Source organism: Bombyx mori, chromosome 26 (assembly GCF_030269925.1).
Source record: "Bombyx mori chromosome 26, ASM3026992v2".
NCBI lineage: Eukaryota > Metazoa > Arthropoda > Insecta > Lepidoptera > Bombycidae > Bombyx > Bombyx mori.
In genome coordinates, this window is record NC_085132.1 from 7,376,043 (window position 1) to 7,507,338 (window position 131,296).

Consider the following 131,296-nt stretch of genomic DNA (forward strand, 5'->3'; position numbering starts at 1 on the left):
TAATATCCAGAAACATTTCTAAAACAAATAAAAACGAAATAGACGAGTAATCTGACACTGGAAGACAAAAGCGAAAGTCGTCGGAATAGTAGCACGCTACGAAGGTCTCGTTCAACGATTATAATCTTTATTCTACTGGTTTAAGATTCTATATAAGTTTATGGCTTTTAATATTTATCGATGTGCGGTACAAGACACGGGAGACGGCGGCTATTAAATCGAAAAAGGAAGTCGGGCAATCTCAACAGTCATGGTTTTAATTACTTTTTGATGCTTCCTGTTTATTTAATGGCAACAAGACCAAAAGGTCTGACTGACTCTATATGTATGTCAATAGGAAAAAAATTAAAATGGAAAAGTCGGTTAAACTGACCTCATATAGCTACATAGAGACACAAAAATAAGCTTACCGGAGCTAGCTTATAGACGAATTATCGTCACCAAAAAGTGATGTACAGAAATTCTGATTCTCAGTATTTAGGAGAACGATGCAAGAAGAAATATGAGGGGAAATTTATCAACAAATAGACAGAAAATCTATTCATCAAGAGATAGTCGTTTTGCCAGAAATCAGCATGGATGGTTATTAAATTATTATTAGGAGTAGGTCGTATTGTAATTAGGTGCGTACAGGTCATCAGCATCTGGGTTATTTCTGCCGCAAGACAGTTACAAATTCCGGTCTGAAGGGTTGGACGACTATTACACAATTTAGTTGAAGTGTAAACACCTTTTGTCCGAAAAGTTAGAAAAAATGTTTGTTCTATTTGGAATGAATAAATTTCGGACAGAGACCACATCAAAATTAAATGACTTTTCTTGTATAATTTCATCCGCTCAACGTCCGAATCTAGAACTAAAACATATAAAAATATTCGTGTCCATTACACACATGATCGGACTTTCACTTATTAGTGATAGCAGTTGTGACTCGATTATTATTCAAATTTTATTGAAGCGCCTCACACAAGTGGCACAGTTTACTGGGAGTGGGTGTTTTGCGGTCCACTTTTTCAAAAGTACAGGACATTTGATGAACGAACTAAGAAACCGTTTTGAATTCTTGAATTTTGTTCAGCAACATAATTGGTTAATTCTGATGTATATTTTAAGATTCTGACTTTCTTTGCTTGGAACAGATCGTTGCTATTTGACACTTTTCAATTTCTCATTTAAAGATAGCCATTCGTTTTTTAACTTGTTTCAAAACATTGTTTTGCTTATCTATAAATTTATACATTTTTGATAGCAGCAAGTGAGTTCTTGTGATAGTGTATCTAGCTTCGGTTTTCTTCGGTCACTCCTATTGTTTCCCAGTATTTAATTCTCGACTAATTCCTCTTCAGATTTGCCAACAAAACGCCTAAAGATTTTAAGGAATTGGTCAGTCAAGTGACTAGTGCAACTGCAGCTCGTATAAAAACGTCAATGAATGTTTTAATTTTGCATTGAGGAGCTTGATTGCCTTTGAGATTTTATAATACATGTAATATTAGAGGAAAATGGAAATAGAACGGTAAGCATCACTACTTAAAAAGTTTGACCAAAATTTATGGACATTTTCTTTAGGTCTATCTAAAAAGTACCTACCATGAATTACTACGACATTATTCTAATACGCATTTAGTTGCTGTTCACAAATTGTTTTCTAATGGTAACTAATTGGTGATTTGTATGAAGTAATATGAGCAATCAGCTCAGGGAATAACATTTCTATTAATACAGAAATAAGTACTATAATCCTAAAGACTGTTCCCAAGAGTAACGAGACTGATACTCTGTGAGCTTAATTATGTACATTTGTTCTAAGCAGTCATTAAACATTCCCAAAGTGAGACAGTTAGACAGATCGTATTTATATAATAGATAGTAGTTTTATTAAACTAAATAATGTAATCGAATAACAGAGATGACGGTGTATTATTATAGGCATAATTTTTGTTTTAATAGTTGTCTGTTGGGTGTATCTTTGTAAAGGGGTATCTAGCGATTGTGCCGTGAAGCAATAATGCTTTCCGGTTTGAAAATCGGGAGGGACGCTATAGTTAAATTGAGACTTCGAACTTGTGTTTTGAGGTGTGTGGCGGTATTCACGCTGTAACGTCTAATGGGCTCCGTTAGCCACTTTATACCATGAGTTTGGTCTATTATTTAGGCAAAAAAGAAATACCAGTATGTCTGTCAGACTCTGGTTCTGAGATAGGGAATTTTAGTTTGAGGCCAAGTGACTGTGTGTGATTTATCCGCGGTTATTATCATTTTATTTGCCACATTACACATACACGCCATTACTATATCATTCCTTTCATGAAACATAATAATTATCAGCAACTTTCTAATATGTACAGGTCAGTTATTATAGAAGAAAACCAAATCGTGCGTAACACGTTCTCACGGTCTCATCGCAAACGGTATGAACGAAAACAAATTGCCCTTTAATTAAAGTTAATTCTTTCGCAGTCAATACGGAATTCGACTGCCGATTGAAAGTTGCTGTTAAAAGTATTTCCAGAGTTCAATTTTAAGTTAACAATAGTTTAGCGTTAGTTTGGTATGGACATGTGATGCGTAGAGAGAAGATGCATGTGTCTAGGAGATGTATGGTAGTAGAAGGTAGAGGGGGAAGAGATCGACCGAAGAAGACATGGATGGAGTGGATCGGATCGGAAACACGACCCACTGAGAAGATCCGGCGAGAAACTCAGTGGGCTGTTATATTCAATGAAGTCAAAGTTACGTATGTGAGAATTACGTGTTCCTCCGTGCTTGTTTGTTACCGCTCACGTAATGTTGATAAGATCAATAATATTCAAGTGAACTTTCAATGACGTTGCTGTTTGAATTGTTGAGGTGTTTATTAAGCAGTGGCGTAGTGAGGGGAGGCAAGGGGGGGGGCAACATATCTGGGACGCTACTTACAAAAGGACGCCAAATGGTCTGTATGACATAAACTTGCTGGATAATAATAATAGCCGAATATTTTCATGAACTGAATATCAGGCCCAAGTATTAGTGTAACAAAATTAGAATTCATATTTTTTGGGAACACAATATTCCTAACCTAAAAGTTGCGAATAATAACATGTACTTTTAGGTTAGGAATATTACGTTCTTTTTTTTTATAATAAATAAATTAATTATGAAAATTAATTAAAATAAATAAATTTGAATTTTTTGGGAACTATCTTTAAATATACATTTATATTAAATTTGTTATGTGGTTACATATTATTTAACGTTAAGAATGTATTATTAATTGATAGTATTCGCATAGAACCAAGTATTCCTTTGTATTATTATTCATTGTATAATAATATATTTTAATCAGTAAATATATACAAATCCTTATTAGTAATACTGGTCGCACCATTATTTATTTATCGTGTAAATTATTGAACAAGCTCACAAAATAATCGGTTTTATAATAAATGCTTACAAGAGCAATAGTCTAATTTGTATTGTGTATTTTCTATCCCACTCTTGAAACTGGAAATTAATACTTGGGTTGAACAACATATTGCATAGAGGAAATAGGTCGGACTGTGATAATTCGCCGTCATATGAAGACCACGTCATGCTCCTAAGTTGGCATCGACATTTTTTTTTTTTTCCCTACCTATGCTGATAGCCTTGTGAGGCTATTTCAGCTTCACCCTAACGTTTGTAGGTGAGCTCACGGGGCTCAACCGGAGGGTTGCTAACACTGACCCTAGCAAGAGCAGTGCTTCGCAGAATCTACCACCGGATCGGAAACGCGACCCACTGAGAAGATCCGGCGAGAAACTCAGTGGGCTGTGTCTATGGGTTAGTTCGCTCGTCGAGCCCTTCATCGCAAGCGACGGGTTCGACGAGGACGGTGACCGGTGCTTGTGGTGCCTAAAAGCACCGTTAATGGAAATTTTAATAATGACGTTATGTAATAATTAGCGGGCGGACCGAGATCTGATTTGCCAATGTAAAGCGATTAAAAAAAATTAAAAATTATTTTAGAAAAATAAAAGTTACAGAAAATCGAAAAGGACTTCAAAGAAATAAAATTAGAATATCATCGATATAGTCGAAGGCAATTAATAAATTTTGCATTATTAAAAATAATTCAAAAACTATTAATCCGATTTTGATAAAAAAAAATATATTGCTTAGCTAGGTGGACGAGCTCCCAGCCCAACCTGGTGTTAAGTGGTTACTGGGGCCCATAGCATCTACAACGTAAATGCGCCACCCACTTTGAGATATAAGTTCTAAGGTCTCAAGTATAGTTACAGCGGCTGCCCCACCCTTAAAACCGAATCGCATTACTGCTTCACGGCAGAAATAGGCAGGGTGATGGTACCCGCGGTGACTCACAAGAGGGTTCTACCACGAGTAATTACGTAATTTATAATCTTGCTGGTTTGATTGTTATTACACGATGTTATTCCTTCACCGTGGAAGTCAATTGTGAACATTTGTTGAGTGCGTATTTCATTAGAAAAATTGGTACCCGCCTGAGATTCGAACACCGGTGCATCGCTCAACACAAATGCACCGGCGACTTCTGGATTTAAATGGATCTACATGAAACATACTCAAAATAAAATAAAAACATCAAAATCAGTTCACCACGAATAATGTTTTGTGGTGACACATACACGCGTAGAAAAAAATAGAAGATTCTAGATCTTCAGTTTTTTTCTGAAGTCCATTTTATATATAAAACACTGTTGACGTTAAAAAATGCCGCACTGTTTCAAATGGTTCGTTAGTATAAGGCATTACCGATGGAAGGAAAGTCTGGTGTGAAGGTCGAGCGTGATCTCAGCGGGACGTGACCGACGCCGAGACGTCTTCTAACTTTTAGAAAAAGGGTTCCGTTGAAGAATATCAATACCCCGTATTTTCAATTCCCTGTGGTTTTAACACGCCGTAAAAATATTAAGGATTTTCAATTGTAATTGGTACCATTAAAATTGTTAACGCGCTGCTAACAGGCTGCCAATCATTCAATCAACACTTTGTTTTATTTAAACAAATTGGCATTATTATTAATACGACAGTAAAATGGGGATGATGTCTAAATGTGTTTCGGTTTGAAGGGTGGGGCAGCCGTTGTAACTATAGTGAGACCTTAGAACTTACATCTCAAGGTAGGTGGCGGCACTTACGTTGTAAATCTCTATGGGGTCCGGCAACCGCTTAACACCAGGTGGGCCGTGAGCTCGTCCACCGACCTAAGCAATAAAATAAAATAAACAATTGCTAAGAGCACGTCCCGTTGAGAACACTTTTTGATGTTTGATCCACAAAGCACCTCATACAGGGGCGTTCTGTAATTCAATTCATAAGATACTATCTTTTTAAATATAAAATTAAAGGGAAATTGCATCTATTACGTTCTAGAGCCCAGCGTATTAGCCGTAGCCCAATCCAAATAAATTGCTAGCAAATTGCAGAGCAACAAGTATGCTACGACAATAACGACATCATGTGATGCACTTATTACCATGGGTGCGTTAGAAGAACAGTTACCATTATGTGAACCGGTCCATATTTATCCGTTACTAAGTGCAAGCTTATCTCCGTACACATGACTCGGTGTTTATTCATTGACATGTCACAAGTCAATTTAATCTATATATTAATACGTGAAGCAAAAACTTTGTACCCCTTTTTACGAAAATTGCGCGGACGCAGGAGTATGAAATTTCCCACACCTATAGAGAATATAGAGAAGAAGGGCACAGTGCTAATTTTTTTTTTAAATTATGCATAAAAATACATTAAATCAATAAAGAAAACATTAAACACACTACTATGTATTTGACACACACATATACTCATTGTTTATTGTCAAACTTTTGTTATTGCTTAAAATAATACGTGAAGCAAAAACTTTGTATCCCTTTTTACAAAAATTGCGCGGTCGGAGGAGTATGAAATTTTCCACACATATAGAGAATATAGAGAAGAAGTGCACAATGCTAATATTTTTTTAAAATAATGCATAAAAGATCCATTAAATCAATAAAGAAAACATCACACACACTACATACCATGTATTTGACGCACACACGCTTGCATACTATTTATTGTCAAACTTTTGTTCTTGACGTCTGTTGTCAAATTGAGAATAGATTAAATATTGTTTGTCTTTGTTAATATTTTTTATAGTGTAGTCTTGGCGAAATTTGTGATTATAGAAGTATAAAATAAATTCATAATAGCGTACAAACTTACAATTCTAATTAATTATAGTCGAATTTCGACTACTGCGGGACCTCTAGTTATTTTTATTACCTTAATGCAATTATGACACACACATATACTCTTTGTTTATTGTCAAAATTGTAGTCAAATTTAGAATAGGTAAATATTGTTTATGTTCAATATTATTTGTCTAATAGTGTAGTCTTGGCGAAATCTGTGATTATAGAAAATAGTGTTTGACAATAGAACCATAATAATGTTCAAACTTATAATTTCAATTAATTATAGTCGAATTTCGACTACTGCGGTACCACTAGTATGTCGTTAAATTCTCCATTGTACTGTATAACTATATTATTATGTACTTCTACTGTGGTACAAGCTGGTACAAGTAATTGTAAAAAGCATACGCCTTGCAACAGTAAGTTGTTTACGGATGTTTTCAGCTAATTTATATGAACGGTAGCTCTTCTCATTAGACGAATACAAGTAATAATGATTCTTTTAACACATTGGCTGCTATGTAGGTCACCGGTGACCTAAACGGCGCACTGAAGTAATTATGTCGATTTCTGTTACTAAGCGCCTGGATTGTCTAACTTTTTTATATATATTTTTATTGCTTATATGGGTGGACGAGCTCACAGCCCACCTGGTGTTAAGTGGTTAGTGGAGCCCATAGATATCTACAACGTAAATGCGCCACTCACCTTGAGATATAAGTTCTAAGGTTTCAAGTATAGTCACAACGGCTGCCCCGCCCTTCAAACCGAAACGCATTACTGCTTCACGGCAGAAATAGGCAGGGCGGTGGTACCTACCCGTGCAGACTCACAAGAGGTCCTAATGCCAGTTCACTCAATTCTGTACAATATTCTACAGAACCATCACAGTTCGTCTTCATTAGTCTGCGATGTGACAGCTCAGTTCCGATAATGTAGCACAATTAATAACATTCTTAATTTATCTGCTTCTTATAAACTTTCGTTTCCTTGACGTTATGTAATCCCTTATTTAATATACTGTATACTCCTCAAAATTGGTGATCTTAAATTCTATTGTGTACTTTATTTTCTAAAGGTTTAAATATATTTTTTATCGGTTTGAATTTGGAAAGTTTATTATTATTTAATTAATAATATTTAAAGATATTTATCGATTATCGTCAGACTCTTCGAGAAAGAGTTTGTTTCGCGATTCTAATACACAGGATGATAGTGCCAAAGTACTGAGTTGAAAAAACGTGCGATAAATGTATCAGTCCGTATTTAATACTAAGAACAGTGTTGATACTTTATGTATTACGTAGAAAAATTGCATAAAAAAATAGGTAATAAAGTTTATTTTTTTTGTGACACTTTTGTGATATCGTGCTATTCTTTTAAATCGTATCAACCATTCATATTCTTTACTAGATTCTTTATTCGTATAAACCACATTATTTTACTGCAAATTATATTTAACATGTAATTTTTATAAAAATAAATTTGAAATAAAAAGAAAAATGTAACAAAAAGAAAATCTTTTTCAAAACATCTCACTATTGCTTAGTATTCGTTTAAATGTAATCTAGACGGGTTTTTTTTTATAACGCCATCTTGTTGTGTCTTTAAAGCGGTTAGTTACCCTCAATTAAGAAAAATAGTATTATTATTCGCCAATAGATGTCGGGAAGAGTTGATTATTGAAAACACGAATAAAACAACATTTTCTGAAAACAAATCGTAGCTAGATCGATTTATCGCCCCCGAAATCCCCTGTATACTAAATTTTATGAAAATTGTTGAAGCCGTTTCCGAGATTCAGATTATAAAATTAACTAGTCAGGTCATAAGTATTGTCACACAGTAAAAACTTTTCTTTTAGAATGCTGGCCACAAAAAAGTTAATTGAATTCGAATTTCGAATTGTTCATGAAAATAAAAATGTATACTTTTAGAATTTTACTCATTTTTAAATATGGAGTGGACGCTTAAAGAAGACCGTGTTGCAGTTATTGCGTTGCATCGTTGCGGTTACGCGCCAATTCAAATTTTTAACATACTGAAAAATTTGAATATAACCAAAAGATTCGTTTATCGTACCATCAAACGATACAACGAAGACTCTAGTGTAGACGACAGGTCAAGAAGTGGTCGCCCTCGGTCTGTTAGGACTCCAGCAGTGATAAAAGCTGTGAAGGCGCGAATTCAAAGAAATCCCAAACGTAAGCAGAAACTGTTGGCCCTTCAGATGGGGTTAAGCAGAACCACGGTGAAAAGGGTGTTAAATGAAGACTTAGGACTTCGGGCATATCGAAGAAAAACAGGACATCGTTTGAATGCTCGTCTAATGGACCTGAGACTGAAGAGATGCCGCGCTTTGTTGAAGCGGTACGCGGGAAAAAAATATCGGGAAATTCTTTTTTCGGATGAAAAAATTTTTACCGTAGAAGAGAGCTACAACAAACAAAATGATAAGGTGTACGCACACAGTAGTGAAGAAGCGAGCAACCGTATTCCGCGTGTCCAACGAGGTCATTTTCCATCCTCGCTCATGGTATGGTTGGGAGTTTCTTATTGGGGCTTAACAGAGGTACATTTTTGTGAGAAAGGTGTAAAAACGAATGCAGTTGTGTATCAAAATACAGTCCTGACGAACCTTGTGGAACCTGTTTCTCATACCATGTTCAATAACAGGCACTGGGTATTCCAACAAGATTCGGCGCCAGCTCATAGAGCGAAAAGCATACAAGACTGGCTGGCGGGGTGTGAAATTGACTTCATCCGGCACGAAGACTGGCTCTCCTCCAGTCCAGATTTGAATCCGTTAGATTACAAGATATGGCAACACTTGGAGGAAAAGGCGTGCTCAAAGTCTCATCCCAATTTGGAGTCACTCAAGACATCCTTGATTAAGGCAACCGCCGATATTGACATGAACCTCGTTCGTGCTGCGATAGACGACTAGCCGCGCAGATTGAAGGCCTGTATTCTAGGGAATTTCTAGTGTAGAACAAAAAACTAACTTATTGTAAGTGTGTAAGGATGTGGTAAATGAGTGAAAGAGGTATGTAGTGCTGTGAACGATGAGGAAATATATAATAAAAATAACAAAACCTCATTCAACAACATAATACCTCATTATAACAAAAAAAATATGTCCAAATAAAAAAAAAAATGTTAGGGGTGGACAACCCTAATCACTTAGGGGTATGAAAAATAGATAGTAGCCGATTCTTAGGCTTACTGAATATGCATAAAAAATTCATGAGAATCGGTCAAGCGGTTTCGGAGGAGTATGGGAACGAACATTGTGACACGAGAATTTTATATATTAGATAATCACAGATTTCGTCAAGACTACACTATAGACTACGGACACTACAGTCAGTCTTATTATTCTAATCAGTATTAATAGCGAAAGTTGCGTTTGCTTTTCAAAATCAATGATTGATTTATGACGATTATAAATTGTTGTTTGGTCCAATCGATCTTACAAGCGGTGCGTGGTTTTTTATGTTCGATTCGGAATTTTAGAGAATCGGAAATCGAGTTAGTCAAAGATCGAAATAAAGTTAAAATAAAACTGTCGCTTTCTTCACGAGACATGATCTTTTTAATCGTACTAGAGGTCCCGCAGTAGTCGAAATTCAACTATAATTAATTGGAATTGTAAGTTTGTACACTATTATGATTGTATTTTCAACGCTAAGACTACACTATAGAAAAAAAATGTGTGCGTGTACTAGTGTACACACGTAAGAAGTGAAACTTGTTTATGGCCTTATTTTTCGAAAAATGATCTACATGCAACTTTCTAGAAATTGGTTAAATAAAGTTAAATTAGATAAAGTTTAAACAAAAGGATTTTATTATCATAGACATGAATACAAATAATACAATTATTTCACTTTACCTTTTTGCTACTAAGGTTATTACAGCATTTTAATAATACATCTCTTTGATATCATAATACCCTGGTACTTTTCTTCCTATAAATTAATAATAATAGCACGGTCCACGTGGTGTTAAATGGGGTTCCTGAGGTTCGTGAAGTTTGACCCACCTTGAGACATGAGGTCGATTTCTCAAATCCGAAACCATGCTTCAGAACATACCGCCGTTAATTATTAATAAATCTCTTTGCTATCATAATACCCTGGTACTTTTCTTCCTATTATTTTACGTAATAACAGTAATAAATAGCACGGTCCACGTGATATTATTAAGTGGGCTCCCTGAGATTATTGGAATTACAAAATGATTTCCGTAATCCACCTGGAGACATGAGGTCAATTTCTCAAATCGGAATCCATACTTCAGAACATACAGCCGTTAATTAATAAAGAAGGCTGTACGTCAGAGTAAAGTTATAATAATACATCTCTTTGATATCATAATACCCTGGTACTTTTCTTCCTATTATTTTACGTAATAACAATAATAGCACGGTCCACGTGATATTAAGTGGGTTACCTGGGATTATTGCAATTACAAAATGTATTCCGTGACCCACCTTGAGACATGAGGTCGGTTTCTCAAATGCGCATCCATACTTCAGAACATACAGCCGTTAATTAAAAGATGGCGCGTAACGGAAAAATGTGACGCGTAACCGAAAAATGTGACGGTAAATTTTTTTCCAACGCCGATAAGGAAGTTTCACTTCAAAAATGTGAATAAAGACAAACAATATTTAATCTATTCTCAATTTGACCACAGACGTCAAAAACAAAAGTTTAACAATAAATAGTATGCATGCGTGTGTGCGTCAAATACGTGGTATGTAGTGTGTGTAATGTTTTCTTTATAGAGCCTAATCTTTGATATTATGAAATGAAATGGTATGAATGAAATGAAATGAGCTGAGATGATATGGGATAAAATATAATCTCAGTAAAATTGTGGTCATTTATTGAGACTTTTTCAGTGGACTCTTGGAGGATCCCGAGAAGTTACGCTCAGCGGCTTTGTTTCATTTTCCCCCATTTGTGCACTTTCACAGATATTAAACAGCTAATAAACCACCGTTATTACGTATTTAAACATGAAGAAACACTAAATAATAATAAAAATACACAAACTTCACTCCTGGCGTTCCCGCCATAAAGTCGTTGAATAATAATAAACTTTTCAAATTCATATACATATACAAAAAAATGTATATAGGTATCTATGTCAGTCTTTGGGACCCATAACACAGAGAATCCTAATTTGGGACCGAATGACTCTGAGTGATTTGTTCGAAACAATTAAAAATAAAACTCTGGCTCTATCTTGGTTCTGATTTCAGAACAGAAGAAACGCCTTTCAAAATGAACTCTACGACGCTATCGTATGCTATTTCAATCAAAAATGGTTCCAAGCGGAAACGATTGATGCATGCGTCTAGACAGAGTGCTAGATTATGTTGATTACTAGGTTAAACTTAATCTTGTATGTTTAGCATTAGGGTTCTGCATAAATAATCAATATTTCTTAAAGCAAAATGTCAGGAATGAATGTTCCGGTGAATTGTTTAGATCAAATGACTGTAATATCGTTTACCTACTAACAAGGGTTGATATCCTCTTAATATCGAGAACCCTAAAATAATCTACAAATATTTTAGGCAGTAGTTTGACTTTTCCGATGTTTTTGTGTATCATTAATCTGGGATTACTGTGTACAGCTGACGCCATTTATGTTGGAACGTATTTACATTGCATTGACGACAGAAAGAACTCGCGGGTCACGCGCCTCAAGACATGAGGTCGACGTCTTAACTGTGTTCTATCTATTGACCACATAAGCGTACAGAATTGTATACCGTAACAATGATTGGACTGCGGTGGTTAGTTCGTTGGCCCATCACCAGAAAATAATTGAAGTTTAAGAATGTTTCATGTAAAGAATCTAAAAGGTATTATCAGAACGCTGTGGTGTTACGTAAAATGTCATATTGGAATGTATTTATATTGTACTAGCCGTACTCGCCAGCACTTAAAATTAGCATTATTATTTATTGTTATTATTATTAAGGAGTCCAACACTCATATAAATATTAGCCTATCCATTAAATACATGTATTTTCTACACGGATACCAAGCTTCAAGTCAATTGGAATGCATGGTTCAGTAGTTATAACGGAACATCCGTGAAAACCACTGTAGTTTTATATATTCGTATAGATTGACGAGAGAAAAAGCTCGCGGGTCTCGCGCCTCGAGACATGAGGTCGACGTCTCAACTGTGTTGTAACTATTGATCCCATAAACGTACAGAATTGTTTACCGTAACAATTACGTGGACTGCGGCGGAAAATAATTGAAGTTTAAGAATGTTTCATGTGAATAATATAGAAGGTATTAACAGAGCGCTGTGATGTTACGTAAAATGTGGTAATGTCCATTTGATGCATCACTTAAATTTACGTTAAGGCTTTTACTTGTTTTCTCTATTGTTATCTTGTAACTAACGTATTGAGCAGGGTTGACAATAACTGTTATAAAATTTAGATGACTTTTTGGAGTCATCATGATCAGTAAAATATATTTTGAAACTTATAAATTGTATAAAAAATATATCCAAGACAAGCTTGAAACCTTGGCGATTCTATTTCGGTGAATGCTGTTAAAAAAAATTAACAGAATCATAATGAATTAATGTATATTTTGTTTTTATTAAGTTTATTTTAATCTAATTATTTTAATATAGCAAAAAACTATATTTTTACGCTACCTAACCTGTACTTATATATTTTTGTGTGTATGTTAGTGATTGTGTATTCAATTTATTTATTAATGCACCTACTATTATTTTCTCTACATTTTCTTTTGTTTGACTGGTAGGCATTAAGTTCGCTAATATTTGCAAATACGTAAAGTATGATATTTAACAATTTTTTTTCTTTGTCCGGTCATTGCCAACCTTAGTTTCTTTGAGAATAGTAAGGTTATGACTTTGAGGGAGCTCGCTAAGTAATGTCGGTATGACTTATGAAAGAGGCGCGAATTATAAGTGCAAATGTGTTTTAGGTTCGGCTCAATAACGTATTGTATATAATAATATATTGGAATACGTAGTGTTTCTGCTATCTTTAGTATGTATAAAGGTGTACCTAGACACAGCCCACTGAGTTTCTCACCGGATATTCTTAGTGGTTCCCAATCCCGATCCAACGGTAGGTTCTGTGAACCACTGCTCTTGCTAAGGCTAGTGTTAGCAATTTGTCTCAGCTTGAGTCCGTGAGCTCACCTACCCATCTGCGCGAAGCTTGAATAGTTCCTTAAGATACTAGCGAATAGGTAGGTAAAGAAGGAAGGTAGCTTCATTCATAATTTTTAGATTTACAATTGTGGCAATGGCGGTGAAGTAAGTAAATGAAATTCTCAAAGACACGCTCGGTCTGACAGAGAGAGAGAGAGAAAGCGTCTTTTTTTGGTAATCTATACTTATAAATAGTACAATACAAGATTTTATCGTGTTTTCTTTTGAAGAGTTACACTATTGTGATGAATACTAAACAATAGTGCTAAAAGCAATGCAAGTCAGACTTTCTGTTAAGAGCCGTTAATTAATTGATATTATCTTGTTAATTTCGAGAATGAGTTTTACAGTTTTTCTTAGTTAACTTCAACGCCATTTATTCATCTGTGATCTTGAGGTTTTCCGAACGATTAATTAAAGAGCTTTGGGCATTTCTGACGTTTTGAGTTTGAGAATAAATAAATACGTTTTAATGTTGTTCAAACTTAATTAAACCTCTACGGCAGTTAAGATATTTTTATTTATTTATTCCGATCATAAATCTTTCACATGCATATCACGACCGGATTTTTTTATCGCTTGCTGGACGAGCTCACGGCCCACGTGGTTTTAAGTGATTACCGGGGCCCATAGACATCTACAACGTAAATGCCGCCATTCACCTTGAGAAATAAGTTCTATGGTATTAGTTTTTGCTGTATTATTTTTTCTTTTTTTTTATTGCTTAGATGGTTGGACGATCTCACAGCCCACCTGGTGTTAAGTGATTACTGGAGCCCATAGACATCTACAAAGTAAATGCGCCACCCACCTTGAGACATCAGTTCTAAGGTCTCAGTATAGTTACAACGGCTGCCCCACCCTTCAAACCGAAACGCATTACTGCTTCACGGCAGAAATAGGCAGGGCGGTGGTACCTACCCGCGCGGACTCACAAGAGGTCCTACCACCAGTAAATTCATAATTATAACAATAAAAATGGTGAAGCCATTTAAAATGATTGATGTAATTTTATTTAGATATGGACAGTCCAAATGTCTATCCTCCAATTAGCGATCTCAAGGTACTCTGACGTTAATTATAAAATTAAACAAACAAAATTTAGTTTTATTTACCAAAACGGTCGGACATAGGAAGCGTTGGAATGGCTGTGTTATAGTTATTTTGTCGGTATTATAATCGAGATGGTCCAGATATGTTATTAGCCTCGTTTCGAGGTTGCGTGTATTAAATGATACTTATACATTACATAATTATAATTATTTTTTTTTTGTTAACACTTAAATAAAGTACCCGTCGTAGAAAATTCTGGTAAGTGTAGTTATGTAATGACGCCGTGGAACCCCAGACAATGTTTTAGGATAGTTGATTTTTTTATTATCTATATATTATTAATATGTGAAGCAAAAACTTTGTACCCCTTTTTATGAAAATTGCGCTAACGGAAGAGTATGAAATTTTCCACACTTATCTATACTAATATTATAAAGAGGAAAGATTTGTTTGTTTGTATTGAATAGGCTCTGAAACTACTGAACCGATTTGAAAAATTCTTTCACTGTTGGAAAGCTACGCTATCCCCGGGTGACATAGGCTATATTTATTATATTTTCAAAAAAATTAGGGATCCTTACTGAAACTCCTATAATGTAACCCAGCCGGGGCGGGCCGCTAGTAGAGAATATAGAGAAGGAGTGCAGAATGTTAATCTTTTTATTTCTTTTGCTTAAAAAATACATTAGATCAATGAAAAAAAAACATTACACACACTACAATATATTTGGAACAAAACACATTTATCTATATAATGTGTTAATGTCAAACTTTTGTTATTGTTTATAGTCTGTGGTCAAATTGAGAATAGATTAATATTGTTTGTCTTTAATATTATTTGTCTATAGTGTAGTCTTGGCGAAATCTGTGATTATAGAAGTATAATAAGTCACAATAGAACCATAATAATGTTCAAATTATTATTATTCAAATATTATAATTTCGATTAATTATTGTTGAATTACGACTACTAGGGGACCACGAATATAAAAATACTAGCCGTACTCGCCCGCTTCGCTGGGCATTTAAAATTAACATTATTATTTATTGTCATTATTATTAGGGAGTCCAACACTCATATAAATATTAGCCTATCCATTAAGTACATAATATATTTTCGACATGGATACCAAGTTTCAAGTCAATCGGATGCATGGTTCAGTAGTTATAACGGAACATCCGTAAAAACCACTGTAGATTTATATATTAGTATAGATTATCAGTGTGACAAAGAAGGCGAAGATAAATATTCATTAGAAGAAAACTGCGAAAAACAGGGAGCGATTAAGAAATACACTTTCATAATATACTTTCGTTTGGCTAATCGATGATAAATCAACATAATATATTAAATCAAATATTTATATACATAAACGTAAAAAGAACATAGAAATTCGTGTGAAAGAAACCGATTTGAATTTCCGATGATGCACGAAAGCGACTGGGATCGCTCGTGACGTAACCGTCTATAAAATTATATGAGAATGCTTAATGATTATGTAATTAATGCAGTGACCGGTGCAGAGACGAACGCTCCGGCTACGGAGAATTTGTCAGACGAAGAGCTTGAGAAATTTTCTCGGAAGCTCAACAAACACCTGTCTCTTGGGTTATAACATGCGAGATGTAGCCAAGAAATTAAAATTAAATTTCTTGCCGCGAAACCTATGAAGTTTTTGAGCAATCGAATATAGCAAATCGGAAGTGAGAAATACGTGTTTATTACTAAATTTGAAATATTTGATAACTTACCCATTAATCTATACATATCGAAGGTTGAAAGAGCCATTTCGCTTGACACGCGACATTTATCTTTGTAATTAAATATGCGTTTCCTTTAGTATACGCATAAATAGTTCGATGTTTTAAATTGAAATACAATTAATTTTACTCCATACAAATAGCTGAAGAAGTTTTTTTGTTAGTTATGATATTTTTTCCAAATTTTAAACTTTAAATGGCTCTGCTGTAAAGTTGCAAAAAGGTCGATAAACCCAAATAGCCTTTCACCTCTTGATATAATATGCAGAACTGACTCCACGAATTCACGGTATCGCACAGTGCGCGCCGAAGGTTCGCCGTCGCCGGTACCCGTCCTGACAATAGGACAGGATTCCATCCTTGGGAAAATCCCGCAGGACGTCGTCTCGGGAGACACACCTAACGGGAGCTTCGCGCCCGATCTGCTCACTCTGCCTTCTTCGCTGAGGAAACGAAGAGGGATCCCACTCCCTTTCGCGCTCCCGAGCCTCACGGAACGCCACGACCAGGTCGCAAAACCTGGTCATGGCCTCCCACGAATTCTGGTTCTCTAGCATGCGGTCGATGATAGCCCGCAAGGAGAGGTCCCTCCGCAGTACCACGACAAGATTTCGCCGTGAAGCACTCACCCAACGCGGGCACGCTTCGAGTGCGTGCTGAGCGTCATCGTCCAGATGCCCGCACTGGTAAGAACCCGGATATGGCTCTCTCCTGCAGACCTTCCAAAGGTAACTGCCCAAGCAGTGGCTTGGCCCTGCCCCTGGCATTGATGAAGTACATGGGCGACGGTAACCACTCACCATCAGGTGGGCCGTATGCTCGTCTGCCCATAAGGGCAATAAAGAAAAGTATATTTTATGATTTTTCAAGTCTTCAGCCCACGTCATGAGTAACTGATTCAGAGCTGATTTCCCCAAATCCTGATCTTGAGCCATTCACCGTCGACGCCCTAGACACGTCCTTACGGATCCATCAGATCCAATAATATTTGCATTAGACGCCTTCAGCTCTAACACTAGGAGCAGGCTTAGGGTCTCCAGTAACCGCACTCGTCGAATTCGATAAAGACTTCGACGTGCAACCTAACCCATGCTTCAGCCCGCTGAGTTTCTTGCCGGTTCTTCTCAGCGGGTCGCGATTCCGATCCGGTAGTACATTCATTCGCGAGGCAGCTGCTCTTGAGCTGCTAGGTCTCCTTCAGAGGCACTCAGGCGGCTGTTAGCATATCCCACTCCTCCTGGCTGAGCCTTTGCTCGCCCGCCTGTCCTGGTGAAACTGGAAAGGCCTCCAGGACACCAGACTACTGGTGTCCTGTTCAATCCGGTTTTTTTAAATGAAGAATCACTCATTTAGAGTTATAAATGTCAATTTCAAATCGCAATTAGATTAACTTAAAATTTACTTGTTCACTTCACGGAGATACCATCCAAGCTTTCACGCACGGCCGCCGGCACAACGAAGCTCGCTGCATTTCACGTCTGCGAGACAGGGCTACCGCACGCGCTCTTGCTTACCACCGTCCGCGTACAGCGTGTTTCAAAACGCTAGATCGTGCCGTGTTGTGATAGTGCCTGTGCTTAGTAAACAAGGATTATATTTTTGTAGCTTTTTATTTCAGTAAGTTGTTTTTGGAATTTATACCGAGAGGTGAAGGGATATTTGGTTAAAGCGACATTTAGTTTAGTACGCAACATTTATCTTTGTAATTAAAGGTGCGTTTTATTTGATATTAGCATTAAGAGTTCGATGTTTTTAATTGAACTTCAATTAAATTTATCCCATTCAAATAGCTGATTAAGTTCTTTTGTTATGGTACTTTTCCACATTTTAAACTTAAAATGACTTTCATGTGTAGTTTCATCTATGCAATAAATAGAAAAAAAGTTGCAAAAATATCGCTTAAACCAAATAGTCTTTTACCTCGATACGGATTATTTTTCGATTTTTCGGGAATGCCTTTAATCTTGCATCTATTCTAATTTAAGATTAACGGTCTTATTCATATTTTTTTATCGGAAATATTTAAATTCTATCTAAGAAAAACATCAAAATTTATTATTCATATATTCAATGTTACTTAAAATATATATTTTGAGAGTCTTCATGTAACGGGATTGTAAAATTCATAGTTGGTTGAAACTTCAATTATAAAACCCCACAAAAAAATCCAATCCCAGTCCTATTTTTGTCTAATTCTACTTAAAGCCGGGTGGTGGGTGGTGGGTTGTGGTGTTATGGTGACTATCTGACTTTAGTAATCACTTAACACACGGCTCATGAGCCCTTTGAGGTCTAAATTTCAATTTTATAGTACAAAGACTGTCTCACACCCAGAATGGATTACTGTTTCGCGGAAGAAATAGGCTGGGTGGTACATACCGGTGTGGGCTCCAACCAACCACCACTAGTAATTACGCAAATTATAATTTAAGCGGGTTTTACAAATTTTTTTATATCTACTTCTTTCTTGTACATGTGTCAATTAGGTATTCCATTCGAAATTTTTTTATCCGCCTGCGGGATTCGAACACTAGTATAGTCGCATCGCCCGATAAGGGTAGGCCGGGCTTCTTATCCTTTAGGCCACGATGACTGACTTCATTAATGGATATTTTTAAATCACTTTCTACTTTAAAGACGCGTTTTCTTTTGCCTTAAACGGTGAACTCTCCCTGCACACGGTCGTCGTAGTGAAATTTTAAAGACCAGTCAGTTCAGTCGCTGTGACTGATTAAATTCCATTTACATTTATTTATTTATATTTTCGAACATAAAAATAATTGTCACCTTCAGTTTAACAGAGTTTCATAATGAAGACATCGTTGATTCAAAGTACGTCAAATGTATGTGTCGACATTAGCCTAAGTATTTAGGTGAGCATGTGAATTATTAACTAAATAAGGTGTTTCGAAAATATATTGTGTTCTGAAGGCCAATAGATCACACGGTTCTATTTTATTTTTCATAATTAATCTAAATTAATAGCTGAGTTATTTTTGTCGTTGTTAAGATCTTTTTAATTTACGTACAAAGACTTCTACTGATGGGGTTTGAATTGCGGCAACCTCACCTCACAGGTTGGGGCTGTCGGATATTTGAGATTTGAATCCACTAATCATTCAGCGCAACCTCCGATTGACCTCAAAAAACTTTGACACAAGACCAGTGATCGTTGCTAACATGACTGTCGGCTTTTTCGACTTAACTTTCAAGTCAGGCATTTTGCGCGATAAATAGTTTGGTTGCTTCTTCTTCTTCTTAGTTCGTCTCTCCGTTCGTCGCTCGTCGTATCTAGCTTTAAGTGTTGATCACTTGAAGAACTATGCTTCTATACATCTTCCTGTCATCGGCGGTATTTATAGCCTTGGTTATTGGTAGGCCGGTGAGCGTCTTTACCAGATCAGACCAGCGAGTACGTGAGTGTCCGCGTGATCTTCTCCCGTCAACCTGATCAATTACCATCAGCTTTTCTAGATTATCAGGGTCTCTACGAGAAATGTGACCGAAGTACTTGAGAATACACTGATAGCAGATAGCGTTTGGTTTATTGTTAATACTAATACTACTAATAATATTAGGTAGTATTTTTATGTAACTCTACCCTTCATCCCGATTTCGAGTTCCAGTCGTTGCACGGTCTGCGTGAGTTGGTACCGCCAGCTAGCCTTAAAACGATTACTTTACGCGTCCCCTCTAAAAGTTAGTATATTAGTATACTATAAATTAGTAAAGTTAGTAAATTCCTCAATTAAATTTAGGCTTATCAAAAGCGTTAAATGATAAACAGCAGTATAGTAATTTAACGAATTTAACGGTCCGGAAAATTTTGTATTCATTGCTTACCTGAAATTTGAACTTGGATGCTTTGACCACAAGCCCCGAAAACGGTTACTCTTTGCTCACTGACACAGATAGTTGGTGAAAAACATAGAACAGTACGAATTATATCAAGTGAAAGAATCATTTTGTTGGTGTCTTTACGTGGGAATAAGACACTTATTTAAGTCTGCTTTTTGTGCCATTTTTATTATTATTAAATACAATTTTTTCTACGTACTAAGTTCAACATTTGTCATGTAATTCAAATCGGTAAAATTTAAATCTCGAGTTTTAGGAGTAATTGATAAGAGAGTAACTAGTAAACGACAAAAAAGTTGACCGACTGGGCTATTATTGACTATGTGTTGAAGCCAAAGTGATTTGGTATAAATACATTTTACACCCACTAAGCGGTTCGGTGCCGTACAGAGCTTACGTCAGATGAATTTGTGATTAATTACTATCACTTGGGTAAAAAAAAATAGAGAAATTTAATTTGAGTAAATCAACCCAAAAAAACTTTGTGTCGGAATCATACATTTCCTAATGGTAGGATAGATTACACAATTTTTGTTGAGGAGTTCCCCTTTTGTTACTCACGTCCGTTAACTGATGACTTTTTGTTTCTGGTGAACCAATATATAATTGCAGAATAAATGTATCGGACAGGGATTTCGATCGAACCCTGATCTTACGGGGTGTTTTGTGTTTCCTTCGCATGCAGGGTTTGGGAACGGGCAAGCGAGATCATAGAAGAAAACATCTATGATGATTTACATTGTGTGTGTATTCTTCTTTACTAAAGAGTAACCGCCTGACACACGCTGTTTTCAAACTAGGATTAGTTGAAGTACAGAACACAATAAGTTGGCATCGCTGTCTAGGTGGGCTTCGAATAGCCTACAGACTGAGAGGCCTAGTTAAGGTGGCACCAGTTCGTCACCCAGTGTTTTTTTTTATTGCCCTTATTGGCAGACGAGCATACGGCCAACCTGATGGTAAGTGGTTAACGTCGCCCACGGACTTCAGGAATGCCAAGGGTAGAGCCAAGCCGTTGCCTACGGTTAAGTACTCTCCACAAGCCTCGTTTGAAGAATTTTTTGTGATGAGGAGACGTTTGCTCAGCGCTTAGCACGTCACTTTGAGCTTACCCTGCTTTGGATGAATTCTGTCTCGTCTAAGGTTATTGAATGACAGGGCTTTAGTAAATTCAAGTATGACATGTCAAACTTTCTGTCCCCAACTCGTGGGCGGAAGTTCGGCCATTTTCTTTTGACCCAAAAATTTTCGCCGACTAATCCGGATTGGTCGCCGCTGCGAGTTCCATTTATTAATCTCTTTAAATGTTGTAACAAGTGCTGAATTTATAATTAAAAAATCAGCAGCCGCCCATAAAGCGAATTTTAAGATATCAAATTTTAATATTGATAAGCACCGTGCCGCGTTCATTAGTGGACGCTTAACATTACTCACAAATATTCACAGCGCACTACAGCATGATGATTTTAATAAAACATAAACACATAAATACCGTTAAGTAAAACTGTGGTACTGGCTTAAGAGGGCAATGTTTTATTTTGAATGATACATGTTTTTTGGTTGTTAGAAATATTTAACAATAATATTATTCAGAGTTTTAAGGTTAATCATGCTAACAGAAGATTGCGGACAGAACATCTTTAGATGGTTTTCAAAAAATAAAAAAATTGCAAATGTAATTTTATATTTTAATAGGAAATTGCCTGACTAAGCATCACAGTTAAAATTTCTTGTGATTAAGAAATTATGAGGCATATCTATAAATTAAGATATGACGATTAGGTATGAAAATAAAATAAAAATTCACTTCTCAATACCGACATACTTACAAGAAGCGGAAATCATCATCATCATCATCATTCATCATCATTTCAGCCTATCGCCGTCCACTGCTGAACATAGGCCTCTCCAATAGATTTCCAGTGTGACCGGTCCATTGCCACCTGCATCCAACGAGACCCAGCGCTTTTTACTAGGTCGTCGGTCCATCTAGTAGGTGGCCGTCCCACACTGCGCTTGCCAGTACGTGGTCGCCACTCCAGGATCTTTCTGCCCCATCGACCGTCCTCTCTTCGTGCTATGTGGCCGGCCCATTGCCACTTCAGTTCACTAATTCTACGGGCTATGTCAGCAACCTTCGTTCTTCTACGGATCTCCTCATTTCGGATTCGATCACGTAGAGAAATGCCGAGCATAGCCCTCTCCATAGCTCGCTGCGCGACTTTGAGCCTTCTAAAAAGATCCCTAGTGAAGCACCACGTCTCCGAGCCGTAAGTCATCACTGGTAACACACATCGGTTGTACGCCTTTGTCTTAAGGCACTGAGGTATTTTGGACGAGAAGACGTTGTGCAGTTTACCGAACGCTGCCCAGCCGAGTTGGATCCGTCTACTGACCTCTCTCTCAAAGTTGGACCTACCTAATCGGACTGCCTGTCCTAGGTATATATATTCGTCAACAACTTCAAGAGTAGAGCTCCCAACAGTAACTATGGTGGGTGCAACATGGACATTGTACATGATTTTGGTTTTGTCCATGTTCATTTTAAGACCCACTTGTTGAGAAACCCTACTGAGGTCACCGAGCATACGCCTTAAATCTTTCAGCGACTCTGCCATGACCACGATGTCATCGGCAAACCGAAGATGAGTGATGTATTCGCCGTTAATATTGATGCCAAGTCCTTGCCATTCCAGAAGCTTGAAGGAATCCTCCAGAGCAGTGATAAACAGTTTCGGAGATATCACATCTCCCTGTCTCACTCCTCTCTTTACAGGGATTTCCTTCGTGCAATGCTCCTGTACTCGGACTGACATGGTGGCGTTATTATACAAACACTTCAATACTTCGATGTACCGGTGGTCAATACGGCACCGCTGGAGAGATCTAAGGACCGCCCATGTTTCGACGGAATCAAAGGCTTTCTCATAGTCCACAAACGCTAAGCATAATGGCCGATTGTACTCTTCGGTCTTCTGTACAATCTGCCGCAGCGTATGTATGTGGTCTATGGTACTGTAGCCTTTTCGGAAACCGGCTTGTTCGGTAGGCTGGAAGTCATCAAACCTGCGTTCGAGACGCTTCGTGATGACTCTCGAGAACAGCTTGTAGACATGGCTCAGCAGTGCTATGGGCCTATAGTTCTTCAATAAGGTTTTGTCACCTTTTTTGAAGAACAGGATCACAACACCCCTGTTCCATGCCTGTGGCGGTTTTCCATCGAGCAAAGAGGAATTGAAGAGCTTCTGAAGGACTTTCAGTACCGGCGTCCCGCCCGCTTTCAGAAGCTCCGTAGTAATTCCATCCTCGCCCGGTGCCTTGTTATTCTTAAGCTGTTTGAGAGCCATCCTAATCTCGTACAGGCTGATGTCCGGGATGTCTTCGGTGAAGTGTCGGGTTAGCTTGGCTCTAGGGTCTGCAGCTAAACCTTGCGGTTCAGCTGAGACCGAGGTAAACAGCTGCCCGTAGAACCTCTCTATCTCCCGCAGGACCTCTGACTTATTCGACGTTACACGTCCATCTTCGGTCTTCAGCTTCGTCAGCTGGCTTTGCCCAATAGAAGCGTCTCTTGCGAACACTTTAGAGCCTTGGTTTCGCTCAATCGTCTCTTTGATACGCTGAGTATTAAAGGAGCGTAGGTCGTGTCGCAAGGACTTCATGATATGTCTATTGAGTTGCCTATATGACTCAGCGTCCTCCGAAGTTTGGAGCGTCATCAAACGTCGACTAGCCATGAGGTTTCGGGTGCGGTCGGATAGTTTCTGAGGTCTATTCTTACGGTGGGTTTTGAAAAATTTGGACCCTACCGTACGGACAGTCTCTACCAGCCTGCTGTTTACATCGTCCACTGATGCGCAGCTGTTTAGCCATTCGAAGCGATTAGCCAATTCGAGTTGAAAGCTCTCGGGGTTTTGGATTTGTGCATTCGACGGTCGAAGCGTTGACTTCATCAGACGCGATCTTTCCAGTCTGACATTGATATTCAACATGCCTCTGACGATTCGGTGATCACTTCCTGTTTTAACACTGTTGATCACAGAGACATCGTTGAATATCTGTTTGTTGGTGCTCATGATGAAGTCAATTTCATTTCTTGTTACACCGTCGGGACTCAACCAGGTCCATTTCCGCTGTGGCGGCTTCTTGAAGAAAGAATTCATCATAAAGAGTCCTTCCTTCTCCATAAAGTTCGCCAGCATCTGTCCTCTGGGATTCCGCTGCCCAAATCCAAATGGCCCCACTTTCAACTCATCATCGCCTCTACGGCCCAGTTTTGCATTGAAATCTCCCATAACAACGGTAAAATGTGATTGGGAGTTACGTATGGCCCTACTAATGTCCTCATACGTAGCCTCCACTTCATCGTCTGGATGTGACGTCGATGGGGCGTATACCTGTACAATCTTCAGCGAATACCGCTTTGAGATTTTGAGGACAAGGTATACTACCCTACTCGACACACTTTCGATGGCCACAATGTTGTTTATGAGAGATTTGTGGACGATAAACCCAACACCACCTTGGGACTTCTGTTCTCCCTCCCGGTAGTAGAACAAGTGGCCGGACTGTAAGGTTTTCGTATCCTCCCCCTCTCTTCGGATCTCCGATAAACCAATAACGTCCCAGCGCAACTTGTTCATTTCTTCTTCCAGCTCTATTAGCTTCTCGTCCAACCTCAAAGTGCGCACGTTGTATGTCACCAGGGCCAGTTGTCGTTGTGAAGGGGGGTGGTAGCCGGATCTCTGCCGGGGATTCTTAGCACCCCTTGCCCCGCCGTTACCATGGCCGCTACCGTAACCAGGAATAGCGGGGCCGCCGGGGACTAGGGGCCTGGTTCTGCGGTGTACAATCATTTTGGAGGTTTATTAGCCTACTGGTACCACGCTGGCTAGACGGGTTGGTACAGGGTTTAATTTCGAGTTTTCCTTCTCTCACACTAGTAAATATTGTGTGTTATGCTTTCCCTTTTGTCGCCTCTTACGACTCCCCTGGGATGGTAATGGGGGTGGTGACAAAAGTATTCTAATGCCGTCACCACACGGCCATAAACTTTAAAGCGGAAATAAACTTTATTAATTTTCAAAATTTCTAAATTAATTAATAGATAACACACTTTTATGAATATATAGTTTCAATGTCCGTAACCTAATGGGTAGTCTCGCTTCGTGTTTTGTCAATGATTTTTTATTGCCTTTCTAGACAGATGAGTATACATGATGATAAGGAGTCAGCGTCGCTCATGGATGCCAACAATGCTGGGGACACAGTCAAACTGCCATTGCTATGTGTTTAGTGCGAGTTTTTTAACGTTCTCGATAGCGTAAAAGTTAACTCAAATTTTTATGTTGTATGCAGTTGGAACAGCGCCCCTAGCGGCAAACGTACGCAAACTTTCTAACTCCATACAAATTTGAGTTAACTTTTACGCTATCGAGAACGTTAAAAAACTCGCATTAAGCACACTAAGCCCACAATACCCATTCTGTCGGCAGTTATAGACTATCTTCTACTTAAAAACACTGTCCACTAACGAATTTAGTGAAGGAAAAATAATATCGCGCTAATCAAATATTTGTTTGACTATTACTAGTTCATATGCACACGGATTAGTAGTAGAATTGTCTATTTTCGTCGTTAAACAGTTATGGATACCGGCTTGACTAGTAGGACAGTCGTTTTAAAAAACAATGTAAATTATCGTGGCGGCGTCACACATCGTATGCCCATTTACTTCGGTGACCACTAAGTTGGATTGTGATAATATTCAAAACTAAAAAACACGGATATCACGGACTTTCCTTAAATAGCCATTAACATTTATTTCTAATGTTTTCGCAGTATTCATTCACACGAAAACGAACCTAGAGTACTGATAAATAAAGCTCAGTTTCTTTTCTGTTGAATAATGAATTTAATGATACGCGACACTATTTACGAACCGGTTATGTTTAGAATTGTTTATGTTATTGGCATTGTTTTAATACAATTATGGGGTCAAGTGCTTGTTCTGGTTTAGAATGGTTGGCCCTATACTGGTTTTTTTTAATGCTTAGATGGGTGAACGAGCTCACAGCCCACCTGGTGTTAAGTTACTGGAGCCCATAGACATCTACGACGTAAATGCGCCACCCACCTTGAGATATAAGTTCTAAGGTCTCACGTATAATTACAGCGGCTGCCCCACCCTTCAAACCGAAACGCATTACTGCTTCACGGCAGAAATAGGCATACCCGTGCGGACTTAAAAGAGGTCCTACCACCAGTACACCTGTATTTTTTTGGATGATAATACGATTTGGTTATTTGGTTATTTATTAGCGCACTTGGCTTTTGTTACAAGCTAGATCTTTTACTCGTTGTTTTTATGTGTAACTTTTTTTCGAAGCTTATAATGTTTATTGTGTGACTTATAAATAAATAAACAAATTTGGGCAGATAAGAAGAATGTCATGCGTTCTTCCAAAGATATGTTCATACGAGTTCTCTTGGCTTCTCGACCTCTGCAGATTTTTTTAAAACCATATTATCATTCATTGTTTTCGTCGTCACTGATTTCTTAGGTGTTATTCGACAATATTTACAGGTCATGTTTCAAGGTGGGTGGGTGGAATTTGATACACATAGAATCCGATAACTCCTTAGCACTAGGTGGGTCGTGAGCTCGTCTTACTGTATATACATATATGTTAAATTAGTGTTGGACCACTAAAGTGGCGGATGAAAGGCGATTGCATGCAGCAGAGATGCGAATGTTGCGATGGATGTGTGGAGTAACGGGAATGCATAGAATACGGACGAATATGTTAGAGGAAGTCTGAAAGTGGCACCTGTGAAAGAGAAGCTGAGAAGTGCGCGTTTGGGATGGTATGGACATGTGATGAGACGAAATGAAAATGAGGTTGGTAAGAAAATGTTAACTATGAATGTGGAAGGATATAGGGGAAGAGGTAGACCTAAGAATAAATGGATGGATTACGTGAAAGACGATATGGGTAAGAGGGGAGCGAGCGAAGAAATGGTATATGATAGAAGAGTATGGAAGGAGAAAACATGTTGCGCCGACCCCAGGTAACTGGGAGAAGGGCAGGATAATGATGATGATGATGATGTTAAATTAGTGCTAAGCCCTTTGAGGATTCTAGGGTACGGTCACTTCCTCCGCAGAGAAAATAGGTCTTATTAATTATTTACGTTGAACAAAATATGTTCACGCACAGCTTATTAAAAAAATATGACAAAAGCGTCTGTTAGTCTTAAAGCCAAGAGATTGAACTATAAACAGATAAGCTCATTATCCTCTCCTTTTAACAAAAAAAATTACGCTGATTCTTGCATTGCTCTGTTTATTTTGTGATATATCTTGCTTCATTGATCAATAAGATCAAATGAAAAGACAATGTTTCTCACGGACAAATAGAAAGTTTGTTTGAAATCACTCTATGTTCATGAATCACTTTTGCTTATAATTATATTAGAAAACATAATAAAACTTATAATCTATAGATATCAATAAAATGGGAGTGTCTGTTTGTAATATTGAAATAGCCTCTTTTCACTACATGCATATGAATATATATATACGGGACATACACCAAAATAACATTTTTTACAATTTTTGTCTGTCTGTCTGTTTGTTCCGGCTAATCTCTGGAACAGCTGGACCGATTTTGACGAGACTTTCACTGGTAGGTAGCTGATGATATAAGGAACTTTTTTAAGACTAGCTTCACCCCGCGGCTTCACCCGCGGTACGACAATAACCGCGGGTAACATCGCGGGACTCAGCTATCAATAATAAAATTTAATGTTTCCGAAGCGAAGCAAGGGCAGGTCGCTAGTATATTAATATAATATGAATTAAGTTATTAAGGGTTCTTAATTTTATATTTCACATATCATTCGCAAATTACTAATAAACGAAAGTCGGACCACCATGTTTTACATATCAATCAATTGTAATTGAGATTATTTGTTTTTTAATCTATACGTTTCTCAGATTTGGTGTAGTTAAGATTTCAATGAAAAGCGCAAAATATATAATCTAATAGTTTTCAGATAATAATGGGTCCTAAGTAATGGGTCCTAAGTCCTAAGTTTGAATTACACGCGAAAGAATAAAACCGTTTAATCGTTTATCGGATAAAAATAAAACGCGTAACATTTATTTTTATTTTGCGTAATTACTTTTTTCGATGGTATTAAGTCCGTCCGTACGGGTATGTAGTAAGTCCGTACGGGTAGATACGAACTTTTTTTTTAAATTATGTATAAGGGATTACTGATGAGCCGGAAGCCTTTCCAGTATCACTTGGTCAGGTGGGCGAGTCTTGGCCGCCTTGGCGAGTCAGGCGTCTTATGAGTCTGCACGGGTAGGTACCACCACCCCGCATATTACTGCCATGAAGCCGAATTCAGTTTCGGTTTGAAAGGTGGGGCTGCCGTTGTAACTACGAGTATACTGAGATCTTAGAACTTATATCTCAAGGTGGGTTGCGCATTTACGTTGTAGATGTCTATGGGCTCCAGTAACCACTTAACACCAGGTGGGCTGTGAGCTCGTCCACCCATCTAAGCAATAAAATAAAAAATAAATAAAAATAAAACAGGATTGTAGGGATTGGAGAGTGTCTATGCGTGTGCGGGGCGCGTGAGCGAACACCACACTCGCGTAAGTCATGATGTTCCTTATGTAAGTTTTGTAAAGTGTCACCTTGTTCCGAAGGGGCATTTTACTCCGCTTACATATCACGGGATGGAAGTCTGTCGAGAACAAACGCGGCGCGGTTGCGGACTCATTTTAAATGCGGGCGGAATGTCATGGATGCATCCAGGTTGACACCCAGGTACTTGACCTTCCTGGCCCAGGGAACAGGTTGGCCGAAGAGGGTAATAGCAGGTGAGGTACGACCATCCTGTCTATATCTACCGCGAAGCCGTTTGAAGAGTGGGACTGCGATATCTATACCAATATTATAAAGAGGAAAGATTTGTTTGTTTGTATTGAATAGGCTCTGAAACTACTGACTGAACCGATTTGAAAAATTCTTTCAGTGTTTGGAAGCTACGCTATCCCCGAGTGACATAGGCTATATTCTTTCTTTTTTTTTTAGTTAAGGATCCTTACTAAAACTCCATTAATGTAACCCAAGGTCTAAAAAATTTCCTAAAATATTCTTTACATCGCGTGCGCTCCGAAAACGATTGATGATAGAATAAAATAATGTACTATGACTTTGTAGAACACATTATTATTTTCAAAAAGTGTCGGGACAGCATATTATTATGTCTATATTTTTCTGCCGTGAAGCAGTAATATGTTTCGGTTTGAAGGGTGGGGCTGCCGTTGTAACTATACTCAGACCTTAGAACTTATGTCTCAAGGTGGGTGACGGCATTTGCGAGATTGTAGATGTCTATAGGCTCGGGTAACCACTTAACACCAGGTGGGCCGTGAGCTCGTTACTTTATAATCTAGATTTGATTTATGTTTAGGTGGTTGTTGTGAGGACAACTTTAGGCCCCGGTAATCACTTTACAAAGTGGTGACGGTAGTGGTCACGGTGGGCCGGGAGCTCGTGTATCTGTCTCTGTAATAACAGTAATTTAAAAAGTTCAATGCACCAAATTATTTCGATTGCTTTTTTTTTCATCTAACTCAATCCAAAAGAAACTGAATACGGATTGAACAGTATGATGCCGGCTACAGTTACTGTCCAGTTACCATTCTGTAGCTGTTAAATATTGTTTAATTTATAAGCGATAGCGGAAAAAAAATTGTATAATAAAATAATTATTTTACAAATAATCATATCGCTCGCGGCTTGGACTGAAATAAAGAACAATTAAGCTATAAAATTTAAAATTATTTGTAAAATAAACAACGAAAATCTTAAACCGGACAGCGATTTGGTTAACTGAATAATGAATTCAAAATTGTTAAACTCGTGTCCAGTTCGCGTTTGCTTCCGGAATTGTTTACGAGAATATCTCTAGATAACTCGTTCAAATAATGTTAGAATATTATTAGAATATTATTTGATAGAATATTATTTGAACAAGTTATCTAGAGATATTCTCGTTAATATTTTCGGAAACAAACGCGAACTGGACACGAGTTTAACAAGACAAGAGTTATTCGAGAAAGGACAAGAGTTATTCGAGTACGAAAACATTTAGAAGAAGTCCTTGTAATAAAACCCGACGAGGGTTAGATTAACCGCTAAATCTTATAAATTGTGGTCAACGCAATCAGTGTACCACCTGCCAACAATCATTACGTCTCAGTATTGACAAATTACGGTAATAATCGACAATGGCCGGTCGGAATCTCGACTTAATACCTAACGGGTCAGACTATGATGTGCTGCGCTTACGATACGATTTAACGCGGTGACTTGCTTGTATTTATTGAGAGCAGCGTTTTTTAAACAGTAAAACTGCTTGTAAGATGTACTGGGACGGTGTGTTAGAGGTGTTACGGTATCGCCCGACCCGTCTGCTATTTCTACTTCTATCACAAACCATTAGGGTTTATTATCACTTATGATTTATTGCTATTATTATTTTGTATCACACACTGCCTCGCCTGGGAAGACGGCAGGACACATTCCGGCGAGGTGGGCACAATCAGCTGGAGCGTTGGGACTTTTGGGAGTCAAACCTGCGAATTATAGCGGCATTGTCCAGCAAGACTGCTTTTTGCATTTGGGTCGCCACCCACTTTTTATTGACACTTACATTAACATTATTATTATTATTATTATCACTTATTATCATTTGTTATTGTATTATTATGATATTAGCCTAAGCGAGTCTGACCTTACGTCTGAACTATGATTGTCCAAGTAACAAAAACTAATTAGTCAGTGGCAAAAGCAATTTTGATAATTCGATTATAGTCTCTATGGGTTTTTGATTTGATCATACCACCATTAAGCCGAGCATGACCATAGTGTTTTAGAAGCGTGTTATAGATTTCATTACTTGTTCTATACTATTCATAACATGGTTAATTACCCGATGTGAAAATCGAATCCTAGGGTCGCTAATTACTGCGCCACCAAGTTAGTCTTCTAATATTATTAGTTATATAGTAACAATATTATTAATTCAATTTAAAGTTGATTTTATTCAATTTAAAGAGTGATTAAAAATGTTATTGTAGCCGCGTAGAAATCGGATATGTTATGTATAGAATACATTTTAAAAGAAACACGTGTGGCACTTGGGGACTGCCGCGGTAAAGCTATTGCATAGCATTTTTTATCAATTTATGCAATTATAATTAGACAATAATAATTTAATATTAACAAACAATAATAAAATAAGACCACGCTATATTTATAATCATTAACAAAAGCAAAACATTAACTGTTCACCCTTCACACTCATAAGCTAGACCGCGCGAGAGAGAAATGGGCAGACTTTTCATGATGCGCATGCAGTGTTGAACGCGAGCTACATGGTAGGCGGAGTGGGGGGTGTTAGGTTTTATTTTCATTACAGAATTTCTTGATTCGGTCGCCGCGCTCAATACCCGCGATAAAAGCTATGCAAAAGCTTAACTATTTATTTTTGACCATGTGTCGTTTGTATGCTCATAATTAAAAACGTGGTATAAATATGAAAGGAGTGAGTATGCGAGTTAAACTTATTTTATTTTGTTAACAGATATACGAAATCATCAATAATGGGCTAGCGTTACCACGGGAACACGAACGCAAAATGAACGAAAGTCGCGAACGCTTTCGACGCGAGAGGGAGCGAGAGAAGAACACGTACACGTCTCCCCGTCTCGCTCTACGCCGCGTGCTCCTGCTGGCCGAAGGGAGACAGTTCCGGGAAGCGGCTGCTATTGTATCAAGACTCGGACCGGGCGTGTTACAGAGCGTGGTCTCTGACTTGCCATTGGACTTGTTAATTGAAGCTTTACCTCATTCGGCGCACCTTATTGAGACGCTGCTAAATAGGTTAGTTTATTAATATCATTAATCTTTTTAATATGCTTTTATTTCCTTGGTTGATTTGTTTACGTAATGAAAGAATTCGATGTAGCTTACGTCAAATTCGAGACTCCTCCTCCGTGCGTCGTGTGCCTCAGTGCTGAGGATCTTGACCTTTACGGAATACATACGTCAAGGTTTTCTTGGGAACATTGCTAGTGGTGGATTCCCACGTCCTTCCACAGCAGAATTTCAGAGGCGATTTAGTTCCTCTGGGCTACTAAAGCCCTAGTTCGGGTTACTTGACCGTCGCCCGTTGCTCGGCGTTATATTTTTACGGTTGGGTAGGTGGCATACCGACGCCAACCCTCCACTTTTCTCATCCGGGCTTGGGACCGGCAATGGCAGAGTTAATTCAAGACTACACATAGGAATTATCTTGTCTCTTATTACCGCGGCCTAAGCTTTTCGATAGGACTCTGATACTTCGAGCTTATGGGTCAAAGGTAGTGGCGTTATATTGTCTCATGGGTACCGGTATCCATCTAACACCAGATGGTATATGAGCTCGATCTCCCAATGAACTGCTAAATAAAGATATTGCGTCGATATTCTAATACGAGGAGAAGAAAATAGATGAAATGAAAATAGTTGAAACTGAATTATATTTTTAATCATGTCGAATAATTCGTTTGTGATTCGGGACGCATTATTAAAAAAATTATTGCAGTCGCCAACAAAAAATGAATTACTACGTATCTGATGTCAACCTTAGAAAGTTACAGGACACATTACATTTTCAAAAATTATATGTATATCTTCTTGAATTGTAAATTAAGTAGTTCTTAGTATTACTTATGCTTTACCATGAATTACGGCACTTTGCATAAAACGTATGTAGGTCGGCAGATAGGAGTAATTATTCTAGGGTTGGCAGACGAATAGTTTGTACGTTGTGCATGCATAACATTACTTTCAACTACTATTACTATCAAGAGTTCGATGTTTCTAATTGAACTTCAATTAAATTTAACCCATTCAAATAGCTGAAGAAGTTTTTTTGTTATTATATTTTTTTTCCAAATTTTAAGCTTTAAATGTAAAGCTGTAAAGTTGCAAAAATGTCGATTAATCGAAATAACTTTTCACAAGTCGAAGTGATTGTTCTTTTCCCGAATGATTCTGATCAATTAATTATTAACAAATTTACAGTTGAGTTTGTTTTCTTCTTTTAACAATTTCCGATCGATTTAGAGATTTAGAATATTTTTATTGTTAAACTGAAATTAATTTATATTCAATTTATAAAAGTTATTTTAACGGAAAGTTAATTTATAATGAAAATTCGGTTCAAGTACACAACCTGATTTGGAAATGTTCTTTGTTGAATTAATGTTGAAATCTCTTCCAAATATTTACACCGTGCGTTTAAACTTGATTTCCGCTAAATAATGATCCGGTGTTTGCTTATGGTGGAGGCTTCTTGCTCGACTGCGCGCGCGGCAGGATGTTAGCGTCACCGAAATTGGGTTCGAGAACTCATAGTAGAGGTTCTTGGGGCACAATAGAATTCTAGTGATAGCATTTTATAAAACACCCGCTTGATATTGAACGCTTTGGTTTTTTTTTTGGTGATTTGTAATTGTTCAATGCCGAGCATGGGACCTGATTGACGGATAGATATTCTCACCACGGAACATCGGCCTTAACATGAGAAAATCCGTACGCTTATGCGCGTGTAGAGCATCGTTAGATCTTTGAATACAGAGTTATAATTACAATGTTATACCGGTACTATATATTTAGTTTTTTTTCTACCAATGCTATAGTAACCTTGACGGGTTAACCTAGCTTCAACGGACCTGTAGGACGCTCACTTTGCCGTTACTTCGCCTGGCGACTTTGCTAACACTAGCCCTAGCAAGAGTAGCTTCGTAGAATCTACCAGCGGATCGAAAAACGCGACCCACTGAGAAGATCCGGCGAGAAACTCAATGGGCTGTGTCTGTGAATTAGTTCGTTTGTCAAACTCTTCGTTGTAATGGACAAGTTCGACGAGAACGGCGACCGGTGCTTGGAATGCCCAAAGCACCAATGGTGAATCGGGAGGATTCTATGTTCAGCGTGTTGGTGCGTGCGTTCTATTTCTGTCTCATGCGAGGTTTGGACGTTATTTGTTGAGAGACAAGAGGTTTTAGTCGGTTCGACTCCGACATGCTCCGCCCACCAACCCCAGAGGAGGGCGGAAGTCCGGCGATTTCGACATGTTTTGATATTTTTTATTTATTCATTTATTTATTTATTTAATCAACAATGTTTCAACAGCATTTAACTAGACACAGGGTACAGAGGATGTTTTCCCAAACATGAGCCAATTAAAGAAACACATTATGTTTCCAAAAAATGTTAACAAACTTTAAACTTTCTTTAAATCACGAGTGTCCTTCGTATTCATAAAATGGATATATGTATAAAAATAAGCAATGTACTTTTGAAGTGAAGTTTAAATAGGTTAATAAAAATGTATTACAATTAATATTTCTCTCGATTAAACATTAGCTGATTTTAATAACAAGTAGAAATATATATTGATAACATTCACCGCTTACCCACTTCACTACAAACGGGTCAATGACACTGATCTAAGATTACGCATGCATCTCACTTTTCATCTTTCTCTGCAAAGGAAACTAAGCCGTAGCACTTGAGAAATAAATACCACTTTAATTACAGAATTTGGACCCAATTCTTGTATGCAATAAATCAAATTAAAATATTAATTGCTCGCAAGCGAAACTGACCTCTACACCTGTGAGTTAAGGTTCGTTGGTCGCGCAAGGACATATGTACGTGCTCGTTTTATAGGAAACGATGAAAGTGCTTTACGAAGAATCCAGACTTTGGACCGCTTTCACGAACATATTGAATTTATTGCAAAAAAAAAAACGGACTATGAGAGTAAAGTTGTCAATCATTTTCGAAATGTTTTTCTGTTTAAAATATCAGCCAGGAGGGGTTAGGATCGCCTCGACGACCCGTCGGTCGGGCGTCCTCGGGGTGGCGCCGCGTGTCTGGTTGTAGTGTTGACCGCGGGAACCCCCCTACTCTGACCGCGTTTTGACCCCGGACGGAGATCGGACTTCGGGTGTAAGAGTGCAGGGGAGTCGTTTAGTGGGTGGGCCCTAAAATTCCTTGGGCCCGTGGACTGCTCTCAACACCTGCAGATCGTTGAGTCCCACATACATCGTAGGAGGTTCGGACCCCGGCCCGAAAAAAAAAAAGAACTTGCTAACAGACGCCCGGGCGCCTCCAAAGGAGACCTAACAACTCAAGGGCAACTGCTTCGTGGATGAATATGTTAAGTGTCTATCGTGGTGGGTCGAAATTACGCCGCCTCGCACGGGCAGGTACCACCACCCTGCCTATTTTTGCCGTGAAGCAGTAGGTAATGCGTTCCAGTTTGAAGGGTGGTGCAGCCGTTGTACTGTAAGGATTGAGACCTTAGAACTCATTTCTCAAGATGGATGGCGGCATTGTAAATGGGCTCCCGTGACTACTTAACACTAAGAGGGCCGTGAGCTCGTTCCCTCATGTAAGCAAAAAAGTGGGTTGCGATTCCGATCCGGTTGTAGATTTAGCCACGCATTGCTCTTATTAGTTTAGTTAGCTAGGTTAGTGTTAGTTAATTCTCTCAGGTCGAGCCCGTGAATTTGTCAACCCGTCCGTAGTTGAAATAGCCTCGTAGGCTAGAAAAGATTACGTACGTATTATAAAATACTTCAGAATAGTGCCTTTGAAACTGTCTATCAGTATTATAGTATGGACATACTCATATAAACGGGTGACTGTCAATAAATCTAAAACAACATAACTTCAAAGCTCATTAATATTCGAAGCTGTAGAAATCAGTCAATACCAATCATATGACATTGCGTAATGTGTTTGAACTGGGCGATTGCGTAACAAAAAAAAATGACGTTTGAGAAACGGAGACATATAAGTTTACGAGCTTTCGGCGAATTGAGTTAGGGAGTCCGGTGAAAGTGCCCTGACCGGTTACGACCAGAAATTTAAGGGTTAACGCCCAAGACGATGGTGAAGAAACGATATGAAAGTTCTTGACACTTAAGAATAAATCTACTTGAAATGTGTCTGCCTAGAATAAACTTTTTGATTTAAAAAAATCTGGGTGCTCTGGAAAATGTACACGAATGTCAAGTTTAAATAAAAAAACTATGTAGGTATAGTTTTAGTAATAACCGGGAAGAAATCACGCACGGCCAGCCCCAATTTAGGATTCCCTGTGTATTCTATTTTTTTTTATTGCTTAGATGGGTGGACGAGCTCACAGCCCACCAGGTGTTAAGTGGTTACTGGAGCCCAGAGACATCTATAACGTAAATGCGCCACCCACCTTGAGATATAAGTTAAGATCTCAGTATAGTTACAACGGCTGCCCTACCCTTCAAACCGAAACGCATTACTGCTTCACGGCAGAAATAAGCAGGGCGGTGGTACCTACCCGCGCGGACTCACAAGAGGTCCTACCACCAGTTATGGGTTCCAGAGAGTGCTAAACTAACTTATATACGTTTAAATATATACATATATAGATAATGTTACGTGCTGGGGTCCGGGATAAATAAAAATTTTACCGAACTGCAAATTGAAACTCTATTGAACTTTAAAACATTTAAAACACTGACAGAACACTTTACGACTCCCAATCCACTTCTTTCGCTTCGCTTCAGAGATCCATTCGCTGTTTCCCTTCGAGTGTTTCGGATTACTAACTGCCTTCGTGACATCCCTGCAACGCTTTTATAGTCGATACGACATCCCTAGAATTGTCGAGAACATTCCTCACAAATCGAGTAATTTCGATATGCGTTTCCGCCATTTGACAATAGATGGCTCGAGCCATCGCTTCTCGAGCGTTCTCGACTTTACTACTTCTTTTGATATTAGTTTTGGCTATTCCACGATAGATGGCATTGCTCTTACCGACGTAACAATAAATAGCCAGATAAAGAGCAAACAAATCTGTTCATCAGACGTTTGCCCGATGAGAGAAACGAACCCAAGACCATCGGCGCAACTGTCAGGCCCGCTAATTACTGCACCACCGCGTTAGTCTAAGTTAATGAGTGCAAATTATAATATGACTATGACATGATATTCGCGAACTGTTCCGATTCACACGACATTCTTGTGGGAAGTGTTGTATTATATTTGATGCTGTCTCGAGATATCTGCAATTCCCGTTATGTGCAGTACCGTTAATATTAAGCCTTAAATAAGGTTATGAACGGCTATCATATAAGAGTTGAGGTTAAAGGATCATAAAACACTGCAATTACTACACAAAATTTGGATTTTATTCTTAAAGATATAATAATATATTAACAAATAATAATATTAACAAAACATTCTAAGGTAAAAGTTATTAATATACATTTATTAGTATATTTTTAGAAGGTAGCAGCTCGTATTGATCCATACTCTATATCCTATGTAAACTAATGAACTTTTGTCGTCGTGACCTAACTAACGGATAAGACGTCCGGTGCATTCATCATTCAGGCGCGTACCAATTTTTCTAATGAAATACGTACTCAACAAATGTTCACGATTGAGTTCCACGGTGAAGGAATAACATCGTGCAATAAAAATGAAACTCGCAAAATTATAATTTGCGTAATTACTGGTGGTACCTCTTGTGAGTCCACGCGGGTAACACCACCCTGCCTATTTCTGCCGTGAAGCAGTAATGCGTTTGGGGGGGGCGGCCGTTGTAACTATACTTTTTTTTTTATTGCCTTTGTAGGCAGACGGGCATACGGCCCATCTGATGGTGAGTAGTTACCGTCGCCCATGGACTTCAGCAATGCCAGGGGCAGAGCCAAGCCGCTGCCTACCAGCAGAGCCAAGCCGCAGCCTACCTTGATACCTTAGCATTTATATTTCAAGGTGGGTGGCGCATTTACGTTGTGGATGTCTATGGGCTCCAGTAACCACTTAACACCAGGTGGGTTGTGAGCTCGTCCACCCATATAAGCTACAAAAAAAGAAGGGAAATAATATGTTAGATTATTTGGGTTCTGGTTACACATGGAAACTCTTTGGACATTAAATTCGAATTACAAACAATAAAAGCGGGAATTACTTTCATACAGGCTCATATCGTTGGAGGTGTCTCCACGACCGGAGATACAATGCGAGTCGGTAGCCTGGAGGCTGGTCGGACTTCTCGGCGGAGATCAAGGGTCAGGACTTCGTGCCAGAACTTCGCGGCTCGCGTCTGCCCTGGTACACTATGCACCAGATTCAAGAGACGCTATTGATTCGAGGAGAAGACAACTCGACGCTGCTGTCCAAGGTAAGACTAGATGTGTAGTTTTTAGCTTGCACTAAGTTTTGGAATTGATGTGATTTAAAGGTTAAGATACGCAGTTCACTCGTACCAAGTGGTGTGACTATCTTCTTCTCAGTCGCATGCACTCTTGGCAGAGCGGTCGTGGTCATCACTTCGGGTGTGACTATGCCGGTATTTAAATCTCTCGCAAGTACCAATTGTTCTAAAGAAATAAGTATTTAACTTGAAGGTTCTGCTTGATTTTAGTTAAGCCATTAGTTTCGTTTTTTGTACTAAGTTTTGGTTGATGAATAATAAATAAAGTCAACTACCTAACGCAATAACTTCTCCAAAGCTTCTAGCCGGGTATTGAAGCTAAATTTTCGTCTTCAATACAAAGCCGGAAATCAAGTACTGTTTTAAAAAAAATGCTTATCAAAAATCATTTCTGATCTCTAACGCGATACGATAATGCAATATGTGTCTTTGGTAGACCAGTGGTTTTAAATTTTAAAGCAAAATCTCATGTATGTCCACATTCGACATACCACTTCGATTAAGAATCCTCTCTAGGGTCTGCTGGAAGATTTTAATTTAAAAATAAAAAGCAGCACTTTTAAACTACTATTTATATACCTATTAAGTTATTTTGAATATTATGTAAATTGTTAAAGTTCAAATGTCGCGTGCGGGCCATCAACATTTATGTTAATACATAATTTATATAGCTTTTCATCAGTGCTTAGTGCTCAGTATTCACAGGCTATTAATTATCCATTTGCATTGACAAGAGCGTGGACAATATTAAGACTGTATTTCCATCTTCTATCTAATCTAGCTAATAATGAAACCATTTTGATCAGTCAGTGATCATCCATTGCACAGCGTTGTTTGCGAAAGGAAGTAAGTAAGTTTAATATCTGATTTCCTACGGCGAACGGATAAGATAATTCGAGCAGGTGGCTCCGAGGAAGCATTAGAGTAATTGCGTTCATTTCCTCTCCAGCGGGATTTCTGATGTTGTTTTTTGTGATCAACATTATTGTCGCCATTTAACCTGTCCGAATTATGTAGGATACAATTTTGATTTAACGTTCCGAACTTTTTTACGTCTGTTTGTTTTTATGTTTGGGATACATCTAGTGGACATGAAGGGCCTTTTATCTACTTCTTTATGTTTTCTTTTAGGACTTCATTCTGCTTTCTGAATACGTTTCTTTGTTCTAAAGTTTTTCAAAAGTCGATACCGTGAATTGGTACAGACGCTTGCCGTTTTTCTTGTTTTAGTGTATTTGGGTAAAACTCGATTTGTACTATAGAGAATGATGTGGCAATGAGGTTGTATGAGAGGTTTTCCAAAATTTTGAAAATTTGAACTAAACATACAAGAGAGAGAAAGAGAGACAGAGTATTCTTTATTGTACACCAAAAAACAAATAAACAGTGCGATACAAAAAAGTGCAATTGGTGGTCTTATCGCTAAGAGCGATCTCTTCCAGACAACCGTCAGGTGGAGAAGAATCATTTGGAAACGAATTACTCACGGTGTACCAATCCAGTGAAATATGTATATATACATATATGTACACATATATACATTTATACATATATCTGTAAATATACAAGATATTTATAATAGCTTCAATGAGCACTAAGCGACTGTAAATTTGGTTTTAGGTCTTGGAACACACGGACTCACAGCAGACTCGTCAGGCACTCTGATATCCTTACATGTTGCCATGAAGAATGAGCTGCAAAGGCACGTAGAGGTCTACAAACAAGCATTACACAAGCTGGAGGAACTGGTAATCCGTTTTAAACTTATGATAGTTACATCCCCAATGATTTTATAAAATCTTATGATATATTAAGTTCTAGTTTATGGAAGTTTTTTTTAAAGCTTTCTTGCATGGGTAGATGAAGCTCATAGCCCACCTGGTGTTAAGTGGTTACTGGAGCCCATAGATATCAACGACGTAAATGCTGCCACCCAGCTTGAAATATGAGTTGGTGTCAGTTCACAGTACAACGGCTGCCCTTTCCTACAAATCGAAAGGCATTACTGCTTCACGGCAGAATTAAGCAGGGCGGTGGTTTAACAAGAAATTATTAATATTTCCAGTCACCGGTGACAGTAAACCAGGATCCAGCATCATCGTCCCACCAGCGTCTACTTGCTCTCTCCCACGCTGACGTGGAGCGTCGACTGATTGACAACAAGTCCCTGCTGACCATCGTTGATAAGCCAGCCTTAAGGCAGCTACCCACATTGGTCGCATCTTTAGCAGCACGGGTGGAGAGCGACAAAGCAGTGCTAGCCTGCATTGGACAGATCAAGAGAACTGATCCGACTTTAGATTTGAGCGATACGAGGTAAGTTAGCATCCATTTGAAACTACGAAAATTTCTAATGAATTTTTTTTTCTTGCCCTACCTAGCTTAAGGGGCTATGCCAATTTCACGCGGATCGGTAGGTGAGCTCACGGGCTCAACTCGAGAGATTTGCTAACACTAACCCTAGCAAGAGTAGTGCTTTGCTGAATCTACTACCGGATCGGAATCGCGACCCACTAAGAAGCTCAGGCGAGAAACTCAGTGGGCTAGATGAGTTTGTTTCGATCTTTAATTCGCAAGTTAATGATAGAAACGATTTGTTTCAAACTTCAGAGCCGAAATATCCTGAACATATAAATGGTGAAAATCGTATTAAGAACCCGCTAAATAATATATAGTTAATAATAAATTTTGTCTTTATTGTTTGATACTTGAGTTACTTTGAATTATTTAAGAGATGATTAAAATTTTAGAATACAGTTTGATACGTTAGCCTCCGACGAAGAATTGGTATTTATTAAGAATTCTATAACTATGAATAGAAAAAAGTTATTGTCGTATCTTATCAACACACATTTTGGTAATAAAAAAATTGACATCACGAACAACATGACATTACAAGTTTTCGGAATGAGTCCAGTATAAGATTTACTTATACCGAATAAGTATTTAAATAAAGACGTTTTGGCGTTAACAGATTGAGATACGGTTTTTGTCGTAGACTTCTATTTTTTTATTGTCTGCCATAGCGGAACAAGCTTAGTGCAGCTAAGTCAGTGTTGCCAACATGTAACAGATCCAATCGAAGCTTATTTGAAGTGTGATTACCACCCCCCCCCCTCACCTAATCGCTGTTATCTTAACTATTCCAGCTATGGTCAGTTTGGTAGGTGAGCTCACGGTGCTCAACCTGAGAGGACTTGTTAAAGCATTACCTCTCGCTAGAGCAGTGCTTTGCTTAAACCGGATCAGACTTGCGATCCACTGAGGAGATCCGGCGGGAAACTCAGTGGTTTTGTTATTATGACACACGAATATTATAAAAAATACGATTTATGCAAAAAGATTATCAAGCCCTTCCATCTTAATAAACTCCTCATTTTAACCCTAGGTGAGGCACAAAATTGTTTGCTCTAAACATCGAATAAATCGATGGCTATAACAATATAACTCCTTTGATTTAATCTATACATATAAAAATGAGTTGCTGTTCGTTAGTTTCGCTAAAACTCGAGAACGGCTGGGCCGATTGGCTAATTTTGGTCTTGAATTATCTGTGGAAGTCCAGAGAAGGTTTAAAAGGTAGATAAATATTAAAATGCTCGGAATTAAATAAAAATAACAATTTTATTTTTCCTTTGATGTTTCCCCCGTCGGACGGATTCTTTTTGTTTGTTTTAAGTTTATTTTATACAAAAGCTTAGGTCTTTTATTTGTCGATTGAGGCACTACGAAGTCTGCCGGGTCAGCTAGTATTAATGTAGCTTAAGATCGAAATCAAATACAAGTACATTTATTATGAAATATTGAAACAGCGAGTATAAATAAAAAGATAATGGTAAAATTACGAATTTCCTTAAGAACTAGGATGCGATGATATAATCTGTAGACGGAAAAGGGAAATCGCTTCTCACACGTTCAACACACAAGTTAAGTCTGTTACGTTTCCTTATATGAACATTACGCGTCATTGTTATGCGATTTGAACGCGTAATTGTGATTTAAGAGCATCTGTAGATTTCCCTTCGATTTACTAGAAAAGCGTTCTGTGATGTGGCAGATTTAATACCCTACTTAGACACAGCCGTCTGGTGTAGTGGTAAGTGACATGGTCACTACACAAGGGGGTCGCGGGTTCGAAACCCCCCAAGGGAAGTTATTTGTATGATAAATATAAATGTCTTTTCCAGGATTATGGATGTATATTAAATTTATGTATGTGTATAATAAAAATCTTACATTTATATCCGTTATCTGGTACCTGTAACACAAGTTCTTTACGAACTTATCACGGGACCAGTTAACGTGGCGTGATTGTTAGTAAATATTTATTTATTATTTATTTATTTATTTAGCCCACTGAGTTTCTCGCCGGATCTTCTCAGTGGGTCGCGTTTCCGATCCGATGGTAGATTCTGCGAAGCACGGCTCTTGCTAGGGTTCGTGTTAGCAACGTCGTCAGGTTTGAGCCCTGTGAGCTCACCTACTAGTTAAGGTTACGCTGGCAGCCTCTCAAGGCTATCAGCTTAGGTAGGAAATAAAAAAAAACCTACAGTAGTACACCGCTATGTTATTTGTAACCTGTGCCAAACTAAAGCTAGCCGCATGCTTTAATGTTTTACTAAGACATCTGAAAGATACATATCGACGCTTGAAAGGCAAACGTGACTAAGTGACAATGCGTGAACTTTACAGTAGACTAATTTAAAGTTGAAATACCTGAAAAAAATTATATTTTAACGAATCTAGCTGTAGTAGAATCTAGCCAGTAGCTGTAGGATTGAAATGATTTTAATAGACCTAGAAATATATTATTTTTTTGCGCATCGAATATGGTTATTGCCTATCGTTTATGTACAAAGCAGTTATTGTCGCTTAGTCACGTTTGCCTTTCAAGCGTCGATATAGCCACGTCATCAAGTGTACGGACGACATAAGAACATTAAACAGAGGTTTCAGTACATTTGTCAACGAGAGCTTTCTAACATTACTGGGACGCATTAAGGACAATACGGCTAGCTTTAGGCCGTAAACATTACAACGGTCGTGAGCGACTTACAAAAACAAACGTATTTTGAACTCATTACGTTTTATTTATATGTACTCGGAGTATATACGTTAAGAATCTCTCACAATAGTTCTTAGTTAGGGATGTGCTTACTAAGTTGTCGTGGTCTAAAGGATAAGACGTCCGGTGCGTTCATATCTAGCGATGTACCGGTGTTCGAATCCCGCAGGCGGGTACCAATTTTTCTAATGAAATGCGTTCTTAAAAAATGTTCACGATTGACTTCCACGGTGAAGGAATAACATCGTGTAATAAAAATCAAACCCGCAAAATTGTAATTTGCGTTATTACTGGTGGTAGGACCTCTTGTGAGCGCGCACGGATATGTACCACCACCCTGCCTATTTCTGCCGTGAAGCAGTAATGCATTTCGGTTAGGGGCGGGGAAGTCGTTGTAACTATACTGAGACCTTAGAACTTATATCTCAAGTTAAGTGGCGGCATTTACGCTGTAGATGTCTATGGGCTCCGGTAACCACTTAGCACAAGGTGGGCCGTGAGATCGTCCACCCACCTAAGCAATAAAAAAAAAAGATGTTGGGTAGAGGGTCTCCCGATGTCAGTACTCATCTTAAGACTAGGTTAAAATTTCAATCGTATTGTGTAGTGATTATTCACCTATTCGAATTGCAATGCATAACTGCTTCGCTGCAGAAATGGGCGGAATGTTGGTACCCCCTAGGGCGGGCTCACAATACGCCCTACCACTAGTAAACCAATTTTGCAATTTTGATTTTAATTACATGTTGTTGTTCTTTCACCGCGAAAGTCGTACGTCAAGTAGGTCAATAATGATACAGTCTGTGACATGGCAAATGATTGAATGCCTCTCTAGAATATATTATACATATACAAAAAAGGCGATGATACAAATGTTTGTTCCCTATAAAATCTGAAAGGACTGGATTGATTTCGGTGAAATATTTAGGAAGTCTTCAGCACTAGCCTACCAGGTGATCCCGTTTTACTGGGATCGAGTTAAAACTAAATCAAAGGTCAGCCAGCAAAGCGAGCCGGGTTCGACGAGTAATAAATAAAAATCGGAATCTTCAAGCTTATTACGAAACGATGTTCAAGTAATTTAAAACGAGCTCTATAATTTCACCGCTAAACTTCTTATACCTTTCACCTCACTGAATTCAAATAAGTTATTCTAATAATATTTGAATCGAAGCGCCCGGTTGACTATAAAATGAATAGAGTTGATACAAATTAATATATTTTTTTTTCAAGTCAAAGTTACGCTATACTTGTATGATGAGACCTAAATTAGAGGGATAGGAATTTGGGAGTTGTATTAGGAACATTGATATTACCAGTACTACAAAATAGCGCAGTGTGTTCGTTTGGATAGGCTCTGCGTCGGTTTTCCCTTTTTTGGAGTGTGATTAGTAGTCAAACAAATATATATTTTTTATTGCTTACATGGGTGGACGAGCTCAGAGCACACCAGGTGTTAAGTGATTACTGGAGCCCATAAACATCTACGGCGTAAACGCGCCACCCACCTTGAGATATAAGTTCTAAGGTCTCAGTATAGTTACAACGGCTGCCCCATCCTTCAAGCCGCAACGCATTACTGCTTCACGGCAGAAATAGGCAGGGCGGTGGTATCTACCCGTGCGGACTCTGGAGGTCCTACTACCAGTAAGACCTCTAGTTAGTAAGTTACTAAGATCTTCTTACTCTTTAAACTGTTCCGTATTAAAGCAATACTTTCTATAACAGCTACTTAATCACTTTCTTGACTTAGAAAAGAACGCACCACGGACAAAAGCCAATAGAGCGTCAAACAAAATATTCATTTAATAAAATTTTGTTAAAAATTGTATATTAACAAAACAATAGCTATTTAGTTACACAATTATTTTCATGGGCGAGCAAAGAATATACAGTTCAGAGAAATGTACGTGGGAATGGTTTTATTAAGCATTGTGTGGAGCATTTCATCATATAAGAATTTTAATAATACGTCATTTTGTATTGTTAGTTTGTTCGTTTCTCAGAACTTTAGAGAGGATACTAAATATACTCTTGGCTCGGGTGTATCGGTGGGTGCGATTTTATAAGGTTTGTAGAGAGGATACTAAATATATACTCTTGTCTTGGGTGTATCGGTGGGTGCGATTTTATAAGGTTTGTACAATTTTCTTGATTACGAAATATATAGATGCAAAGTCATGACTTTTGTGTTTCACTTTTTTGTTGTTAGTTAGGTCTGTGGGTACTATACTAGAGTTGTACATTTGGGTTATTTGGATTTACAATTTTTCTAATGAAATACGTACTCAACAAATGTTCACGATTGCCTTCCACGGTGAAGGAATAACATCGTGTAATAAAAATCAAACCCGCAAAATTATAATTTGCGTAATGACTGGTGGTAAGACCTCTTGGGAGTCCGCGCGGGTAGGTACCACCACCCCGCCTATTTCCGCCGTGAAGCAGTAATGCGTTTCGGTTCGAAGGGTGGGGTAGCCGTTGTAACTATACTGAGACCTTAGAACTTATATCTCGAGGTGGGTGGCGCATTTACGTTGTAGATGTCTATGGGCTCCAGTAACCACTTAACATCAGGTGGGCTGTGAGCTCGTCCATCCAGCTAAGCAATAAAAAAAAAATGGAATTTTTAAGCATTACTTTTAATTTACTAAGGTCGAAAGCATTCTTCTGCTCGTGGCTACCATGGCATATAACTACTGGCTTGGTTTGCAGCTTGCACAAAATAGGACGACTTATCTGAGCTGTGAAATGACATATAACATGACATAGGAAGTGATATGCTTACATATAAATATTATTTCAATGCCGTTTCCGCGAGAAAGAAAGAAAAAATCATGTTATATAAAATAAATTATTAACGTGACAACAAAAAAACCTAAGTCATTAAAAATACTATCTAATGACGAGGTTTTATTGTGATTCACCACATTTTTGCACAATGAAAATGGATTCGAGTTCGGTATCCGTCTTAATTATAAGAGGATCCCAGGTGACAGATAACAAACAAACTGCTTCCCGTTAAGATAATATTAGTTATTTTTGGGTGAAACGAAAAAAAAGCAGAACGAAGAAATCAAGAAACTTTTTATATAAATATAGACGTTAGTTAGCTTAATATTCATATTACGACGAATTACCTTTTAGTTGATCCAAAATCGAGAAAACTATAGTATTTGTCGTAAATGTCGTCGTAAACGTCGGAAATAATAAAAAAAACAAACAGTACACGATTATGTAAGCAATAAAAGAGGTTTGAATTAGCTTACAGCTGGGAATTTTAAAGGATTAATTAATCAAATTACTTAGTTATTACTGCGGTATAAAGAAGCCTTTTAATTTCTTAAATATGCAAAATAACTATAAAGTAACTGTAGTTATCTTTTTTTTGTTTACGTGCCTAGAAAAAAAAATTACTAGCACTAGCCCTAACAAGGGCAGTGCTTCGCTGAACTTCCCACCGTGTCGGAATCACAACCCATTGAGAAGATCCGGCGAGAAACTCAGTAGGCTATGTGTATGAGTTGAGTTGTAAATGAAACTCTCCCGGTCAGCGGTGTATCGCGTTCCGACCCGGCCAGCTGGTACTGGCCCAGCAGGGTATCCCGGAACACCAGCGGCATTGCCCGGGTGGCCTGGTAGGGACGCCATACCGGGACCGGCGTCGTTGGTTGTCGACTATCGCCTCGACAGCGCGTCGGTCGGGCGTCCTCGGGGTGACATCGCGAGTCTGGTTGTAGTGTTGACCGCGGAAACCCTACTCTGACCGGTTTCTGACCCCGGACGGAGATCGGACGTCGGGTGTAAGAGTGCAGGGGAGTCGTTTAGTGCGGTAGGGCCCTAAAATTCCTTGGGGCTGCGATTAAATCATCAAGTCCTACATATCGCAAGCCCCCTAGGCGCGGGGACCTCGTAGGAAGTTGGACCCCGGCCCAAAAAAAAAACCACATGAAACTCTTCGTCATTGCTTTCGTCGAGTTCGACGAGAACGGTGACCGTTGGACTTCACTACCAAACAATACCCCTAATTAATTATTATTTAATGGTAATTAAAAAAACAGAAAGTCAAATTTTACGTTCTGCACTAGCATTAAACAAATTATTTTCTCAGTACGTACATTGTTGGCGAAGAAAGTGACAATTATATTTTTAATGCTGCGCTTCACAACAATATTTTCGCGGTTGATGCGTCATTGTTGCGGACGAAATGCAAAAGTGGCAGTCTTTAGTTATGTTCACACAATTTGCGTGTACAGAACACTATTGTGTTTAGACGAAGAAGAAACATCCCTGTTTCTAGGCGCACTAAGAACTTTCTTATAAACATTTTAGCTTGAAATTATCTAAACCCTGTGATTGTTGTGTGAAATAATGTATAACATAATGATTTTTGGCACTGTTTAAATGTTTTTATTGTTATTCTTATCTTAATAGTTAGGAATGCTTGCGATGACCAGTTACTTGAATTTACCCGCAAATTGAATTTAAAATAAATAATAGTTAAAAAAAAATTAAAAAAATACGCATTTATAGAAAATCCAACAAAAAATAGAAAATAAATTTTAATAAATTTGAATTAAAAATAGTGTAAGAAAAAATGATTTGATTTGAAAAAAATGATAAAATTATTTTTTCTTACACTATTTTTAATTCAAATTTGTTAAAATTTGTTTTCTATTTTCTATTTATTTATTTTCTAGTTCAATTTTCTACAAATGCGTATTTTTTCAGTTAGTTAAACTATTATTTATTTTTCATTTTTTAATTGAATTTCAATATTTTCAATTTTTAAATATTGAATTGTCATCTGTCCTTAATAAGTATACCAAATTTCGAGTTAATCCGACGTTTTGAAAGGGGTCAAAATCATGTTCAAAGATTCCGTTACATACTAACATACCTACATACGTCTGAAGCTAATAAAAGCGTATTAAAAAGGTACTTGAGTCATGTAATTTTTTGAGTGCACTATAATGTTTACACCAATAAAAAAGTAAAGAAATAATCGAATTTGGTAATGCTACAATTATAACCATTTGAGCCGAACGGAATTCATAAAATTTTTGAATATAAAAAAATATTTAAGTCATTTTATTGCATTGAGTTGAAAATTTCAGTTGTTCTTTGCACATTCACAAAATTAAATGATACATGACACGCTAATTATATATTAAAAAAAGGCTTTTTTGGAACGCGAGCGACGAGAAAGGGAAGATCTTTCACCGATCGAGTCAAATGACTAGGTGGACCGACTTTTTATTTTTTACTAGCTGACCCGGCAGATTTCGTAGTGCTTCAATCGATAAATAAAAGACAAAAGGAATCCGTCCGATGGGGGACACATCAAAAGACAAACAAAATTGTTCTTTTTTTTAATTTCAAGAATTTTCATATATAAATACCTTTTAATCCTCTAGACCTCTGGACTTCCACAAATAATTTAAGACCAAAATTAGCCAAATCGGTCCAGCCGTTCTCGAGTTTTAGCGAGACTAACGAACAGCAATTCATTTATATATATATAGAAATGCTTTGATGTTAGGACCAGCGCCCGGCCCTCCTGATGCTGAATGGTTATCGGAGCCCGTAGACAGCTACAAGGTGGGCACCTTGATACGTGAGTTCTAAGGCCTCAGTATTTACAGCGCGACGGCTGCTCTACCCTTGAAACCGAAACACATTACTGTTTCAAGGCAGAAATAGGCAGGGCACCTACCAGTGCGGACTCACAAGTCTCACACACTCACACTCTCATCAGTAATTACGAATTTATTGTTAACAGTGTATGTAAGTTTACCAGTACGAATGCTATTGTTCGGAACTGGTAAATACTCTTGAAAATAATCTTGAAAATATTGTTAGTGAGATTCAGGTGTCTGTCAGATATCTTGCGCTTAAAGGTAAGAGACTGGTGGTAGGACCTCTACTGGTGGTAGAACCTACACTGGTGGTAGGACCTCTTGTGAGTCCACACGGGTAGGTACCACCGCTCTGCCTATTTCTGCCGTGAAGCAGTAATGCGTTTCGATTTGAAGGGCGGGGCAGCCGCTGTAACTATACTGAGATTGTCTGAGACCTTAGAACTCATCTCTCAAGGTGGGTGGCGACATTTACGTTATAGATGTCTATGAACTCCGGTAACCACTTAACACCAGATGGGCTGTGAGCTCGTCCACCCATCTATGCAATAAATAAAAGACAAGAACATCCAAACGTAAATTACGAAATATCTCCCACAGAGATGATCAGGTACAGTTGTCGCCAACACTAATTACTAGACAATCGAAATGGTTAATAGTTTACCGATGGTCGCAAATGAACGAGATTGGGTCTCACTGGTAGAAAATAAAAAGAAAGTATTTTTTTTTTTTTATGATTGAGAGATTACTGGTGGCCCGAAGGCCTTTCCAGTTTCACCAGGACAGGTGGGCGAGCAAAGGCTCAGCCAGGAGGGGTGGGATTTGCTAACAGCTGCCCGAGCGCCTCCGAAGGAGACCTAACAACTCAAGAGCAATTGCTTCGCGAATGAATCTACTACCGGATCGGAAACGCGACCCGCTGAGAAGATCCGGCGAGAAACTCAGCGGGCAGATGCATGGGCTAGGTTGCACGTCGACCTCTTTGTCGAGTTCGACGAGTACGGTTACTGGAAAAAGAAAGTAGTTTAAGCATCCAACAAAGAAGACAGGCAGGTCGTGACTACAAATCAATAAATTATGGAACGCGGTTTTTAACTTGTCACAAATTGAAATAAACGATGCGTGTATTATGACTGATGAAGTTATGATGCGTCTTGTATCGGCATATCAAATATATGTTGTGCAACCGATCGACTGCGACTGGAAATCGAGCTTTCACTTACATTGCGGCGTGTGACGTAACCAAACTTAATAAACTTAACTAATTAGGCTTGCGGAGAGTTCTTTATGGTAGGCAGCGGCTTGGCTCTGCCCCTGGCATTGCTGACGTCCATGAGCGACGGTGACCACTTACCATCAGGTGGGCCGTATGCTCGTCTGCCTACAAAGGCAACAAATAAAACAAAAAAAAATTATAAAAAAAAAAATGAAAATCTGAGGACGTTATCAATTATTTTAATCGTTCTGAAAAATCGTTCCATGGGGAGTGCTCTGAGGAATTATTTGAGATGATTCCATTATCTCGTTTTTACTATCGCACCTACCTACTACCTGGAGCCACTGCGTTCATTCACAGTGCGTTTCCAGAGAACTTTTTTGCCACGTACCATCCGGCTTTGGAATGAGCTCCCCTCCGCGGTGTTTCCCGAGCGCTATGACATGTCCTTCTTCAAACGAGGCTTGTGGATAGTATCAAGCGGTAGGCAGCGGCCTGGTTCTGCCCCTGGCATTGCTGAAGTCCACGGGCGACGGTAACCACTCACCATCAGAAGGGCCGTATGCTCGTCTGCATACAAGGGCAATAAAAATATATAATAGCAAAATATTATTATTATTAATTTTTACAATATTTAAAAAGAAGATAAAAAACACTACATAAAAATAGATTGTCGCTGATGGCGGTGTCTACGACACAAGGCACCAGTGGTTAGGGCTCCAGAGAGTCTATCATTACATATTACGTCAATAGCTTACCGCGCTCTCAAATCACTAACCAAATAAACGTGCTTTTAAGAATGCCTAAATCTACTTTGAAATGTGTAGGTCACTAAATCCGTTAAATGTAGATTTGTCTTGTCTTTTTCTCTCTTGCTATGGAACACCTAGACTTCTATGTCGTGTGGAGGGTATAACTTTAATTTGATTCAGTGTAGGAAAGAGATAAATATATTATATCTAAGTTGTTCTATTAAAAAAATAATTCCCGCTATGTATGTGTTAATCCAGTTAAAACTATCAATCATCTCTCTCTCTCATCTGAGGCGTAGAATGAAAAAAAATTGTAAGAGGTTTAAAACTTACGAACAAGATTCCATTCGAATAACAAGTCGTTGAAAGAGACTGAAACAAAATTTATCAATAAAATAATTTTAATATCCGATTAATCGTATTGTGTAATTATCATCGAACGATTTGTCATGCTTTCGATGTTGCATTGTTATGTTTTATTATAAACAAGATTAAAATTTACGATGCGAAGAGTAATTGGTAAATTAAATAAAAAAAAAGAAGCTGTAGTTGGAGTTAATACAATTTAGTTTTAATTATTCGTTGATAATTTCAATACGTGCAATCATTTAATTGATGTGTGACGAACAAAATAATTTGTATTTAGTATTGATGGTTTATTAAGGCTATCGGATGCTGGGTATAAATGGGCTTATTGCAGTTCGAGGGGGCTTTTCATACTCTTATTTACTGTTTTGCTGTCTTATTTACTGTCTTGTTTACTGGTGGTAGGACCTCTTGTGAGTCAGCACGGGTAGGTACCGCAACCCCGCCTATTTCTACCGTGAAGCAGTTATGCGTTTCGGTTTGAAGGGTGGGGCAGCCGTTGTAACTATACTGAGACCTTAGAACTTATATCTCAAGGTGGGTGGCGCATTTACATTGTAGATGTCTATGGGGTCCAGTAACCACTTAACAGGTGGGCTGTGGGCTCCTCCACCCATTTAAGCAAAAAAAAAACTTATGATAAAAAAAAATATTCTTGAAATTGCACTCACGAAATGTGTGGCCGATATAAAATCTGACAAGCCAACACGACATATTTTGTCAATACCTAAGTAATATATGCAAAAATTCCTCCAATGGAAAATCGACGTGTATAGGGCGACGTCTGTAAAATACCTTTTCCTAGATTGAGACCGAATCCGCTTCAGAGCATTACAGGAGGTATTCCATGGTGGTGTCTACCATAGGCTCACAGCCCACCTCGTGCTAAGTGGTTACCGGAGCCCATAGATATCTACAACGTAAATGCCGCCACCCACATTGTGATATGATTTCTAAAGTCTCAGTATAGTTACAACGGCTGCCCCACCCTTCAAACCGAAACGCATTACTGAAAAAAAAATAGGCAGGGCGGTGGTACCTACCCGTGCGGACTCACAAGAGGTCCTACCACTAGTAATTATATAATGACATATTATGTTATAATTTTTTTTTTATCTGATGAACTGTTTTTAGTGGTGGCGCGCGTATTCCGTAGCAGCCGCGCGGAGCCCTATTTTCAATGTCCAATTTATAATTATAAATAATAGAGATAGAGTTCCGGGGGTACGGATTTCTGTATCGAAAATTTCCTCCTCTTTAACGAGCTTTTTTCTAAATTCCTCAAATATTATCACTGGTGGTAGGACCTCTTGCGAGTCCGCGCGGGTAGGTACCACCGCCCTGCCTATTTTGTTCAGTAATGCGTTTCGGTTTGAAGGGTGGGGCAGCCGTTGTGACTATACTTAGACCTTAGAACTATATCTCAAGGTGCGTGGCACATTTTACGTTGTAGATGTCTATGGGCTCCAGTAACCACTTAACACCAGGTGGGCTGTGAGCTCGTCCACCCATCTAAGCAAAAAAATAATTATTAATATTTTTCGAGCTATTAACGAAAAATTAAATTTCATTTTTTTTTATCGTATTTTTTTAATAACAATTGCAATTTTTTACCTGCTCCAAAATCCTACAAAAACATTTTTCTAGAGGTGTTTCCGAATGCAATGAGTTATCGTTCATATTCTTAGAATCTTTATCTCTATTTTTCACGTTTTTGGACTTGTTGACTAGACTAATATAAATATCTTCTATTAGGAAAATATTAACAGTCCAATTTATCAATAATTTAACTTTCAGACCGGTAGCGGGTGTGCTTATGAGCTACTCCCGGGGTTGTGCAGCCGTCCTCAGTCAAATGTCCGAAGCAGAAGCTACAGGAGGACAGTCGGTCGTGCCTCGGTCACCGACGGACTCTGCCAGCGATGGATATCATTCCGACAGTGACGACTCACATCAGCATCCGGATAGGTAATTAAACCCGATTACTTTACGACTTAGATTTTTTTAAATTTTTTTTATTGCTTAGACGGGTGAACGAGCTCACAACCCACTTGGTGTTAAGTGGTGGTTACTGGAGCCTATAGACGTCTACAGCGTAAATGCGCCACCCACCTTGAGATATAAGTTCTAAGGTCTCAAGTATAGTTACAACGGCTGCCCACTTTTCAACCCGAAACGCATTACTGCTTCACGGCAGAAATAGGTAGGGTGGTGGGACCTACCCGTGGGGACTCACAGGTGGTCCTACCACCAGTAAAAGTACTTCTCGATGTTTCTAGATCCTTTGAAATTTGTTTCTCCTATTCGACGATAGATGGCGTTACTCTTACCGGCGTAACAATATAAATGAACATTTCAGGAGCAAATTGGTTTCTGAGTATGCGTCAGTGTGGGCGCGGGCCGCAGCAGAGGCGCTCCCGGCATTGGCGGCGCTGGAGCCACTGCGACCGACGCCGCACTTGAAGTACAAGATCGTCTTCTCTGTTGTTGTTGTAAGCTCAATTTTATCTGTTTAGAATAAGGTTGATATTCACATTTGGAATCCGTGAACTCTTTTCACCCAAACTTCGCTTCCTACTTTTAGAGCTAATCACCGACGAAAAAGTTCTTAATCAATGACAAGTTATCAATTATATTAACGTGATTAAAATTACGCGTGTAAACAGTCAATTTCAATTTCTAAAACCTAAAACATTAACCAATTACGACATAAAAATTGAAATTAAAATGTCAAGGCAAATAAAATTGTTATTTGGTTTATTCTTTCCAAAACAATAAGCAAAAAGAACTATGATATTGCAATGATCATGGTATGATGATATGAAATAGTTTAATGTAATTATTGAGAGAGAACTTTACAGAGAAATCGTCGTGACCTAAGGGTATATTTCCCCTCATATATCTAGAGCGATTCGACTGTGTCGGTGTTCGAACACCACCGGCAGACATAATTTTTTGTAATGATTTCCATTATGAAGGAATTACATAGTTTAATAAAAATCAAATCCGTATAAATTATAATTTACCTAATCACTTCGCTACTACTGATAATACACAATACGCCCTGTATTGTGAATCTTGGAGGACAGGCACTATCATTCCGCCTATTTCTGCCTATGGGCCGTGAGCTCATTTACCCGTCTATATAATATAACAAACATATCCGTGGTTGTCTTGGTCTGCACTTAAGTCGACTAGTCTATCAGAAACTATCAAAACGTCATTTGTGCCGATAACACCGCAAGTAGAACAAACCTTAGTTTTTTTTATTTTTTTTATTGCTTAGATGGGTGGACGAGCTCACAGCCCACCTGATGTTAAGTGGTTACTGGAGCCCATAGACATCTACAACGTAAATGCGCCACCCACCTTGAGATATAAGTTGTAAGGTCTCAGTATAGTTACAACGGCTGCCCCACCCTTCAAACCGAAACGCATTACTGCTTCACGGCAGAAATAGGCAAGGGCGGTGGTACCTACCCGCGCGGACTCACAATAGGTCCTACCACCAGTAAAAAACTATACATTCCCCTTTATCAAAGATTTGTAGTGAATATAACCAAACATGTGCATTAATTGACGGCATCGACATTTTTAACGACACGTGCTCTGGTCTCAAAAACAAACTAGTATCCAAGTTCCTTTGTTTATAATTGATGAGAGAATGTTAAGTAGTTAACTCTTGTTTTCGTGTTATTTTCAATTATTATTTTTGTCGTACTGTTAACATTTAAATTTAGCCTATTTTTCCGCCGTTTGTAAAATTGCTGTAACATGTCATAGTGTGTTATAAGAGATTGCTGTACATGCCTGTAACTGGCTTACATACCAGTACTTAATTTTATAAATAAATAAATAATTATAGTGACAAAATAATTTCAATCCTCAGCTCTCTTTCCGAGCAGTAATAAGTCTTCGTGATCGTCGCTTGTCCGAAGTGAAGGCTCTACTCGGAGTGAACGAAGAGACTAAAGCCAACGAAGCCACGGTCTCGCGGCTTATTGTTGCAGCGACACGGATGCTACAGGAAACAGCTCACAGCTTCCCTCTCGGTGATGCCGAGAGAACGGTTGTGAATCAGGTCAGAAGAATAGATTTATTACTTACGCTTTCAGCTCTAACACTAGGAGCAGGCTTAGGGACCCCGGTAACCGTACTCGTCGAACTCGACAAAGAGGTCGACGTGCAACCTAACCCATGCATTAGCTCGCTGAGTTTCTCGCCGGATCTTCTAGGCGGGTCGCGATTCCGATCCGGTAGTTGATTCATTCGCGAAGCAATTGCTCTTGAGTTGTTAGGTCTCCTTCGGAAGCGCTCGGGCAGTTGTTAGCAAATCCCACCCCTCCTGGCTGAGCCTTTGCTCGCCCACCTGACCTGGTGAAACTGGAAAGGCCTTCAGGCCACCATTAATCTTTCAATCTATCTATACTGAGACCTTAGAACATATCTCAAGGTGGTTGGCGCATTTACGTTGTAGATGCCTATGGGCTCCAGTAACCACACCAGGTGGACTGTGAGCTGGTCCACCCATCTAAGCAATAAAAAAAAAGGTTTATTTAGTACACCCTGTATAAACTAAAAACGTATTTCGTGATATTGTAGGTGCTGAATACTCTCCGGGAGTACCCTTGCCTGGCCTCATGCGCGGCTCTACACGCGCTGGTCGCGGCCGCCACGCGCGCAGCTTGGACCATCAGCTTGCACTCACCACCACTTAGAATCGACACCGACTTCACTCCTGGTAAAATATTTTATTATTATTATGAACACTCTTTTATTAGCTAGGTTTGTTGAGGGTGATGGGAGAGATGTGCTCCGCACTAACCGCTTCACGTCCCCCCTTTGCCTTTTCATGAGTTCTGTCTCATGCGAGCTTTGGACGTTGGTTGTTGAGCAACAGGAGGTTTTAGTCAGTTCGACTCTGACATGCCCCGCCCTCCATCCCCAGTGAAGGGCGGAAGTCCGGTGATTTCCTCCTGACCAAAGATTTGTTTGTGGTAACGGATTTTTTTAACGTCATGTTTTTCAGCTACAAGTCGTTGGGTTAACTTGAAAATTTTCACTCGCATCAAGGGCCAATGAAACTGTAACAAATAGATAATCTTATAACTTCACTCCCGATAGCCTGACTAGTATCAACAGGATGAAAAACACGAAATTAATTGCTACTTAGGTGCGTTTTTCTAGATTTTGCAGAACATAATTTATTATTTTGCTATACGTGTATGTTATTATATCGAGGTAACAATTACCTATTATTTGTAGGGTAGGGTATTTATAAGTCATTCCTGGTTGATGAAACCGCCTTGCCTATTTGTGCCGTGAAGTAGTCGTGACTTTGAAAGATGGAACAGCCGAATAACTTATACTCAAGTCCGGTAATTTACTCTGGTCAGTTAACACCAGACGGGACAAGGATTTCGTATACAACGCAATAAATAAAAAAAGATAGGGGAATCAGTTCACGGTCTGATGCTAAGTGACATCCACCGGAGACTATAAAGGCTGAATTTTTTCACCCGCTTTGAGGCACGCAGTCGAACCTCAAGTGTAAGACCAGCTGTCACCCTTTTCCCGATCCTTTGGACCGAATGGTAAACAGTCGACGTTACCCTAAGCACGTCATTACGGATCCACCCGATTCATTAACGGTGCTTTTAGGTACCTCAAGCACCGGTCAGCGTCCTCTTCGATCTCGTCGCTTGCGACGTAGGGCTCGACGAGTAAATTAAACCATAGACACAGCCCACTGATTTTCTCGCCGGATCTTCTCAGTGGATCGCGTTTCCGATGCGGTGGTAGATTCTGCGAAGCACAGTTCTTGCTAGGGCCAGTGCTAGCAACACTCTCAGTTTGGGACGGTATGGACAAGTGATAAGACGAAATGACAATGAGGTTATTAAGAGAGTTTTAACTATGAATGTGGAAGGCTTTAGAGGAAGAAGTAGATCTAAGAAAAAATTAATGGATTGCGTGTAATATGATATGTGTAAGCGGGGAGGGAGCGAAGAAATGGTATATGATAGAGGAGTATGGAAGGAGAAAACATGTTGCGCCTACCCCAGGTGACTGGGAGAAGGGCAGGAGAATGTTGATGATGTCAGATCAAATGATAAAAAGAAATGGTATTGACTGTATTAAAATACTCAATGACACATGACAAAAAATGAAAATGACAAAAGACGTAATAAACACTTATTATGTTATAATTTTTCAATTTTCAGTGTTAATGAACCCAGAGAAGCATGTAAGGTTTTCGGCGGGAGAGCTAAAGGACAGACGCTCTGACCTCATCAAATCTTTCGTGTGGCCGGCGTTAATGGATGGCAATCGATGCGTGTTCAGAGCCGTTGTACTTACATAGTTTTACAATAAATTATCAAATTAAATATTTAGAATAAGGATTTAAATACAACACGATGTATATAATCTATCGATATTTAAATGAAGTTTGATATATGAATTAATTTGTTTACTCGATAAGTGTTCGCATTAAAAGGGTTTGTTATAACAACAATAATAGGTGCTATTGATGTTTGCCCGACACCTCGACTCCTAAAGATAATATGTCTTTAATCGTACCTATACATAGGCGATACTGCTGTACCAGTCTGTTGGACTTAGGATAAACCTCTACTAAGCCTGCTTTGCCTGGTGACGTTGATATAGTCTCTCAAGACCATCAGCTTAGGTAGAAAAACAAACAAAGCCGTTACTGCTGAATCAGTCTTAGTATAGCATAATATTTGCCCTGAGGAGCTAAGTAAAATTTGTCCAAGCAAAGTTGCACAGTTTATTCTGGATTTAGGCCTGGACAAAGATATATGTCTAAGGAAAGTTGCACAGTTTATTCTGGATTTAGGCTTGGATAAAAATACGTAAAACTCTGAAGAAGTCATAATTGATTCATGTGGGACATAAGACGTCTGGCGTCTACGGTATATTCCCATCATCATACGCGAGTAATATCAATACAGTGCAATCTTAATATAACGAACCTCAATATAACGACGTCCTCGATTTAACAAATTCTTCGTTATCCCCTCGAATTGTCCATAAGAGTCAATGTAAAATGTACATTTACATTGCGAAGATTTCTTGCGCACAACCCCTTTATAACCAATTTTCAACTATCGAAAAAATGTAAATACCTCTAATTAACGAATTTTGTTAACGCAAAGCCTTTAATGTTCCCACCAATATGACCCGTGTGAATCAGTCTCGACAGGTTTGAGAAAAATTGTCTAATTACTATCTAATTGTTTTTTAATAGAAAATACATACAGTAATTTGATAAAAATGTGGTATCGTTTATTAATAGAAGTTGTTCGCTATAACAAGATGAGTACGTAATGTTGAGGTGAATAAAACTAGTTTTTTTTTACCGCGTTATTATAACAAATAGTAGACAAGTAGTATAACAAACCTCAGTTTACCCAATTACTTAATATAACGATTATTTACTTACTTCCTTCCGATTTATTATATCGAGGTTGCACTGTAGTGACTATACTGTTTATACACTATACCTACTCGTTCTGTTTAAACATCGCTCGATTGAGATTAGGCAAAGGTAGATTATCGATGTTAACGCTAATAAAAATATTATGGCAAGAAAATAATGTATAGAGGTAGCTCTCATATAAACGTGAACTTATAACAAGAACCATATAACAGTTTAATTTCGAGACAAAGGTTTTCAGAAATCTTGCATACGTTTGTGGATACCGGAATGTGCCGTGCCATTTTTAACGATGCGGTAGTAGTAGTTTGTGGATGGACATAGACAAAATTCGATTAGGATTTTAATGATAACCAATAATTAAAAAAAAAGTGGGATAATAATTCAATTTCCTTTTATAGTACATTACACTAAACACAATATTGCAAATTAGCCGAGCACAACAATGGCGCAGAATTTTAGGTGCGTGAGAGCAGACGTAGACACTAACGCGCATGCGCACTTGTCAGTACCCAGGGAGGAAAAGTTACACTTTCTTCCCTGTACAGCGGGAGGAAAAGTTAGACTTTCTTTCCTGTACAGCGGGAGGAAAAGCGAACGTTCGGCGTAAGTAGGAGAAAATATATATTTTATCGTGTTTTTAATACCGATATCGGATTATAAATATTTTTGGTAATTCATCATTGTGAAGTTAAATTTTCGAATTCTTACTTCGTGGAATTAAATTTAAATAAAAATAAGTGAAAGTTAAAAGTAGGATATTTTGTGAAATATACTACATATTTGTAGCGGTGCACTTAGAGTGCTCAAAATTGAAATTGTCAATGTTTTTAAGCTATTCCTTCTAAGTTACGACGATCTAATGTCATTAAAATCGCCATAGAAGAACATAGTGCCGTCTCTAATTCATAATCTGTCATGTATATTTCATAATATTTTAATATGTTGCGCATTTTCATTTTGCATGAGTCATACATAACTTAGAACTTGTCTATTGTTCATACACCTTGATTAGGTAGTTAAATATTTAATAAATTATCAGTTATAATAACTATGGTATTTGTACAAAAATTTGCATGTTATGTTTTAATTATTTACTTATTTGTTGTATACATTTATTGGATTATTCTATTTGTTTCGAGTAAATGATATTGACATCAATGATTCTTGGTATTATTGCACCTGACTCACGGCTGATAATATACTGATAAGATAAATGAAATGGCAAATATAAAGTGGTCTATTTCGATAAGTCCTCAGTGTTTTGTGATAATTCGCGCAAAATGAGTCAATATTCCGGAGGGCCTCCGCCTTACTACCCACCCCCGCCTGCCCCTCACTGGCCTCACCCCCCTCCACACCCAGGGGCGCATCCTCCTCCACCGGGACCTTACGTTCCTCCTAATCCACACCACCCGTACCCTTACTACGTTCCCGGGACTGTTATGGTCCCAGTACCAGTGCCGATGCCACCAATGTCTGGAGCCCCGGATCAAGGTCAGCCAACGTACATAACCAATTACATTTACCACGGAGAATCTTCTAATGTGGATCAAGTTAGCGTAGTCGACCATCCTGGAGAGTACGATTGGGTCGCGACCACCGCCACTACCGCGTCCTCGCTCACTGGTCGCGCCGTTGTTGGTGGACATGAAGGCTGGGACGGAAGTCCCTTATGGGTCATCAGAGCTTGGCACATGGGGGACATGATACCTGGAAAACTGTCCGTGAGGCACAACGCGGCCTCAATTATGTACAACGGTAAAGAGATTCCCGTTCAAAATATTGAGGTTCTGTGCGCCAGACCGGAGGACCTGCGGTGGGTGTCAGCGTCTAACGGCAGCGTACCTCCTGGAGCAGTGCTCGGAGGAAGAACGGCGTCAGGAGAGACCTTGTATGTTGGCAGAGCAAGGTACCAGCTATCCGTGACCCCCGGTAAAGTGCACCCAAGTCACAAGACGTGTTACATCGGCTTTGGCGGCACAGAAGTTGCGCTGAAAATGTATGACGTTTTGTGCAGAGTCAGTTAAAGCTGTGCTCGACTTAAACAATGGACTAAATCTTAGTACGTATTGCCTTCGAATTAAGGATAATTTTTCCAAACAAATTTCCATAATTTTTCTTTGGAATTTTTACCTTTTTAATTTTATTTCACAAAAACTGTATCGTATTTTGAACAAAGGTATATATAAAATTTAAGAATTTTCTGGAATATATTAGATTAATGAGTTGGCTCTTTGTTCATTGAATTGAAAACAATCTAATCTGTAAATGATAAGTTATTGATAACTTATCAAATATTTTATCATATTTTTAAATAGTCCCCTTTTTCTATTGAGGTATTTGGAACAATTATTTGATATTAGTTAGTCTCTTTTTAGATAATAAAACAAACCAAATAAGTCTATGTATTTGAAGACGACCGGACTTTTTCACAGTTGCAAAATAAGCGTCTAAAAATCTATACTAATATTATAAAGAGGAAAGATTTGTTTGTTTGTTTGTTTCGAATAGGCTCCGAAACTACTGGACCGATTTGAAAAATTCTTTTTCCATTAGAAGCCGACATTGTCCCTGATGAACATAGGCTATTTTTTTTTTTTTTTTTTTTTTGGTTTCATGTGTGTTTTAATGTTTCCGAAGCGAAGCGAGGGCGGGTCGCTAGTGTACAATATCTTTAGATAATAAACTATTCACGATACTATTGTTATGTCACTTTATTTAAACAAATAAAAATGTATAGATAAAGAATTTGAATATAAGAATATAATAAATACTCTACAAAATTAAATACCTATTTGTTTTTTTTTTAAACATGAATTTACTGAACGAACTCATTGACGGTCTGATGTTAATTTTTTTACCGGAAATAATATCCATTACAACGCGATCTGCTCTTGCTAGGGCAAGATCTCTCAAGATCAGCTCCGTGATATCGCCTGCCAAATCGGTGAAACTGGAATTACTCCTCTTCCTACCTACCTTCCTTGGCTACCTTCTTTACCGGTGATTAGGTAGGGGAAAACACACACACACACGCAATGTCAAAGAACATTAAGTCGAAATCTCAACTGTTTGGTAAAACGGCTGTTACATCCTTGAAATCGGAATTCGGGCAGAAATGGACGCTGATATATACATTGCGGGCTTCACAATAAGTTTTTTTTAGGCTTAGATGGGTGAATGAGCTCACAGCCCACTTGATGTTAAGTGGGTACTGGAGCCCATAGACATCTACAACGTAAATGCGCCACCCACCTTGAGATATAAGTTCTAAGGTCTTAGTATAGTTACAACGGCTGCTCCACCCTTCAAACCGAAACGCATTACTGCTTCACGGCAGAAATAGGCAGAATGGTGGTACCTACCCGTGCGGACTCACAAGAGGTCCTACCACCAGCAATTACGCAAATTATGCGGGTTTGATTTTTATAACACGATGTTATTCCTTCCCCATGGAAGTCAATCGTGAACGTTTGTTAAGTACGTATTTCATTAGAAAAATATGTACCCGCCTGCGGGATTCGAACACCGTTGCGTTGCTACATACGAATGCACCGGACGTCTTATCCTTTAGGCCACGACGACGACGGCGTTTCGGTTTGAAGGGTGGGGCAGCCGTTGTAACTATACTGAGACCTTAGAACTATATCTCAAGGTGTGTGGCGCATTTGCGTTGTGGATGTCTATGGGCTCCAGTAACCACTTAACACCAGGTGGGCTGTGAGCTCGTCCACACATTTAAGCAATAAAAAATAAATAAAAAAAAACATTCGGTCAAATTTGAAATTAATAACACAATAACAAGCCAAACTTTCCAAAAGGTCGAAATGTTCATAACAAACATTAAATTTAATTCACGCGTCAATTAAAATTAAACCATAGTGATGTTGAAATAAGTGACCTAAGTGTTATCAGCAGAGCATAGAAATTTAGACTCAACTGTATTGCTTTAAGAGCTAATGCAGAAAATGCATTTATCATCAGGTGTGTGGACTTACTAATAGAATCGTTTAACCTCATCAAAGGGTGCAGAGTTTAAGATGTGTCGCATGTGATGGCGATATTATGAAAAAACACAAAGTTAGCACAACCTAAAGGGGAAGTGACTGAAAATCAGTGTTGTATCCACTTCGGAAGGCATCAGGTAAGTTACCTTCTTTTGCCTTTCTATTTGCTTAGACGGGTGAATGAGCTCATGGTCTACCTGATGTTTAGTGGTTACCGGACCCCATAGACATGAACAACCTAAATGCCGCCAAGTCGTCGTGGCCTAAAGGATAAGACGTCCAGTGCATTCGTATCGAGCGATGCACTGGTGTTCGAATCTCACTGGCGGGTACCAATTTTTCTAATGAAATACGTACTCAACAAATGTTCACGATTGACTTCCACGGTGAAGGAATAACATCGTGCAATAAAAATCAAACCCGCAAAATTATAATTTGCGTAATTACTGGTGGTAGGACCTCTTGTGAGTCCACACGGGTAGGTACCACCGCCCCGCCTATTTCTGCCGTGAAGCAGTAATGCGTTTCGGTTTGAAGGGTGGGGCAGCCGTTGTGACAATACTGAGACCTTAGAACTATATCTCAAGGTGTGTGGCGCATTTACGTTGTAGATGTTTATGGGCTCCAGTAACCACTTAACACCAGGTGGGCTGTGAGCTCGTCCACACATCTAAGCAATAAAAAAAAAAAAAAAAAACAATTTGAGACATGAGTTCTTTGTCTCAGTTTTTAGAGTACCACATCTGCCCCACCCTTTAAACCGAAACGCTTTACTGCTTCTTGGTAAAAATAGGTAAGGTGGTGGTATTTACCTGTGCGATAGACCCAACCAAAAATAAAATTTATCAAACTTTTTGAAAACATTTCTACTGCATGTGTATAATTTGGTTATAGTGTTTGTTAATGATAATGTAAATCATCCAAGTGGCTTAATCGCTTTCGTGAATAATTTTTTTAAGTACAAAAAAAAAAAAATTTGTTGTTGCTTATCATCACGCTCGAGACAGTGGTGCCAAGAATTCAAGTAGTTTTAATCACATCTATGATTCTCGAAAACCGAAGAAAATACTATTAGCATTATTAAAGTAATGCGTTCATTTTGCAATCCATACCCAAAATATATATAGTTTTGATCAACGTTAGCAAATAAATAAATAAAAAGTCTTTTCGTTTGTTCGCTTAATCTATTTATTAATACGAGAAGCAAAAACTTTGTACCCGTTTGTATGAAAATTGCGCGGACGAAGGAGTTTGAAATTTCACACACTTATAGAGAATATAGAGAAGGAGTTCAGAAGGTTAGTATTTTTTATTTACTAAGCATAAAAATAAATTAACATATATAATAACAAAAAAAACATTACACATACTACCATGAATTTGACACACACATACACGCATATAAACTCTTTTGTTTATTGTTAAAGTCTGTGTTATGTAAGCCTTGGCGAAATCTGTGATCAAAGAAATAATCATAGTCTTTGACAATATAACCTTAATAATGTTCAAAATTATAATATAACTAGCGACCCGCCCTCGCTTCGCTTCGGAAACTTAAATTTATTATTGATTTCTTCACTATTTAATGGATGTTATTATACATATAAGCCTTCCTCTTTAATCACTCTATCTATTAAAAAAACCGCGTCAAAATCCGTTGCGTAGTTTTAAAGATTTAAGCATACATAGGGATATAGGGACAGAGAAAGCGACTTTGTTTTATACTATGTAGTCAAGTTTGTGCCAAATTGATATTAGATTACTATTGTTTGTCTTTAATATTATTTTTCTATAGGTTATCTATAGTGTAAGCTAATGCTTTGACATCTTTGACGGTCTTTGACAATAGAATCTTAATAATGTTCAAAATTATAATATAATTTAATTTAATTATGGTCGAATTTCGACTAATCGGGGAACCCTAGTTGTTTTAAATCTACGTCATCAAAACGTCCGTACTAGGGGCATTCAATTTCAATAACTCAGACTAAGTCCTGAACAAACGTCTCGTGAAACTTATACACTTCGTGACCAGACTACGACAATTACGAGCGGGTTACGTACAAAACAACGAAGCGTGTCAAGGTGAGACAATGCGAATGACTGTTTCGGCATGTGTTTCATTAAAATAAGCTGAACAAAATTTTGTTACGCATTAACAACTCAAATATATTTTTTCGTGTTTATCGCTTATCGGATTCTATACAATCAAATAATGTGTATTGATGCTAAGGCTCAGAGAACTTGGACGAATCAGTCAGTAAAGATAAATAGTTAAGTGTATATAGAGAGGTCGATATTTTTTACTTAGGTTCACACTGGCACATTAGAATTATTTTAATATATGAAAAATGTAAATGACAGTCAGCGATTGAAATGACGATATTGCGAATGGATTTTTTAGGAAATAGAACACAGAACATACAGGTTCCGTTCTGCCATTCCACATGTATTTATGAGAGACAGAGCTAATAAGAACTATCTTATATGGGAGACAAGCAAAGTACAATTAAAAAACTCACCAAAATATCATTAGTATGACAAAATAAGTAAACAATTGTTCTTAAACGTTGTGAAGTGAGTTGAAATATTTAACATAATAATATTTGGCGCTATCTTTGAAATCACATCACTTGCTACGGTGGCGCCACCTTAATTGTTCGCTTTTTGACGCCATTTTATATATGTTTGTCAGAGATGGTCACTAGTTTGGTAGTTAAACGAAACGCAGCACGACTCCCAAAAGATGACAGCACGATTGCGGTATCCTCGGAACTTGGCTAACTTCGTGCTACGACGAAGCCTAGGCGATGGAGGCGCGTAGACGCCATTGCACACTTACCAACCAGCCTTCTTGAAGAACGGTGCCTCCGTCCTAAGAACTCTCATTCGTTTGCTAACGTCAAGAGAAGATTTCTAAATTGTTCTAAGGCAACAAACGTAATTGGTGTACTCAATATTTCTCTTAGCTCGATCACCCTGTTCGCTACGATGTCTGTCGATGGTGTTAATAATCGTAGCTTCTCCGACATGTTCATTAATGTTATATGTTCTCCACGTAGTCTTATCGCAACGTTTTCTCTGCCCACTAATACCTCTTAATACCGAACGTAATATAATAACCGCAGCCTATAACTTAAGCATCAACGTACGAGCGAAATTGGGGTACAGTGTGATCGTGTTACGAGTTTTAGTAAGTTTTAAGTGCCTATGTTAAATTCAAACGATCTTTACTTGACGTAAACGAAATAAATATATAGAATAGAAGAATATATAAGAATATAGAAAAGAAATAGTAGAAGATAAGAATACCATTTTTTACTAGTGATAAGACCTCATGTGAGTCCGCACGGGTAGGTACCACCGCCCTGCCTATTTTTGCCGTGAAGCAGTAATGCGTTTCGGTTTGAAGGGTTGAGCAGCCGTTGTTACTATACTTGATGTTTAGAGCAATTCTAAACATGAAGTTTGTATAACTATTTTTTTAATTTTGATACAGAATAATAATTTTGACAGCACAGTCATTGTAAGTCAATCAACAATTCAGGTCGTACGTGCACGTGTTGTAACTACATTAAAATAAAATAAAAATAACCTTCTCTCTGAATATATCGAATTATTGAAGCGACCAGCACAAATTACAGTCCATGCTCTACACACTTGAGACCTTAGAATTTATATCTCAAGGGGCTGGGCCCATTTACGTTGTAGATGTCTATGGGCTCCAGTAAATACTTAACACCAGGTGGGCTGTGGTGAGCTCGTCCAACCATCTAAGGAATAAAAAAAATTAAAAAATATATAGAAAAGAAATAGAAATACGTGCATTGCTGGTTACGTTGAATTATAATTATCGCGGTGACAATAGAGTTGGGACTTATAAAAATATTCTCGAAGCTTGCATTGTTTTGAGTGGCAGTGAAATCTATAAACTTCGTACAGTTTAAGAAACCAACTTCTGTCAGGGCCTGTGGTTCATCAATCATAACTCCCACTTTTAGTACAGGAGGTTGTCCTCATTGGCCCTAATTTAGACTTTTAGAATGCCAAATGTCTGTGAAATTGGTATAATTAGTTATAGTTGTGGTGTTGTGACCCTCGTCCGCGCGGGTAGGACCACCTTGCTTATTTTTGCCGTGAAGCACTAATGTGTTCATTTTGAGGGGTGATACAGCCATCAGACGGTATAATCGCTAAACATGGCGTAGGTTAATCATTGCACCTATAACTATATCCGCCAACAGTGCGACCACACACAAAACTAATTAATAAAGAGCATGGAGTTCATTTATCTTACGCCCGCGCGATTCTGTTCAGAACGGTCTGTTTAGTACGTACTAATTATAAAACAAAAACCTTATAAGCTGTAGCGATCAAGTGACTTTACTTGCAGATTTTAATTTGGTAACTCAAACATTCTGACTCAGACCGGGAATGTGAACAGTTATTATAGCGGTAGCTTTATAAAATCTAAAAACTTTATAAAATCGTCCTAACGATGTATTTTTTTTTTTTTTTTTTTTTTTTATTGCCTTTGTAGGCAGACGGGGATACGGCCCACCTGATGGTGAGTGATTACCGTCGCCCATGGACTTCAGCAATGCCAGGGGCAGAGCCAAGCCGCTGCCTACCGCTTAATACTCTCCACAAGCCTCGTTTGAAGAAGGACATGTCATAGCGCTCGGGAAACACCGTGGAGGGGAGCTCATTCCATAGCCGGATGGTACGTGGCAAAAAAGATCTCTGGAAACGCACTGTGGATGATCGCAGTGGCTCCAGGTAGTATGGATGAACTCTACTCCGGTGGCGGGCGGTGCGATGGTAAAAACGAGATGCTGGTATCATCTCGAACAATTCCTCAGAGCACTCCCCATGGAACATACGGTACAAAATACAGAGGGAACCGAAGTCCCTCCGCAGACCCAGAGGCTCCAAACGATCCGAGAGAATGGGATTATCGACAATCCGAACGGCCCTCCTCTGTATGGAGTCAAATGGAAGAAGCTGGTATTTGGGAGCCCCAGCCCAGAGATGGGAGCAGTACTCCATGCGAGGCCGGACTTGTGCTTTATAAAGCAAAAGTCTTTGTCCAGGCGTGAAGTACCGCTTCGCTCTGTTGAGGACTCCCAGCATTTTGGACGCCAACTTGGCTTTGCCTTCCAAATGACTCCGAAACTGGACATCGCTCGAAATGTCGACCCCAAGTATCCCGATACTCTCGGAAGGTTGCAGGGATACTCCTTGGAATTGCGGCGCCATGACAAAGGGGTCCTTCTTCGCAGTGAACGCGCAAACTTGTGTCTTTATCGGGTTGAATTGAACCAAGTTCAATTCACCCCATTCGGAGACTCGCCCCAGAGAGTTCTCCACTTCAGACACAAGTTTTGATCGTCTCTCTTGCACCACGCTCCGAGAGAGACTCTGATGGCCGATGTATCGCGCATCCCCCGTGCTGTCATCCACATAGCAATGCATGCCATCAATAGACAGCATGTCATTGATATACAGGATGAAAAGCGTGGGGGAGAGCACCGAACCTTGTGGAACGCCAGCGTTAATGGTCATGGTATCAGAACAGTCACCGTCTACAACGACCGTGATGCTCCGCCCATCCAAAAAGCTAGCGATCCACTTGCAGAGACCCTCGGGGATTCCGTAAGATGGTAACTTCGATAGAAGTGCCCTATGCCAGACCCTGTCGAAGGCCTTCGCGACATCAAGGCTCACAGCAAGAGCCTCGCCCTTGCTCTCCAAGGCTTCAGCCCACCTGTGAGTAAGGTATACAAGAAGATCGCCAGCTGAGCGACCGTGACGGAAACCGTACTGTCGGTCACTGATCAGCTGGCGATCCTCCAGATACTTCAGGAGTTGTATATTAATTATTCGCTCCATCACCTTGGAAAGCAAGGAAGTTATCGCGATAGGCCTATAGCTCGATGGGTCCGACCGGTCACCCTTCTTGGGGATAGGGTGGACGTGGGCAGTCTTCCATGAAGACGGAACCCTGTTAGTGCAATAAGAGAGGCGATACAAACGCGTTAGCGCAGGCGTCAGCTCAGGGGCGCACGTTTTCAGAACCACTGCAGGGATGCCGTCTGGCCCGCTCGACTTATGGACGTCCAGGAGTCGGAGTTCCCGCCTGACTGCACACTGTGTAAAGCAGATCTCCGGCAGGGAACTATCACACCGGAGGATGTTCGGTGGTGTGGCACCCCCGTCGTCCACAGTCGAGTTCGAGGCGAAGAGTTTGACCAGAAGGTAAGCCTTCTCTTTCGCACTATGGGCCAGACTGTCATCGGACTTGCGTAGTGGTGGGAGACTAGACCTGCAAAAGTTACCTTCTGCAGCTTTGGCGAGCGACCAAAAAGCACGGCTCCCAGAGGGATAGCTCTTCAGTCGCTCGCCAATTCTAGCAACGTGCTCCGATTTCGCCCTGGCAATAACCTTCTTGTAGGACCTGGAAGCGGCGTTATATTTCCGCCTTTCCCCTGAGATGTTAGGATCCCGACGTCTCCTGGCATTATCCCATGCCACGTATGCGGACTGCTTGAGGTGTGCAGCATCCCTGCTGGCATTATTATACCAGGGTCTGCTGCGACCCCCAACGGGCACTTCAGAGGAGGGAATAAACAATTCCATCCCCTGGAGCACCACGTCTTTAAGACGGTCCGCACAGACGTCAGGATCAGCAGAGGAAAAGCAGAACCGCCCCCATGGGTAGGATGCGTAAAATTCACGCAATCCATCCCAATCTGCTGACATATACCGCCAAACTCTTCGATACCCGGTCGTCGTTCGACGATCAGGACGAGAGAGTGGTACGGCAGCACGAATAAGGCAGTGATCAGACGATCCAAGCGGAGCGTCGACCACCACACTGTATCCGGCCGGATCTGTGGTCAGCAGAAGGTCCAACAAAGAAGGCTCGTGCCCCTCGATATCTGGGACACGGGTGGGCTGTGTCACCAGCTGGGAGAAGCCGTAGGCCAAGGCGAAATCGTAGGCAGTCCGACCCGGGAGGTCAGTGGTTCTGGACCCCAACCACTCTTGGTGGGGAGCGTTAAAGTCTCCAAGAACCACCACCTCCGCAGATGGGTACTGCTCAAGCACGCGGTTAGTCCCCTCTTGCACATGCTCAAACAGAGCTGAACCTGCATCACTGCTGTGGGACCTGTACAGGCACGCGTAGATTCGGCTACGGCTCCCGTGATCTACGCGCAGCCACAAGAGGGACAGGTCCCGTTGTTCGAGGCCCCGAAGACGGCGACAACAGACATCAGCCCGGACGAATACGCACACCCCGGCTTTACGCAGGAAGTTGTGCTCCAATACGTAGCCGGGGTATTCAAGGTATGAGGTATCATCCGGAGCAGATATCTGCGTCTCCGTTAAAAAAAGCAGGGCAGGCTGCGCCGTCTCAAGGTGGTGGTGTACGGCGTCAAGGTTGCTATGTAGGCCCCTGACATTGCTGAAATCCACATTAAATGTGGAATGGGGAGCCGCCTGTAAAACCCTTTTCTTTTTTTTCGACTTCATTAATTAAGTTGTTATATTTCCGGAGAGTAGGATAAGGAGAGGTAGGATGTTAGAGGTGAGATCGAGGCAACACCTGAATGAAGCGCGGAACATAGTACGTGCTCGACCACGGGTTGCGTGAGAGACTGACGCAGGGCATGGAAGGGCCCCCAGTCCACTCTGCGTGCGATCGCCGGGATCCACTCCGGTCTCCGACTCCGGCACGACGACCGCACGACAGAATTTTACACCGGTTGGCGGGACAGCTTCCCGGGGCGGAGTTTAGTAGAGACACCCGGGTTCAGGTCCCCTACTGACCGGCGGGCGGCAGCGGGTACCGTTTCACTGGGTCTCCCTATACCCCCGTCAAACAATCACGCCCCGTGAGTTCGCACGCACGTCTGCTCCGCAAGTTCCAGGCGTCACCAAGACTCACCCACAACAAGGAAGGGGAAAGGGAAGGGATAGAACTGGCTCTCCAACCCACACGCCGGAACACAGCTAGGCTATTTGGCGGCGGACTCTAGTTGGAGGGTGGTCGCCAGCCAGTCGGACTAAGTCCTACCACCGGTTATGTTTTCGGCTCCCGTTTAGCACCACCCAGGGGTCACTTGTAGGGAATCGCGGGTTAAACCTACGGAAGCGGGTAGCACCAACCCCCAAACATAAAAGTTTAAGTATGTTTACAACATACTTAAACTTTAATGTTGTGCTTATTGGCGGTAACCACCAAAAGATTTTTGAACACAGTACCAAAATACTTAAACTGTAAAAAAAAAGAAACATGTGTGCATTTCACACGTGTTAGAAGTGAAACCTTCAAAAATTAAAATACAATTATCCTAAATGTCTAAGTATTATGTAAATTTTTGTCGTTAGTAAATAATTGTAAATCATCTTTTACAGTATGAGGTAGCGCCCTCTGTGAATCGATATTTTAACGTCACGTATAATCCTAAATTGAAATTCACTACAAGAGGTTTCATACGCACGTTAATATTAAAAAATCTCATAGATGGCGCTGTATTAAAATTTTTCGACACTTCCGTTGCATACCTGCGTGACGTTACATCTGTAAAACTTTTACCCTCATGCGCCTAAAGAAGTTTCACTTCAAAAAAAAAACAGAAATCATTGGTAAACTCGCAGAAAAGTTATTTTAAATGGTTATTTATAAATGTTAATATCTTATTAAAAACGTCATACACGCGCGCGCTAAGACACGTCCGTACCAGTCGCTGCTAATGCCGATTATAATCAAACTTCACAATAGTCGGTATTGCGACGCTCCGCACTTTATACACATTAATGGAGAGTCGATCTATCGATGGTTCGCGTTCTAAGGGCTAAGAGATTAAGCCGTAAAATAACTTTTAATTATGTGGAGTTGCGAAAATCTCTGCAAAATACTGTAAGATAAGTTTGCATTTATACAAGTTCCGATTAGCATTTAGAGTGTCGGTCTACAAAGCAATGACCTTCTCTATTTGTTGATTCATCTGTAACTACGAAATGAAGTTATTATACAACGGCCGTCCAATATTTCAAAGAGAATTAGGCTGATTGGTGTTGGCGAAAACTGTACCTGACCTCTGTGGGAGATATTTTGTAATCTAGGCTTGGATGTACTTGTCTTTTATTTATTTATTGCATAGATTGATGGGTGGACAAGCTCACAGCCCACCTGGTGTTAAGTGGTTGCCGGAGCTCATAGATATGTACTACGTAAATGTCGCCATCCACCTTGAGATATGAGTTCTAAGGTCTCAGTATAGTTACAACGGCTGCCCCGCCCTTCAAACCGAAACGCGTTACTGCTTCATGGCAGAAATAGGCCGGACGGTGGTACTCACTCGTGCGGATTTACAAGAGGTCCTACCACCAGTAAAAAGACGCATGGATAAGCACTGTCTCAATCAAATGCCGGTTGATGGTTGCAGCGGAGGGGTCATGCAATTTTAGGCCAAAATACCGCCAAATAACCAAATACCGGTAGATAATATAATTCGATAATAGAGGAAAAGTAAATTCATCGAATATTGCATAAATTAGGAACGCGATACCCGGTCGGAATCTATCGCTGATTGGTTTCAAATGAAGCAATTTATTTCGATCGAGCCGACATCCTGCGTAACGGCAGATATTTCATACACGCCCTAATTAAAATCAATCCGCTTTTAATCGCCGTTTTGTTTTTTAATGCTTAAAAACTATTTATTTTTTTGTTGCTTTGATGAGTGGACTAGCTCACAGCCCACCTGGTGTTAAGTGGTTACTGGAGCCCATAGACATCTACAAAGTAAATGCGCCACCCACCTTGAGATATAAGTTCTAAGGTCTCAATTATAGTTACAACGGCTGCCCCACCCTTCAAACCGAAACGCATTACTGCTTCACGGCAGAAATAGGCAGGGTGGTGGTACCTACCCGTGCGGACTCACAAGAGGTCCTACCACCAGTAAACTCCTTAGCTTTTGTGTTTAGTTTTTCACACAAATTATTTTACTAGGGGGTTTTTTTTTCTCCTACCTAAGCTGATAGCCTTGAGAGGCAATTTCAGTGTAACCTTAACTAGTAGGTGAGCTCACGGGGCTCAAACCGGAGTGATGCTAACACTGACCCTAGCAAGAGCAGTTGCTTCGCAGAATCTATCATCGGAAACGCGACCCACTGAGTATATCCGGCGAGAAACTCAGTGGGCTGTGTCTATGGGCTAATTGGCTCGTCGAGCCCGGCGACGGGTTCGACGAGAACAGTGACCGGGTCCAGGGTATTATAATGAGGTTGTTCCCTGTTCGTGTTAATTTGAAACCACTGACTTCACACATCAATGGTATCTTTAGTTGTGTTCCATTGCGTGCAAATAAAAAAATTGTAGAAAGTAAATATTTGAAGGTACTTTTTGTCTTATTGCACTTACTGCCGATTGTTTGGATTTGCTGCCGGTCTTCGCTTTCGGAAGTGATTTAAAAAGGGAAAAAATAAGAAATGTGTGGTAAGATGTTGTTGAGTATGTAATGCATGACCTTTTACATAATATATTGTGTGCATTGCGTCCTATTTCATGTCTTTTACGACGTCCGTGAACATTTGGCAATAAGTGTTGATTTTATTTTAGAGTACTGAAACTACGTCATCCCAGTTATTTTTTAAATTCTTACGCCTTCAAGGAGGACTCAATTTTTTATTTTTTATTTATTTATTGCTTAGATGGGTGGACGAGCTCACAGCCCACCTGGTGTTGAGTGGTTACTGGAGCCCATAGACATCTACGACGTAAATGCGCCACCCACCTTGAGATATAAGTTCTAAGGTCCACGGTGTTTCCCGAGCGCTATGACATGTCCTTCTTCAAACGAGGCTTGTGGAGAGTATTAAGCGGTAGGCAGCGGCTTGGCTCTGCCCCTGGTATTGCTGAAGTCCATGGGCGACGGTAATCACTCACCGTCAGGTGGACCGTATGCTCGTCTGCCTACAAGGGCAATAATTTTTTTTATCGCAAATTATAAATTATCGTAATTATCGCAAGGAGGCGGCGTCACAAGCGTGTAAACTTTTAATTTATAACCATGTTGAAAACAAGAAGCCGCTCATCCATATGTGATGTGAGGAATCACACAGAGAATAATAATTCTATATTCTTAACAATGAAATCAAAATCATGATATCATATATGCCAAATTAGCACGACTCAATAAGCTTCAATTAGAACGTGTAGTGGTGTTACAGAACTTGCGCGGCGCGTTCGTGGTTCGTTAGTGCGGTTCGAATATTTTTTGTGTTTTGTGAGGATTTTTAAATATATTTGTTGTAGTAAGTATAATAATATGTTTTAATACTATTTAGCTGTAGATACAGGTGTTTTTTTTTTCATTTTTACTTTAAAGAATTAGTGATGAGCATAATTAGAAAAGTAAAGATGATTTTTTTTTTTTTTTTATATTTTTTATTGGTTAGATGAGTGGACGAGCTTACAGCCTACCCGGTGTTAGGCGGTTACTGGAGCCCATAGACATCTACAACGTAAATGCGCCACCCACCTTGAGATATAAGTTAGAAGGTCTCAGTATAGTTACAACGGCTGCCCCGCCCTTCAAACCGAAACGCATTATTGCTGAACGGCAGAAATAGGCAGGGGGGTGGTACCTACCCGTGCGGACTCACAAGAGGTCCTATCATCAGTCACAAGAGGTCCTACCACCACCTAAGTCAGCAAAACAGCTTTGTTCATCATTGTGAAGAATTAGATCGATAGATGAGTTCAAGCTTTACTATATGACTTAATGGTAGTGGATTCCGTGATTCACATTGAGGCTCTTACAAAGGCTGTCGCAACCTTCGAGCTGAAATCAGAATGATTGTTTTGTGGTAGTAATGGACTGGATTTAAGATAACCTGATTTTACTAAGTTCAAATAATTATACCTATACTTAGCATTGATGGCTGTTTCGCGGTTCGCTTTCAGGAATTATTAAATTTAAAGGTTCAATTTCATTGAAAACTCTTTAGTGTCTTTCAACCTATATGGCGTTAAAATTACGACCTATTGTCTTAAAGTGGGTGTCGGTATTCACGTGGTGATGTCTATGGGCTGCAATAACCGAAATTAGCTGGACCGTGAACTCCTTTAATTCGTACCATAATCATTTTTTGTTATAATCCAATAGGTTGAGTCATAATGAGTGTACAGGACAGAAATAAAAAACTGGATTGCTTGGATACAGAGGGTGTTGTGAAGTTATTGCAAACATGGGACTTGGTTGAGTTTGTGGACTTCGTTAAAGAAAAACAACTGGATGGACGGAAAATCGCAGTAAGTTAAAACGCGGGAGTGCTGTGAGGAATTGAGAGAGAGAGAGAGAGAGAGAGAGAGAGAAAGAGAGAGTATTCCTTATTGTACACCAAAAAAAAACACAATGCGAAACATTAACTACAAAAAAGTACAATTGGCGGTCTTATCGCTAAAGCAATTTCTTCCAGACTACCATCAGGCTGACAATAATCATTTGGCAACGAATTACGCGCGGTGTACCAATCCAATTAAATAAATATATATACACATACACATACATATACATACATAAATACCATACATAATTATATATTTTATAGTCGTCGTGGCCTAACGGATAAGACGTCCGGTGCATTCGTATGTAGCGATGCATCGGTGTTCGAATCCCGCAGGCGGGTACCAATTTTTCTAATGAAATATGTACTCAACAAATGTTCACGATTGATTTCCACGGTGAAGGAATAACATCGTGTAATAAAAATGAAACCCGCAAAATTATAATTTGCGTAATTACTGGTGGTAGGACCTCTTGTGAGTCCGCACGGGTAGGTACCACCACCCCGTCTATTTCCGCCGTGAAGCAGTAATGCGTTTCGGTTTGAAGGGTGGGGCAGCCGTTGTAACTGTACTGAGACCTTAGAACTTATATCTCGAGGTGGGTGGCGCATTTACGTTGTAGATGTCTATGGGCTCCAGTAACCACTTAACACCAGGTGGGCTGTGAGCTCGTCCATCCAATTAAGCAATAAAAAAAAAATATATATATACATACAAATACACAATGTAATAAAATAATAATTGTTTGAGAGGATACCGTCATTTCGTTTTTGATACCACACTGCTGGCCGCCGCATTAATTCACAGTGCGTTTCCAGAGATCTTTTTTGTTACGTACCATCCGGCTTTGGAACGAACTTCCCTCCACGGTGTTTCCTGAGTGGTATGACATGTCATTCTTCGATCCTTATTGTCCATGTAAGCAGCAGCTTGGCTTGGCCCTTGCCATTAATGACGTCTATAAAAATTATAATCTTAAATGTTATTTAGTTTTCAAAGAAGTCTTAACAACGAAATCACAAATTGACACTTAAATTTTACATTTACAATTGTTCTCCAAATAAACATTGCTGATGCAATGATGATTTATTTAATTTCAAACAAAAATATTCACTATTTTCTACGTCAAATATTCTAACAGCTAATCTATCTATATTTCTATAATTGTTCTAGACGTACTCGCCTGCTTCGTTGGGCATTTAAAATTAACATTATTATTTATTGTCATTATTATAAGGGAGTCCTACACTCTTAAAAATATTCTAGCCTATCCATTAAGTACATGTATTTTCTACATGGATACCAAGTTTCAAGTCAATCGGATGCATGGTTCAGTAGTTATAACGGAACATCCGTAAAAACCACTGTAGATTTATTTATATATTAGTATAGATTATTTTTTATGTCTTTGTAGGCAGACTAGCATATTGGTTACTATCGCCCATGGACGCCAGCAATGCCAGGGACCGAGCCAACCCGCTGCCCTCCGTTCAGTACTCGTCACAAGCCTAATACACAAAATAAATCAAAAAATATTTTCAGTCGCATTCAGTCGAATTTAGACGCGCTTATAATCGTAAATACATATTGTTAAACGGACTATTTGGCAACTCAAGTCGTCACAAATTTGGAAAAATTCTTTTCATTCTCATTTAACATTTAGAACCGCTAAACTAAAAGGCTCCATCAGATCATTACCTAATTAAACACACGAAAAACGAGATCGGGCTACAAAATCGTTATCAAAATACGGTCCGATTTCAAAGGCAAACTCGTGTTAACCCTTAATTAAAAGTTTCGCAACGAGCGGGTCCATTTCCACTATACTGAACTCTAATCTTCCCATCACGGTATTTCCAAGCAGTCACTATTTATCTTACATAAATCAGTGAGGTGCTTCCGTTGATTTAAAGAGCGTGAAGGGTCAAATGTTTTTCGAAATTAAAATGTAAAACCCTTTTACGAGCTTGCGCACCGATGTGGATTCATGTTGGGTTTTTTATTCGTTTTTATTACTTACTAGCTGACCCGGCAGACTTCGTAGTGCCTCAATCGATAAATAAAAGACCTAAGCTTTTCATCGCATGGACACATCAAAGGAAAAACAAAATCGTTACTTTTATTTAATTCCGAGCATTTTCATATTTATCTACCTTTTAAACCTTCTCTGGACTTCCACAAATAATTCAAGACCAAAATTAGCCAAATCAGTCTAGCCGTTCTCAAGTTTTAGCGAGGCTAACGAACAGCAATTCATTTTTATATATAGAGAAGATGTGTCTCAATTTTAGCACTACAACGGCTGCTCTACCCTTGAAACCGAAACGCATTACTGCTTTACGGTAGATATAGGCAGGTCGAGACTAGCATCTGGTCGAAATCTCAATGATTGTGTACTGCGGTCAACTCATCTACCAACCTAGAATCCCTGATTACTTCGTGTCAGAAATAGGTACTATGATGGTAAAGCCATGACAAAACGAGCTATATTTAAGTCTATGACATGACGCCATCATCATATCCAACAACTCACGACCACAGCATCTGCTAGACTCCCATCGTTTTCGCTGTAACCGCCATCAAAACCTTCATCGGACTGCGAATGTTGAATACGGCGCTAGTCATTAAAATTTATGAAGCTTTTAAATCAGGTCTCACGTTCTTGACGCGTAAGTGATATGCACACATTCTCGACTCCATTTGAAACGGGAGGAGGATTCTCATCAGGAATTACAAATAAATTTGGGTAAGCACAAAGTTTTTCGCCGAGACCGTTAATCCAAATAGATTTCGTTGTCGATAATTTCTGTTTTTTTTTTATTGAATAGTTGAGTGGATGAGCTCATAACCCACCTGGTGTTAAGTGGGTACCGGAGCCCATAGACATCTACAACGTAAATGCCGCCACCCACCTTGAGATATTAGTTCTAAGGTCTCAGGCTACAACGGCTGCCCCACCCTTCAAACCGAAACGCATAACTGCTTCGCGGCAGTAATAGGGTGGTGGTACCTACCTTTGCGGACTCACTAGAGGTGTTTATTGTCTTTGTAGGGTGACAAGCTCAAGGCTCACTTGATAGTGATGGTGAGTGCTTACCATCACTCAGAGTTGTCAGCAATACCAGAAGTATAACTAGATCGTTCAACTATCAGTAATACTGCGATCAGTATCCAAATAATTTCTTTGTAAACTGAACATAATAATATGTATTTTGTGGTAATTTAACAAAATTCCCTGATCTTTGATCTACATAATTTCTTTAGTTTTCATGAGTTTCGAATATTTTTCCAACTACCGTCTTAATTTCTTTATCGCTTAATAGAGTATTCAAATGTCGATTAATTACAAATTAAGTGAATATCTGTGACCTTGCTCGTTCACGAAGCCCGCTATAGAAAGCAGAGTATTAAATACACTTGACATTGGTGAAATCTAAAAGGAAACGCCATAAACCTAAGAGATAGATAGATAGATGTCTGTGACCACGAAAAATTACCAAGTTATTATTAGTATCGAATTGTGAGACAGCCGTGATGTAAAACATTTGATATTGTGACCATGTCCATGACCATGTGTGACCATCATGTCTCAAGGGTGGTGTCGTTTACGTAGTGGTTTCGTATTCTTTTTTTATTTGCGGTACAAATAAAAAGAAAACAAGTTATCGTCGAACGCGACGAAGAGTTCAACTTGCAACTTAAGCCATAGAGTTTCATGCTTGATCTTCTCTGTTAGTGGGTCACGATTCTGATCTGGTGGTAGATTCAGCGAAGCTATGCTGCTAGGGCATTTCAGTATGTTTGCCATTTCAGTATGACCCCTCAGCTCGATTATCTATCTGGAGAAGCCGGTATAGGCCTTAAAGGCGATTAGACCGAAAAAAAACTACTTGACTGATTTGACTACTCAATTTGAGTATTTCATTCTTTTATAGTAGTTTTCTAGTTCTTTTGGTTGTAGGACCTCTTGTGAGTCCGCACGGGTAGGTACCACCGCCCCTTCTGTTTCTGCCGTGAAGCAGTAATGGGTTTCGGTTTGAAGGGTGGGGCAGCCGTTGTAACTATACTGAGACCTTAGAACTTATATCTCAAGGTGTGTGGCGCATTTACGTTGTAGATGTCTATGGGCTCCAGTAACCACTTAACACCAGGTGGGCTGTGAACTCGTTCACATATCTAAGCAATAAAAAAAAAGCTATGCTGCTAGGGCAGATGCTAACCATTTCAGGATGAGCCGTGTGAGCTCGATTACATTAGGCAGGTGGGACACTGATAGATAAATGATTAGCACTAATTCACCGAATTAAATATACTAAAATAAACACGAGAGTTGCAGATATATTTGTATGATTAGATTCTTTGAAATTTTCAATAATTCCATCTAAAGCCTACAGAGCAACGTAATCTTAAAAAATTTTTACAATAAAAAACTTTTACTTCTTTAAAACAAATTTTATAAAAATATTCCTTAACTATTCAACTAATAACTACAGAACAGGCGGGCCTAACTTTTCGGTACAAAATTTTCTCTCCGTCGACATACACATTGTTGTAACAACTATTTCTAGAAAGTTTCATATTAAAAGTTGATGTTTTCAACTTTTACATTATTTTTTATTTATATAGTTTTTTGAACGTAGTCGTTTTTGTTCTTCAGCGATTTTTAAATATTATTGTGTACATGATGTCAAAGATAGACTTTACTAATCATGAGTGATAACTGTGGCTTTTGAATACGTACTCTCTCAACAATGTGTATTCTCTACAGTAAATTCTCTTGATACGTTAGAGAAATAAGGAAACTTCAAAGCACTGACGGAATATCGCGCCGATGTTTGTGGCTATAGCCTGATTGTGTGGTTCAATGTTTCCCACATATACCATTATAGAGTTAATTCCAGTTGTTTATAGAGCGGTGGAGAGACGACCTTTGCGTGTGGCTCTATATAATATGTAATAAGATAACTAGAATTGTATATTTCATAAAGTGAGATGACCTCAAATATTAAGGGGGTTTGAAAATGTTAAGTCACTGGTTTAGGCATTGAATATTTCGATCTAAAAGATTTATGTAAATGTTACGTTATTATATTATATTCATTCTTATTCCACATAAATTGAAAATTTAAATTACGGTTAAGTTAATTATTAGAATTAATACCAAAGTTCTGGAAGAGATCGAATTGATGAATCAAAAGTCGTTTATCGTTGACACGTCTTTTTAAGCATTATAAATAGGCTAATGGATGAACATACCGATTATATATGTGTTTGATAATTTCCTTTCGCAGGATGTTACAGAAGGGATAGTAAAGCTATGGAGACCACAATCTAATGCTAAGAAATTCATTGCATTCCTCGAAGACCTAAAACGCGACCCAGATAAATATTTGATTACAAATGAATCGATCGATGAGAAATCTGAAGCTGAGATGGCTTTAATAGAGAGCCAGTATCAAACAGTTAAAAAAAAGGGTACAGAAGAACTTGTTAACGTTAATAATAGCATCGAAGATTTATTGAAAAAATGGGTACCGGTTAAAAGCTTCCTGTACAGGAACCAACCAAAGCAAATTAATAAGGCCGCACCGTCCTATCTTCCCATGAAGCCTGTATCTCCAAAGCGCTCCAAAAAGTTCTTCAGGCTAAACTCATATGAATATCCATTGTTTGACTTACGTTCGCGGCTTAAGCAAGACACTACGGACAAATACTATCCAATGAAAAGAACAAGCATATTTTACATAAACAAATTATACAAAAGACCCGAATGGGGAACCAAGTACAAATCTATATCGACAACTGAAGAATTTACGGATAAATATGCAGAGGATCATCTTTACGAAGACTTGAATTACAATGAAATACCTGAGAATACTAAAAACTTTGTAAGAGACGACAGAATAAGCAGCTGCAACTTAAATCAGACTTCTAAACCGTGTATGGTTAAAATTCAAGAACTTATCCAATCATTTAGGATGCCGTTTTTTGGTGGCAAAAAGACTGATCCGCTCAATGATGTTGGTTGCGCGGTGGAAAACGGTGTGGATGATAAAGAAACAAACATATATGAGAGCAATGATCCGATGGCAAATATGTATGATTCGGTGCATGTGAACAATGAAAACGTTATTGCAAATCAAAGCGTGAAGGTATGAATTATTTTAACGTGGTAGGACCTTTTGTGAGTCCGCACAGGTAAGTACCACCACTTCAAAGCCTATTTCTGCCGTGAAGCAGTAATGAGTTTCGGTTTGAAGAGTGGGGCAGCCGTTGTAACTATAGTGAGATCTTAGAACTCATATCTTAAGGTGGGTGGCGGCATTTACGTTGTAGACATCTATGGGCTTCGGTAACCACGTAAAACCAGGTGGGCCGTGAGCTCGTCCACCGACTTAAGCAACAAAAAATCGGTTTACTATTTAAGCGTATGTTTTTTTTTGTTTTTAAGCTACACTCAATACTGACTTTAAATGTTCCAGACAAAATTACCGGTGGAAGACTATTTAGATCCAGTTCAAATTAACAAAGATTATCTGGACGTTCAGTACAAACAGAAAGACGACTCTATACTCGGTTATATTATGAGTATATTCGAGAACAGATTCGGAATGAAACGAGGTATGTGTAATATAATACTAGCTGACCAAGCGAACTTTGTGCCGCTTTAGAGGCAATAATCGATTTTATCAAGGTAAATTTTTTATTTGGATAATTAATGTAAATTAAAAAAAAAGGGTGCGTGTACTTATGTACGCGCGTTAGAAGTTATACTTTATTTTTATTAAATTTATTTCTTTTTTTTTATTTAAATTTTAATCAATTTTAAAAAAAATCGATTAAATAACATCCTCAAACACGCATATTGGACATCCCTTTTCTTGACATCGTATATATTCGGTAATTCTCGGTACGGTTCGGAAAATTCACCTGCGGCTATATTCAGACTCGCCAAGTTACGTCGGTCATATATGAGTCGACTATTATCAAAGGCGGCAATCTGACTTTTGGACAATTGGTAAATCAGAAAAACGAATTATTGACTTTGTATTCCATCGGCAGTCACAAAACTCTTCGGAACGACATCTTAGATAAATAACAGGTTAACTATTAACCTTTATTTAATGCAGGTTTTAAACCGTATTCTTTGAAGGAGACGATTATATTCAAATCAATCTGTATTGACATATCAATAAAAATTTTTTGTCCGAATGCACAGATTGCCACCTTTGATAATAGACGACTCATATATTGTAATGAGCGATTTAGTGGGCAACTTCATTTCTGTTAATTTTGTGTCACGGTGCGCGCGCATCGTAAAATTTCACTCCCATCAATTTTTCATAACGCGCCTAAAGAAGTATAACTTCAAAAGCAACTATTTGAATGATTCTTCTTTACTGGCCATTTATTTTAGTTTTTATTATTATTATTATATTATCTTGTTCTTCTTCAGTCCTTTTACTCGCAATGTTTCGAATCCTAGTTGCATTACGGCTTCGTCGGGAAAGATTTGATCGTTTTGGTCGCGGCATGGCTTTCTTAATGATTAGATAATCATTAAGACTCGGCATCTCAGCACTATAAGCGAATAGAAACTCGAAACAAACACATCAACCGGTCAACTTCAAAATTCTAATTTAATTAACCATAGGCTACTTTACGTTTAGCAAATCACACAACTTCACTCTTCGCGTTCCCGCCAAAAAGTCCCTGATAGGATGGAAGGAAGGCAGGAATACAGTACGATGTTACAGGTTAATTTTTTTGGAGGCAACGGCTCCGGTTTCTGTAAGCCACCGATGTTGTCAATAATTTGAGAAGCATTTTCAAGTAATTATTAAAACATAGCTACGTTGAATTAATAATCTATAGTGCAATAATATTTTTATTTAAAAATATTTTGAAATTAATTGTAGAACAATTTGAAATTGAATTTTATAAGTGGTTTAAAAAAAGAAAAGCCTTTAATAATATATTTTTTTATCAGCGTCCATTTTCTTCCGTCCTTTCTTTTTCATTCCTGAATAACACGACGAATCTCCAACTGAGGAGTTTTCGATGTATTATCGCCGCTTACGACATTCAATGGCGCCGGTGATAGCGCGTAATACATACCTAGTTATTTGAAAATGTTTTTTTTTTTTAACAAATCATCGCTTCGTTGAATAACATCCGAGGCGCTTACAAAAGGTAAGTACATATAATTTTGGCTGCGGTAATGACGAATAATCCTATTCAATCTAATTTTCGACACGAATGAAGATTTGCCGACATTCACACCGTTAGTGTTCGTTGTTGTAACTTTTCAATGACTCTGAGGACTATTTACAACCAAAACAATACATTTACATTCAAAATTCAAGGCAGCAATTTCTCTATTCGATTTTTATTTGGGACTAACGACCCGCCCTCGCTTCGCTTCGGAAACATTAAATTTTATTATTGACTAGCGACCTGCCCTCGCTTCGCTTCGGAAAAATTACATTTTATTATTGTTACCCGCGGTTATTTACGTGCCGCGTGTGAAGCCGCGGGGTGAAGCTAGTCTAAAAAAAGTAGCCTAAGCTACTCCTTATATCATCAGCTATCAATGAAAGTCCCGTCAAAATCGGTCTAGACGTTCCAGAGATTAGCCGGAACAAACAGACAGACACAGACAAAAATTGTAAAAAAATGTTATTTTGGTGTATGTACCGTATATATAGGTATATTCATATGCATGTAGTAAAAAGAGGCTAGTTCAATATTACAAACAGACACTCCAATTTTATTTTTATGTATAGATTACTTGTAGCGTTTCAATTACTTGCTGAATTTGTGGAATTTCAATTCTTTGGACCAATAAATAATTTCAATAGAAATCCCGTGAATTAGTTCTCAGGACTATGCACATTTACTAAACTTCAAAATCATAATTTGATTTATTTATTTAGATGTCATTGAATATTTTTATTGAAAGTCAAAACAAAATATCGCTTCCCAGAAGCCACAATCCGGAGAAAAGCCGGCGGATCAAACTCAGCGGGCAAGTCATTTCTTTTTATATTTAGGTACTTATTAATTGTTTGTTAACGTAACAGTAATTTAAACTCAACGAATTAGACTGAAATGGCCTGAAGCAAGGGCCGCATTCCCACGCAGTATTCCAATAGCAGTGCCATTTAGTAATTTTTTATTTTTCTTAGTTTGTTCTTCTTGTCAGAATGGTTGTGGTTGCGCTGATGATGTGCAGAAGCATGCGTTAGGTACGAAATGTTTTCGAGGATTCGTCTACCCGGTGACTCGCTTCCAGCTTCAATTGGCTTTCAATTTAACATATGCTTATTGCTCATTCGTATCGCTCTTTCTTAGGCAGTTTCCTTAAGCCTATGAGAGGATAATATTTGGGTCTAATTGACGTAGCTCTCTCAAGGAGTTCCTAGGGTTTACGTTATGCCGATGACGAACTTTAATGTATCGTCATTAGTATTATATTTGATTACGGCTTACGAAGTTGATGGTTACACTACGGTGTAAATGTCGATCGTGAATCCCGAACGCTTTCGTCCTGGTGTAATGAAATTAGCAAATCCAATAAGTCTTCAACCAACGCGCCCCGGGACGCGCCCTACTTGGTTGGCATTTTAAACTTTTGACATCTTCAAGACCTTGTACATTTTTTTGTTCTTCTCAGAGACGAAAACAGTTTAGAATTTATTATTTGAATTAATAAAATTTCCGACGACCGTTAAAATTAAATAAAATTAAATTGCTAAAGTAATTTCGTCTGTTAAAATTTCTAGATTTTAAAATATCGTTTGGGCACTGGTCTCGTAATATCTTATTGCGCGTGCATTTAGTCTCCATTTCGTGTAAACACACCTTGACTGTCTCTAATTTAATGAACATAAAAGTTAAGCGCGAGATGGAATGATAAAGGTGTTTTTAAATAATTTAAACTAGACGATTTTTTTTTGATAAGTGGCTTAACAACGCCATCTGCTTTTTTTTTTTTATTGCCCTTGTAGGCAGACGAGCATACGGCCCACCTGATGGTGAGTGGTTACCGTCGCCCATGGACTTCAGCAATGCCAGGGGCAGAGCCAAGCCGCTGCCTACCGCTTAATACTCCCCACAAGCCTCGTTTGAAGAAGGACATGTCATAGCGCTCGGGAAACACCCTGGGGAGCTCATTCCATAGCCGGATGGTACGTGGCAAAAAAGATCTCTGGAAACGCACTGTGGATGACCGCAGGGGCTCCAGGTAGTATGGATGAACTCTACTCCGGTGGCGGACGTTGCGATGGTAAAAACGAGATTCCGGTATCATCTCGAACAATTCCTCAGAGCACTGCTGAAATAGCTTTAGTTTTTTTTCCCCCTACATATGCTGATAGCCTTGAGAGGCTATTTCAGCTTTGCCCTAACGTTTGTAGGTGAGCTCACGAGGCTCAACCGGAGAGTTGCTAACATTGACCCTAGCAAGAGCAGTGCTTCGCAGAATCTACCACCGGAAACGCGACCCACTGAGAAGATCCGGCGAGAAACTCAGTGGGCTAAGCTTTAGCGTTAATGTGTCTTTAAAGCAGTTAGATGAAATTATGAAAAATAGTATTATTATTCGCCAATAGATGTCGGGAAGATATCAATAAAGTTCATTATTGAAAACACGAATAAAACAACATTGTCTGAAAATAAATCGTAGTTAGATCGATTTATCGCCCCTGAAATCCCTTGTGTACTAAATTTTATTAAAATCGTTGGAGCCGTTTCCGAGATTCAGATTATATAATTATATATACAAGAATTGCTCGTTTAAGGGTATAAGATAAGATAAGATAGAAATTTTATCTCAGGTAGATTGTATTAAAAGGGATTGGCTTTGACTCTACGGTGTGTGATGGCTCCAATATCTAGGTAACGCTGGTCATGGGTTCGTCTTTATTTCTAGGCTAATAAAGAAATAAGAATGAATCAATAGCAGCTGGACGGTCACGAAAGCTCCAGTAACAAGTAGTTGTTACTTCCACTTTCTCATAAAGCTTTTTTGTTTTGTTCTCTCAAACATGTGTCACATGGTTAAAGCATGTGCTTTAGTGATGTGGTGAATAATAGCGATAAGTTGTTTTCGTGTTTCAAAGAATTTATTTTCTAATTCCAATATTAAATACACGGACACAAATAATATAGGAAAGTAATATCTCGGTGTTACCAGAGTGCTACGACATTACTATCTCCAAACGAGATCTGAAAAGAGTTCTTAGCAACAACTTACTTATCCCTAAGCAACGGCGAAGGAAACTATAATAAAGAAAACAAAATACATATTATTATATACAAAGATTTATGCTGCTTTAGGATATCTGTATTTGGCTTTGCTTATGGCAGACCAGTTACAGTATAACTGACTCGGTGGTTCGGTAGTTAGTGGCCCTGATTGTTGCGCCGAGGGTCGTGAGTTCGATTCCCACATCGAGCAAGTATTGTTTAATGAACATTTTCATTTGCTCTTTGTCTGGGTGGTATACATTTAAACACACACACACACTCACACACACAGAGAGAACCCTAAATTGGGGCGGGTGACCGTGCCTAATTGGTTCCCAGTTATCTATTATTTATTTTTAAATAATTTTGTAAATAATTTGTTAACTGCTCCCACGAGAGCGGTATAATTCGAATTATAAACTCATCATATCCACCGGTCTTCCAATTATTCTGAATAACTAACACGACCGGAGCGTTGAATAAATGAAACTATGAACGGATTTTAAAGAATTCAATTAATATGTATTACTAGCTGACCCGGCAGACTTCGTAGTGCCTCAATCGATAAATAAAAGACCTAAACTTTTGTATAAAATAAACTTAAAACAAACAAAAGGAATCCGTCCGACGGGGGACACATCAAAGGAAAAACAAAATTGTTATTTTTATTTAGTTCCGAGCATTTTCATATTTACCTACCTTTTAAACCTTCTCTGTGCTTCCACAAATAATTCAAGACCAAAATTAGTCAAATCGGTCCAACCGCTCTCGAGTTTTAGCGATACTAACGAACAGCAATTTATTTTTATATATAAAGATATCACAGATAAAAGAGAGAATACACATTACTGCACACCAAAACGTACATAAAATTGGAAACCAGGGAATAGACATATGTACAATAGGCGGTCTATACAAGCGGTCTCTTCCAGACAACCGTTTTAATAGAGAAAATTTTTGTAATGACAAAGCAAATATGTTACGGTGTATTACAATTTTCAGCGAGATGTATTAAAATAAACCAAGTCTTTAGATATAATAACAAATAATGAGGAAAATGATATTAATTGTAAAAGATGATAAACTATTATATATTAGAACATGAAAGCGCGATAAACCTTCAATAAGTTTAATAAGTACGTTATTATTTTATTAGTCTAAAATAATAGTGATTTTTCAGTGCTAAGTAACCTTCTCTGTACTTCCACAAATAATTCAAGACCAAAATTAGTCAAATCGGTCCAGCCGTTCTCGAGTTTTAGCGAGACTAACGAACAGCAATTCATTTTCAGATTATCGATATCGATACATAACAGTCGTTACAGCACTAATAGAGCTTGCGTTTTTACATTTTTTACTGGGTACATATTCAGGACATCGGTTCAGTTCGATTTGTATGTTAACACGATGTTTAACATAAAATGTTGAGCGTGTTACAGAAAATTCACGAATAAAAAATATCTTGTGAACACAAAACTCAGTGTCTGTGCAATGTGGATTGATAGTCATGAGTGTAATATTGAATTATTAGGTGAAACAGAGTGGAAGGAAGTCAGATTGCTTGACAATAGAATAAAAATTTACCACGTTATTTCATTTATCAATCAGTTTAGTTTTTTTTTAAATGTTATAGCATTTATATATTAATACGTGAAGCAGAAACTTTGTACCCCTTTTTAAGAAAATTGCGCGGACAAAGGAGTATGAAATTTCTCACACTTATAGCGAATATAGAGAAGGAGTGTAGATTGTTAATATTTTTTTTAAATTATGCGTTAATAATACATTAAATCAATAAACAAAACATTACACACACTACCACGTATTTGACATACACGCGCATGCATACTATTTCTTTATTGTCAAACTTTTCTTATTGCTTATAGTCTGTGGTCAAATTGAAAATAGATTAAATATGGACTTTTTGGCGGGAACGCGAGGAGTGAAGTTGTGTGATTTGTTTTATTTTGTCTATTTAGTGTTTCTTCGGGTTTAAATGTGTAATAAAGGTGGTTTATTAACTGTTTAATATCTGTGAAAGTGCACAAATGTGGGAAAATGAAACAAAGCCGCTGGACGTAACTTCTCGGGATCCTCCAAAAAGTCCACTGAGATCTTAGTAAATGACCACCATTTTACTGAGATTATATTTCATCCCATATCATCTCATTTCATTTCATCCCAGTTGATTAATGTCTCAAATTAATCATCTTCATTTCATTTCACTCCATAATATCATTTTTCATAAAAATATGAATATAAATTAAAATAAGACATGACTTAAAGGTCTCAGTTACCAGGTCATAAAATCCCTTAAAAAAAAAAAAAAAAGATTAAATATGGTCTTTTTGGCGGGAACGCGAGGAGTGAAGTTGTGTGATTTGTTTTATTTTGTCTATCTAGTGTTTCTTCAGGTTTAAATGTGTAATAATGGTGGTTTATTAACTGTTTAATATCTGTGAAAGTGCACAAATGTGGGAAAATGAAACAAAGCCACTGGACGTAACTTCTCGGGATCCTCCAAAAAGTCCATTGAAAAAATCTTAGTAAATAACCACCATTTTACTGAGACTATATATCATCCCATATCATCTCATTTTATTTCATTGTTGTTGTTGTTTGGTTGTTGAATGGATTGGGAGTTGAATGGATTGGAAATTGGTTAATGTCTCAAATTAATCATCTTCATTTCATTTCACTCCATAATATCATTTTTCATAAAAATATGAATATAAATTAAAATAAGACATGACTTAAAGGTCTCAGTTACCAGGTCATAAAATCCCTTTAAAAAAAGATTCAATATTGTTTGTCTTTATTAATATTTGTCTAAAGTGTAGTCTGTGTGTCTAAAGAAGTATAATAGGTACTCTTTGACAATATAATCATAATAGGTGTACAAACTTATAATTTCAATTAATTATTGTCGAATTTCGACTACCGAAGGACCACTAGTTTATTGTATAACGCTAAGATCGTGACAAAATATTTATTATCATTCATCTACGTTCTTTAAGCTTTGGTATCTGGACTTTAATGTCCTTTTCACTGCAGGCAAACGTTAATTCGGAACAATTGTTTTGCGACAGTGACTCAGCTATAATGATTCATACCGGGTTTTAATTAAGTCAATTAAAGCATCGTTTCAAAGTCGCGTATTCGTCTAAAGGATTTCTCATGTGAATGATTTCGGCTTTTTTTAAATTGCTTTTATGAGTGGACGAGCTCATAGCCCCTGGTGTTAAGTGGTTACTGTAGCCTATAGACATCTACAACGTAAATGCCGCCACTCACCTTGAGATATGAGTACTAAAGTCTCAGTCTAGTTATAACGGTTGCCCCAACCTTCAAACCGAAATGCAGAAATTGCATTCACTGCAGAAATAGGCGGGGTGATGATACCTACCCGTGCGGACTCACAAGAGGTCCTACCACCAGATGAGTACACAATTTACTTTCTTTTAACTTTTTAAAACATAAATTTGATTAGAAAGTAATTATTATACGAATATTTAAGGAGTGGTTACTCTGTGAGCGTACTTTAACTCGTATTGATAGGTACTACACACCGCCCCTTCCCCTTCTATTTCTGCCGCGTCATGCGTTCCGACCAATGCTAGGACGCTCTTTGAATTTCTATAACTCGATCTGTATTGTAGTTTCTATAGGTTCCGGTAACAACATGTACAAAATTTCAAACTATGCAATATAAAAAAATATAGACAATTTTATTGTTTGCGTAAGGATAGATTAGCTTACGTATCACTGTTCACTACGGGTCTAAGTCCTTCTTCACTACATAGTATAAAAACAAAGTCGGTTTCTCTGTCCCTATATCTGTCTGTCCCTATGTATGCTTAAATCTTTAAAACTACGCAACGGATTTTGATGCGATTTTTTTTAATAGATAGAGTGATTGAAAAGGAAGATTTATATGTATAATAACATCCATTGAATAGTGGAGACATCAATAATAAATTACAGTTTCCGAAGCGAAGCGAGGGCGTGTCGCTAGTGTCTTATAATTAATTCGAAACAGAGCTAATGATTACTTTAAACAAATAACAAACAGACAAATAAAATCAGTGTAAAAGAAACTAGATTTAATATTATTACCGTCTCGAATTTAATGTTGTATTTATCAAAAGATTTTAACTCAGAAACTTGGCAACCTCGTCTAAAATATTAATGTTTTTCAAATTTAATAAGTTACGCTACAAAGTCTCTTTGATCAAATTCGTTTTTTTTTAACCTGTTTCCTATTTAAGTAACGGCTATTTTTGGAATCGGATACTTTCGTTTTCTATACTTAATATTATAAAGAGGAAAAATTTGTTTGTTTGTATGTATTGAATAGGCTCCGAAACTACTGGACCGATTTGAAAAATTCTTAAACTGTTTGGAAGCTACACTATCACCGAGTGACATAGGCTACATAATTTTTTTTTTAAAAAAAAAAGGTATCTTTACTAAACCTCCAATAATGTTACGAAAATAAGAAAAATAATAATGTAAAAATAATAATAAAATAAATAAAAACAAATATTATTTAATAGTTCATTAAAATAATAATAATTATTCAAACTACCTTTATAATTTTCTATTTTTAGAAACCTGACGCAAATGTATTATAATTTTTTATTTTGAATTTTTTGTTAAAGACTCGAGCGAAGCCGAGCGAGCCGCTAGTATAATATATTTATATACATTTTCTTTTTAATGAATCTTTTTGTTTTCTCCGTTCGTTAATGAAACAGTTCTTTATTTAAGAAGGCAATTAGTTTTATAATACAAAAAGAATAAAAAGGTTTTATTTAAAGGCCAATATATTTTTGTTGTGTGGCAAACGGTAATTGTCTTCAATCTCATTCATTTTTTTTTTTTACTGCCCGAGCAGGCCGACGAGCATACGGCCCACCTGGAAGTTAGTGGTTACCGTCGCCCATGGACTTCAGCAATGCCAGGGCAGAGCCAAGCCGCTGCCTACCGCTTAAAATTAGTTCGAAACTTTAATGTGGCATTTAATTTGTCACTTAATGTGAAATATTAGCAAATTTGTCGCGCCTTACTAGCCGATTTGGGATTTGACTTCGATGAGATTGCTATCAAACTTCGCAGAATTAGTCGCCAGGTCACACTGAAGGTTTTTTGAAAATTTCATAGGAATCGGCTTAACTGTTTCTGAGCCTATAAGGAAGAAACGTACAAACATGAATTTTTATCTATATATTAATACGTGAAGCAAAAACTTCGTACCCCTTTTTACGAAAATTGCGCGGACGGAGAAGTATGAAATTTCCCATACTGATAGAGAATATAAAGAATTGCAGAACGTAATTTTTTTTTTAAATTATGCTTTACAATACATTAAATCAATAAAGAAAACATTTCACACACTACCATGTATTTGACACACCCACATATACTCTTTGTTTATTGTCAAACTTTTGTTAAGGCTGAAAGTCTGTAGTCAAATTGAGAATAGGTTAATATTCTTTATTTTAATATTACGAGTATTTGTCTTTAGTGTAGTCTTGGCGAAATCTGTGACTATAGAAATATAATAGTTTTTGACAATAGAACCATAACAATGTCCAAACTTATAATTTTAATTAATTATAGTCGAATTTCGATTATCGGGCGACCACTAGTATGTAGTTATTGGGCGAACTACAATGCGAAATAGGTCATGTAATTCCCATTCACATGGTAATTCCAAATTCATACCTTTTGTTTTCAAACACATAGGACCCTGTCTATTTAAATTCCGGATTACTTTCTGCATTTTTGTATTACAATGGAGATGAGATATTACAGATTAGGCGTGTTCCCGCAATTGTTTAAAACTACTTAAATTATAGATGCTTGCCTTAAAATAAAAAAATACATGTATGCGATCGTTGTATGCGGGAACACTAATATATTTTAATAGACACATTACTATTACTTTAAAACATCCGGGAACAAGCCACGCACTATCATCCGTCCCCTGATTAGGATTCCTTGTGGCGATTCCTGGGAGGTAGGATTCCTTCCTTCCTGATATACACAATAATATTTTTTTTTTGTTGCTTAGATGGGTGGACGAGCTCACAGCCCACCTGGTGTTAAGTGGTTACTGGAGCCCATAGACATCCACAACGTAAATGCGCCACCCACCTTGAGATATATATCAGTTCTAAGGTCTCAGTATAGTTACAACAGCTGCCCCGCCCTTCAAACCGAAACGCATTACTGCTTCACGGCAGAAATAGGCAGGGCGGTGGTACCTACCCGTGCGGACTCACAAGAGATCCTGCCACCAGTAAAAATTATATACGTTTAAATGTATACACATATAGTTACATTGTATATTTAGGTACGATTTTTATTAGAAAGATAAATAGATTAAGATGTCTTTGAGTGAAAAAAGCGTTTACCGAAAATCGGTTCACGTAATTTTTGTTCTCATTTGAACTACAAAATGTGTTGGTATCTGAAAGTTACTGTACCGCTAGCGTATAATCTTGGAGTGAGGCTGGGTGAGGCCATAACCGATTTCTTCTATAGGACTGTACGCTGTGCTACTGTTACCAATTTAACAGGTAGGTAAGACAAGTTAATCAAGAATCATATAGAGATATAACAAGATACCGAAGCCCATAGGTATCTACAACGTAAATGCCGCCACCCACCTTGTGATATAAGTTCTAAGGTCTCAGTATAGTTACAGCGGCTGCCCCATCCTTCAAACCGAAACGCATTACTGCTTCACGGCAGAAATAGGCAGGGCGGTGGTACCTACCCGTGCGGACTTACAAGAGGTCCTATCACCATTAACCTGTAACCAGTAACCACCTTTATCTTTGAAATTAAAGGTCCGTTTTATTTGGTACCAGCATCAACAGTTCGATGTTTTTAATTGAACTTTAATTAAGTTTGCTCCATTCAAATAGCCGAAGCTTTTTTTTGTTGTTGTGGATATTTTTTCCAAATTTTATACTTTAAATGGCATTACTGTAAAGTTGCAAAAATGTTCAGGGGCGATATGAGTCGGAGTAAACTAAAGCTTGTATAGCACTTTAGGGCGTTGCCTCCTCAAAGTGATTAAGAGTCCAGAAGAAGAACGCAGTGTTAGTTAGTCTCTACTTTCTAGTGTAGGCAGTCATGCGTTCCAGTTTGAAGGGTGGGGACGGCTGTCCAATATCGAGATATCGACCTCATGTGTCATGGTGGGTTATGGATCCATGCTTCATCGTAATCTATCTCTGCGGTAAAAGGAAAAAAAAGAACGCACGTCAAATTGAATTACTCGAGAATATTCATTGCTTTTAACCACATGTGACGTCATGCATTGTGAATAGAGTTTCGCTTGACGCAAACAATGGAAAGGTAGTAATTGAATTAGCCTGATTGCTTATGTACCGTAATATTATTGCAGATACAAACGACGCTCGATCGGAGGGTTCAGATAATGGAAGCGAAGGTGACGTCGCACAGCATGCGCAAAAACCGGAAGACCGTAAGAGTCGGAAAATGGCCGATCGACCTCTTCCGGTTCCGATCGAGAATGAACCTTTTTATATGAACATCGACCGAACCGAAGCCGAAAGCCTATTGAAGGGACAGCCCGATGGGATGTTTGTCCTGAGGCCGTCCAGCCAGGTAGAATATTTCATCATACTTACTTTAAAAATTGAGACATTAGAACTCATATCTCAAGGTGGGTGGCGGTATTTGCATTGTAGATGTCGATGGGCTCCGGTAACCACTTGAAACCAGGTGGGCCGTGAGCTCGTCTACCCATCTAAGCAATCAAAAAAAATATCTCATCTTTCTCGTGAACATAATCTTAGACGACACTCCAATAAGCACTATAATACTTATACCTTAAAAAATCACTAGATGATAACGCCATCTTGTTGTGTCTTTAAAGCGGTTAGTTGCCCTCAATTAAGAAAAATAGTATTATTATTCGCCAATATATGTCGGGAAGAGTTGATTATTGAAAACACGAATAAAACAACATTTTGTGAAAATAAATCGTAGCTAGATCGATTTATCGCCCGCGAAATCCCCTGTATACTAAATTTTATGAAAATCGTTGGAGCCGTTTCCGAGATTCAGATTATATACATATATATTAATATACAAGAATTGTTCGTTTAAAGGTATAAGATATACAAAAGGAGTTGTTATTGTATTTGTATTTGTTATGTAATTGTATCCATTAACATGGGGGCCAGTGTAGATATGGAAGAAATATGAGTGAGTGATTTTAGGTATAAACACTCATATGTTGCTGAAAGGGTTCTTTCATTTTGATTAATAGCATAGACCTGGTGTTAAGTTGTTAACCTAGTCCATAGACGTTACCAATGATCTATGCAATAAGATAGTTGAAGACATGAGTGGATAAAGGGGATATGATACAATTTTTTAATTTTGAGAAAACGGGCAACAAAATTTTGTTACTTGTACTTTTTCTTCGTACACTCCTTCATCACGTGCAATTTCTAAAAAAAAAGCCTTAAAACCCGGAGTTTTAAGGTCTAATATGGTTTATAGGCACATAACACCTTCATTCAATGTAAGAACTCAAAAATCTTAAAAATGGCACTTAACCCCTTCGCCACTCATATCTTCAATTATATATTACTATAGTGGTCTCATTAATTATATTTTCTTGGAACAAAATCACCCCTTTCCCTGTCGGAAAACGTTGCAAATTACACACGACTCTAATCACGTATATACATATATTAATAATATAATAGTAAATAGGATCAGAGATCCGAATCTGTTCATAGGTAATTACCCTTTTGGGCTTCGGGTCCGTCTGCAACCGGCTTTAGTGAAACTGCTTAGTGATTTTGTTTTACCTGTGTAACGGTATGGGTGCGAGTAATTGATTTTCGCATGGTTGGGATGGTAGTAAGTTTAATACCTGTATATTTGGTATTTCAATTAAATAATTCTAATTAATAAAACAGGATGTTAGGTATGTATGTAAAAAATGGTTTCATACAAAATTTGTTCATGCATCGTTTTCGGTCGTCATTTAATTATTGTAAAATTAAAAACACAGAAAATAAAAAAATAATAAAAAATCATACAAGTCTTTATTTGGTAAAGACAAATTCATAAAATTTAATTCTGTGAATTTACAAAATCCTTCATTAAAAATAAAATATAGGATAGTTAATTTGTTACTGCCACCTACAGGAGCAATAAGAAACTAATCGAAGCGAAGCCATCTAGTGGCCGACGCCCGTAAACGTTTTTGTTGTGCTTGAGTTGCTTATCTATAACTAATTTATGTGTATTATCTATGCACGAGCAGTCAAAACGGAGCGGAGCTCTCTGTTGTTATAGCTGTACACTTAAAATGTAATAAATGGAACTCATTGGAAAAATGAGTCTTAATTACCATCACTGTGGAAGACAATGACGTCATTATTTTAAAACACCATGGAAGCAGCCGTATCCATCAAATATAATGACAAGAAATACGCAAAATTAAAGTGGATAGTTTTAATTATGTGTACGACTCAAGAAAGCCGAAGGAAATACAATATTTACTCTGATTCAAGTGAAAGACGGTGTTAGTCGTCGTCAGTAGAAAGGCCTGATCTAGTGGCAAGCGGACTTCGTGAATACAACAATCTGAATGTCTTCTTTATACACGAGGTTTCAAAATAACGGATGCTGTACACTTCAAACGAAAAAGATATAAGGCATATAAGGCAAAAAAAGGAATACGCCAGCACTAATAAGATTATTTTTAATGAAGACCACCTTACTAATCTACTCAAAGTTGTCCGCAAATTTCTAACCAAATCTGTTGATTTTGCGTGTTGTGATTTTATTACACGATGTTATTATTTCATTGTGGAAATAATTCGTGAACATACCGAATTTCTAAGCAGAGCATTCATATTTGCCCGCGGGATTTGAGCACCAATGCAACAATGAAACAGGGATTAATCACGAAGGGAGGGATGTGGACTGGAGACTTTCGCAGTTTTTTTTTTAATTGCTTAGATGGGTGTATGAGCTCACAGCCCACCTGGTGTTAAGTGGTTACTGGAGCCCATCTACAACGTAAATGCGCCACCCACCTTGAGATATAAGTTCTAAGATCTCAGTATAGTTACAACGGCTGCCCTACCCTTCAAACCGAAACGCATTACTGTATCACGGCAGAAACTTGTGTCTGTATGATAATCCAAGTTAATTGAAACTCCAATCATTTCTTGCGGTGCATGTTCGTAGGACTATTATGACCAACGATACGTGAAACATGTCGCAAAATTGCGTTGGCCACAAGATCGCTGTAAATCCACGAAGAAGGTTACATCTCACGGCTTATACAATAATAAAATTATAATCATCAAAAAAAAAAACATGACGAACATTAATAAGAAGTCTTAATATTTTTCCTAAGGGCAAACCTGAATTCCTCAGCCCGCCCCGGCAAGGAAGCGTGTGACGAACACAAAATGTAATCTCGGCATTTAATAAAAAAAATATTACGCATTCGTGACTGCGAAAATCTTTCGTTGGTACATAACATTTTCATTGTATTTTATTATTAAAGCATCAATGTTAATCGCATTAGTGGGAATAAAAGTTTTTTTTGTTTTATTGCTTCAATCGGCAAATAAATTTGTGTAAAGCTACCGGTTACTGGTGGTAGGACCTCTTGTGAGTCCGCACGGGTCGGTACCACCACCCTGCCTATTTTTACCGTGAAGCAGCAATGCGTTTCGGTTTGAAGGGTGGGGCAGCCGTTGTAACTGTACTGAGACCATAGAACTCATATTTCAAGGTGTAACCATTTAACACCAGGTGGGCGGTGAGTTCGTCCACCCATCTATGCAATAAAAAAAAATCTATATAAGCACGAAATCTCTTCACGTGTATACGAAACTAGCGAATAAATTGTAAATTCAGCAGACTAGTTGGGGAATTAAATAATTTGCATAACAAGTATTCTCTGGACGTTTTTGCTGGCGCTGTTGACAATTTTAGACGAGATGTCTACAGCCTTGCTCAATGAGTTTTTTCAATTAAGTAATAGCGTATTCGGTAGTAAATGTGTAATTATGTAAGGTCTTCCTGTAATGTTATATATAGTTTTTTTTTTGTTTTTTTTTTTTTTTTTTATATAATGAACCGCTTTTTTTTTCGATTCATGCAGTCGGTACCTGTAATTGTGTTAGCATTTAATGTGAAATTAATGTATATGATACCTGTAATGTTCTGTGCTGATGTATAACATGTTGGTACCCAATAAATAAAATAAAATAAAATAAAATTGTGGCGTATAACTCAAGACATGTAAGTTAGCGGAAGCCTCTCTCATATTAATAGTTACTCGGTTCATTACCGTAATCTCTAACAGAGCTAACGAGATTGTCTCTTCACTTCGTATTATATCAGCGGGAATATTCACGTGTATTATGTTAATTGGCTGTTAGGGAAACTGATTTGGGAATGCGCTTGATGCTTTGAAATCAACGGTAGGCTGTTTGGTTTTTCAATGCTTTGGGACTTCCTTAATATGTGTTGGTCAACTATTCGCTAAAATAATGAGAGGATTAGGTTAAAGCAAGCAAAGTTTAATTCTTTATTTATCGATAACTAGCTGACCCGGCAGACTTCGTAGTGCCTCAATCCGAATCCGACCGACGGAGGACACCTCAAAGAAAAAACAAAATTGTTATTTTTATGTAATTCCAAGCATTTTTATATTTATCTATCTTTTAAACCTTCTCTGGACTTCCACAAATAAATTAAGATCAAAATTAGCCAAATCGGTCCAGAGGTTCTAGAGTTTTAGCGAGACTAACGAACAGGAGTTCATTTTTATAAATAATAATATAGATTACGCTAATTATAAGTTTGCGGGTTTGATTTTTATTACACGATATTATCCTTCACCGTAGAAGTCAATCGTAAACATTTTTTAAGTACGTGAGATGAATGTTCCAATGAAATAGAATGTTTGATATCTGTCTGCGGGATTCGAATACCGGCACAGTTGCATCGCTATATATGAATGCACCGGGCGTCTTATCTTTTAGGTTGCGACCATTTTATACCTATATATCTAGGTAAGATAGTTAGTTATCATAATATGTATTTCTAGCAGGAATATTTAGGTAAAACTGTACCTAAATATTCCTGCGCGCAATACATATGTTAACTCGAGTAATTAAACAATTTTATAATATTTTATGTTTACAACAAAACATTTTTTCTAGATTTTGCCAAAGCAGAATAGATATTGCGTGCGGAATGCCCGAGGACTATCCGCGTCATTACGGATCCTCCCGATCCATTAACGATTCTTTTAGGTACCTCAAGCACCGGTCACCGTCCTTGTCGAGCCCGTCGCTTGCGACGAAGGACTCAACGAGTGAATTAACCCATAGACACAACCCACTGAGTATCTCGCGGGTTCTTCTCAGTGGGTCGCGTTTCCGATCCGGTAGATTCTGCGAAGCACTGTTCTTGCTAGAGCCAGTGTTAGCAACACTCCCGGTTTGAGCCCCGTGTACTCACCTACTCGCCCGATTATGCTGACATAGCCTCTCAAGACTATCATCTTAGGGAGGAAAAAAAGAGGACTAGTATAGTACAATTTATACATGTGCACCTTGTGTTCTTTTGGTTCGAGCGACGAAAACTAATTTTTACTGGGCCGTATTTTAAAATTATTGTAAAACTGTATTTTATTTAATTATTATTAAGAAGTGTTGTTTTTCTTTACAGCCAAACCACGCGTATACGTTAAGTGTGTCTTGCACTGGAGCAGTGCACAATGTCGGTGTTCGGCGTCGTCAAGATGGCCGCCTCGCGCTCGGCTTTGCTCGACGCGGCGAGCGAAGTTTCACGAGCGTCGCGTCGCTATTACGTCATCACCGTAGGCGGAGGCTGCTTCTGGTTGCCGAGGGCGGAGTGATCGGCGCTACAACTTTAATAGACACACCGCAGTATTATCAAACGCCCAGAAGTATTCCGATTCCAATTTAATTCCAGTTTAATGTGACTTCAGGAAATGACGCAAATTGCACTTTCAGATTATTAACTGTGCTCATATTAAATATGTTATTCTATGTGTTATGTTTACATATTTAATCTTCATAATCTTAAGCTAATTTAAATGTATCAGAAAAGGACTGTACTAGTTATACATATATCTCTGTATAGTTACAGTTATAATAATGAAAGTCAAGTTTTAAATAAAAATGAACTTTTTCAATTTGAAGTCTAGAACAGCTAAGATATCTCGTAAAACATGTATGGTAATAACTATGAAATGATATTAAAGTGTTAAATTATAAATTTACTTTATTTTCTCACTCAAATAATAAGTATTGTGCCTGAGCGTTTTTTAGATAAATAGGTATTATTCAAACTATTTCGCTTTTTTTTTCCTACCAAAGCTGGTAGCCTTGAGAGACTATTAGCGTAACCTTAACTAGTAGGTGAGCTCACGGGGCTCAAACCTGACGACGTTGCTAACACGAACCCTAGCAAGAGCCGTGCTTCGCAGAATCTACCACCGGATCGGAAACGCGACCCACTGAGAAGATCCGGCGAGAAACTCAGTGAGCTGTGTCTGAGGGTTAATTTGCTCGTCGAGCCCTTCGTCGCAAGCGACGGGTTCGACGAGAACGGTGACCGATGCTTGAAATACCTAGAAGCACCGTTAGTGGATCGGGAGGTCAAACTATTTCGCCTTGTAACGTGCTAACTTAAAAAATTAGCGATTAAGTCGCCTAGAGCGATCTCAACCAACCAAAATTGTATAGAGAGGAATTAATTTTAATAATATTTGAATAATATTTGAATAATTAGAGAGGAATTTAAATCATATGTGTGTGTTATCTGTCCGTTATGGACTTAGCAATTATAATTATTGTTGGTGACAGGTGACATTCCTGTCATAGAGTACTATAGAGTTAGAAACGGCGTGAGTAAATTAAAAAACAAACAATGTATTTTTTTAAACATCACGTGATACTTACAGCTGAGTGTGGCTGGATCAATAAGTTTTGTGTATCTATAAAATTCTATAATACCAATTGTGACTTAGGTATATGTCCCAACAATAAACATGACAGCGATCTTTATTGTTTTATTTTTATACAAAACATCAGGTCCTGGCATAGGGACAACTGTCTATTTATCATGTATGAGAAGTCGCGATTCTCATCTTGACTTGTTATATCTCCTTTGGAGGTGCTCTGACAGCTATTAGCAAACCCCACCCCTCCTGGCTGAGCCCATGCTGGCCCACCGGTCCTACTGGAACTGGAAAGATTCCGGGGCCACTAATCCTACCTTTCTAAAAAAAAGGACAAAATTCTTTATATTTAACGTAATTTTACATGAAGAAGTTTCTCGAATGTTCTCTCGTATGTTTTGAGATTAACTTGAATAGACTCGAGCTGTGAATAAAGATTCTTGTTTCGTTGATTGTCCCGCAGAGACTGGTAAACAATTTTAACTAATTCTCCTCAGGCGTTCGAGGTTTTCTCAGGGTTGGCAGGGTTGGCATCAACTTCAGCCCATCATACACGCCTGTCCCAATTTACAACCCGGTCTTTGTTACCAGCTACCCTGCGAAGTTATCTCTCCACCTGGTCCGGACTTCAAACATGTCCCTACCAATACTATTTTTATTATACTCTTCGAAAAAATTCCTGATCCAACATTAATCCCTCAATCACAAAAAAAACCGGCCTCAAATTGGGATTCCCTGTGCTATTGGTACCAGGGACTGACATACATGCATTTAAATATATACATGTCGGAGACGGTCATTAGTTTGGTACCTAGTTTGGTTTTCGGTAGGCAGCGGCTTGGCTCTGCCCCTGGCATTGCTGAAGTCCATGGGCAACGGTAACCACTCACCATCAGGTACGCCATATGCTCGTCTGCCTACAAGGGCAATAAAAAAATCCTAAACGAAACGCAGCACGATTCCCGAGAGGTGGCAGCACGATCATGGTATCGTCGGAACTCGGCTAACTTCGTGCTACGACAGAGCCTAGCCAATGGAGGCGCATAGACGCCATCACACTTATCAACCAGCCTTCTTGAAGAGCAATGCCTCCGTCCTAAGAACTGTCATTCGTTTTCGTTTGCTAACGTCAAGAGAAGATTTCTAAATTGTACTAAGACAACAAACGTGATTGGTGTACTCAATGTTTCTCTTAGCTCGATCACCCTATTCGCCCCTATGATATCTGACGATGGTGTTAATAATGTGGTTTCTCCGACATACATATATAGGACATCAACACCCAGACAAAGAGCAAACAAACCTGTTCATCACGCGAATGCTTGCCCATGCGGAAATCGAACCCACGACCCTCGTTACCACAGTCAGGGTCGCTAACTACTGCTCCACGGAGTCAGTCACCGATAATGGATTATTAATTTCAATTGTAATATGAATCACGACTCAACGTCAAACTGCGGCGAAATATCACAACTCAACCCTACTGTGAAGCGTTGTGACAAAGCCGTATTTCCTAATTAGTAATTTAAGACAGCGAGCGTCACCAGGAATATCCGGAGACCATTTCAACTCTAATAACATTATTTTAGACCAGTGGCTCTCAAACTTCTTTGTCTACTGCCCACTTTGAGAATAAATTATTTTTTAGCGCCCCCTTTTTTCACCTACGTAAAAACCACTATAGCGAGAGCTCAGTCAGTGTCTAAGAGTCCTCCTAGATGAAATTAAAAATCGCCTCCCAAGCCTCTACACAACGCCCCCATTTTTTTCTGGGTCTATTACCGCCCCCCATTAAGCCTGAAGCGCCCACAAGGGGGCGTTATCGCCCACTTTGAGAAAGGCTGCTTTAGACCGTAATAACTTTCGATTTTTCATCTTCCCTCTTCACGAATTAAATACAAAAGATAATTCAACGGGGGAAGGCAGCTTGGCAACAGTGCGGCAATTAAAGACTCTTTTGTGGGGTAATGTAAGAAATTTCTGCTGTGTAATTTGTACAATTTTGTATAATAAATTCGTTCTTGATATAATGATCGAACAATGAAGGTTAATGGAGTTATTATTTTCTCAATGTTTTTTTGAATGAATTTGCCTTTTCACTTTGCGAACTTTTTGCGAAGTATTTTTGTGTTATGTAGTAATTAAAGTAATGTAAAGTAAATATATGACATGACATGTATGCGCTATGACATGTTCTTCTTCAAACGAGGCTTGCGGAGAAGTACTTAATGGTAGCCTAAGTAACTGCCTACAAAGGCAATAAAAAAAATAGGTCATATAATGGCCATATAAAATCATTCTTTAAAAAATAACGTTTAATATATTATTACTGGTGGTAGAACGTCTTGAGTCCGCACGGGTAGGTACCACAACCCCTGCCTATTTATGCCGTTAAGCAGTAATGCGTTTCGGTTTGAAGGGTGGGGCGGCCGTTGTAACTATACTTGAGACCTTAGAACTTATATCTCAGTTATATAAAATCATACTTATATAAAAAAGAAGAACTAATATCCCAAGGTGGGTGGCATTTATGTTCTAGATGTCTATGGGCTCCAGTAACCACTTAGTACCAGGTGGGCCGTGAGCTCATCCACCCATTTAAGCAACAAGAAAAAAATGGAAAAAGAAAATTTCGAAAATAGGCCGTTCTTTTTACGATTAAGCCCATGCAACTCTTTAAGGTGAGTACTGATTTCTTGGTAGTTATAAAGTCTTAGAGAAAGCAGACAGCAATATACTGCAGATGAGATTCTGATCCAGTGGTATATTCACGAAGCACTTCTCTTGCTAAGGCCGGTGCTAACAATTCTGTCAGGTTGAGCACTTGTGAACGAATTGTGATTATGTAACAGCAAAAATTAACCTGGTATCGTTAAGAATTGTGTTCTCAAACGACAAAAAGCGTAAGCAGAGAAACCTTAATCATACAAATAAGATACTATTTTTACTGGTGGTAGGACCTCTTGTGAGTCCGCGCGGTTAGGTACCAACGCCCTGCATATTTCTGCCGTGAAGCAGTAATGCGTTTCGGTTTGAAGGGTGGGGCAGCCGTTGTAACTATACTGAGATCTTAGAACTTATATCACAAGATGGGTGGCGCATTTACGTTGTAGATGTCCATGGGCTCCAGTAACCACTTAACACCAGGTGGGCTGTGAGCTCATCCATCCATCTAAGCAAAAAATAATAATAATAATATATATATGCGCATTCCACAGAAATGGAATCCGTCTCGAAAACAAGTAGTGATTCACATTCCACCATTCCTTTTATATTATCAGTGGCAAACGTGCCGATGTTCGTGGAGACATAAATATGTGAAGGGTTCTGGCATTTCGGTCAAAGCATAAAATAGTTTGTTGTCTTGCTTGCAGAAGCGTCAAAGGCGTTTAAGTATTAAAATATCTAAGCGACATTACAAAATGTTTAAAATTAATGATTGCTTGTGTATTTCTTTGTTTTTATTATATACTAGCTGACCTGGCAGACTTCGTAGTGCCTCAATCGATAAATAAAAGACCTAAACTTTTGTATAAAATAAACTTAAAACAAACAAAAGGAATCCGTCCGACGGGGCACAAATCAAAGGAAAAACAAAATTGTTATGTTTATTTAATCCGAGCATTTTCATATTTATCTATCTTTTAAACCTTCTCTGGACTTCCACAAATAATTGAAGACCAAAATTAGCCAAATCAGTCCAGCCGTTCTCGAGTTTTAGCGAGATTAACGAACAGAAATTCATTTTTATATACATAGATAGATAGATAACACATAACACACTAGAAGATTGCACAAAGTGGGAATGAGTTGCTCGCTCCGGGCATTTCAATATTGTAGTAATTGTTACGTTATAATACTCATTGTAAAAAATTCATATTTAAAAAAAATGTAATATTAAAAAATTAATAAATAATAATTTCTTATTAAAAAAAAAAAAAACATGCCCGCTGAGTTTCTTGCCAATTCTTCTCAGGACGGAGGCTAGTTCTTGTGAATTGGCGGTAGTTCTTTTGACGTTCAACAAGTATGTACTTTCATTTATGTTGAATAAAAATTTTTTGATTTGATTTGATTTGATTAATAATTGATGAAAGTAATTTGAACAAAACCAATATTTTTTAACAAATTAACTAATATTAGGCGATCGCTAGCTTTCTAAGCGGTGAATGTACATCAACATTTTAAAAGATCAAGAAATTCAAATAAAGGAAAACGACGCTTTATGTATTCCCTGAGGCAAATGAAGAAAAAAACACGTTTTATTCCTTTCAAAAGCTAACCAACATACGCCATCTGATAGTGAGATGGCGTCGTAGCTCATGGACATCAGAAAAGCCAAGAAACAGTCAATTCATCGGTTAGCCTGAAACAAAAAATTAAGACGAAGGTTCGAGAACTGGTTCTCAGAGAGTTAGCAGAGTCATCTAATTGATAATATTTGTTTATATATGTTTTTATATGTATTTATTTATGTATATCTATATATTTATGTATATGTATTTATTTAAGGACGAGTATTTGTATCTATAAATATTATGTATGTTATATATACACATATGTTTAAGTAATATCACCTTCACACTACACCTAAAAAGCTTCATCTCTGCACTCCCCTATGGTAGACTGTTAGAGAATGCCTATGGCATTAAGTCCGCTTTTATACTTTCTAGTATATGAAGTTATAAATAAATAAATAAATAAAAAATGATGCGCGGGCAACTTGGCGCACGTGAAAGAAGTGAAACTTTTTTTTTTTAGTGCCGTATAGGCAGACGAGCGTACGACCCACCTGACGGTGAGTGGTTACCGTCGCTCATATATGTCAGCAATGCCAGGGGCAGAGCCAAGCCGCTGCCTACCGTTTAATACTCTCTACAAGCCTCGTTTGAAGAAGGACATGTCATAGCGCTCGGGAAACACCGCGGAGGGGAGCTCATTCCATATCTGGATGGTACGTAGCAAAAAAGATCGCTGGAAACGCACTGTGGATGAGCGTAGTGGCTCCAGGTAGTATAGATGAACTCTACTCCGGTGGCGGACGGTGCGATGGTAAAAACGAGATGTAGGTATCATCTCGAACAATTGCTCAGAGCACTCCCTATGGAACATACGGTATACAATACAGAACCGAAGTCCCTCCGCAGACCCAGAGTTTCCAAGCGATCTGTATGACTTCTTTTGCGGTGTCTAGTATTGTAGTCTTCTTCATTTTTTATCCTTAAATCAAACTTCTCTTGTAATAGGGAATGCTGTGTATAAAAAATACGACCTAGCTCGCTTTGTCCTTCACCTCTCTCCACGGTCGAGTGGTTCGCGAGACGCTCTATCTATTTTCTCACTCTCGCTCTTCCTAAATTGTATCTTTTCTCTCTAGCCGTAACGAATCTGTCGTGAGTAAAATTTTACTCTCAACGCGCCTAAAGAAGTTTCATTTCAAAAATCGAATCCTTTCTACAAAACCAACCAAATATTCTATGTAGAACAAGTGACTGTGGCAATATCCAATAACCATTGATTCTGGCTGCCCTAGGGTGGCCGGATGTGGGCAAAATGGTTTATGTGTTGGACCGATTCAATTCCATGTAACCGTTCTGATGGACTCGTGTAGTCGCCCGGAAAATCTTCCGGAGCAGCTCCGATTTGCAAATGTTCTCGAAAAATTTCGCGACCTATGCGGCAGATAAGCACACGACTTTTTTAATTTATTGTTTAGATGGGTGGGCGAGCTCACAACCCACCTGGTGTTAAGTGGTTACTGGAGCCGATAGACATCTACAACGTAAATGCGCCACCCACCTTGAGATATAAGTTCTAATAAAAGTAAAGTTCTTGCGTTGATAATTGTCATTGCATTATAAGGTTCTGATGTTTTTATATTTTTGGTAGAATTTATATATTTTTTTACCTTCGAGATAAATTTTATACGGATTTATTTTACTATAGAAATTTGTTTTCATAGCTCGAGTGCGATGAAAGATTTATGCGTCAATGTCAAGCTATATATAGTTCTAAGGACTCAGTATAGTTACAACGGCTGCCCCATCCTTCAAACCGAAACGCATTACTGTTTCATGGCCGAAATAGGCGGCGTGGTGGTACCTACCCGTGCGGACTCACAAGAGGTGAACCTTATAAACGGTTTTCGAACTGTGAGCATTCGTGAACACCCTTTATTTTATGTTTATGCTATATAGGATACAAATCGGTATGTAGCTTCCCCGACTTATTGATGGTAGACCTTATTGTAAATTGGTAGTAGCTGTAATAGGTAGGTATTTTTACCTCCTCTATTTTGTTGTTAGCTACTTAATGCGCAAACCCTTAGCTCCTATCTTAGTTACTAAAGAAATAGCATACTTATAGAGACCCGGATAAAATATTACGATAGAGAATAAAAAACCATATTTTAGTATCTTACTTAAATAACCAGTTTGTCCACTCATGATTATAACGTTTTTGTCTTGCCCATGTAGGCAGACGAGCATACGGCTCACCTGATGGTAAGTGATTACCGTCGCTCATGGACGTTAGCAATGCGATGGATAAAGCAAGCCCTTCTCTACGTTTGCGTTGTGTTGATAAGCACAGTTAAAATGATTTTAAAAACCCGTAAATCAGTAATATTCATGATAATTAACCGGTCAATGTTCTCGTCGAACCCTTCGCTTGCGACGAAGAGCTCGACTAGTAAATTAACCCACAGACACAGACCACTGAGTTTCTCGCCGGATCTTCTCAGTGGGTCGCGTTTCCGATCCGGTGGTAGATTCTGCAAAGCACGGCTCTTGCTAGGGTTCGTGTTAGCAAGGTCGTCAGGTTTGAGCCCCGTGAGCTCACCTACTAGTTAGGTTACGCTAGGTAGAAAAAAAAAAGATAATTAAGTATTTATTGAACTATAAATTAATCGTTTATAATTAACCACTAGATGATGACAGAGCTTTGCTCGGCTTTTTTTATTTTTTATAACGCCATCTTGTTGAATCTTTAAAGCAGTAAAAATAGTATTATTATTCGCCAATAGATGTCGGGAAGAGTCATAAAGTAGATTATCGATAAAGTTGATTATTGAAAACACGAATAAAACAATGTTTTCTGAAAATAAATCGTAGCTAGATCGATTTATCGTCCCCGAAATCCCCTGTATACTAAATTTTATGAAAATCGTTGGAGCCGTTTCCGAGATTCAGATTATATATATATATATATATACAAGAATTGTTCGTTTAAAGGTATCAGATACTGCAGCCTCCTCTAATTAATAAATAAATTAAAGCAAATAACGTTGATTTTCATCCAATAAAGTAATTGGATCGTTGTTTAGTTAGTTAAAGTAATTCTCAAAGTTTAATGAGGACTTAAAATACAAATAATTTATGCAATTAACTTCCAAATCTCATGTTAAGACACTTGAAACTTATTGAGAATAATCATTAACGGCCGGTCCCAATATCGGATCCTCGATCTTTTTTCAGCGATTTCGGATCGAAATTTCAATCCAAAAATTACAAAACTGTTTCAATAACCAAACCACAGATTGCTTTGGCAATCCGAAAATGCAATCAATCTGCTAGAGGGCGTCAATCCATTTCTGCCACTTTTTGGATCGCCCTCTGTTGGAAAAAGTCTGTAGTTGGGTTTCAATATTCGATCTTTCGTCTTTGACAAATCTATTTACGGCTATCTGCAATCTATTTTTACGATCCTAAAATTTTGGTCGATTTGGCAAGCAATCTTTCGGATTATTTACTGTTTACAAAATATTTATTTAGCTTATCAATTACTGATAGAATTAAAATAAAGAACATAATGGCCGGAACTTTAATGTCTAGTGATAGTGACAGTGATCTTGAAGTGCTGGAGCAGCTTTCAGATTGGGATAATGAGGATACTGATGGAGACGAAGGTCCATCAGGATCACGAAGAAGCTATTGCCGTATTGATTATACTCAGTGCCTAACTGATGCTGAATTTACATTTAGATTTCGTCTTAACAAAGCTGCGGTACAATTACTTTTATCGGAAATAATGCCACATGTAAAAGTAACCTGCAATCGGTATGTACCTCTATCACAATAAAAAACAATATGTTTACCTACTTAATTATAGGATCACTTATTATTAACACGCCCTAATTATTTACAGAAATCATGGAGTTGCACCACTTCACCAGCTACTCCTAACCCTCCGATTTTATGCATTGGGTACAATGCTAATTTCTGTAGCGGATTTCGTGGGCGTGTCAAAATCGACCGCCAGCAGAATAGTTCACGATATATCTGGAGCTATAGCCATACTGTACAATAAATACATTGTAATGCACCCTAATCATGTGGACAAGTTTTTTCAATATGGTCAATTCCCACGTGTCCTGGGTGCAATTGACTGCACTCACATACGGATACAATCTCCAAGTAAGTAAAAGCTTAATAATGTAGTCATTAATAATTATGTAAAAGATAAACTTGTCTACATTAAACCATATTGTTCCAGATCACACAATAGGCGAAGAGTTCAGAAACCGAAAAGGCTACTTTTCATTAAATGTTCAAGCAGTTTGTGATGCTGATTTGAAGTTTATGAATGTTGTAGCCCGGTGGCCTGGTTCTGCACATGATGCTACTATATTTAATAATTCTGTTTTAAGAGGTATTATATACATTAAATTGTGTAATTACTTTGTGATTATGTATGGATATAGTAAGTGCAGTTAAATAAACTAATCTATTTACAGCTCAGTGTGAAGCTGGGACTTTTGGGAATCGCTGGTTGCTGGCTGACAGTGCCTATCCAAACAGATGATATATGTTGACACCAATTTTAAATCCTAGTGCTAGAAATGAACAAAAATATAATGATGCACATATTGCAACAAGAAACCTTATTGAAAGGTAAGTGTTACATAACCAGAAGAATTGAAAATCTACAGTATGATAATATTCACTATGGATGTACCTATCACAGTAGACATTATGGGTATAGCTAGTGATTTTTACTTGTATGAGTATTATACAAGTAACACACTAAACAATAATTATCTTTTACAGAACCTTCGGTGTATGGAAGCGACGTTTTCCAGTGATCTCATTATCTATGCGCTTATCACTAGAAAACATTCAGAAAGTTGTAATAGCTACAGCAGTTCTACACAACATCTGTAGAATTCATAACTTGCAAGAAACCCCAGCAGAGGTACAAATACCATTCCAAGCAATGGATGATGATGATCTTCAAACTATGGGAGTACAAGATAGCAGGGATAGAACAGAATTAATAGAAGCCTACTTCTCAACTCTGTAGAGTGCAAAAGAAACTTATATAGTTGAGAATTAGCTCCTTCCCGTCTTAACTTGGAAGTATTAAGATAGTAAAATAAAACCTTTTTGTATGTAACTGTTATTTTGTTTTATTATGAATGAAAATACTTATCTATTATTTATATTTAGCACAAACATTTGAACAAACTTATCATCACTTTAACTGCTAACTTAATTAGGTATTTATTTATAACACAAAAATAAAAATATATATACACATATATATATATATATATATATAAGACCTGCATAAAAATACAAACAAAAATATCAACTATAAAATAAAATAAGGTTAATTTACATTCTTAAGTTTTTCAATTTCTAATTTTAATTTTTTATTTTCTAACACAATATTTTCAAATTTTGCTTCTAAAAGTTTACTTTTTGCATTATAGTAATTAGCTATTGCCTGGTTTCTGGATGCCCGGTGCTCGTCAAATTTTGATTTTCTTTTGAAACCTGTAAGAATTAAAGTAAATAAAATTAGTAATTATCGCTGAGACTTAACCTTCAGAATAAACTCTCCGCATGCATTTTCTGTCTATCAGTCCACAATAAACTCTAAAAGCTTTCTACTACCTATAATTGATAGCAAATAAACTAGGCCACCAGCTTCTGGAAATTTATTCAATTTTATGAAAAGTAGAAAATTTACAACTTGTAATTGTAAAGAAAGAGAAATTCTTATTTTAAGTAATAACTTTTGTACTTAATAAACTACCCCACTTTGGCAACAATAATATTATGCAAAGTGAAAATATAAATAACTTAACAAAATAATTTACCGCTGGCTTTGGGAGTGTGTAAAAATTTGGGGTTAGGTGGTGTGACTGAGCAAGGCCCTGTGTCTTCGACCACACACTCTTTCAACACCTCAACACCACTGTTACACTCCAACACCTCAGCACCATTATCAATTACATTATCTATAACACCCTCCAAACCATGTTCATCACCACCACCATTACTACTGCCGGCACATGGTATTAGTTCAGCATCACCACCATATGCTACTGTGAAACCATCTACAGTACTTCCTAATAATGCAGCCACCCTGTCCAACACATCATCAGGGGGGATGTAGGAAGGACCACCACCACCAGTCTAAAAAAGAGAAAGATAAAATTTTAATTACAGGATTGGATATTAATAAAATATGTTCTACAGAGAACATATTTAATATGCCATAAAGAGTTATCCTATTCTATTCTATTATATTGTACTGCAATGATATATATTATGTAGTTAATCACACATATTGATTAGTATGGTAAATAGTTGTGTATAGTGTACAATAACTGTGTTTGTTTATGAACCAATTATATTATGATGATTCTTTTTTTATTGGAAAGAAGATATGTCAAAGGTGGTCCTGTGAAAAGGAAATAAGGGTTTGATGATGGCAAACCAGAGAATCATGTTAAGCTTGTCAAATGTTAAGTTCACTGTGTATCCCTTGTAGTTAAAATAAATAAATATACTAACCTTTATGTTATTCATACGTATTTGTGTATTGCGTTTACGGGAATTCTTTTTGAGATTTTCCCATTTTAAACGCAACTGCTGTGGTGTCCGGTAGGATGTGGTCACCACAGCATTGAAATGGTCGCTTATGCGTTTCCACTCCTCATTTTTTAGTTTGTTATTAGTCGCATTTGTTCTTTTATTATAAATAATTTTACTACTTTCAATAAACGAAAGCAGTATTTTTGACTCGTCCTTTGTGAGAGGCTTGCTTGATACCTGGAAATAATAAGAAATTACTACCTATGTAAAGTGTTTACACAAATTAGGCGCGAAACGAAGCGTCTTCACAGCGGGGGTTTGTTGAATATAAATATAGAAAGTAAGAACACGCTAAATACTTAATAATAGTATACATACCATTGCACTTACACTTTCCATGGTATTTCACTTCACTTCACTAACTTAATAATTCAATATTTTGATAATTATTTACTTGTAGCAACAAACCACGAACAAAAGCTTCAATTTTAAACTGACTGAATCTGATGTCAAATGACACTGAGAGACGATTCGTTTCTCAGATTATGATTACGCTCCGCTACCAAAACTTGAGTAGGTTTATGATAATTTGCTTGGAAAATGTTAAAACACGTGTTTTATTCATATAATACGTAACAAATAAATAATTCATTAGTACGTCAAAACCCTAAAGTATGCATATTTTCTTAAATCCATTAATAGGTTTACAACATAGTCATAATTATATCTGCTTGAAATGGAACGCACGGGAGGGAACTTCACAAAATAGATCGATCGGCGATCCATTTTGAAAATCGATCGATTGTTGCTATCCGTTGTTATTGGGACGCAGATTGGAGATCGATCGGGAGATCGTTTTCGATCTCCGATTGAACCGATCTCCCGATCGAGGATCCGATATTGGGACCGGCCGTAAGTTACGAGTGTAAATGGATATTTTTCACATAAAGAAATCAGAACCGTATTTATTAATTGTGAACTTTATTCTGTGTTTATCTGGAATTTTCGCGGTTTTATCTAGATTCGGGATAAAAAGAATAGAATAGATTATTATTTTTAGTTTTACCAACAACATATTAATTTTATTTTATTGTTTAGATGGGTGGATGAGTAACACGGCCTATCTGACGTTAAGTGGTCATCAAAGGCCATCTACACATAAAAACCACCACTTACTTTGAGACATAAGTTCTAATATCTCAGTTCTTACGTTGATAATAATTGTCATTGCATGATAAAGTTTTGATTTTTTAATATTTTTGGTGGAATTAATAAATTTTTTGACTTTCGATAAACGTTATACGGATTTATTTTACTATAATATAAATATTTTACTAACAATCACGCCACGTTAACTGGTCCCATGATAAGTTCGTAAAGAACTTGTGTTACAGGTACCAGATAACGGAAATAGATGTAAGATTTTTATTATACACGTACATATATTTAATATACATCCATAACCCTGGAAAAGACATTTATATTTATCATACAAATATCTTCCCTTGGCGGGATTCGAACCCGCGACCCCCTAGTGTAGTGACCATGTCACTTACCACTACACCAGACGGACGTTAAATAGACTATAGAACTTTGTTTGTCATAGCTCGAGTGCAATGAAAGATTTATGCGTCAAAGTAAGGCTATATCTCTTAGACTAGTCAACAGCTGATATATCAAAACGATAAAGTTTAGATTTGTTTCCAGATATGTACAACTTCTCTATCTATATATTAATACGTGAAGCAAAAACTTTGTATCCCTTTTTACGATAATTGCGCGGACGCAGGAGTATGAAATTTTCCACACTTATAGAGAATATAGAGAAGAAGTGCACAATGCTATTATTTTTTTTAAATAATGCTTAAAAGATACATTAAATCAATAAAGAAAACATTACACACACTACATACCATGTATTTGACGCACACACGCATGCATACTATTTATTGTCAAACTTTTGTCTTGACGTTGTGGCACAAATTGTGTAGCTGTGTGACGACAAATTGAGAATAGAAGTATAAAATACAATCATAATAGTGTACAAACTTACAATTCCAATTAATTATTATAGTCGAATTTCGACTACTGCGGGACCTCTAGTTATAAGAAAAGCATGAGGCGGTAAAATATCCGATGTAATATTTAACGTATATGATACTCTGTTGTTAGTTTAGTGCAAATTCGATAGAGATGGGTATATCTGAGAAGTCGTCATGGCTTAAAGGATAAAAAGCCCGGTGCATTCGTATCAAGCGATGCGACTGTGCCAGCTTTTGAATACCGCAGCAAGGTACAGATTTTTCTAATAAAATACGTACTAAAAATATTCACGATTGACTTCCACGGCGAATAAATAACACCAATGTAATAAAAATCGTCTCACCACCAGTAATTTGTGTATTGATTTCGAGATTAAATCGTAAAAGTACTTTCTATTGTATATCTGATTCACGACTACTAACTACACTGATTAACTAGTAACAAGTAACTACCATCACCCATCTAAGCAATAAAAAAAAAACGAAACGGGCGAAAACACTATGCATGTAACCCTCTGAGAACGCTGTAACGTCGCGTCTCCACTATGTAATTAGTTGCATGACACTAATTTCACCAAAAAATCGCGCAGGGCACGAAACTTATTTGCATGCATGAAATTAATGCATGCATTACGAAAATATTAAATTACACGTGAAACTGTTGGTAAAACTAATGTCACGAAATTAATTTCATACCACTGATTTCGTAATGTAAATTCGCCTTTAACACTGACTTTTATATATGACGTAATGACCGACCGATTGAAATACCAAGAGAACCAGCTTATTTGCGTTAAGATGAATTGCCCCGAGTGAAAAATTACACTTATTTCAATTTATATAAATGCTACACAGGTGTGATCACATTGCAGGCCTAAATAAAAAAAAAAAACATCGTAACTATATTTCGATTTCCATATCAGTCCCGGCGCCTTTCGTGTATATTTGGTTTGATTGATCGAATTAGAACATTCTCGAATGGGTTCGATGTGACAGCGTGTTTGGTGTTCCAAAGTTCCACGGAGACAAAAGCGCCGACAAGCGATAAAGAAGTTCTTTGATGTTTTTATCGTTCAAGGTACGAATATAAAATATGTAACGGAAACATACTATCGATATAGTTTTCTCGTTCACTATCGCTACAGCGTTTTTAAAGAAAACTAGTATAACCTATTTCTGCCGTGAAGCAGTAATGCGTTTCGGTCTGAAGGGTGGGGCAGCCGCTGTAACTATATCTCAAGTTAGAACTTATATCTCAAGGTGGGTGGCGCATTTACGTTGTAGATGTCTATGGGCTCCAGTAACCACTGAACACCAGGTGGGCTGTAAGCTCGTCCACCCATCTAAGCAATAAAAAAAAATAAGTGGAAAGGATTTTTTGGACGGGTTTACTTTAGCGCGTAATTAACTTACGGTTTAACAGATAGATCGAGTAAGTACAATGCAATGCGTATTTTGTTAGTACGATGACCTGGCAAGGACGAGATGTGAAAACCAGGTTGAGCAATGTACTCAAACCACATTTATTCCCAGCCATCTTAACAAATGTTTCTGAAGTGATAGCTTCTTTTGGGAGGGTAAGCCGCTTCGTTACTTAACACATTGCGGCGCCAATCTGTCAGGCTTCCCTTCCTCTCACGCATACGGCAGCGATGCTGAGAAAGTATGTAGCACCTAACTATTTATGTATCTTTTTCAATTTATTGTTACGCCGGTAAGAGCAACGTCATCTATAGTCGAATAGTAGAAACGAATACCAAAAGAACTAGTAAAGTCAAGAACGTTCGAGAAGTACAACGCCATCTATTGTCAAATGGCGGAAACCCAATTCGAAAATACTTTGCTTGTGAGGAATGTTCTCGATAGTTTTAGGGTTGTCATATCGACTAGAAAAGCGTTGCAGGGATGTCACGAAGTTAGTTAGTAATCGGAACTGTATCTGTCTTGATCTGTATCTGTCTGTAATAACGGAATAATTCAAAGTAATTTTCATCAACTTCAATTCGTTCGATTGCTTTGAAAACTTGAACGTGCATCAAAGGTCGATGACAGTTATTACTTTTATCAATATAGCTTAAAGCCACGACTAGGACGACTTGTAATTAAAAAAAATATCATATTGATAACATTGTTTTTTTTTTTATTGCTTAGATGTGTGGACGAGCTCACAGCCCACCTGATGCTAAGCGGTTACTGGAGCCCATAGACATCCACAACGCAAATGCGCCACACACCCCGAGATACAGTTCCAGAACTAGGCGCTCAGCAGAAATAGGCGGGGCGGTGGCACCCACCCGCGCGGACTCACAAGAGGTCCTACCACCAGTAATTACGCAAATTATAATTTTGCGGGTTTGATTTTTATTGCACGATGTTACTCCATCACCGTGGAAGTCAATCGTGAACATTTGTTGAGTACGTATTTCATTAGAAAAATTGGTACCCGCCAGCGGGATTCGAACACCGGTGCATCGCTCGATACAAATGCACCGGACGTCTTATCCTTTAGACTTCAAAATTAACAATCTTTCTTAATAAAAGGATTACATTAGTAAGTCTGTCAGTTTCGGAAACGATTTGACAACAAGTGGGCCGTGCACTAATCTAAAGATTTGCGGCAATAAACAAAACAAAAGTTAATTGAAGTTTACATAATTTAAAGTCAATCACAGAGACAAATTATAAAGTAAGTTTAATTATTTGCAAATATACAACGGAACAACATTACGGTGTTAATCCCCCCGTCGCATCGAGAATCAGTCCAATAACGAATGAGAAATTTCTCAGTAATCGAAATTCTATCCGAAGACTCCAGAAGTTTTTCTTTCCAAAGTAGATAAGTTAAATTGATATTTCGCACTGGGGAAGTGATTTCCTTCTTAGGCATGCTCGAGTCTAAATGTATGCGGATTCTGTAGGAAATATGGACTAGGTTCATTTAGGTTTTCTTTTAATAATAATAATAAATTTTTATTTCAGAATTAAATTCCATATCAAGGGTTGGTAATACAAAATCTTTCATTCAAACATTTCAAAAAAAGCAGTTCATTTTATTTATTTTACATTGACCATGGCTGGTCTTGAGCCAACATGGACTTCATTCCAGTGCCTCAGTATAGGGCAGCAATAGCGACTCCCTATCGCGGTCAGGAGGCTGTTTAATGTAGTAGATTCGTGGATCAGTTCTCGAATCAATAGATTTAGGTACTGGTCATCTTCACTTCACTTTCCCCCCTTTGCCTATTCATGAGTTTTGTCTCATGCGAGGCTTGGACGTTGGTTCTTGAGCGACAGGAGGTTTTAGCCGGTTCGACTCCGACATGCTCCGCCCACCATCCTCAGTGGAGGGCGGGAGTCCAGCGATTTCCTTCTGACCAAATAAAACCGGTCATCTTAAGCATTACAAAGTACGATAGGTTTATTTTTAACAAGCTCTAATTAGCGTGTTCTGCATCTATTTATGTAATGGAGATTCCATTCAACGTAATTTTCATTAACTTCCAGACGTCCGATTGACTTGAAAATTAGCTCGCGCACTAAGAACCGATAAGGATGAACAGGATTTAAAAAAATTTATTAGCTTTTTATTCTTTTTAAGCTTTTTTTGTCGCTTTGTAAATTGTATTTAATGCGATTGACAATCTATATCCGGTAGTGTTGCTGTCGATGTAAGAGATAAGATCAAGTTTTTGAAATTATATATTTTAATTTGTGGTGTGGTTGATATCCGGCTGTTATTTTAGACCTACTTATTCAACGGCGGATCCAGGGGGGGGGACATGGGGGTCATGAATCAAGAGGAATCAAGCCCTCTAAAGATAAGTGGTGACCAATGAGTACTATAGTGACTCGTTTAAAGAAGAACATATAATATTATTGTTGACGAATACAACGGAGTTGAATAGAGTTTGTTTTTTACGATCGAAAATCGAAGATAGCCTACCGTCACTAAACATGTTTAATTGCTGAGTTCAGTATAGGATTTCGTCATTAAAAAAAAATATTATAATGAGAATAGACTGAAAAAATATTCGTTAGGAACCCTAAAGCTAAAGGCTCTAGTTGGAATATTGAGCGGGTGCAATTTAGTTCGAGTTAAGCCGTTCAACTATAAAGATTGGATTTTAAAATTTTCGAAACAAAATCGTGTTACAAGCGCATTTTCGAGCCATAATATTTTTGACATTACGTATTTAAGTATTATTAGAGGTCCCGCAGTAGTCGAAATTCGACTATAATTAATTGGAATTGTAAGTTTGTACACTGTTATGATTGTATTTTATATGTACTTTATTATTCACAAATTTCGCCAAGACCACACTATAAAAAATATTAATAAAGACAAACAATATTTAATCTATTCTCAATTTGACCACATACGTCAAGAACAAAAGTTAGACAATAATTAATATGCATGCGTGTGTGCGTCAAATACATGGTATGTAGTGTGTGTAATGTTTTCTTTATTGATTTAAAGTATCTTTTATGTATTTTTAAAAAAAAAAAATTAGCATTGTGCACTTCTTCTCTATATTCTCTATAAGTGTGTAAAATTTCATACTCCTCCGTCCGCGCAATTTTCGTAAAAAAGGATACAAAGTTTTTGCTTCACGTATTAATATATAGATTATAATATGTATATGTTTAAGAACAAAAAAAGGGTGCGTGTACTTATGTACGCGCGTAAGAAGTTATACTTTATTTTTATTAATTTATTTCTTTTTTTTTAAATATTAAATAATTAATAATAAATATTTAACGTTAATAATTTAAAAATATTTAGTATGAATTATATTAAATAAAAATTTTGTCATTTATATTACTAAAAAATGAATGCTAATAACACTTTTTTTACGAGTTCGAGCACGCGAAAGTTCACCTGCGGCTATTCAGACTCGCCAAGTTACATTGGTCGTATTATAATGAGCGATTTAGTGGGCAACTTTATTTCTGTTAATTTTGTGTCACGTGCGCGCGCATCGTAAAATTTCACTCTCATCAATTTTTCATAACGCGCCTAAAGAAGTATAGCTTCAATAAGTTAAGAAGCCATTTTGCGTAAGGTAATTTTTTTTGTTTAAAAACCTCATTACAAGATGTCGCAAGTAAAATATAATTGAAGGGATTTTTTTCCCGGAAAAAGGAAATAAGGTTCGAAACGTATTTTATTTACAGAATTCCGTTTCCGATAAAAAAAAAAACACGTGTGGCACTCGGGGACTGCCACGGGAAAGCTATTGCATAGCATTTTTTATCAACTTTTGCAATTATAATTAGACAATAATAATATAATATTAAAATAAACCCACGGTATTATATATATAACGCTGTATATATATAAACATTAACAAAAGCAAAACCTTAACTGTCCCCTTCACACTCATAAGCTAGACCGCGCGAGAGAGAGATGGGCTGACTTTTCATGATGCGTATGCAGTGCGACGTCACGCCGCGCGCTTATTCACAAGCACTACCCAAGCGCAAGTGTATTAAACGCGAGCTACATGGTAGGCGGAGTGGGGGGTATTCGGTTTTATTTTCGTTACGGAATTTCTTGATCCGGACGCCGCGCTCAAAGCCCGCGATAAAAACTATGCAATAGCTTAAAAAAATCTTGCAATGCATTATAATTAGCGTAACTTACTGACGTTAAGGCGTTTTGTGAGCCCTGTGTGCAACTGTTGTACTATATAACTATTTTTTTTTTAATTATTATTATTATAATTATAAAATTATAATATTATTATTATAAAAAGTTGTTGTTGAACCTCAGCCTCAGCCTTGGTCTGAGTACTCGGGTATTACTGCCCTTGTTGTCTTTCTTTTGTTTTTAATTTTTTATTATTATTAATAGTATTGTTAAATCTCTATTAATATATTAATGTAATGCATGCTGTGATTGCCTATAATTAGAGTTGCAGTTATCAATTGCTCTATACATGTCAATGTTATTTTATGTCTTACTGTAAACCCTGTCGGTAATTCTTAAATAAATAAATAAATAAAGATTTTTTTTTTCTTTTCTTAGGTGAGTGAACGAGCTCACGGCCCACCTGGTGTTAAGTGGTTACCGAAGCCCATAGACATCTACAACGTCGCCATCAGCCACCTTGAGATATGAGTTCTAAGGTCTCAGTATAGTTAGAATGGCTGCCCCACCCTTCAAGCCGAAACACTGCTGCTTCACAGCAGAAATAGGTGGTGGTACCTATATGATTCAGTAGGTATTTTAGTAGCTATAGTAATTTTGTCACATGTCGTTTACAGAATTAAGGATGAATAGTTCCGACTTCATACCGTCTTAAGTGATTACTAATTTACAAGATAAAAAAGATTCTTGTACAAACAAATGCGTTGGTCTGACCAGATTCGCACCAACTTGATTCCACCTTCTATGATGTTTTCCGAATAGTCGAAGATAGAAGTGGTTCTATTCTTGGACATGATAAGCGCGACGAATGGAGGAGGATACAAGCTTTCCTAGGAAAAATGCAAGATAAAAATGACCCAATTTCTTGATCCTAACTGCGTCTTAAACTAAAAATATCCAAGTTGAACCATCTTATTAATTTTTTTATACAAATATATATATATATGTATAACAAAGGCGCCATCGCTTGCCTGAATAATGTCGACTAATTAAGATTTCCGCTATTAATTGACATGCATCAATTAGCGTTTACACAACTCATTAACGGGTCGGGCGTTGATAAGACATCGTATGTTGCAAGCGACAGTTGCAGATCAAGGTCCCGGACTGCAGACTAAACAACAGGGAAACACTTGGAAGATCTTGTAAATATGGTTGAAATAAGTCCAAATTATGGCGCGAAAAAGCTTTGAAAGCAAAGCCTTTGGTTTCTTCATATCTCAAGGTACATTGGACATTAGGCGTTATGTTAACCAGCTTAAGACCAGATTAGCTCGTTGTAGAGCGATAGAAAGGATTTTGTTACGCATTTTTGTATAAACGAATTTCGATTGGAGGTCCTACCCTTCAAATACGTAACGTAGAGCTTCGCCTTAGAAATACAGTCAAACCTGGGTAAGTGAGAACTGGACAAGTAAGAAAACTCTATAAGTGAGAGTAATAGCAAGGACCCGTTATTTTAAGCTCCCAAAACCTCTATTAGCGAGAAACAGAAACTTCTGTAAGAGAGAGTCGTTTTTTCCTCATGGACCTTCGTAAGTGAGACTGCTACCTATCTATACCTCTGTAAGCGACAGCCGAGCTTTATTTATTTATTTATTTATATTATTTAGGAGGAACAAATGACAAAATAAATTACAAATTTAACATCTGCTATTTGACTCATTTTTAACTTTCGTGGAACTTCCTATCATTGTTTTTGTATTGTTTTCTCGTGAATATTGAACCTATTCTATTTCGTGGAACTAAATAACGTTATTATTTTATCGTATTCTTTTATCGCATTATTTTCGAATGGACACGTGTGCCTGTGTACCGTCCTGTTTGTCGGACTTACTCAGTTTATCGTTAATCAATTGCGAAGGAAAGTTCTGTTCTGCATCATGTAAAAACGGAAAATTAAAGTACTGTCATTAAAGTCATAAACTTAAAATAGTGAATGCATTTGAATGCGGAAAATCGCGAATCGAAATTCAGATGGAGCATTAGCGAGAAACTCGGTTTAGTGAGAAACCTCTATAAGCGAGAATGAGATTGTGCTCCCTTGAACTCTCGCTTATCCAGGTTTGACTGTATAGAGATAGTAATGCGTTTACGGTCTAACACTCTACTAAAGGTATTCACGGAATATTATAAATTTTCCGGTTCGATATTTTACGATGCGATTCCATCCCTGGATATCTCATATCAGTTTCATAAACAGTCCAACTTCCCGACAGATATCTATCATACAAAAACACGGTGATCTCATTTGACTTATTGCATTCTATTGGAAAATAACAGCTGATGTTACTTGAGCATCTTTGCCGATGGTAGGGCGAATTATGAGTCCGCACAACCCTAAAGGGAAATGATCATATATCATTTTTTGTTTTTTTTTTTTGCTTAGATGGGTGGACGAGCTCACGGTCCACCTGGTGTTAAGTGGTTACCGGAGCCCATAGACATCTACAACGTAAATGCCGCCACCCACCTTGAGAAATGTGTTCTAAGTTCTCAGTACAGTTACAACTGCTGCCTCGCTCTTCAAACCCAAACGCAATACTGCTTCACGGCAGAAATAGGTAGGGTGGTACCTACCCGCGCGGACTCACAAGACGTCTTAAAACCAGTATAATCTGAGAGATTCTGATGAGAGTTAATCATAATTAAATTATCATATTTTGTGACATACGCCTAAATATAAAAAAGAATGGATTTGTGTGAGTGCGGTGTGTCTTGAGGGGTTCCGTACAAACTTAATTTGTAATGTAAATATTAAACTGTCCCTGAAATCGAGCTCTGGCGGTTCTTGTCTATTTTTTAATAGGTAAGGTAAGCACTGAAATTCCTCTAATGACAAAAGAAGTCGGATTGAATGACAAACTTAACTTTACAGTCGGTGAGATTCATTCATCAGTACTGTCATCAGTTCATATTTTGGTTGAACCAATTGTAAATATAAGTTACTTATGTACGTCCGTAAGAAGTTATACTTTATTTTTATTAAATTTATTTCTTTTTTTTAACTATTAAATAAATAATAATAAATATTTAACGTTAATAATTTAATAATATTTAGTATGAATTATATAAAATAATAACTTTGTCATTTATATTACTAAAAAATGAATGCTAATAACACTTTTTTTTACGAGTGTACATGCGCGAAAGTTCACTTGCGGCTATATTCAGACTCGCCAAGTTACGTCGGTCGTATTGTAATGAGCGATTTAGTGGGCAACTTCATTTCTGTTAATTTTGTGTCACGGTGCGCGCGCATCGTAAAGTTTCACTCTCATCAATTTTTCATAACGCGCCTAAAGAAGTATAACTTTAAAAAAAAACCTACATAATTGAAACTATATATTTACATACAAATATCATCGTCCGTGAACACGAAAACCGAGAAGTGTTCGAATTAATAAAATGACAGTTAAAGACGCAAGATTAAACTGTAAAAGTAATTTATATTTTGCGCCATTAAATTGTCTAAAGGATGCGAACCGAACTATCCCTTCGAAATGCAGCATTTAGATATTAATTTTAATGTTAAACTTCTCATTTCTGATTAAAAGAACAGAACAAATAGATAGACATCAATTTGTTTCTGTAGGGTTTCTTTTTATTTGGCACGGAGCCCCAAAAATGCTTGGACCGATTTTCGTAATTATTAATTTGCTCTCAATAAGCATCACGCAAATTCAATTAGTGCAATAACGTTTCAATGATATATCATTGAAGGTTAATTAATATTAAGTTTGTTTATGATAATAACAACAATTTCGTTTTTAAATGACTTTCACTAGACTTTAAAAACAGCTTAGCTATCGGAACTAACAATATGTGAAGGCGTAAGTAAGTTTGTTAATTCTTTGAAAAATCTGAGCCGATATAATGTTTGAGGCCTATTGAAATAGATTTTTTTTTCCTAGCTGGGTGGACGGGCTCACAGCCCACCTGGTGTTAAGTGGTAACTGGAGCCCATAGACATCTACAACGTAAATGCGCCACCCACCTTGAGATATAAATTCTAAGGTCTCAAGTATAGTTACAACGGCTGCCCCACCCTTCAAACCGAAACGCATTACTGCTTCACGGCAGAAATAGGCTATGTATCAAAACTGCCATTTGAGACAAACTTAACTCTCAATCTACTATAAGTAAGTATTACTTTTCAAACTTACCGCATAACGCAATGCAAGTTTCGTTCGGTAGGAGAGATATAATATTACATGAATTATACTTATTCCGCATATCTCAAAGCGGGCGACGGTTTTCACATGATCATGTCTACGGTTTCTACTAAGCATTTAGCTCTGGGTCGACCGTGATCACGTTTTATAGGACACGGCTTTGCAACAAAAAAGGCACCTAAGGTATAAGATCAATGTGGCCATCTTTGTAAGGTTCAGATATCATTGACTTCATAAAAACCCCAGAAAGAAGAAGAAGAATCGGTACAGTACCGATTTATGTAAAATGTAAATATTGTATTTGTGATGTATATGTTTACATTTATTCAAATAGGTGTCTCAATAGAACAAAGAATACACAGAGTGGCCTAAAATATACAACATTCAAAAACTTTTTTTTCGTCAGTAAAAAAAGGTCCATCAGCTTTGAATGTGAAGTTCGGATAAAAATAAATTGCTAAGCTAATAAGCATATTGTTATGGATATAATTTATTAATATATAATATACGAGAGAAACCACAGGCTTAGCTCAGTTCATTTGTTAATTAATTTGTTGTTTTTACTATGTTATGTTTGCGAAAGTAAATGTATGATTTTAATTACGTATTTGCGGTAATAGTCTAGATACGAAATTGAGATAAACAATAATTAAATGTGGTTCGTTGATATGTGCATCACTAGGCTGGACTGATTTGCATTTTTTTAATAATTTATCCAAATTAGGTAAGAGACAGAAAACTCGTAAAAGAAAATTGAAACAAAGAACGAATAAAAAACAGATTAATTGTAATTATAACAAAGCATCATCTGTTTGGTAAGCCAGTTCGAAAATGTCAAATCATTCATTCAAGCATTGTGAACGGAATTAGTACTTCTTCCCACAGACACAGCCCACTGAGTTTCTCGCCGGACCTTCTCAGTGGGTCGCGTTTCCGACCCGGTGGTAGATTCTGCGAAGCACTGCTCTTGCTAGGGTCAGTGTTAGCAATTCTCCGGTTTGAGCCCCGTCAGCTCACCTACACAAGCTAGGGTAAGCTGAAATAGCCTCTCAAGGCTATCAGCATAGGTAGGAAAAAAAAAAGAAGTACTTCTTATATATCGTTACGCGCTGGGGTTTGGGATAAACAAAAATTCTACCGAAGTACAAATTACAACTGTATTAAACACTTAGACACTCGCAGAACACTTTAAACTTCGTAATTCACTTCTTCCGTTTCGCTTCGAGTAGATCCGATTACTAATTGCTTCGCTTCATCTTTGCTACATTTTTGTAGTCGATACGACATCCCTAGAATAATCGAAAATATTCCTGACAGGTCGAGTAGTTCCGATATGTGTTTCCGCAATTTGATAATAGATGGCGTTGTACTTCTCGAGCGTTCTCGATATTATTAGTTCTTTTGATATTCGTTTCTGCTATTCGACGACAGATGGCGTTACTCTTACCGGCGTAACAATATTTATGACAGTACACAATAACAATGAAATGAAAAGTGGCCTAACATAATAATATAGTTTTTCCCAGTTCAAACTATTTCCTTATCGAATTTCTAGAAAATCGACTCAGTGCTTTAATTTAAAAAAAAGCTTTATAGTATGCTATGAAATTCTACCGTTGAGTAGTAAAAAAGTAAATTTAAAAAACTAATAATATAAAATTTAAAAATAGAACCCGGCTTTTTGGTCTGAAGATATGCGCGAACAAACAAACAGCCAGACAGAAAATAATTACATTACTCCTGCTTAGTAAGCTCCTTCTATTTTCATTACTGTTCTTTAATGTACAGTAAATATGTATATAGTTATAGTACACAATAATATGTATGTATAGCACACACTAGATTTTATGGTTTTATTATTATGTATTGATATATTGGTTTGAAGTCTCTATACTCAATTAAGATACCAATAAATTTCATATCACACTAATTACTATACCTAGTCGTATATTCAATTGAAATAGCTGTTAAATTGAGAATCAGTATCAATTATCTTTAATGAAGTGCAAAGTGCATTAACTATCTCAGCAATTTGCCTGTTAATGTACAAGGATTGTATACTCTGCGAGTATATAAAGTAAATTGCAAAATAAACCAATCATAATAAAAATGAAATAATGATTGTTACGAAGCGCATCTCTTGAGACATATTGCCATTAGACATCTACAATATAAATGCCGAAACCTACCTTGAGATATAAGTTCTAAGGTCTCAGTATAGTTACAACGGCTGCCCCACCCTTCAAACCGAACCGCATTATTGCTTCACGGCAGAAATAGGCAGGGTGGTGGTACCTATCCGCGCGGACTCACAAGAGGTCCTACCACCAGTAAACCATTCAGTAAAATACGTAACATGTGTAGCTCTAAAACTAAAAGTCACGCAGAAGACACATCAATCCGGCTCACTCAAAGCCCTACCGTTCATAATTTCACAGTATATTATCTCGACCGTCATTATCTGTCCCAGCGCGAGATAAGTTTTTGTGCGAAGATAATTTGGGAATACAGAACCCTCTGGGCGCCTTAGATAAGTGTTAATAGCTCATGTGCGATCAGCGGATACGGACCCGGGTTTTCGGGGTAAAAATATTTTCTATATTTTAAGTCACGGAGAGATTGAGTTAGAATGTTGGCTGGAAAGAGGCGAATAATTCCGTAAAGTGACTTGTGGCTTCCGTTATAAATAGTCGAACGTATAAATGAATGTTTTACTACAAACATTATAAGCCAGGTTAAATATTATTACTATGGTTGGATTCCTTCGGTTCCCCAGGTTATTATATCACTACATAGTATAAAACAAAGTCGCTTTCTCTGTCCCTCTATCTGTCTGTCCCTATGTATGCTTAAATCTTTAAAACTACGCAACGGATTTTGATGCGGTTTTTAATAGATAGAGTGATTGAAGAGGAAGGTTTATATGTATAATAACATCCATTAAATAGTAGAGAAATCAATAATAAATTACAGTTTCCGAAGCGAAGCGAGGGCGGGTCGCTAGTTCACATAGAAATGCAAAAATTTGCGGGTCTGATTCTTATTTCACGGTATTCAGTACCCTATTGTGCAAGGCGTAAACATATGCTTTATTATGTATTTTCTAGAAATGCAATGCAATGCAATTCTTGCAAAATTTTAATACCAGCTTTATATGTTAATATCGGCATGGCTTGATACGAGTGGTTAGTCATCTCATTCTTCTTCACATATAAAAGGCTAAAAATAATTTAAATAAAATACATTTCAGGAGATGACAATGAATCCAAAAAAGTAGTTGCAGTAGCAAAGCCAAAGTTGAAGTCATCGTGGCCTAAAGGATAAGACGTCCGGTGCATTCGTATGAAGCGATGCACCGGTGTTCGAATCCCGCAGGCGGGTACCAATTTTTCTAATGAAATACGTACTCAACAAATGTTCACAATTGACTTCAACGGTGAAGGAATAACATCGTGTAATAAAAATCAAACCCGCAAAAATTATAATTTGCGTAATCACTGGTGGTAGGACCTCTTGGGAGTCCGCACGGGTAGGTACCACCACTCCGCCTATTTCCGCCGTGAAGCAGTAATGCGTTTCGGTTCGAAGGGTGGGGGTAGCCGTTGTAACTATACTGAGACCTTAGAACTTATATCTCAAGGTGGGTGGCGCATTTACGTTGTAGATGTCTATGGGCTCCAGTAACCACTTAACACCAGGTGGGCTGTGAGCTCGTCCATACATCAATGCAATAAAAAATAAAAAGTGAACACGTTTTTTTTTTCAATAATCCAAGACACACCTTTTCCTTGTATTTTTGTTTGTGTTAAAAAAAAGACAATAAAATCTTTAATCAGAATTACATCGTAAAATATGGATATTAATGTTAAGTATAGATATGTGTAGGCGTTTTTCGTTAAAGCAGATAGGCTGGGGTTATAACACGAGCTAGGGGCTATCAGTGGCAGATGTTACCAACAATTTGATCTTTTTTATTATCGTCTTATGGTTTTCGTCGTTATATCAAATTTGTTTGTCTTACGAAGCAAAAAGTGTTCGGTATCTTATTGATGTGTAAAATAATGGAACCGAAAAAATGTTGGTTTTTGACGAGAGAAAGCAAGCTGTAACTAAGCAAGGCATTTTACACCAGTCTAGTGACATTTATGAACCATTAGAGGAATTAAGAAAAATTTGAATTGCTTCAGTAATTATTTAACGATTATTTTGCATACAAAATTCTTCCTCTCGTATTATCATTTTAAGAGTAACATTCGCACTTTTTTTTTTATTGCTTAGATGAGTGGACGAGCTCACAGCCCACCTGATGTTAAGTGGTTACTGGAGCCCATAGACATCCACAACGTAAATGCGCCACCCACCTTGAGATATATGTTCTAAGGTCTCACGTATAGTTTACAACTAGAACTATCGCGTTGGTCTAATGACAAAACGTCTAATCAGTCGAAGAACAAATTTGCACTTGCATGATTTTTTTTTTTTTTTTTTTTTTTCCCTTGTAGGCAGACGAGCATACGGCCCACCTGATGGTGAGTGGTTACCGTCGCCCATGGACTTCAGCAATGCCAGGGGCAGAGCCAAGCCGCTGCCTACCGTTTAATAATAATTTGAACTGAACATACTAAAAGGTCGCTGCTATGGATCATAGCAGACGTTACGGCGGTGGATGTGATAGAAGTTACACCCGATATTTATGATCTGAATCGAGTTGTTTCTCAATGATTGAAACAAACGGATTCTCATTGTGTTTTTTATTTTAGCTACACGATGAAGTGGAAGTGGCATTGGATTGGTCACATATTAAGAAAGCGCGATACTCTAGGTGGGTCCAAGAGAACACTGACCTGGAAAGTGTCTGGAAGAAAGGCCGTCCCAGAACAACTTGGCGTTGCTCGGTGGAGTAGGCGTTGGGCTTCTTGGGCATTGATCGGTTGTTTTGTTCTTTTGTCGTCTATTTTATGTACATTTGAGAACGGTCAATTCGTTCCTTGTCGTCTGGTTCGTGTCTATGTATAGTATTAGATAGTATTAGGTTAGCTGTAGGAAAAAACCAAGCTGACGACAGCACAGCGCTGGTGGGAGCTTTGTCACTCCTGGCAGGTTTCAAGCCATCGTATTATATTTATGTATATATGTCGATGTGGGTGCGCTGAGCACGCTGCGAGCTGCCCCCTCTCGATTCCTCCCGCACTTACTTCACCCCTGCCTTTCATGGCGGGGAGCTTCTGTCCGGGCAGTGGGGTTCACCCCGAGGCGTTCCGTGCCCCCGTAAGGGTTTACGACGACCCCCCCCCTCTTACTTGGTTCGTGTTCGTCTTTTAGGAAGGCATTGAAAGTACGCCCTGCTGCTAGTCACGTCCGCCCTTGTTCCATTTATTTCTTTTGTTTCCTTTCGAATTCTTGTCAAGTCTCTGTCTTAGTCTATGTCTAGTCGTTTTAGGTCTTAGGTCCTGTCGAAGAGGTTGCACGACACGACAAGCATGACGCGGGAGGAGTTAAAACAGACTGCCCAAGATCGATGTAAACAGATGGATTTGATTCGAGCCCTACACCCCAGCAGGGGGTAATAGGAAATAAAGAAGAAGAAGACACGATGTTGACCAATAGGGTGACAGTGAAGCCTCCTTGATCATCCTATTTAAAAGGCCAGTCCAGTAATTAATAATGACGCACACAAAACACTGACTTCAAATAATATTAATCTCAATTTTCGTGCCAATTAATAAATAATTAAAGATTTCGGCCGGTCGAGATAACTTTGTACAAAGTTAAAGATTCCTTGTCGGGGTGTTTGAAGAAAATATCGAAAATACTGAGAGCAGCTCAGAGATAGAGTATAAACATAATTATCGGAATCGAGAGGCTCTGTTTTTGGATTTGGCTTTTCTTACGTAAAGCATTTCACATCAAATCTTTCAATGGAATTTACTTCCACATCGACACTAATATCAAAGTATAATATCAATGATCAGTATCAATAAAGACAAAGTTACTTGGTTCCTATAGATTGATTTTCCAGTAGTTATTTAATATGTGATGTATTTTTTACTGGTGGTAGGACCTTTTGTGAGTCCGCGCGGGTAGGTACCACCGCCCTGCCTATTTCTGCCGTGAAGCAGTAATGTGTTTCGGTTTGAAGGGTGGGGCAGCCGTCGTAACTATACTGAGACCTTAGAACTTATATCTCAAGGTGGGTGGCGCATTTACGTCGTAGATGTGTATGGGCTCCAGTAACCACTTAACACCAGGTGGGCTGTGAGCTCGTCCACCCATCTAAGCAATAAAAAAAAAAGTTATAAACTTATATCGGATTGTACGCATATCGCAGGATTGTATGTGCAATAGTTGATCGCGACTCTATTAAGAAAGCCATTATTAAAACTGTAGAAATTTTAAAGAGAAAACATCTAATGATCGTTATAAAACAACGGAAATATTAAAAAAATAAGCTAAAAAACACGACATAAACAATTTACTTCCAACAAAAGGTACTTACATGAAACATACTTTATTCAGACTCATTAAAAACCTTAGATAAGTTCATATTAAGAAACAATATTAAGATCAGATGCCGTTTGAATTTGTGATTTGCTTAACAATTTGCCAGGCTAATTAAATTTGTTTTTACGACGATGTTTAGAAAAACTGTAAAATATTCTAAATGTCTGAAATAGTTGTCCCAATTATGTCAGTGACCCGCAAAAATCGACGATAATATCATAGTAGGTATTATTTCCATATCTCAAATTCGCACATTCCCAAATAACCTAACCTTATCGCATTTATTCTTAGGCGAAACAATAAGTCACATATTGCCTTAATATTCGAAGACACCACGAAATATTTGCCGAGTCACTGAATGTAAATATGTTTCTTTGCGGAAACAAACATACGTGCTTGCGTATAATAAATATACGGTTTCGGGAAACGTGTATTTTGAGGAGAAGATCCAATTTTATGGGAGAATGGCTGTTAATATTTAGCCGACGTGCCGCGGAGTGGGTGAGTTAAGTTTCTCATTGGCTCTTGAATTTCATTCGGTTTTCATTGTAAGATTTGGTTAGGTAATGCGAAATGAAGAAGCTATATGCTCCCTTTTTCGGAAAATAGAATGGTTAGTATATTATTATAATTTTTTTTTATTGCCCTTGTAGACAGACGAGCATACGGCCCACCTGATGGTGAGTGGTTACCGTCGCCCATGGACTTCAGCAATGCCAGGGGCAGAGCCAAGCCGCTGCCTACCGCTTAATACTCTCCACAAGCCACGTTTGAAGAAGGACATGTCATAGCGCTCGGAAAACACCGTGGAAGGGAGCTCATTCCATAGCTGGATGGTACGTGGCAAAAAAAAAAAAAAAAACTCACTGTGGATGACCGCAGTGGCTCCAGGTAGTATGGATGAACTCTACTCCGGTGGCGGGCGGTGCGATGGTAAAAACGAGACGTTGGTATCATCTCGAACAATTCCTCAGAGCACTCTCCATGGAACATGCGGTACAAAATACAGAGGGAACCGAGGTCCCTCCGCAGACCCAGAGGTTTAAAAGAGAAATTTATCCGGTAGACGATATTATTCAATTACTCCTGTGGTTAATCATTTATTTGACTTTGATCCGGTCGCCACGAAACTTCACTAGTCCAACTGAAGAATTGATAAAATTCTATCGAAATCGTTCATGCCTTGTCAGAGTCTATAGGGTATAAACGTTGACACATAGACTTTTGTGCTTAAGTAGATAAAACTGTGTTATATGAAGTAAGCCAGCAGATAGATTGTTTTTGTTTTGTGTATTATTATACCTAGTTATTTTTTCTATGGATTAGCGATCAACGGAAATGTGTGGCCACTAATTTGGTGACTTAAAAGATCCAATCGAATATGATATAGAATTAAAAAAAAAAACCGTTTTCCTAGAAAGAACAAGGCAAAAAGGTCTCTTTTTTATTTATTACTTAGATGGGTGGATGAGCTCACAGTCCACCTGGTGTTAAGTGGTTACCGGAGCCCATGGACATCTACA

The 131,296-nt window shown here is 38.0% G+C and overlaps 5 protein-coding genes across 6 annotated transcripts; 4 read left to right on the forward strand and 1 right to left on the reverse strand.

The window, feature by feature from the left end:
- The first annotated feature begins 17,696 nt into the window (after positions 1–17,696).
- On the forward strand, positions 17,697–60,102 carry LOC101745646 (uncharacterized). Its single transcript, XM_004922068.5, has 10 exons — positions 17,697–17,846; positions 31,758–32,056; positions 38,206–38,408; positions 40,062–40,189; positions 40,507–40,757; positions 53,277–53,447; positions 53,839–53,971; positions 55,369–55,560; positions 56,082–56,220; positions 57,704–60,102. Exons 2-10 carry the CDS (start codon positions 31,812–31,814, stop codon positions 57,841–57,843), a joined length of 1,602 nt encoding a protein of 533 aa, XP_004922125.1. The 5' UTR covers positions 17,697–17,846; positions 31,758–31,811; the 3' UTR covers positions 57,844–60,102.
- LOC101739569 (cell death-inducing p53-target protein 1) lies at positions 58,415–61,335 on the forward strand. Its single transcript, XM_062676341.1, has one exon. It carries the CDS (start codon positions 60,225–60,227, stop codon positions 60,969–60,971), a length of 747 nt encoding a protein of 248 aa, XP_062532325.1. The 5' UTR covers positions 58,415–60,224; the 3' UTR covers positions 60,972–61,335.
- A 12,824-nt stretch (positions 61,336–74,159) lies between these two features.
- On the forward strand, positions 74,160–99,897 carry LOC101739712 (uncharacterized). The gene is made up of 6 exons (XM_004922032.5): positions 74,160–74,279; positions 75,134–75,279; positions 80,607–81,467; positions 81,798–81,936; positions 93,986–94,209; positions 99,325–99,897. Exons 2-6 carry the CDS (start codon positions 75,145–75,147, stop codon positions 99,583–99,585), a joined length of 1,620 nt encoding a protein of 539 aa, XP_004922089.1. The 5' UTR covers positions 74,160–74,279; positions 75,134–75,144; the 3' UTR covers positions 99,586–99,897.
- An 8,140-nt stretch (positions 99,898–108,037) lies between these two features.
- On the forward strand, positions 108,038–109,660 carry LOC119630647 (putative nuclease HARBI1). 2 transcript variants are annotated; one of them, XR_005246372.2, is made up of 5 exons: positions 108,039–108,639; positions 108,728–108,996; positions 109,076–109,231; positions 109,317–109,473; positions 109,630–109,660. XR_005246372.2 is itself a non-coding variant. In XM_038020725.2 (4 exons), the coding sequence occupies exons 1-4, from the start codon at positions 108,392–108,394 to the stop codon at positions 109,382–109,384; spliced, it is 741 nt and encodes a 246-aa protein (XP_037876653.1). In that variant the 5' UTR covers positions 108,038–108,391; the 3' UTR covers positions 109,385–109,660. The 2 variants fall into 2 exon arrangements, 1 of the variants encoding a protein (XP_037876653.1); XM_038020725.2 differs by having other exon boundaries at positions 108,038–108,639; positions 109,317–109,660.
- A 302-nt stretch (positions 109,661–109,962) lies between these two features.
- Positions 109,963–112,316, reverse strand: LOC105841800 (uncharacterized). The gene is made up of 4 exons (XM_021348701.3): positions 111,784–112,316; positions 111,385–111,642; positions 110,685–111,003; positions 109,963–110,358 (listed from the first exon to the last, which is right to left on the reverse strand). The coding sequence occupies exons 1-4, from the start codon at positions 111,802–111,804 to the stop codon at positions 110,192–110,194; spliced, it is 765 nt and encodes a 254-aa protein (XP_021204376.2). The 5' UTR covers positions 111,805–112,316; the 3' UTR covers positions 109,963–110,191.
- Between the last annotated feature and the right edge of the window lie 18,980 nt (positions 112,317–131,296).

Excerpts from the sequence above, each read along its gene's own strand:
- LOC101745646 (XM_004922068.5), top strand. The coding sequence starts at position 31,812 with ATGAACGAAAGTCGCGAACGCTTTCGACGCGAGAGGGAGCGAGAGAAG. Across the intron at positions 38,409-40,061 it reads ACTCGACGCTGCTGTCCAAG|GTCTTGGAACACACGGACTC; the intron begins GTAAGACTAGAT and ends ATTTGGTTTTAG. Across the intron at positions 56,221-57,703 it reads CGACACCGACTTCACTCCTG|TGTTAATGAACCCAGAGAAG; the intron begins GTAAAATATTTT and ends TTCAATTTTCAG.
- LOC101739569 (XM_062676341.1), top strand. The coding sequence starts at position 60,225 with ATGAGTCAATATTCCGGAGGGCCTCCGCCTTACTACCCACCCCCGCCT.
- LOC101739712 (XM_004922032.5), top strand. The coding sequence starts at position 75,145 with ATGAGTGTACAGGACAGAAATAAAAAACTGGATTGCTTGGATACAGAG. Across the intron at positions 81,468-81,797 it reads TTGCAAATCAAAGCGTGAAG|ACAAAATTACCGGTGGAAGA; the intron begins GTATGAATTATT and ends TAAATGTTCCAG. Across the intron at positions 81,937-93,985 it reads CAGATTCGGAATGAAACGAG|ATACAAACGACGCTCGATCG; the intron begins GTATGTGTAATA and ends ATATTATTGCAG.
- LOC119630647 (XM_038020725.2), top strand. The coding sequence starts at position 108,392 with ATGGCCGGAACTTTAATGTCTAGTGATAGTGACAGTGATCTTGAAGTG. Across the intron at positions 108,997-109,075 it reads CATACGGATACAATCTCCAA|ATCACACAATAGGCGAAGAG; the intron begins GTAAGTAAAAGC and ends ATATTGTTCCAG. Across the intron at positions 109,232-109,316 it reads TAATAATTCTGTTTTAAGAG|CTCAGTGTGAAGCTGGGACT; the intron begins GTATTATATACA and ends ATCTATTTACAG.
- LOC105841800 (XM_021348701.3), bottom strand. The coding sequence starts at position 111,804 with ATGGAAAGTGTAAGTGCAATG. Across the intron at positions 111,004-111,384 it reads TACGTATGAATAACATAAAG|ACTGGTGGTGGTGGTCCTTC; the intron begins GTTAGTATATTT and ends TCTCTTTTTTAG. Across the intron at positions 110,359-110,684 it reads ACACACTCCCAAAGCCAGCG|GTTTCAAAAGAAAATCAAAA; the intron begins GTAAATTATTTT and ends TAATTCTTACAG.